The following is a 144,179-nucleotide window of genomic DNA, read 5'->3' on the forward strand; positions in this document are numbered from 1 at the left end:
CGGTGCATCGTCGTCTACTCTCGCCGCGTGCATCGTCGTGACCCATTTGCTTGCTTGCATCGTCGTGTCCTGTCCATTTGCTTGAGCGCAAGAGAGGGAGCCAACACCTGGCGAAAGAGGCGAAAGAGAGCGAACGGCGCGCGTTGACAATTTCCTTCATGGCGTTGACTATGGAAACGCTCTTTCTGCGATGAACGCTGAAGTATCAGCTCGCAAGAAACGAGAACGCGCACTCGCCCGCGAGAGCCAACGCTGACGCAGGCAGCGTCTGTTAGAGTGTTTCTTGAAAAAACCGACTGCTCGAACTGCAAGTCCGTTCACCTACCATCCCATATATAGGCACTACATCTTGAGCTGCAATGTCATGCCGCTGGGAGATTTCTCTTGTGCATAGTTGAATGACAAAGATTTACAGCATGCATGTTAACTAAAAGCGGACTGCGGGTTTCTGAGTGTAATCTTTCTGCTGTCTCTCATTTCCCGTTAGCAGTGATAATGCTATGGGAAACACAGACGCACACTGCATTCTTCATTCACCCGTCAAGGTTTCACGTTAGTGGAGTTGAAACACCCTTCCCTACATGCTTCCCCCCTCCCCAAATTTTTTGTCGAAATGAATACTGTGTTGCGCTTTGAATGCGTAAATGCAAGGAGAAGCTTATGCGGCATTTGCCGCATGCGTTTCCTGTACGACGAACGCCTCTTTTGCTTTATATTCCTGGAATGCTTTTATCTCGAAGGCTCTGTCGATGCAGACCAAGTCACGTGATTCGAGTAGCCGTATAGGCACCGTACAGTCGAGTTTTCCCGTTCGACAGCAGCGCCAGAACGCAAAGCCTAGGGGATAAAAAAAAACAATAATGAGACGGGGTTGATCAAAATGGAACGCGATGTGCGCGTCTCCCTCCCTGCATGAATGGGCGGATTGTGGCCGGGCTACACGGGGGACGCGTGCGCGCGTCTGTTTTCTGCGGGCCCCTAACGGCCAGTGTCAGCGAACTTGGGACAGACCAGTGCGAACAACGCAGCTCCCTCTGGTCAGTGTACGGTGCCTATACAGCTGCTGACATGTCTCCATGGTCAGCAAAAATTAATTTCGGATAATTCAGAGTACTGAGTATTCAACTATGAGGAAGCGGTATGCTGTCATTCTAACGGCTTACTTTGCAACACATTATGAATGATTGGGAGTGTCATCCGCTCTGGTACGGAAGAACTCTGTGTTCAGAATGAAATAAGAACAGTGTAGTTCACCACTGTTTTCTAATATGGGAGAGCGGCTTCCCTCTCCGGTTGCTGACAATGTGGCAATAAGCACGGTCAATACGTGCCTGTCCGAAACATGTGCATGGAGGCAATACTCGACTATTTCGATGATCTATGCGTTACCAAGCACGCTCCAAACGGGCACGGACTGCACACCTTGGTCAGTTTGTGTGCGCTCGTTAAATTTACAAAATCCTGAAATTTTCTGGGTCGGAAGGTATGCTACATCGTATTTGGCGCAAGTTTTTTAACCGAATCATTCGTAAAAAATAAAATTACGCGTTCTAGACGAAGACGTTTGTGCATGTTAATGATGCGAAAGATCATGACAGACATCCTACCCTTGCTGCGTTGTCGTCAATTCGCGGAAAGGTTTTAAAGGGCCCCTCACCAGGCCACATAGCAAATTTTAGTTAGACGCTGGAAGTTGTTTTGTGCCGAATGAAGAGCAGCATGCCGCAAGAATTTTGCAAATCGGTTCATTACGAGCTGAGAAAAACCATAATTTGTAGTGGCGCGAAACCATGATGCGAGGAGGCGAGTTTCAAACCCTTGCCACTCGCCCCGTGTTGCATTAGCAAGCCAAATCCCTTCCCTGCACTCTTCACTTGACACATTCGCATGAACACGTCATGCGCATGCATGGTCACGTGCGCATGACGTGCCCGAGCCAGCCCGACCACGCGAGCGGCGTTGCACGGCCGCTACCTTTGTTTTCATGTAGCGGCCGTGGGCGTTTTGTCGGCGTTCTCTGTGGTGTACTGTCTGTTTCTGCGGGACGGGCATGGAAGTTGAGACATTTGTACGGGCACGAGAGTGGCGGTATCATGAGCCAGTGCCGCATTAACGTTTACTTGGACGCGGTAGAATAAATGAGCATAATGAGTGCTCGAACGCGCCAGAACATTACTTTCGTTGCCAGGGCTGCCGTCTGCTCGATGCACTCACCGCGGGGACACGAGCGCATGGGAAAGGGAGGCAAATTAGCCCCGCATCTCGCTGCAATTCACGAAAAAAAATGAAAAAGATGCACACATTCCCTTTGTGTGTCTCATCATTTCTCGCAAGTTTTATTAATCTATTCAAGCAAGAAATTACACAAACTACACATGTCGTGTCAAATAATTATCGCAGTGTCACGTGCTACTGTTTGCGACTTCAGAGCACAGTCGTCTACGTAGAGGAGCGACGTCAGAGCACTACCATCTACGTAGGGCCATTTTCTCATGTACGTCATCCCCTCATTCTCTAAAGCGCGCGCTCGCGAGAGGAAGGGCAAGCAGCGTTCACCTCTAAATTTGACCCATTTCCGCGGCGCGTAGCGTTGCAAATTTTGGCACACGTGATCGTGAACGCCCAGTGTATGCACTGCGCTCGTTAGCTCAAAATTGTCAAACCTGGTGAGGAGCCCTTTAAATGCGTCAGTATGCCGAATCAACAAGAGAACAGTCCACCGGCCTGTCGCCTGAATAAATTATCAACGTTTCTTTGTAGGCTACGCTGAATTTGGCGGTACTGGAAGAAACGCCATCGCAGAACAAGAAGTACTGCCGGCATGGAGGGGTTTAAAAAACGGGAATGTTCAAAACTTCCCGAAAATTCGATGCCAAACAGACGTTTCGGTGGTTCGAGACGCTGACGAGCCCTTGTAGTAATAGGAAAGACGACATACCGACGCCGCCAGAAAGCAATGTTCTAGGCTAGGATACAACGTGGACTACAACTGTTATGCGCTTATGCATCGCATGGACAACTTGCAATGGAGATTCTACGAGGATATTTATGTCGCGTATTTTGCCGAAGAAGCAAAGCAATTCCAGGATAGAGTCCAACACATGTTGGCTGTAAAAAGAGACGTTCGTCTTACGGGAAACGCATGCGGTGAACGCCGCGTAAGCTTCTGCCTTCAATTGCACATTCACGACGCATTTGTTTCAGCAAAATATTAGAGGAGGGGCGAAGCAAGTAGTGAATGGAGTTTCAGCTCCACTAACGTGAAACCTGTGGAGGGGCGAAGCATGCAGTGTGCGCCGGTGTTTCCCACAGCAAAATCACTGCTAATGTGCAATGAGAGTCAGAAGAAAGATTCGACGCAGAGATCCACTGTCCGCTTTTAGTTAACGTGCACGCTGCGAATCTTCGTTGTTCAACTTCACACAAGAGAAATCTCCCTGCGGCATTACATTGCAGGTCAAGGTATAGTGCCTATATATACGGGGCGGCCGGTGAACGGTTGTGCAGCGCGAACAGTCGGTTTTTAGGAGCTTGCTCCTAATGCTCGGGGCTTGTCCATCGCCGTAGTAGCCGCTAGTTCTCATTGCTCCCGCTAGCTTAGCTCAGCGCACGCTCGCGCGAAAGAGGTGTCTTCTTCCTCTTGTTCTTCGAGCGCCTTCATGATGACATTAACGCAGGCAAAACCACATATAGCATAGCCAACTGTAGCATGCGGCGCTCGCTACATTCCGGCTCGTGCTCTAGTTTGATAGCAGACCACTAGAGGGCCACAACTGCGCTTCCTCTCTCTTTCGACAGTCGTAAGTCATTGCGCTTCGATACTAATAACATGAACGAACAAAACAAGGCGGCGGAGAAGGCAAGGTCCTCAATTTCTGTCATTAATTTAAATGTATTCCAGTCACTGATGTAATCCTCGCACGCAAGCTAACATAACGACCTCGTTGTATCGTGAATAAAGTCATTTACGTCTTTCTCTAATCCTTACGTTGTACATATTTATTTATTTATTTATTTATTTATTTATTTAGAATATATAACCTGGCTCCCGAAGAAGCATGGAGTGAGGTGGCACATAGCAATGAATGGCAAAAAACAAAGAACAGGCGATATAAACGAAAATACAATACAGGCCAAAATCAGTAAAGCAGTATCAAATGGAAATCGCTATACAATGTTAAAATGTCTGTTTGGTATTTCGCCAAAATGGTTACAGTCTGTGATCTCGGAATGATTGGACAAAGCCCATTGCTCGGATCTCGCCGGTATGGTGGTCTGGCCAGAAGCAGGCACTGTTTTTCGCGATGAACGTAGGCAAGGTCACGTTTTCACACGGAGCTGAACAGCAACGAAGTAAAAAATATAAATGTATGCTTTACTTAGTTTTCTGTGCTCGAAGTGAGGTGGCGTCATGTCGCGCAGACGCCATCCGGACGCGTTCTGTTATTCTGACGACTGGGGCTCGATGCTATCCTTAAAAATATTGGCCGCGTATCTGCATGCTTCGCTGCAAATGTCGTGTAAAGACGATAGAAGAGGCGCTGTGTGAGATATGGACGCCATCTGGCAATACGTCGGGAAACATGAGTGCTGTGTTGCGTGCTGGTAGTCCCGGCGCATCAGCAGGCGAAGACCTTTGCAGAGAAACGTCCGCACTCAACGAGTACTCTCCACACACTCTTTTATTTACACGTCGCCTGGGTAAAACAGGAACGCCAGAGCGGCGCCCACAACCGGCAGCCTGAAGGCCGCCCACAACGCTGTTTTTTCATTTTTTAAATATTTTTTTCACCTTTTTGGCCTTCTCAAAACTAAAGTTTTTCGACACCAACCCATGGCATTCGTACAGTGCAATACAGAACCGAAACCGAAACACAACAATGAGCTCGTGCGAAGGGCACGGAGGAAGGCAAATTTCAGCGCAGTCGCATTTTCAGCTTTGTTGAAACAGCGCTCACTAGACGACGAGGAAGTAAAAGAAGGCACAGGACAGGCAGCGCCTGTCCTGTGCCTTCTTTTACTTCCTCGGCAGCGCCTGTCCTGTGCCTTCTTTTACTTCGTCGTCGTCTAGTGAGCGCTGTTTCAACAAAGATGAACGCATACCAACTCGCTCAAGCTTCCATTCTTATGCATTTTCAGCGCAGCTTAAGAAACTAGGGTCCTTAAAATTACGTATGTATGCATTCTCTATTAAAGGAACACGCCACCTAATACTTACCTAGTGATGTTGCACCTCAGATATGCATGATATTTACTTTTTGATCGACAACGTTCACAAGTATGAACAGCCGTACCAGTTCAAGACGGCTGGCCCTTGGGCAAGTGGTTCAACTTTGGCCGAGTGGCTGAATCGAGGGACGTGCCGACAAACAGAAAGACATCGGCTGCGAGACATCGACTACAACACTTCAAGCATCGTGGTGGGCCCCTGGATACTACCCCCGGCTGTGTCCAGGCTTTCATCGAGACCCAGCGCCCGGGCACCACAGCGTGAGCCGTGGGAGCCAGGGCCAGGACGGAAAGTGTGATGGCTTTCGCAGCGCCACCGCCCAAGGCGCACTGCTTTACCTTCAGTGCTCCAGAGAGGAGCACCGTCGACGATGTTATCGACGCCCTTGAAGTAGTAACCGGCCCAGCCGGTATCAAGTCCCTCCAACACATGGGAGGCGTAAAGTTCGGCGCCGCAGCCGCAAACGTCCATGCAGCCACCAAGCTGAAGAGCCGGGGTGCCATTCTTTTGAACGGCATATAAGTTCCACTCGTCAGCGTCGGTCCTGAAATAGTTCATGTCACAGTCTTCCGGGTGCCACTGTGGGTAGGTGACGCAGCCCTAGCAACTGCTCTCTCCGCCTATGGTAACGTCCAACATGTCCATGAACCAGTCTTCAAAGGCCGTCCTGGGGTCGGCACAGGCGTCCGTGTAGCACGAGTTGAAATGAAAAAACCAATCCCGAATTTTCTGACAGTCCAAGGCTACAACGTCATGTGCGACTACCGAGGAGTCCAGAAAGTGTGTTCTAAATGCCGGAACGCTGGTCACATTGCCAAAGATTGTTCCACACCCCGTTGTGCACGATGCAATGTCTTTGGGCACGCTACAGAGGGATGCACAGAACCGTGTCGCAAGTGCTCCGGCAGTCATGCGACAGCGGACTGCATTCGTCCGAAATCCTTCGCAGCGGCTGCAGCAGCGGCAGCGACGAACAAGAGGGCAACGACCTCACGCCCCCAGCGCCCGCACCGCAAGAAGGATTTCCGGCGCTCGAGACTGAGAGCGATACCGACACACCAGGCACTGAATCCCATGCCGAATCACAAGACGCAGGAGGCCTGCCTCCTCCGTCTGAGAAAGTGTCGTCAACCCCCGGCGCCCCAGCCGAGACCAGCGACTCCTCACCGGACGCCTATGAGGACCACAGTGCGTCCAAAGCCGAAGCGCCAGTGTTCGTACCCAGCAGAGACCACGAGAGCTGCAGCTCCGACACAGGTGGTACTACCAGCAGCTCCGAGGCGCCGAGAACTTCGATGGGACGCGGCACTCGAGCAACGGGACGTGCAGAAGCCCCGATCACCTGCCCAGACAAGACCACGACCATGATTATGTCTCCTACGGCGACGAGCACCCGAGCCAGCAAATACTCTGCTCAGACCCGCAAGCTGAGCCTGTCCAACCCACTTCACAAGATCACAGGTTCGGCCGCCGTGATCACTGACGGTGCCAGTGCCATGGAAATAGAGCGTCAAGCCACCAAACGTGCCCACCCACCGACGACGGATTCTGAGGGCTCGACGGACAGTAGTAAGCCCCAAAAACTCGCTAATGCTCTGACGACGTCAGAGCATCTCTCTTCTTAGTCATGTCAGCTCGTTGAGCGCTCTCCCCACCCTCTCCAAGGGTTTTGCCTGAAATTTCTGCGCATGCTCCCTTTTTAACAATGGCTACGGTGCATTTTCTCTCCTTAAACGTCAGAGGTTTCAGACGTCTAGATAAGCAGAGAGAAGTCGTGCACTTTGCAAAGTCACGTCATGTCGACATCCTTTTCCTGCAAGAATGTAACTTTAGAACGCCTTTTGATGTCCAATCCTTTTGTTCACTCTTTGGAGTCGAAGCCTTTTTTTCGTTGACCGACTCAAATATGTGCGGAGTTGGAGTTGTGTTTATGACGCCAGCGTTACGTCAAGGAGCTCACTGTGTTTTTGGTTTTGACGGTCGCACGTTAGCAGTGGATTTTAACCTTCACGGCAGACGAGTAAGGGCGCTTGTAGTATATGCCCCAGCTCAACGTGCAGGCTCTGCCGAATTTTTTTATTCACTCGACACCTTTATGTTCGACAGCTACCCCACTTTCTTAGTAGGTGACTTTAACTGTGTTGAGGATATCGACAGAGACACGCGCGGACGCAGACAGAGCAGGCAATATAGCGGAGCTCGCGCACTGCGACAACTAATCCGCAATTCAAGCTGAGAGACGCGTGGGTTGACACTCACGGGAATGATTTTGTTGCAACCTGGCAACGGGGTTCCAACATGAGCCGGCTAGATCGCTACTATTTTCCTGAAGCGCTAGCCACGCATGTCCTTAGTTGCGAAGTCCTGAATTTTCCACCGGACGTACCACGTATCACAGACCACTTTCCAGTGTCTGTGAAACTTTTCTTTCAGCAATCCACTACCTTTAGAAACCATTCGAAAATGGATACAACACTCATTCACGACCCTGAAAGCGTAGCATTACTCCGCATTGCGCTAGAGCAAGTCTGCGATTGCCCGCCTGAACCTCGGAACTGGGATGCATTGAAAAACAGATGGCGCACCGAACTTATCAAAGCTAAAGTCCCTGGATATTTTTGGGAAAGTACCGTCTTTCTTTTAACCGAGCCGCTACGCCGAGCACCCTCCTCTCCCGCCTTCCACCACCCCGCTTCACGGGCCGTCGCCCGGGAAACGCGCGCGTTATCAGCGTGACATAGAATTCTTGATAGGAAAGTGGCGCGAGCCGGGTTATAGGACCGGCGCCCGCACGGTGGCCGTTTGGGAGAGGATATAGATAAGGTTTGGACACTTGGGAGAGGAGGGTTGGACACTTTGGAGAGGATATGGAGGAGAGTGTCGCTACTTTCTATATATTAAGGGACTTTAATCAAAGCAGGGCGCGAAAGGAAAGCGCGTCTGACGACGGAGATAAACGACACGCTGCGAAAAGCGCGTATTGTACGAAGAGGCGAGACGCTGACGTTCGCAATGCATGACTATCTCGATCAGTTAAAGGCGCGGTACGAACTTTTGCTACGTCTTAGCTCGCGCACGGCTGCGCAGTCTTTCATTAATGGACGACCGGTTTCAGATCCAGCTGTTCTTAGAAGCGTTCGCCACGGCTCCTTGGGCGAACAAATGCATGTTCCTTTCGTTGAGTTGCCGAACGGTGAACAGTCTAAACGAGCAGAAGATATAATGAGGGTCTTTGAAACACATTTTTTTAATCTTTTCACGGCGGAGTACGCGAGCGACGTGAACCATACCACCACAGTCAACGAGTTTTGCGCGGGAATTTCCCGCATACCGGAGGAGCTTCGCGATGGTCTGTGCGGCCCAGTGACGTTCGAAGAATTACGTTTCGTGCTTCAGCACATGAACACTACCGCCGCCGCTGGCCCTGACGGGTTACCTCTAAGCTTCTACAAAACCTTCTTTGATAAAATACACGTCCATCTTTTGATAATGCTAAATGGGCTTCTTGCCGAAGGGATCAGACCGGATACGTTTCGAGAGAGCCGAATTATACTCTTGCTTAAAAGCGAGGGAGAGCCGTCCAATCCAAAGGCGTGGAGGCCCATTTCCCTACTTAACTCAGATTATAAGATATTGGCAGCCATCCTTGCACACCGCATAACTACCGTTCTTCCGGAAATAATAAGCGACATACAAACATGTTGTGTTCCAGGCCGTACGATTTATTCTTCGCTTGCGTTGACTCGTGATTTATTCACGTACGCTACAAGGACACAAACACCTGGCATTTTTGTTTCCTTAGACCAGGAAAAAGCTTTTGATCGTGTCAAATGGAACTATCTCTTCGCTGTGCTGGAGTGTTACGGCTTCCCAGCACGTTCAACCGAAGTTCTCCGCTTGCTCTACACTGACTTAGAAGCGTCCTTAGTAGTCAATGGTTATACATCTGAACCTATTGCAGTAAGCAGAGGTATTCGACAAGGCTGTCCCCTCTCCGCAATACTCTTTGTACTGTGTATAGAGCCATTATTGCAACAACTTCAGAGATGCACATCGATACGCGGTTTTCCTCTCCCAGGCCTGGGCGAAGTGAAAGTGGCGGCCTACGCCGATGATATCTCGTTGTTTATTGGGAACATAGATAGTTATAGAGCCTTCTTGCGAATATTTCACACTTATAGCTACCTGTCGGGGGCACGTCTTAATCCCGGAAAAAGCAAGGCATTGTGCTTTGGAGCGCACATTGAAGAATTCCCTGATGGCGTCCAAATCGTCCAAGGAGTTAAAGTCCTAGGTGTAACCTTCCTTGCGACTGGTGAAGTAGCTCGCACCACATGGAAAGAGATTCAACGTAAAGTAGACAGGCGCATTGAGATCGCCAGAACTTTTCACTTACCTTTCACTGAAAGAGCCTATCTTATCAAATCAATCATAACAGCGCCACTGCTTTATGTAGGCAGAATTGCTCGACCACCTCGTCGGGTTTTGCTGAGAGTGGCCACTGCGTGTGGCTCCTTTTTTTGGGATGGCCATGCTGAAGCTGTTTCCAGAGCCTTGGTCCGCCTACCAGTAAAATGGGGTGGGCTCAGTATTCCAAACCTTGATGTAATGTGCCGCATGTTGGCTCTAAAAAGCACATGGGCACTTTTAGAAAACTCATCGTATCGAGGCAGGCAACTCGTAGTATATCTGCTAGGCACCTCTAGAAGGTTTTTCGGTTTAACAAATGAAACGGGACCAACTGCTGAACAGCCACCGGCGTATTATACGCATGTGATAAAATCTTTGCAACAATGGCGAAATGATTTTCCAGTTCAAGAACTGATGGAAATGTCTCCCACTGACTTGAGTGAACAAGTAGCATTCAAAAGTCTAACTGACGAACAGCGCCGGAAATGCCGTGCGAGAAGACGTTGGGCTTTTAGAAACACGTCCCTCCCCGCCGAAGTCCGTGATTTCAACTGGCTTAGGGAATGGGAGGCTCTACCGACGGCCGACCGCCTTGCAGCGTGGGGCGTGGCGCCCTCCGCCACATGTCCGCAATGCGGCCGTGTCGAAACGTTGCACCATGTCTTTCATGAATGCATTGTAGCGCGCACTTTTTGGCGCATGGTTACCAGTATGTTTCAAATAAGTATGCAGTGGAAGTCTCGCCACAGGGATATTTTTGTCGAACTTTTAATGGCTATTGGAACCTTCGTTCTATGGAAGCGGAGGGGATCGGCTCATCTGAGGGGACGCCCTCAGAGAGCCATGTTTCCTCTGCTACATCGGTTAAGAAACGTAATGCTTATGCATCTCAATGAAGAACTAGTTATTTTGGGAGAGGAGGCTTTCCTCCGACGCTGGTCTACGCGATTCATTATTGTTAAAAACAACAGAGTGTCCATGCCTTTCCTCCCCTACTGAGGAGGTGGGCTAGAGTTTGTACCACTGTGAAACTACAGTGTGAATACTCCTTTTCTTTATCAGAAACATGTCTTTTTTTGTGAAATATTGTTCTTGAGCACGAGAGCAAATTGTCCTCATAGGTGGATGCAAAAACATCACCTTACATTGTGAAAGACTCCTTTGTTTGTACACAGAGCCTTTACTGTTTATATAAGTTTCATCATCTCGAACATTATGAATGTGCCGTTTTTGTTGTACAAATTTTTGCATTGTATATATGAACATCAATGCATACACAAATAAGTTATTTTCGCTGTACATAACAGCTTGCATTGTACATACGCATGAACAACATTGTATATCCTTTTGTGTACACAATAAGTTATGTAAGATAGATCTGGAAATAAAATTCTCTTAAAAGAAAGACAGACAGACCAAAATTTCTGCGTTTAAGTTCCCTAAGAAAGACTATCGTCTTTAAAAAATATTGGGGTTTTACGTCGCAAAACCATTACATGATTATGAGCAACGCTATAGTTGTGGGCTCCGGAAATTCCGAACACCTGGAGTCTTGAACGAGCACCTGAATCTAAGTACACGGGTCTCTAGCATTCTTGCCTCCATCGAAAATGCGGTGGCCACAGCCGGGATAAAATGCTGCGCCCTTCGGGTCAGCAGTCGAGCACCATAACAAGTAGACCACCACGGCGGGTCGATGCTGTCATATAAGCTGTCATCGCAGATCGGCTATGACGGTTTCCAGAACTGGAGCACAGTCATTGAGCCAACGAGAAGGCCATTAAATTTGCTTTTAAAAAGCCTATTTTATGTACCCAGGAATATGCTTATCAGGTTAACCGAAACCTCAATGCTCAAGCAGAAATCGATGCAGGTTCATCTCTTTGAGGGGATAATGCCAATGCGAGGGGAAGATTTTACTCGTGTGGCTGCAAATGTGGGTGACCGCAAGAGAATGCGTCCAATCAATTGCGCTTCTCCGAGCCGTAGTCGGCACGTTAAGCCAGAGGTCCGAAACACGCGGGCCGCATACGACCCGCCGGCCTTTTTCTGGTGGCTCGGCCCACACATGACTGTCTTCCTCACACTTTTTTTAGATGCGAAGCAGGTTATGAACAAGGCATGTCTCGCCGGCGTCGCGTCGACGTAGCCAGTGCCACAGCCGATCCGGAGCGGCGGGCTCGCGAAGCCGAAGCGAAACGGGTGCGTTGACATCGCATTCTCAAACTTCAAGCTGCAACCATCGCAGCAAGGGCCATTAACGTTATACTTTATGGAGCACAATGCCGTTATACTCAAGGGAAAACGTTCCCCTTAGCTTAAAGGGACCGACAACTGCCCAGAACATGAAATGAGATGACTGCACAGATGAAAAGTTAAAGTTTGCCCGTCGCATTGACTCAAACCAACCCTGTTTATCTCGTGAGAGGTGGATTTATATTTTTATTTCTTTATTGAAAGTCGCGAAAAATGACCTTTGGCGCCTCTGGCGGCAAAATCATAAATGGTCCGATGAAGCCGGTCACGTGACCGTAGATTGGTGTCCGCGTTGGATAACTTTTCTGTTAGTACTGAAATATTGTTCATTTCTTTATATTAAAAGATATTACTCCATAAAAATATACATATACTCCTGCGTTAGTTGTATGCAACCAAGTGGCGCTGCATTCGCTTGGCGTAGGCAGCCTTGACACAGGCGCAGGCAACCTTGGGCGCAGGCGCACGCAACGCTGTACAAATACCGAGGTGCATAAAGCGACATCATCTCATTGTAACAGCTTGCTATTTTCAAAAAATGGTTGGAAAGCTCAAAATAAAGGTGGTTAAGCATAGTTACAGTAACTCCTGCGAAAGCAGAACAACGACAGCTTTCACAAGGGCTAGCGGCATCGCTATCAATTCTCAGCGTTGCTGGAGCAAGCCTTCATACGTGTTTGGAGCCTTTCAGATCGAAAAATACTGCTTATAAAATAACTACGTGCTTTTAGGATAAACCACTGCAGGTACAAACGCTACGAAGGGTAAGCTTCCTGTCGCGCAGTAAAAAACTGGGTCGAGAAGAATCAGTTGTCGGTACCTTTAAGGTAGGCCACCACCTTCAAGAACGCATTTTTTGAAAAAAAAATAATTTTTTTGGATTTAGTACTTTCAAGATTCGTGTCTATTCAAGGATGTTTAGCAAAAATAATTATGTATTTATCTTGAGCCGTTCGAAAGTTATGACCATTTTTCCAACCCCTCCTAGACGCAACCGAGACCGAAACTGAAGGTTTCGGTAGCAAAACACCTGCCATCTCGTCATAAATGTGCTTTCATATACATATTACGTAATTCTATGTTGTCCAAGTACGTTCTAAAGCTTGTGGAACACTATGTTTTCGATTTATTTCAAAATTTCCACTACATGGCTGCGGCACTCTATTGTTGAAGTTGGGCGCGTTTTGCTCGGCTGTCTCAGCTTGTTTGTATGCCGTCTCGAGCTCTTCGACTTTCTTCTGGCTTTTCAAGGAGAAAGTTGTAGTACTTCATTAAAATGGCGAAGTATAGGACAAAAAAGCGTCAACGCAAGTTAGGTAATCAATATACCAAGCGTGGACCCACTGTGGAGCACGTGGGTGAGAGTCAGCTAGAGACGCAAAACGAGCTTGGAAAAAAATATATGCTTCCGCTCGCTCAAAAAGAGATTGTGCCACTTTAAAGGAATTCGCAAGCTATGAGCCTGGTGAATTTCAGGAATATCGAATGTTTCTTTGTTATATGCACATTCGGTTCAAATGTTTAAAGCAATTTTTCTCGAAACGTGATTGTTTGCATCCTATAGTCCTATAGTTACGCAAACCGTGATAACCTTCTTTCTAATAAACGTTTCACATAAAATTTTTCGTGCTGTTTCTTTACAAGTAGATCTGTGCATTCGAGCAGAATTATTGGAAACTATCGGTAACCTTTTGCACTATGGCCAATTCTGCGCAAAGCGAACCTGCCAAATATCAACTTTTAAAGACGATAGTCTTTCTTGGGGAATTTAAACGCAGAAATTTTGGTCTGTCTTTCTCTCTGTCCTTCTGTCATTCTGTTTGTCGGCACGTCCCTCGATTCAGCCACTCGGCCAAAGTTGAACCACTTGCCCAAGGGCCAACCATCGTGAACGGCTGACTAGGTTCATACTTGTGTACATTGTTGATCAAAAAGCAAACATTACGCATATCTGAGGCGCAACATCACTAGGTAATATTAGGCGGTTTTGTTCCTTTAACAGAAAATACATAGATACGCAATTTTAAAGACCTTGATGGTATGCGTTTAACGTTGAGACAGTAACGCGTTTATTAAAAGACTGCCACAGCTGAAGCGATCAGCGCTCCAAGCCGAGCAAGCGCGAGCGCTAACAACCGTCTTCGTCTTCTTCTTTCGCAGGCGTTCTTGTCTGCGCCCTACCATGTTACAAATCACTCCCCCGCGGAAAAGTAGCCATCCTGGCGACCTAAGAAACAGGTACAACTGGTGGGTCATAATGCGGCTTCAGTCGATCGACGTGAACAGTCTCGCGGCCGCGACGACGGCGGTCCGTAGATGATTGAACAGGCTCAATCATATAGTTAACTGGGGATGCTTGACGTAGGACGCGGTAGGGGCCTTCGTACTTAGGCAGTAGCTTTGTGGAAAGGCCAGGAGCGGAGGAGTGAACGCGAAGCCACACCAACGTTCCAGGCGAATACGACTGAGGAGGCACGTTTTCGTCGTGACGGTCCTTCTGGCCCTACTCTGCCTACAATGTTACAACCCTAGTTTCTTAAGGTGCGCTGAAAATGCGACTGCGCTGAAACTTGTCTTCCTCCGTGCCCTCTGCACAAGCTCATGTTCTGTTTCGGTTTCGGTTCAGTATTGCATTGTACGAATGACAGGGGGCGCCGCTCTGGCATTCCTGTTTTACCCAGGCGACGTGTAAGTAAGAGAGTTTGTGAAGAGTACTCCTTGAGTGCGGACGTTTCTTCTCCTTCGGCGCATCGCGCCAAACAGCGTGTTCGGGCTGGCCGGCGTCCCCACACGTCGCGTTGGTCACCGCCGGTCTTCGCCTGCCGCTGCGCCGGGACTACCAGCCCGCAACACAGCTCTCGTGTTTCCCGACGTATTGCCAGATGGCGTCCATATCTCACGCAGCGCCTCTTCTATCGTCTTTAGACGACATTTGCAGCGAAGCACGCAGATACGCGGCCAATTTTTAAGTATTTTTTATCATAGCGCACCTCACCTTAGAGATATGGTGATCGTGGAGGTTAGATGCACAATCTATTGTCCTCACTATGTACCTGCGAAGTCGCGTTTGAATCGCACCAACAGTTTTTTAGTTATGACTGTTGGCGCAACATGCATATCATGGCATATTTTGATTTTTATAGTTTTTTTTACATTTTTGTCAATTTCGTCTTTTCAAAGTATAAGTTTGCCTCAGCCCAACAAGCCAAAACCTTAAATATAACGTTTGGACTAAAACTGCAAAATGTTTTCTCGAAGGTGGTGACCTACCTAAAGTCATATATGACGAGCAAAAACATCAGGGGAACCGTTCCCCTGAGCTTAAAGTCATATATGACGAGTGACAACATCAGGGGAACCTCGAATGGAAGGACCATGAACAGTGATGAAGAGAGAGAGAAGAAAACTTTTATTCGTTTCCGGCAGATTGCTGGGCTGGGCTCCCACCTAGAAGCTAATGGTGACACCGTGTCTCCTGGCAGCTTCCTCGGCCTGCTGGATCGCCCAGAGTTGCTTGTCCAGGCCCGAACTGAGCAGCGTAGTCCGCCAACGCTCCCGAAGGCCTTCATTGGAGGTCGCGACCCTAGTATTGCTGATTAATGCTGGCCATGCCCATAGGATGTGATCAAGCGTGGCTCTGATGTTACAATACTGGCATAGATTACTTGGGTATAATTCAGGAAGAAAATAAAACATTTACAGAAATCTAAGTCGACTCATGGCTCCTTCGCATACTACTCAGGGTTCCCCTCACGGGCAGTTGGCGGGATTTTTTTCACAGTGAACCTGAATACTTCTCTTTGGTGGGAAAATTTCGTGGCGTGAACACAAGGCGCCAAGTTTCGAAGCGGTCGTTTGGCCTCATGCGAAGCTCACGTATGAAGTATAATCTGCGTATTAATGAGAACTAACAGACAATAACGCCAAGGAAAGTACAGGGGGTGTTATCTGTAGTATTTAGAATATAAATGTGAAGAAAGTAAAGTGGACGAAAAGATGACTTGCCGCCGGCAGGGACCGAACCTGCGACCTTCGAATAACGCGTCCGATGCTCTACCACTGAGCTACGGCGGCGGTCATCCTCCCGTCCACTTTCTGGGGTATATATGTTGATTTAAACCTAGGAGTGTTAGTCAGCGCCAATCGCAGCCATGGCGGCGAGTGTGGAACACTCTTTTTTTTGCCTGTTGGCGTCACGTAGCACGTGATCTTTTTATGAGTTGGCAGCTGACCAATAATCCCTCGCATACTACCTGAAGGCATTAAGTCTGCCAGCACGAGACCCTCGCTATGAATGAAGAAAAGCAGATGATTTTTCAAGGGCTCGTTTATCTTTGTGAATGCACGCCTTTCTTTGGAATCAGGCATACATCACGGTGCTCAGTATTCGTTTCAATAAAGAAAATCACGAAACAAGCATCGAAACCGCATGAAGGATGATAAGGCGCATGCTAACCATGGGAACGTGCACCCACGCGTTCCCGGAGAATATTAGGTGACAGCTTGTCATGAAAGGGCTGTTTGACGTCATTCAAAGGCCCCGTGTCAAGTGGAAACCGCATCAAGGAGGATAACGGTGTCTGCGAAAAATGCGAAGCACGTTCCGCGTGTACTTCCCGCTTTCTTATATAAAAGGGATAGCCGTCTAGCTACTTATTCAGTTCATTCTAGGACTCGCATGTGTAGACCACGAAAATTAAAGACACCTGAAGACCATTGTGAATACAGTTCTCGACGAGAGGAACGAATTGGTCTTGCTCAACAGTGTCGTAGGCAAAATCCAGCAATTCTCGCCCAAGGAGCCCAGCGAAAGCGACAAGCCCGCCGAGACGACGAGGAGCACCGTGAAGCAGAGAAAATTACAAAAAGACGCAAGTATCACGCTAAGGCGCCCAATGTGATCAGTTCCCCGACGAGGAAGTTACAAAGTTCACTCTGTGCAGTGCGCGTAAAGACGTTCTTCTACGAGGCAGAATCAACATACCACGCTGAACAGATCGTGTTTGCGATTGGTCTTGGCGAAGAATGTGGCGAAAATAGTCGCGGAACCAATCACAGTCTACTACAGGGACCGAAAACAGATTGCCACTACCATTACTCTCAATTCATAATAAAGCATACCGCCCCCTCCCCATCCGCATCACCATTTGTGGTGTACTTTTTTAGATTTTCTTAGAAGGCATGTTCATGTAGACGCTTCCACATATGCATATTTGAATAAATAAAGTGAAACTTGTCTCATGCATTGTTCGTTTCGTGACCTTATGCGGTCAGCAGGGAACAAAAGAACGTCACAGCTTTCAAGACTTCATTTCGCCGGAATTTCAGTGTCGGCGTCGTTGGCTGTGAGCAAAAAATCAGCGTTGTCCGTGAGCGAAAAATTGCGAAAAATGCAAATAATCAAGATAAGGGTGCCGAGCCGGCATCGAATTCAGGCCTATCGCATGGCCAGAAAGCATCCCGCCCCGGAGCCAGGCCAGAGCTTGATACGGCATTGAAAAAAAATTCTGTGGAAGCAATATGTAGCTAAACGAGTCGCGTTAACACGTCCAAAATTGCGTGGCAGATGCCTAAGATCGCACGAGTAGTCACAACATCTCAAATGCAAAATATATCAGTGGTTGAAGCTTCCCACCCATTAGAAAGGCTCAGCCAGAACACTTCATTGTGATCAGCTACATGAACAAAGTGCACATAATTCCTTAGAGGCGCGCAGTGGGTACCTCGTCTTTCCAGAAAACGATGAAATATAAGGCGTAGCGGGCACGTTCCAACTGAACTTGCAGTAGGCATTCTAGGATAGTCTAAAACAGCGAAAACTTGCTTTCCTCGCGACTCGGTTGAGGTGTCCACCGAAAAGCGGCGTCTGGGTAGCGAATGGGAAAGCGATGTAAACAGGGCCCGATTACGCTGTCCCGTTCTACTCTTGCAGGCGCAGCTCCAGCGCCCTCCAAGTTTTAAAGTGAAATAACTCTTATGAATCAAGACATGAAAAAGCGAGCAAATGTGTTTTTTCTTCATTGGGGTCCACATTTCAGTCTTTCTAGAGATTGGTATTGATATCCTTTTAGAATCCGGACGCCAAAGATTCCTCAGAAATTATCCACATATGCGATATCGGAGAGGCCTTCGCTCGAGTGGCAACGTTACCTACCTTGCTATAATCTTCTTCAGTATCCAGGCCGTTGTGCGAAGCTAAATTACGTGACTGCGGCCCGCTAGCTCAGGTGAGTTTGAGGCCCCTGCCGTGAACGAAACGTGGAAACAGTATGGGCAGAAACAACTGGCGCAAGCCTCACCTTAAATTAGAACCCGCTTCTACTGAACGTATTACACAGAAACGGTAAAATGAACGCCAATAATGAAATGGCCCAACATGGTTAAAGGGGTACTGACAAAATTTCGCGGCCGAGATAGCCTGCTGGATCGATTCCCGTGTACGTGCGTGTACCATCTGCAAAATATCGACAGCGATTAAAGCTTGGAAGGTATTTTATATGAATTTTGAAGTTCGCGAGCGCGATCCAGCATTATAGGCCGCACCTGGTGCATTGACACCCTCGGAGGTGACCCGAGGTGATCCCCCTACTTCCCCTACGTAACTGTTTCAGCCGGTACAAGTTATGATGACGTCGTAGCCGCCATTTCTGTTTTGACGCGCTTCCCGACGAATCGCTCCTCGCCAGCGGGTCAAACCTGAAGTGATTCGCCACGTCGAAAATTCCTTCCATCCCCGCCGCAAGAAAATCGTCGCCATCAGACGACGATGAGCCCGACGACGACAGACCGCGCGGAAATGCGTCACTGTTCTGTGTGCTCACGTGACCGAGCGTTTCACTCGCTAGGTGGTGGTAGTTGCACCCGGCGGCTTGTCGTTTTTGGAGCTCTGTCAAACCGAAATTGAGGCTGTGTTGGTAATGAGGAGCTTATAATTAATTATCTGTCGCGCGCTGCAGCAAACGATGTGCCGTGTCATGACTAACAGGCCCCCAGGAACACATTGCAGCAAAAAAACGCGGGGCGAAAATTTTTGTGTCCGGACTCCTTTAACATTAGCCCACAGCAAAACTGAACAGCGCAGGGGGGTAGCCAGAATTTTTTTCGGTGCGTGGAGTGGTTGTTCAACCACCGTTCTTCATGTATACATCCACACGCAAAATTTAAAAAAATTTACGGTGGCTTAAAACCCTCCCCTTCACCTTACTACGCCAAAATAGTATTCTAGCTTGCGCCCGAAAACTTCGCAAATATCTTGCTTCCGCCTCACCTGACACCCGTACAAGAATACTGCGATTCGCGATACCGAAAAATGTGTGCGTTCAAACTAAAATTTCACAAACTTCATGTGGCAATCAAATATTTTCACAGCGAAGCTGAATGTGGCTAAGTTCTGGCAGTCGCGTCCGCGGACGTAACGGGGCGTTCAACAAATTTTCGTTGAGGAACATACATCGGTTAACGTATAAGGTGGCTCAGCACAGGTGCCCTTCAACCCCGCCGATGCCTCCTTCACAAGTGCCACGATACTCGGTGGCGGCACTTTTCTGCAATCGTTGTGACGCTCGGTCTCATGACCTAAAGATCGCGCTACCGCTGTTATCAGCAGTTGTCCTTTGGACTGGCTATGGGACGGACGCATGTCGTTCTCTCAGAGAAGCAAAATCGGGTACTGAAGAAGCGCCAACACACACACAAGCGCGAATGCGCAGGCACAAAAACGACGTGAAGCTGCTGCCGCACAACGTGCTGCCACAGCCGCTGCGTGTACTTGGAGCTCCACCTCGTCATGCGGCTTCCTCACGATGGACAACCAGCTCGTCCGCCTAGAGTGCTAACATGAGCAAGAGCGTCGATGCGATCTGGATAGTCGAGTTTATGTCGCACTATTCTCCCAATATAGTCAAGAACCATGGTTCCTTACATTCACTATGCCAATATCCCCTATAGGAGACCCACTATAGTCACAGCTTGGCTGGCTTGTATGTTTACAGTACTTGACGGGCTCTCAGTTCTTTGTAGCAGAGAACTTTGTATTACCTAACAACAGTGACCACAACAAAAACGAGGGTGTCCGCATACAACCGGCTCAACTTTCAATATTTCTGCAGTGTTTAGGCCGTCCACTTCAACTGAGCGAAGGGTGTTCGCTGAACACGTTCGCCTAGAGCGCGTTCTGCCATGAATGTCGCTGAATGTTTTCGTATGACAGACTGCTAAAGCCATTGGTAGTGAAGTGAACTATACTTGGCTGGAACTGAAGAAACAGTGTCGGCCCAGCCCATAGAACGGAGGTGCGCCCGTCCTTCACCTGTGAAAGTCGATTAAGCTGGTTTCTGCTTGAACCTTAAGCACTTTTCTCAGCTAATGTAGATCCTACGCATACAAAGAGATAAATTTCATCGTTAGTACGTAAAACATTACGCTTGCCTCAGATGACAGAATATCTGGCGAAATTTACCGCCACGCTCAGCTTTCTTACCTAAAATCAGTGACACATACGGGGCTCTGTATGGAAAAGTCGGCTCTCTGAAGCAATCGAGAAGCGCTTGACGTTACGAAAATGAGTAAGCGCCATTGGATGGAGCATTTATGCAAATTATCTCTGGGAGGGGCAGCAATTGCTGTTGGTGCAGTTGATATTTTGCGGTTGTAAGCGAGTATATCTTAAAATGACACTCAGCTTGCACGCTTGACAAGTGTGGTAAGAGAATGTGCGCCTGTTGCATAGGTTCTACCTCGCTACAAGGTTCCAAACTCAAGATAGAGGGCAGGCCACATTCTGTATGAACTCTCGTCCGTTCTCGCTCCACCCAGAGTCTCATGTTTCACACACCTGACTTCCACTGACAGAAATATACGCCTCGACTTTTTCTCTGCAATGTACAACACTGGGCAGATTTCTGTGAGGGCCCACTAAATGTACAGTCCGTTTCAGCATGTACTGATTACACAGTGATTGCACAGGCTGGGTGTCCGGTTGCCTCCGGCGTGAAGCTGTACTTTTGTCTGGTTTTATATTCCATCAGCTTATGATTTCTTAGCCTCAAGAAAAGAATTCAGCAGATCCCACTCATCCTGGGAGTCGATACCATGCGAATCAGCAGGATATTAGCGGCTTATACATAATTCTTAAGTGCGGAGCACTTTAGGCGCCCGCGCTGTCGTATGCTTTCGTATTCTGTAATCGCATGGCGTTACTCAGTCAAAACCAACGTTACTAGATTAGGTGGAGTTTTCGAAGTCCTGTTACTTCTTGGACTGGCCACCGATTCTCTCATCTCGTGGCGCTGCTGTTCCTTCTTGCGCGGTGAGCAGGGCATGGTCGGGGCGGCACAGCACTCTGTCCGCAGCCTTGCATACATGGTGTGGCGTTGTGTTTACATGCGTCTTTAGCAGCCTATTCGGCTTTGCGATCCTCGTACTCTTGCCGCGGTTTGCTGACTGCGGTCGGTAAGTGAACGACGCCGATAGAGAGAGAGAAATGTTTTAATGAAAAGCTGGAGATGTTTGCCTGGCTATTCGCCTGACATGCTACTCCAGGTGCTCCAGGGTGATGACTATGATATATACACTGATAACCACACATACATACATAGACTACACTGTTTACAAAGTTTCGGTCAGGCTTGTGGCCCGCAAGAAAGTCAGCAGCGCTTTCGTTGCGCGTAACGCACAGGTGCTGTTTTGCCATGGGCCCAGAATGTGCTGCAGTTCTAAGCACGAGTCCTGCTGAAGGTGCAAAGCCGCCTTCAGAGAAAGTCTTTCTGTTGCGGATCGCCTGTATTCGCAGAGAACGTGTTTTAGGTCTTCTAAGATGTTACATTGAACGCACAACGGTTAGTCCGACAGCTTGATTTTGTTCTTGAATTAATGAGTGTAGGCGACGTTTAGTCTGATGCGGTGCAAGCATGTTTCCTCTTTTCTGTTGAGGTCTCGCGGCATATCGAAGGCACATGATGGATCAATTTTGTAAAGAGACCCATACTGGTGACTGGCATCTGACCAGAGGGATCGCTGGAAGCGCCATGCATGTGCCGACACAAGTGTCGCCGCGTCTTTTCTCGAGAAAGGTATTTCAACCATTTTCTCGCCTACGTCACGCCTACGTCATCTGCCATTGGGGTATGGATTCCGTCTGCCAATGTCACCATTTGTGCCACTCTCAGTCACCGTACTTCACCTACAGCCATCGAACTGGCCGCACTACGGTCTGCTTTTAATTTCATCGTAGACCAGACAGCCGAGTCTTGGGTCATCTTCACCGACTCAAGATCGGCGCTACAGTCTCTGAAGTCCCCAAGCACGCAGGAACAGCTCGTAATGGACGTCAAATGCCAATGCAATAAAGCCTGCGAATTGAATCACCGCGTTGTTCTACAGTGGATACCTGCCCACTGCGGAATACAAGGCAACGTCCAGGCTGATGACGCTGCCAAAGCTGGACATAACGACGCCGATGTGTTGTGTTCGTGGATGCGGACATCAACATGCCGGCCCGCTATTTCTTCTCCGCTCCCAACGACGAGACGCTTCGATCTGCATAGAACAGATGCCTTCCGTGCGCCGACGAAGCGCCCTGGACGAAGTCTAAGGCTTGAGACATCTATTTTCACGATGACTATATATCCTAGAAAACTGCGTAGATGCCATCAACGGAACGGCGCCTCAAAGAGCTCCGATCAAATGAAATAGTGCTGCCTTTCTTTTTTTCACGCCGAAATAAAGCGCTGAAAGCGTGTGCATATCAGGAGAAGCTAGCAAAGTAATCAGGAAAAGCTGCCTTGCATTTATTCATACTACCCTAAAATATGCACAAGTGTCGGCCTGCTGACTCCTACTGCGCATTTCGTGTCTGTGTGTGTGTGAGTGCGTGCGTGCCAGGTGATATAGCTATCGCGTTGAAGCTTACCGGTTTATCAATTTTTGTTACTGGCATGCCTCTACGGAGGTACATAAATGGTGCCTATACCTAAACACTGCTTATGACCGTTATATCCTCAAGCTAATCTTCTTATCGGGCCGCCGCGGTGGTACAGATGTTACGGTGCTCACCTGCTGACCCGATGATTGCGGGTTCAATCCCGTCCGCGGCGGTAGCTTTTTTAATGGAGCTGAAAGTGCTAGAGGCTCATTTACTTCGATTTAGGTGCACGTAAAGAAGCCTCAGGTGTCTCAGATTTCCGGATATGAGCCCTCCTCAACGGAATGACTTATAGTCATAGCGGGGTATTGGCGCATGAAACTCCAGTAATTCATTATTTGAGCTTTTCTTATATATTAAGGTGATGTGCAGTTTAGCTAGTAATATAATCAATCCCACGTAGGAACCGCCAAGCCAAACTTGACGGCCCGATCGCGGGCACTCTGGCTGGCCAGGGTTTGGTCATTTAGTTCGGGGCTTCGCAAGCATCATGCGATTCTGAATATCAGTTATCATTGCTACATCTCTGCATTACTGTAGAAGGTTGTGTAAGATGTGGAGTCGTAGTTGAAGAAAATGTATTTTTTTGTGATTTATTACATTACTTGCATCAGCAATTTCTGCATACGCGTAAAAGAAGATTTTGTTTTACATTGCCTGACACATAGAGAGTGTCCATGATGCAAGTAGCGCTGTAGTGTTGAGTGTGCAAGAGTATTTGTTGCTTGCTGAAAATTATGTCACGTATGCCGGCTACCAAAAAAGGCAAATAAACCTACTATATGCGCATATGTGTCTGGGTTTCTTTATAAGATAACATGAGTGCTCGTGATAATAATTGTAATAAATTTCACGTCGACCTTCATAAGAGGGTCGGCCGGTCCTAAGCTAAACCACCGTATAACCTAAAACCAAACAAAATATCACTATATCTTTCAACATCTACTGTTTCTTTAAAAAAATCAATCACAATTTTGTTGCGTAGTCGTTGAGAAGATTCAACGAAGTTTGTCATTTCGATGAAAAGTCACTGATTCAACCATTCGTCAGACATTTGTCAACAGTTACTCAATAGTTATTTTATAAGGGATAGCCACATGACCTTGTGTGAATAAAATTTAGTGCCTAATTACTGTTCCAGTTGGTTATAGCACAGGCATTTCATGACACTATGGTATGCTGTCTGTGACTTGTTATCTGACGAACAGTAATGTTGAAGGCGGAGTGGAAATAGGTATATCATTTGCTTATAAGATTTGGCATGCTCTCCTTTGAAAAAATGCAAAATACGCTTGAATATAAAAAAACGCCCGGCGTGCGCGGAAAGCGCAACTCAGTCACAGCGAAAGCTGGAAGAGCGGTATTTCTAGTGCCTGCTATAAACTCTCTTGTGGCTTCTAATACACGTACACTACCAACGTACCCACTACGCCACCAATCATAACTTTTGTGAAGTTGGGAAGCACCCACCACGACGTTATTCGTCATTCTGCGCAGAAGCGAGGTACCATCTCTAAGGCATTTTGTCCACTTTTTGATCCGACAGTTGATGACGATGAAGAATGATGGCTGAGTCCTTTGTAATGGGTTGGAAGCTTTAAATGACCCACTAGTTCTGTAATTTGCACTGTGTGACACCCAGTCGTTATTTAACTGTCGCACCACGCTTTATAACATACGTTAACCGGAGAAACGGAGAGCAAGAGAGAGAGAGGAAGGGCATTAACTTTATTGAGGCCCTGAGGAAGTGTATCATGGGAGCCTTATGGTCTTCCTTGGAAACCAATAGAAGTGCACTTGCGAGGAGTCCACTACGCTATAAATCATCATAATGTTTGTGAAGTAGGGAAGCAGCCACGATTCTATTTTCCGTCAATCTGCGGAGAACTGTGGTACCCGCTAAACACCTGTAAGCATTATGTGCACTTCGTTGATGCTGTGGCTGATGACGATGAAGAATTGTGGCAGATGCGTTTGTAATGGATTGAAAGCAATTAACAACCCACTCGTTGTGCAGTTCGCATTGTGTGACACCTGGTTACAGAACTCGCATTGTGTGACGCCTCGTTGTTATTTTACTCTTCTACCACACTACATTACATATCTTAATGTGGTTCCTTTCGGATATGAAGCCTGTATAAGGTCTTTTTACAAAGCAGTTTCAAGCAGCGGCATGGCTCTTAGGTAGAATACTCGGCTCCCACGCAGAGGGCCCTGGTTCGAACGTCGTTCCAACCCGAATATTTTTTTCTTATTTAGTTTTTTTTTCTAATTTCGCGCGTTAGTGTTTACTGACAACGGCGGCGTCGGCGGCGGACAACTACGGCACCGAAAACGGCCATAATTGTGATCTCATAACAGCTTTCGCTGTAAAACGTTGAAATCCTTTTGCGAACGTCGTCAAACCCTTTCCTCCAGACAGGTATGGCAGATACCCTTATACCACGGCCCGTGGTATACGAGTATGCGCCACAGGTGATTGATTGTTTATATCTACCAAAGAACGGCGACAGCAGACATAGGCCAAAAGCGACATCGGCAGCGTTGACCGAACAAATGCAAATAAATATCAGGATCCCAGCTGGAATTGAAGCCAAGCATTCTGCCTGTCAGTTATTCTACCCCAGAGCTACGCCAGGTCTGGAAACTGCTTTGGAAAAACACTCTATGTAAGCGTAATGTCGGTGCAACGTCAATTGTGGTTGTGGTGCTGGCTATCTAATATTGTTACGGGGAATATAAACAGAGACTCGAAGGACTAGCAACAGATGTATTTACAAGTAGTTCACCGAGCAGCGCTGCCGATAGGAACAGCTCGCGCCAGTCTATCCTATTGTCGTCCTTTTCTTCGTCTTGTGGACCACGATGCCACTGGTACGTAGCATGACCCCCGGCGGCGGAAGCACCGTCCCGGAGCTTTAAAGGTCGTTTTCAGAAGCCGTGTTGTAGGGCTTGAGCCGTGAGACGTGAACAACATCACTGGACCGAACAACAGATGACGAGGGACAGATGGGGCCAATCTCATAGGTGACAGGTGTTACTTGACGCACTACACGGTAAGGTCCCGTGTAACGTGACAAAAGTTTTTCAGATAGGCCCACTCGTCGATTAGGGGACCAGAGTAGCACAAGGGTACCGGGAACGAAATGTGCGTCCCGATGTGAGGCATCGTACCGACGTCGTTGATTGCTTTGCGACGCCGTCAGGCGAGCGCGAGCGAGCTGACGGGCATGATCGGCTCGCGCAATAGCGTCATGAGCATACTCGCTGGTGGACGAGGTACTGGATGAAATGATGGTGTCCAGTGGTAATGTCGGCTCTCTTCCGTACAATAGGTAGAAAGGTGAAAAGCCGGCTGTGTCGTGGCGCGATGAGTTATACGCGAAAGTTGCGTAGGGTAGGGCAATATCCCAGTCTCGGTGGTCCGGCGACACATACATAGCGAGCATGTCCGTAAGCGTGCGATTGAACCGTTCCGCGAGCCCGTTGATTTGAGGGTGGTAAGCAGTGGTCACTTTGTGCTGCGTGGAACAGGAACGCAGGATGTCGGCGATGACTTGAGAGAGAAACGAACGGCCACGGTCGGTGAGCAGTTGTCTTGGGGCACCGTGAACCAGTATAACGTCCCGTAACAGGAAGTCAGCAACGTCGGTTGCACAACTCGTTGGTAGAGCTCGCGTAATAGCGTAGCGTGTAGCATAATCAGTAGCCACTGCTATCCACTTGTTTCCCAATGGTGATGCGGGAAAAGGACCAAGCAGGTCTAACCCAACGCGGTGAAACGGTTCCGTGGGTATGTCTACTGGTTGAAGATGGCCAGCAGGTAGCAGCGACGGTGTTTTGCGACGTTGACATAACTCACACGCAGCGACGTATCGGCGTACCGAGCGAGCAAGGCCTGGCCAGAAGAAACGTCGCCGTACGCGCTCATACGTCCGAGATACGCCAAGGTGTCCAGCTGTAGGCGCATCGTGAAGTTCAGCGAGGACACTGCGCCGTAAATGCTTAGGCACGACAAGAAGAAGGTCAGGCCCGTCAGCTCGGAAATTGCGGCGGTACAGGACGCCCTCTTGAAATACAAAGTGACGGACGGAGGCGTCGTTTGGGGAAGATTCCGCGCTTTTATATTACAATAAATTTTATATTACAATAAAAAAAGATGCGCTTGTTGTGATCTCACAAGAGCTTTCGCTGTAAAATACAAGATTCGCAGTGCTATTTAAGATTAAAGGGATAATTGCGTACCAACCTGTCGTCGTGCGCAGCCCCAAGAAGGGGGGTGAATACAATCGCCGGAGAAGAAAAAGAAGATGGATTTCGCCTTGGAGTGAAGCTGCTGCGCGAAGGTGCTGCATCTCTCGCACTTAGAAAGTTTGGCGAAGCAGCCCAGTAGGCAATAAGTTTCCAGGTACCCTTGGACAGATCTCGTGATGATTTTGGTACGACCTACTAACTCAGCGATCGCTCTTGTGAGTCTCATTTGCATCACTCTGCGCAAGAGAGTGTCTTTCATCTCAGGAGCAATGTCTACTAACGCTATTGAGCTTTTTCAATGCTAACCAGAACTTGCTAATAAAACAAAGCTCCAGTCCAGGCCGCGGTGGTGGTTGGCTGCGAAGCTGCGGCACATTATCTCATAATAGATAATGTCACGTAGCATTGCACGATCGAGAAAAGCACTACACTAAACCATTGAGGGCAAGCCGATCAAATGCGGTGTGCTATACTGCTCCCGCTAATCTTTCGGAGTCCTTCCTACGCGTGGGCGCCCTATGGCCCTATCACAACAAAGATGAAATCACTTGCTAGGCGGGTGCTTATTTACATCCGAAACGGTAGTGATGTTAGTCCATTCATTGCATGCCACAGACGTTTCCACAGACGCATCCTATCTTCCGAACACGCCTCGTGATCTCTTATGTGTTTCCGACCATTGCTTCCTGCTCGTTTAGGGGGAAGCAGCTTAGGGTCTCGGCTTGTCGGCGTTGGATGCATCGTCGTGACCTATTTGCTTTCTTGTATCGTCGTGAGGGCATCACCGCCTCAGCGCTCCCCGTGTGGCGAAAGTTAGTGGACGGCGCGCGTTAAATATGGAAACGCTCTTTCTGCGATGAAAGCTGAACTACCAGCTCCCGAGGAACGAGAACGCGCCCTCGCCCACCTGAGACAACGCCGACGCAGGCAGCGTCTGCTCGCGAGTATCATGAAAAAACCAACTGCTCGAGCGACACAACCGTTCACCGGCCACCCCGTATATATATAGGCACTGGATCTCGACCTGCAAAGTAGTGCCGCTGGACACTACTCTTGTGCGTATTTGAACAATACTTTGAACAATATTATACTTCGAACAATATTTGAACAATTTCTCTTGTGCGTATTTCAACAATAAAGACTCCCAGCGTCCACGTTAACTAAAACCGGAATGCGGGTCTCTGTGTCTAATATTTCTTCTATCTCTCATTGCTCATTAGCAGTGAATTTGCTGGTGGAAACACCGGCGCACACCGCATGCTTCGCCCTTTCACAGGTTTCCCATTAGTGGAGCTGAAACGCCCTCTCTACATATGCTTCGCGCATCCCCAAACTTTTGTTCGAAACGAGTGCTGTTATGCGTCTTGAATGCGTAATTGCAAGAAGAACGTTAAGCAGCGTTCGCCGCGTACGTTTCCCGTACGCGGAAACCACTGTTAGGGGCTGGCTCGCCAGGTTCTTAAACTGGGGCGAAGTCCCGCGCCGTAAGCGTAACCTTAGCTCCAGAGACAACCGCTACAGGCGCAGCTCGCGCGAACGAAAAGTCTTCTTCCTGTTGTACTTCCAGCGCATTGATGATGATATTTACACAGGGAAAACGACATATAGCATTGCCAACTGTAGCATGCGCACGCTTGCGCGAAAGAGCAGTTTTCTTCGTGTTGTTCCTTAAGCGCCTTGATGATAATAACTCAGGCAAAACCGCGTGTAGCATAGGCAACTGTATGTGGCATGCGGCGCTCGCTGCACTCCGGCAGTGCGCTTCGATAATAATAACATGAACGAAGAAGACAAGGTGGCGGAGAGGAGGGCTTGCAAGGCAGCAGCAGCGCGTGCTCGCCGCGAAGACCCTGCTGTGAGAGCTCGCGAGGCCCCAGAGATACGTCAGCGTCGTGCGGACCCGGAGATACAAGCCCGCGAAGCCGGAGCAGCGCGGAGGCGGCAATAGAACCTTGAAGAGGTACGGGCGCGGGATGCAATGGCGAAGCGCCGAAAGCGGTCGCTACCTAAAATTGGTTGTGCCGACGCCCCCTTTAAGAGCGACTTCCTCGACCACACGTTCGGCCACAGCTGCAAGTTCTGCGACCACTTGTCGTTCGACAACAACTTGACCACAGTCGCTACTATTACAATTTGTGACGTCTCTATATGACAGCGGAGGAATTGTACGGAGCATTCACGGTTTACCCGATTATCTGCGAGCCAGCTCCTCAATGATCATTCACTTCGTGGATATGGCATGATTTTTTGTTTCAATTCCTGCAAATATTTTCTCTCGAAGGTTCTGTCGACAAAGACCAAGTCACGTGATTTCAGCAGCCGTATACAGCTGCGTACACTTCTCTATGTTCAGAAAAAATGAACTTGGGAAGATTTAGAGCGCTGAGTATTCAAATATGAGGAAGCGGTACGCTGTCCTTTAAACGGCTGTGTTCGCAACAAAAGATGAATGATTGGGAGTGTCATCCGCTCTGGTACGGAACAACTGTGTGTGTTGAGAATGAAGCGTGAACAATTCAGTGATGTTAGGTCCCGCACCGAAGAATTATCTTTGCGAGGCACGAAAATTCCCTATTTCAGGCCTTTTTCCCCACATGCATCGCCAAAAATCCCCATATATTTCCCTGCACAAAGACAGTAATATAACATTATATGTATAATATTATAACAGCACATGAGCTCTGAGATCGGAGCTCATGTGCTGTGAATGCATTGTGCACATGCGGGTTTTGAGTCTAACACCCGGAGTGAACAAAAAGATACTCCGTGTAAATATATAGCAAGAATCACAAAGGCTATGATTTTGCATGCTACATGCGCCGGAAACGATTGGAGAATCCGAAGGCGCCTAGTAACCGAAGTGTTTCGAACATTACAAAGAAATTTTTCCGTCCCTGAAATTCCCTGCAATATCGCGAAGATTCCCTTTCGTCTAAAATGAGGGTCCAAAATTCCCTGCAAAGTCGAAAATTCCCTGCACGGAACATCACTGTAACGATTTAGTGCTGCAAGTTTTCTAATGTGTGAGAGCGGATTCGCTGTCCCGTTGCTGCTAGTGTGCAAATAAATGTACCAAACTCGGACGTTCGTGAAGCTGTGCATAAAGCCAATCTTCAACTATTTCGATGATATACGCCCTACCAAGCACCCACCAATCGGGCACGGACTGCACACCTTCGTTAGTTTGTGTACGCTCGTTAAACTTATATAAAACTAAAATTTTCTGGGTCGAAATGTATGACACATCGTACTTGGCGCAAGTCTTTTAACCGAATAATTCATAAGAAATAAAATTACAAATTCTAGGCGAAAAGGTTTCTATATGTCGATGATTCCAAAGATCATGACAGACGTCCTACATTTCTTGCGTTGCCGTCAATTTTTTAAATCCGTCGGTATGCCGACTCAACAAGAAAACTGTCCACCCACCTGTCGCCTCAATAAATGGTGAACGTTTCTATGTAGGCCACGCTGAATTTGGTGGCAGTGTAATAAAATCCAATTGCAGAAGACGTACCGGCGGCATGGAGGGGATTAGACAACGGGAAAATTCAGAACTTCCCGAAAATTCGATGCCAAACAGACGTTTCGGTCGTTCGAGACGTTGACGAGCGCTGGTAGGAATAAGAAAGACGACATGCCGATGCAGCACGAAAACAACTTTCTAGGGTGGGATACAACGTGGAGTAAAACTGTTATCCGCTTCTGCATCGCATAGACAACTTGCAATGAAGATTCTACGAGGATATTTATGTTGCCTATTCTGCCGACGAAACGAAGTAATTTTATGATACAGTCGCACAGAAGTTCGGTGTAAAAAGCCAGCTGGTCAAAGAAAGCATTTGCCCAACACGACTTGAAGGCGAAAGCCATCTTTGTCTTTTTCTTCTCGATTGATTGTACGGATCCCCGCCCCATCCTCCTGGAAGCTGTCTCCACCAATGTAGTTTCGCAGTCCCTCCGGGATTGGAGGCACTGGAAGCTTTCTGCGTCTCGCGTGGTTTGGCAGTGCCTCCACAATCCAGGCCCACCTTTCACCAAGTGACTTTGTCATGTGATGTCACAGTAACGTCATGATTACGTCACTAATGTTCACGACCTTCGGCACCATAATTACGTAATATGGGGACATCATCAGGTGGTGATGTTTCTTTGCACCACTCGTGTAGACGCCGCCGAAGACGACGGTCACTCTACGCGTTTGGTGAGGCATCCTTGGCGAGGCCGGATTCAATCCCGCGTACCAACGATCCGAAGGCGAGCGTGCTAACCACTCGGCTATCCAAGCACGCTCGATGAGCACAGCATAGTCTTGTGTATTATAGCATATCAATGTGGCGGGAAAGGGATGTGAGGCCGAGGAGGAGGGAAAGGAGAAGAGCAGAAAGTAAAGCAATGCTTTGGATGAGAGAAACAGAGGGGGGAGAAAGGGAAGAACATCAGAGAACAAGACAGACAGAAAGACAAAGACAGAGAGAATCAAGGAAAGAAGCATGCCATAGCAAGAAAGAGATAAATGAAGAGAAAGAAAGGGAAGAAAGACATAGAGAGTGTGAGAGTTAGAGAAAGAGGTCGAAATAAAGACGAAGCATGGAAGAAAAAGAGAGTGTGAATGGAACGAAAGAGCAAGATAGAAAGAGTGAGAAAAACGTTAGAGAAAGCAAGAAGCAGAAATAAACAGACAAAAAAGAGATACAAAAAGCAGAGACATCAGAGAAAAAGAAGGAAAGAGATGAAGAAACAAAGAGAAATGAAGAGAAACAGCGCCGCCTAGCTCCGCATTTCCTTCAGGCTTGGCATCCCTAGTGCAAAGCTAACTTAACTTTTGTGAAATTATGTCTGTTTATCGGAACGCTCTGCCGTGCGAGTGGAACTTCTGTTATTTCTTCATTCTTTCATAGCTCCGTTCACTATCCCTTTAAGTAAGTAGCATTGTGTACCGTTTCAGAGACGAACTTTACTGTGGCGAACCGATTTGTGAACCGGATCGGTGTTACCAGCCTATGCCTGAAAATGGTATATATTTGCTGTAAGTGGACACAGAATGAAAATTATTGCCGACGCCACACATTTCCGGATAAGTTAATATCACCCGGCGGATCGTGTTATACATGTGCGAGGCAAAGCATGCAAGGGCAGCCGGCGATCGCGGCTCATGTGGAGAGACGCGCCGCCCGGCTCTATCACCCGAATGCCCATGGGGACCAAGCGAGGGCGCTGCGTGCAGGAACTTCGTACTTTGATCGGCACAGCGCGGCCGCACGCGCCCTATATTGAGAGGGATTGGCATACGTTTGTACGTGCTATGCTCTCGCCACTTTTTGCGTAGAAGCGATTGACAGCACGAACGCCGCTGAGCTCGCTGCAAATACTGTGTTTGCTTACTCCAGCGTTGTGTTAATTCACGCCAGGTCGGCTGATGAGGTCATCAGCTAGGATAACTTGGTGCAACATCCTAATTTGCCGATATCACACTCATAAATGCTCTCTGCGGCGACCCTTAGACTTCTTTTTCTTTTATCCGGAAAAGAACCGGAGTGAAATCGAACGCATGCTACCTGAACCAGAACCGAGTCGGTTTTGTTTTGTTATTTTTTTCATTTCGACACCGCGAATTATTCCAGTTTTCGGCCTTAACTACATGAAGCAGTTTGTTCTACTACATTTAAACACGTTTTACTTATTATATCAATGTGCTCGACTATAAAACATTCGAAACCGAGAAATGTCCAGCCTCATAGCATCACGCCGATTACATTATAATAAAATTTCAGCTCACCATTTCCTACACTTTGCTCGCATGTGCGCTGGGCCACGGCGTCGCGATGCAGCAGTTTCTCATGGCGGATTGGAACGCCGAGACGTTTCCGCTCTGTGTGTTTACTGGTCGGCTGCTGTGATCGCAGGCTTCTCAAGCGTTTTTCAAGTGGGACATTTACGTAAGTTTGTTTGGGACTCCTGAGCATCGAACTTGTAATCTCATGCGCTATGCTTCGGTACGGCAAACCATTACAACGTGAAGGTGTGAAAACAGTGGTTCATAAGAATAGAATATGCTGTGTTATTAAATGCGGTTTGGATAACATTGAAAGAAATTCAAAAATAATGATTCAAAAACGAGAACGCGGTCCTTTTGGTGACGTGATTTCCAGGTATATATTATAACTGGACATACAAACACGTGCGTGGTTAATGCTGAGGCGTGACAGGCGTCAAGGAAAAGAGGCAGGTCATAGGGTTTCTGCGCAGAGTAGCGCGAGCATTGAGGAGGTCGTGCAAAATGGTAACGGAAGCTGAAAGATGGAGAAGTTGAGGTGGATGGTGAGGAAGCTGAAGCGATCGCCCCTCCACCAGCGCTTGTAATGATGATTTATTTGATGTTTTAACAAATACAAACACAGCGTAGCCGCTGGAAAATATGTGGTAAGCAGCTTGACTGCATGAGCCGCAGTCCCTATATACAAGGTAACATAGGCATGCATTCGTAAGCAATTCGTTGATTTATTCAATTACAGAATAGCTGCGTTGCCTCGAAGGCATTATCGCAGGGGAGACAGTTTTAGTACTATGAGCTATATATTTTATAGTGATAAACAACAAAAATATTATAATGAGGTTAGCCCCAAGGTAAGCAGGGTCAAACATACAATTGCTTAACATTTTCAAAGGTAAAGGAAAGCTCAAAGAAAACTAGGACAATAATACATTATCGTAAACAAACTTGGGGATCAAAATCATGATTGCCAGATTCACAAACCTATTTTTTGGGTAAGAAGTTCCAGTCTCATACAGTTTGTGGGAAAAAGATTCGCAAAATTGTTTGTATTACAACTGTAGGGTGTACTTTCTTGGAGTAGTCATGCCTAGTCGAAACATAGCCTAGTTCTGACTGGTAGACGCGGCTGCAAATGCCGCGTCTACCAGTCACCACTGCGGTAACCACTGCGCCATAAATCATTTTTGTGACGTTGGGAAGCACCCACTACGCCATTATTCACCATTCTGCGGAGAAGCGAGTTATCAGCTACGCATCTCCAAGGCGTGCGCACTTTGTTGATGCGACCGCTGATGACGATGAAGAATTATGGCTAAGCCCTTTGTAATGGGTTGTATATGTTACTTATGTTAATGCGGTTTCTTCCCGGCATGAAGCCTCCATAGGATCTTTTTGCAAAGCAATTTCAAGCACCGGCATGGCACTGAGGTAGAATACTGTGTTTCCACTCAGAGGGCCCAGGTTAAAATCGCGCTCCATCCTAGATATTATTTTGTTTTCATTTCTTATTTCATGCTGTAGCGGCTACGGACACCAGCGGCGTCGGACAACTACGGCGCCAAAAGCAGACGTTTTTGTGATCTCATAACAGCTTTCGCTGTAAAACGACACGGACACAGCGCTGTCGCCGTGTCGTTCTTCTGTCCTCTGTCTTGTTCAACAGTGCGCTAAAAGAGTGAAATGTTTCTTTAACATCTTTTGACGCTGATCTGAAATCTGTACGAATAAAAAACAAAATATTACTTGCTTCCCACATTGTTTGTCGATATGCGTACGTCGAGTTGAGCACACACATCACGGTTTCATTGTTCAAATGAAAGTAGTAAAATACGTAGCAACGCAGTGAGAAGAATGACCAAACCGAGCCTTATCAGCAGTCATGTACAGCGGAAAGCATGTCATCAGTAGCATAATTACACATATTTAAGTACATCATGTGTGAAATAACAGCAAGATTATCGTGGTTTTGGGACGTTAAACCCCAGATATTATATTAAATAACAGCAAGATCGCGAACAAAAGTTGGAAAGAAACAACTACAGAGAAGAGAGAAACAAGGTATTTAAAATTTGTCCATATTGAAAAGTCATTTGATGCCACATTCTCATGCATGGAACGACGATCTCAATGGATACAGGTAAACAAGTTAGGACTATTACATTTCTACTCCTTTAGAAGGATAGGGAGTGTGTGTTCGAGGCTCTCCTTTTCTCTATTTATGCGAGCTGTTTGCATCAAGCAATTTTCTGGTTGTCTGAAGGGATAACTCCACGTCTTTTCTTCTGCGTTGGCGATATCTCGCGTGTGATTTGTATAATTTTCGCTTAGTTTTTAGAACGAACACTTAGCTTTCAGGGACAGATATTTAAGATTCTTTATCTTTAAGCGTTGGGTGAAATGTAGGGTAATTAAAAAACGCCAGGCCTGCGCTGAAACCGCAGCACAGTCACAGCGAAAGCTGGAAGAGCGGCGTTTATAGAGCCCGTTCTAAGCTCTCTTGGGGCTACAATACAAGTACACTAGAAAGGTACCCACTACGCCATAAATCACAATTTTTGTGAAGTTGGGAAGCACCTACTAAGCCATTATTCGTCTTTCTGCGGAGAAACGAGGCACCAGCTACACGTCTGTAAGGCATTATGTGCACTTTGTTGACGCGACGACTGATGACGAAGAATTATGGCTCAGCCCTTTGTAATGGGTTGGAAGCTTTAAACGGCCCACCAGTTATGTAATTTGCATTGGGTGACGCCCGGTTGCTATTTCCATCTCCCGTCATGCTGTATAACATACGTTGACGTGGGAGAGAGACGGGTGGGGGGGGGGGGGCGAAGAACTTTACTGAGACCCCGAGGAAATTGATCATGCGCTTATGGGCTTCCTTGGCAACCAATACAAGTGCACTTACGAGGAACCCACTACGCTATAAATCAATGTAATTTTTTAGAAGTAGGGCAGCAGGCACTGTGCCATTTTTCGTCATTCTACGGAGAGCCGTGGTACCTGCTAAACGCATGTAAGGCATTATGCGCACTTTGTTGATGCTGTGCGTGATGACGATGAAGAATTATGGCAGAGCTATTTGTAATGGGTTGGAAGCATTCAACAACCTACTCGTTGCGCAAATCGCATTGTGTGACGCCTCGTTACAGAATTCGCGTTGTGCGACGCTTGGTGCTTATTTTACTCTTCTACCACGCTATATTGCATATGCTAATGTGGTTCCTTCCCGACATGAAGCCTGTATAGGACCTTTTTGCGAAGCAGTTTCAAGCACCGGCATGGCTCAGAGGTTGAATGCTGGGCTCACACGCAGAGGGCCCAGGTTCGAACCTCGTTCCATCCTGGAATTTTTTCTTATTTCGTTTTTTTTTCTTATTTCGAGCGATACTGGTTACGGACACCGGCGGCGGCGGCGGCGGCGGCGGCAGCGGCGGCGGCGGCGGCGGCGGACAACTACGGCGCCAAAAACGGCCGGTGAAATGATCTCATAACAGCTTTCGCTGTAAAACATTTGCAGTGGCTTAGCTCGGTTATGCCAGGATATACGTAACGTTAGCGAAAGTTCAGCTGATTATTTTTAGCTTTCCTTGTCTAGGATTATTAGCCTTCTCCTGTTCATTCTTCCTACGCTGAACCGCTAATTGCCAGGCAACTACTTCGAGATCCGATGAGACAATTTTCTCGGCTCTTCTGCGCCGTTGAGCAGCATTTGCGCTCTCCTTTTGCATGGCGTTACCCACCTGCAAACCCCGGTCAGAGGCGCTATCAAGCGGCTCCAGCACAGTGTCAGACGGTGTCTGCACAGAAAAGGCAAATAGTTGCGCGCGAGCTGGCGCCAATACGTCTGCCAAGGCTACGACGTCACTCTGGAAAGCGCAGACCGGCGGTGGCGGAGTCTGCGTGCGCGCCGGCGCCAGTTTGTCTGCCACGGCTACGACGCCACTCGTCCTGAACGCGCAGACAAGCAGCGGCGAGCCGCGCGTGGCGGTGGCGGAGAGCGCGTGAGATGCCAGTTCCGGTGACCCAGCAGTGTGGCATCACTGATCCTCGCGCATGCGCAGCACGGCTCATGATGCTTCACGCGAAATCGGTTCCGGCTAGGCAAGTGTAGCTAACGCTACAAAAATTGTGTAGAGAAAAGCAGGGTAACACTGAGCGCGACGCAGGCAATTTCCAAGAATTGGTTGGCAACACTGGGAGGACTGTACGCATCACGAGAATTTACACTTTGCGAAAATATAATGGGATAGTCGCGTTTCGGTGATCGCCGGATGCGGCTGCTCTGGAGCGTAACAGACGCTGGCGAACGCAAGGAAAACGATGAAAAACGCCGTGCCGATGCCGGCCGAAAACCGCGTTCTAGGAAAGGCTGGAACCTACTACGATAGAGGCTTTAGCAAGTTAAGGAAATGCGGTACGTAAATACGGTACAGTATTACTTTACCGCTCCATCTGTTTCACTTGCTGTGATTTTGCTGCTCCTAATTGCACTGAAGGTTTGCCACCACGACAAATGCTTCTTTTTTTCAAAAATTACTATGAGGTTGTTATGCGTCACAGTGGCCTCTCAACCTGCGCATTGTTAACGAGCAACCTGTCGTTCCGGAGATGCACTGCCACTGGAACTGGGAGTGCCCGAGCACAAGGATTGATAAAGGAGGAGCTGTACGGTAATACCATGCCGTATTTGCGTACCGTGTTGCCGTAATTTGCTGAAAGGCTCTCACACTTTGCCCTTACACATCATTCATTCAATCATTCATTCACGCATTCGTTCGTTCGTTCGTTCCTTCAGTCATTCGTCCAGTAGGGAAGCCTTGGAACTGTGCAATGGGTTGCTCTCTGAGGAGGCTTCTTGTGCTTCGTACTTTTCGGCTCCTTCCTGAAAGGACGCCGCTCGCGCTCAGACTCCGTGCTTTTGCCTTGACTTTCGTCACTGCGTATTGCCGCCGAGCAGTGTTGGGGAGTATCGAAGATACATCTATATTACATACTATCTGAGATACTCATTGGGTATCTTGTATTTGTATCGCGATACGTCTCGCTAGACGGGTATCTGTATCTGTATTTTTGATGCAATCGTTAATGTATCGTGCTGCGATCCTATGGTGCCGGGACATCTTAGGTTGTTAACGGGGACCTTGTTAATGTGTTTCAAGTTTCAAGAAAGCGTGTCACGCATAGACGCACGCATATCAAGAATGATAGCCGGTACATTCTTGCCGCAGCTTGTGAAATTGCCCAACTCCGTTGAAGTGACCTTGGTAATGGAGGAATTGTATGCCATGACGCGTTTACCTGGTGTAGGAGGGTGCATAGACTGCATTCATGTACCAATGAAAAATCCCGGCGGACATGACGAGGATGTCTTTGGTAATCGAAAGGGCTACTTCTCGATCAATGTCCAGGTATGTTTACTGCACAGCCATTCACGTAAATACCGAACACACGAATAACCGTCTGATTATCATGTTTCCGCAAAAAGCAGTGTGACGTCGTACGCAAAACATAAGTTGTAGTCCGTCTCAGGACTATTCTCGGCTGCTTAACAGTGAAAAAGGAATTGTTTTCTTTTGCAGGCAATGACGGGGGGCCTCAACTCCAGTTTTTCGATTTGGTGGCCAACTGGCCGGGCGCGGCTCACGACAGCCAGATATTCCACAAGAGTTGGGTCAGAGTACAATATGAAGAAGGGACGGTGCCTGGCACCCTACTCTGCGACAACGGGTATCCCTGCAGGTTTTACCTCATCAAAACATTTATGGACAGAGTGACGAAAGATAGCCATCAGAACACGTTAACTGAAGTTAGAGCAACATTACTGTGTGTACAAAAGTATGCCTAAATCGAGTGAACATGTACTCCTTACGGTACAAGTCCCTCGCACGAACTCGCCCCAGTGTCGAGAGGAAGTGTGGAGTGTGGAAGCAAATGACTGCATGCCTCGACATGACGGATCAAATAAAAACAACATCAGTTCCTATCGTCATCACAGCTTGTGCGGCCCTGCATAACTTCGGCCACCTCCTAAGAGAACGCGTCCCTCCTCCATCAGAAAGGCAGAAAATTCATGGCAGCGGTTCGCCGGCTCCTACCGCACTTTCTTTACCACTACCAGTAGCCATGCCGCCTGTGCCAGACACAGAAAGCGGTTTCAGGTTGAGGCAGCGCAAAGTTGCACAGTATTTCACTTAAACGAAATGACCAAAAACCAGAGACATGCCTTTATTCTGACTCCTTTTTTTTCATTATATCCAGCTGTAATCTAAGTATTTCTGCCTTTGATTTCTGATTAGGGACATCAGGCCAAAAAAGGTCTATTTTTTTACTGCCTTGTGTGTTTTTTCTGCTTGTGTTGGATGCGCATCAAATTCAATCCTAATAAGCGCTGCATTTCCTCACAGTCCTCTTTCATGGCACCTAGGCGGGCAACCAATTCCATTGAGACTGCCGTTTGCCTCTGGCTGCAGCTATAGTGCCTAGAGTATATTCTAGGCACTGTATGGAAGATAGTTGAAGTGCGTATCGTGCCAGCTGGCACAGAGGGGCTGGAGGTTGCTGTCGATCGCGAAGCTGCAGCCTCTGATGGTGTTGCACCAGTGCATGGCCGGCTCTCTGCTGTACTTGCCCACGTGGGAGTGCCGTATTTGTTGAAGCATCTGCCAGCGGACTACCAGTGTCGACCAGGGGTCTACTGGTTCGTTGTTCGTGGTTCGTGGTTGCTGAAAGAGTTTAAATGAGCACCTGCTCGGTGAGTCCTGCAAAGCTACACCAAAAGTGTCGTGCAGCTCTGAACACCTTGCTCTATATGTACACTCTGCAACTGCGCAGTAGCTGTAGTGCCCATTGTAACCCTTTTAATTTTACAAATGTAACACACCGCAACCTGTGGTATATGTTGAAGCTTTCATGTTGCCTTGTTCACCCCTCACACTGAGATGCTCAATGACATCAGTCATTAGAGCGTGACAGCACCGAGGCCAGCAAAACGCACCATTGGGAAAACTGCTGAAATACTGGACACTGCGGATGTGTACGTGGTAGTTCCAACGTAATAAATGAAGAACATCATTGTTACAGAAAATTGAATGTTACTGGGCTAAAACATGGGCAAGGAAAAAAATTACAGTGGCTTAGCCCGGCTATGCCAGGATATACGTAGCGTTAGCAAAGGTTCAGCTGATTATCCTTAGCTTTCCAGATTGCCTAGGATTATAAGCCTTCTTCTGTTCAATAATCGTACTCTGAACCTCAAATTGCCAGGAAACTACTTCGGTATCGAATGAGATAAGCTTCTCGGATCTTCTGCACCGTTGAGCAGCATTTGCGCTCTCCTTCTCCATGGCATTACCCACCTGCAAACGCCAGTCAGAGGCGCTCTCAAGCGGCTCCAGCGCAGTGTCAGACGGCGACTGCACAGCGAAGGCGAATAGCAGCGCGCGCGCTGGCGCCAGTATGACTTCCATCGCTACGACGTCACTTCTCTCGAATGCGCAGACCAGCAGCGGTGAGTCGCGCGCGGCGGTGGCGGAGTCTGCGTGCGCCGGCGCCAGTGTGTCTGCCACGGCTACGGCGCCACTCCTCCCGAACGCGCAGACCAGCAGCAGCGAGCCGCGCGCGGCGGTGGCGGAGAGCGCGTGAGATGCCGGCTCCGCTGAGCCAGCTGTGTGACATCACTGATCCTCGCGCATGCGCAGCACAGCTCATGAGGTTCCACGCGAAGTCGGCTCCGACTAGGCAAGTGTAGCTAACGCTACAAAATAAGAAGAAGCCATACCACCAGACTCTTCCACAGACCTGTCTCGGGAATGTGACAGCAATGCAGCGACAGCAGGTGTGCTCTGCGTTTGGGGGGCTGTCATGCTTCTGGCATAGCATTGTCGCAGGACTGAGCAGCCGAACGGTAATTTGTGATGCAATGACTCCAACGCGCTGGTGCTCGTCGGTCATTTTACTTGGTGGTGGTATTCTGCCATCTGGAATTGCACAGAAGCAAACAAGCGATATCATGTTGCCTATAGAATGAGGCTCCCAACAGAAGTTTTTTTTAAACGCAGCATAATGAGTGGATGCTGAACGAACGCACAAAGGACACGAGACAAATGTGGAAATGCAGCGATGCATGTAGTGTTCAGAGCAATAAATACCGCGATTTCGGGTCTTCACTTTACGTAGAACAAATGTGAAACGCAATCTCGATTGCAGACGCCGTGACGAAAGTACGGCTCGCCAACGCTGCCTATTATGACGAGTTCATGCCCGGCTGGACTGAAGAGACGCGCTGGCGTTCCTTCGTATTAGCTAAAGAGAAGGAATTCGAGCGCATCTCTCAAGCCTTGCCGTGGTTCAGGTCATCGAATTAAACTGCTGTGCACTGTACAATGCACACATGCAGGATATGTCGCAAATATTATCGCTTTTTCAGCCAAAGCAATGCTTACCTGTCACAAAGCGCTCCTGCATGCATTCAGCGTTCGTTCTTCGCCACTTGTGTTTGAAGTTTTCCCAGCGATTCTTCAGCTCGGTCTTTTTGCGCGGTGACACGTTGTGCTGGCAGCACAGAGCAAACATTCTTGAGGAGGCGAAACTGCGCTCGCTCAGGTGTCCTAATAAAGTCACGGAATCGGGCACAGCGCTCACGCGCCCTCTGTCGTGAGAGTCCGCTAGCGGAGAAGGAAAAATGCGCGCGTTCCTCTCACCGCGCTCTCCGACGAAGCTCGTTGGCTCAAGGCCATTCGTCGCAGATTCGCCGTTCGCGCTTCACGGCCGAATTCATGCCTTTTGTGCGTCCTCGCCGGCTCCAAATTTTAATGCGAAGCATAAAGAGCTCGTTTCGAAGAAATACCGGTGTCGGCGCGACGCGCACGGGGCCCGATTACGCTATCGCTTTCTGCTGTTAAAGGCGAAGCTCAAGCGCACTCCGAGTTTTTTCGGTAAATTACCGAGAAAAATGGCGTCACATATAGAAAAACTACCAGCGTGATTTATTTTGTACAACGCGAAATCTATAAATTTTGATAACGTGCACCAAATGAGTTAGGTATAACTTATTTCAACGAATGATTGGACTTACCCTATATGCCATCAATTCAGATTTAGGTTGCTGCGGCGGCCGCATTTAGATGGAGGCGAAATGCTAAAGGCCCGTGTGCTTACATTTGGGTGCACGTTACAAAACCCCCCGTGGTCCAAATTTCACTTCTTTTTTTACAACAGCAGACAAGTAGCTGGGACAGAGCGGAAAGATTGAAGGCGCGGCGTCTCGTAACAACACTGGCCGTTTCGGTTTGTCAAGGAGAACTTCGGCACCAAGCTTGCAATAATAGCACCGCCTGTCCATGTCACTGTCCGAGAAGTTCTCGCAAATGTAGTCAAGAGCCGCCAGCTGTCGGTCTTTTCTTGGTATGGCGCGAACTCACGCTTCCAACCTCACTGGTCACTAGGAACTCTAAACGTAATTACCTTCTCCTTGTAGGACGCGTACCCACTGCTGCAGCTCAGCACGAAACATTTGCGCCCCATCCTGAAGAAGCACTGCTCGAAATCTGCAAAGCACCCTCCTTTGTCGCGGCGTGAAAAGCGCGCGCAAACATCAAGGAGTCGAGGAGTCGGCGCTGCCGGCGCCACGCGCGGGAGCCACTGAGAGCGCAAAAGTGAAAAAAGAACCTGCAAATCGCGAAAGGAACTTTCCCTCCCAAGCAGGGTGTCAGAACGAAATGTTTTTCGTTTCGGTTTTAGTTTCGTTCTACAGCAAAAAGTTCCGTTCTCTTTCTGTTCAGGAACGAAGAAAAAAATGTTCCGTAACTGTTCGTAACGGTTTTTTATGCAAAATTTTGAAGTTAAGGTAATCATAAAGAACATTGGACTTGTGATGTAGTTACTTGCCCTCCTCTTAGGAAAGTGAGACAAGGGTGAAATACGTTCTTCAGAGGAGCGGAAGTAACTGTACTACGAATTCCTACCAACTAGCAGAAACCAGTATTATTTTCAAAGTCATAAGATTTACTTTTCTCAAAAGACAAATACGAATTTTGTAATGGGCTCAATGCTTTGTGTCAAGGGAGTGAGCACGATCTCAGAAGCAGTACGTCATTGAGTGTACTCTCAGATGTGCGAGACTGCAGTTCTGATAAATAAAAATCACAGCACATCCACGGAGTGAATGATGATGAGTGGGTGAAGCTGCGGAGGTTCATCGGTAAACCGTGAATCTTCCGTGAATTCTGCCCAGTACATCATCACCGACGTGAGATCGGGCATGTTTATACTAAAGGTTCGATGAGAGTTATGACGACTTGCAGTTCACTTTAATTTTACATGTACGCTGTGAATTTTCATTGTTTATAAAACCATTGCTTTAGAAAACATCTGGCTTGTTTCGTTAAGCAGCTGGCGTCTTTTCGTTTTGCTTTAGAAACATCTGGCGTCTTTTCGTTTTGCTTTTAGAAAACATCTGGCGTCTTTCGTTGGTTTATTTCATTAATCAACGGCGTTTTGAACAAAATTTTTATTGTTAATCACGCACAGGAGAAATCTCACCAGGCACTACCTTGGAGGTAAACAATGGCTGCTAATGGGAATGAGAGACAGAAGAAGTCGGCTTTTGGCTAACACTTCTACTTCTACTAACGTTTCCTACTGGAACATGCCAATGACTGCTAATGGGGAATGAGGGACAGAAGAATTCGGCTTTTAGTTAACGCGCACGCTGCGAATTTTTTATTGTTCAACAACGCACAGGAGAAATCTCCCACCGGCACCACCTTGGAGGTCAAGATCTGGTACTACGTTACTACTGGTTACGCACTACGAGGGACGAACGGGTGCCGCTTTAAGGAGGTTCGCCCCTAAAAGGTAGGAGGATGCATAAGATTAGGAATTTGTAAGGATGACGTGGTCTCAGCAAGCACAGGCCCTGGCTAAATGACGATACTTGGAATGGGCCTTTGCCCTGCAGTGGGCGTAGTCAGGCTGATGATTGCAATGACGGGTTCACTGTAAAATACGTTGTGCTTGCGGAGTAGCCGCGCCTTCGTCTCGTGCCACCGCCAATCGCCTGTTCGCGAGTGAAGGTAATTCGATATGAACCGGTAAGCAAGGCGATGCCGAGCGACATGCCCTGGTTGGCCACGAACAAGTTGAAAACGTACACAGTCCTGTCCTTGCTCGTCTCGTCTCGGCTCTGGCGGTACACAGAGTCTCAGCTGAAGCGCCGTCCTCCATCGGGCTTGTTGTGCACCCCGACACCCGGCCACACGACTAGGTGACCACCGCCGTGTACACGACGATCACAACCAGCATAGCGAGAAGGTTGAGGGCCATGGCTTGTGTTCTTACACTTTCAGAACGAAGCTGCAAGTGATGTATATGCACCTCAGATTGTTGGTTCAGGGCCACCCTGGCTGTTTCTGTCGGGCAGCTCCTCTTGGGAGTGCGAGCACTCTTGCTCACCTGGAAGAGCGAACGGCACAAAGAACCGTAACACGTTTCCATGATCCTTCTCCAGCCTAACTGCTTGCAGGTAGCTGCGTTCCGACACGCGTTTCCATTCTTTGCACACAAGTGGGTTCTGACGAGCTTTACGCCGAGCATCACCCACACCACTTCCTCCGCGAGGCAACGCACTTGCCTTTCCACCGAGCTTCACTGTCGCATTTCTAGCAGAGTTGTAAGTAACGCGTTACAAGTGACTGATTACTTGTAATCAATTGCATTTTCATGTAATTTTGCAATGTAAATGATTGCTTTCTCTGAAGTGTATCTTTCTGGGTAATTCTTTCTGATATACGTGTAATTGATTACCGATAATGAATTACTTTTTTCTCCGAAATCACGTTGTAACCAGTCTTCTACGGCAGTTCTGATACCTAAAAATATGAGACCGCTGTGTAGGGACACCCCGTGCTGTCAGACGAGGGGATCCTACAGAACCTACCTTTTCCCCTTTTTGCTTGGCCTTACCTGCAACGCCTTACCCAAGCGCCAGCAACGGTGAAATGCGAGGCTTCATAGAGGAAATGGGCACTAGCATCGAAGCACTGCGCAACTACGAGCTGGTGCGCAAGGTGTTCCTAGGTTATAATGACGCCCCTACCCTCAATCGCATGCATTGAGAATATATGCAGCGTAGCAGCTCACCCCTCAACGAGAAAACGTGCAAGAATCAGCGCCGACAACTTTGAATAGCAACCTCTGTTCCAAGTTAACAACGTGTAACACTATATGACAGAAGCCACAGCAAGCCTCCCAACCTTAATGAAAGCGTTCAGCCTTTTCTCTACCATGCATTGTAGTTTGAGTAAACTTGTGCTAGAGCAATGAAATTTGGAAGCAAAGGAACGGAAAATATTTGTTTACATTTGTGTAATCGCTCATTTACTTTTTTGGGCTGTAATTATTCATTCTAATCAACCACATTTTAAAGGAAGTATAATTGCAATTGTAATCGGTTACTTGTAGTTTGTAACATGTGCAAGCCTGATTCCTAGCCACGGCACAGCCCTGCATCTTCCTACCGTGTCTCGGCCTTGCCGCAGCGCACGACCTCTCTGCCAGCGCTGAGCGAACAGCGGCGGCAAATGCACTACATGAAACCCTTGAGAGCAAGGCAATCAAAGGAGGTGTGACATACTGCTCCCGCTGATCTTTGGGAGTCCCACCAACGCGTGGGCTTCTTGTGACGCTATCCCAACACACATGAAATCACTGGCTGGGCGGGTCCTTATTTTACCTACGAAAGGGTAGTGATGTCACTCCGTTCATTTCATGCTACAGTTGCCGCTTCCTACCTACTGCAGGCCACCCAACCGCAATTTTTTGCTGGTTAACGCACACGATTAACACTACTTGCATCGCATTGTTCGAACGCGCCTCATCATCTCTTATGTGGATGTGACGCTTCTTTCGTGTTCTTTGTCGAAACGAATACTGTGGTGCGCCTTGAATGAGTAATTGCAAGGAGAAGCTTAAGCGGCGTTCGCCGCATGCGTTTCCCGTACGACGAACGCCTCTTTTTCTTTCAATTCCTGCGATAGGTTTCTTTCCAAGGTTCTGTCGATACATACCAAGTCACGTGATTCAAAGAGCCGTATACAGCTGCTGACATGTCTCCATTTTCACCAAAAAATAATTTGGGATGACTTACAGTATTGAGTATTCAACTATGCGGAAGCGGTATGATTGGGCGTGTTATCCGCTTTGGAACGGAATAACTATGCGTGTTTAGAATGAAACGTGAACGATTTAGTGCAGCAAATTTTCCAGTATGGGAAAGCGACTTCGCCGTCCCGTTGCTGACAGTCTGCACATGGATGGAGAGAACCACTGCAAATGGAGCCGTTGGTCAATTATTTTGATGCTCTATGCCTTACCAATCACCCTCAAATCGGGCACGGAGTGCACACCTTGGTTAGTTTGTGTGCGCTCGTTGATTTTACAACAGCCTAAAATTTTCTGGGTCCATAGATATGACACATTGTACTTGGCGCAAGTCTTTTAACCGAATAATTCATAAGAAACAAAATTATGAGTTCTAGAGGAAAATCTTTCTATATGTCAATGATTCCAAAGATCATGACAGACATCCTACTCTTCCTACGTTGCCGTCAATTCGTGGAAAGGGTTTCAAAGGAACACTAAGGGCAAACATTACGTCGACGTTGATTGTTGAAATATCGGTCCGGAAACCTCGTAGAGCTACGTTTATGCCAAGGAAGTGCTTTTATTTTGAAATATAATCACGTTTTAGGGGTGCGCATCGCGTTAGTGCACTTCAAAACACTCGCGTGAAATCAGACTTTCATGCGTCACTGCTGTCGTGCCCAACGTTGCCCGCCTTTACTGCGCGGCCGCCGACACTAGTGGCAGCAGAGCGAAAGTAGCGGGACACACAGAAGCAACAACGGCCATCGAAGCCATCGAAGCTTGCCGCAATCGCCGCAAAGGATGTGGACGGATAACTTTACAACCAGACATTGGCTCGCCACGCTGGGCTCCAATTCAGCGACTAGGCCACTTCGAGCGTAAGAGTTCATTCCGCGGCACCCAGTGAAAAGACACACCGGTTTCCTCGCTGCAGCACTGGCGTTTTGCACCATTCCGGCAAACGGCAACATCATATGCATGCGGCATTTTGTCGAACTTTCTGTCAGAGCGACTTTCAAGAGCGTGCCAAACACACGCGGCAGTACGCGATACTGAAGCTACCGCTGAGACGCGACTGCGTGAGCGAAGCAGGGCGCCGGGCGAAGCGCTGTTCGGCGAAAACGGAACCTTTCAACCACGCACGCCGTTCCCCATGACAACGCCACAGTGATTCTTTTTTCCATGAATCAAACGGAAACGAACAAACAGCATTTTGTTACGTCTTTTGATGCACGGAATGTTCTTTTTTTATTGCTGCTAGTTTGATTACTAGTGATTTATTGTAGGCAGACTCTCATACGTCATCGGGATCACTTCGAAAATGTCCCACTCGTGCGCTCATCTTGTGATACATTTAGCTTAATTTCTCGGTAAGTAGTTTACTGATGTTGATAATACTGCCGTTTTAGACGTTGTCATACATTGAGCTTTCACTCTGACCTAAATTCTTATTTGCCTTTAGTGTCCCTTTAATTGCGTCGGTATGCTGACTAGACAAGAGAACGGACCACCCGTCTTCCGCCTGAATAAATGGTGAACGTTTTAGATGCGAAGCGTCTTATGGCGCAGTTCAATCCGGTGGTGGTGGTGGTGCGCGGCGTGACCATTCTTACTGCGCATGCGCATACCCTCTCCATACACCTTCTCCCCACACATCTCCTCTCCCCTCCCCCATTCGGCTTACCGTCCCCTCTCCACTCCCCTCCTCTCGCGCTCCTCATTCTCTCCTGCGCAACGCCGCGATGGGAGCCAGAGCATGCCCGGCCCCTCACCCTCTCTCTCCTTTCTTACGCTCCCCGCCTCTCGCGCGCCTGTCGACCGCGTTCCCTGCTCGCCCTGTGAGAATTTACGGCCAGGCTAGAGGAAAGGTACAACACGCGTAGCGTTCCTCTTCGCGTTCCAGGACGCGAGGTCGGTAGCATGCCCAACGAACGCCAACGGAACGTAATCATGCAAGTGCTCCGGCTTCGCATCGCCTCATGGTCCCATTTAGCGGGAGATGGGGTAACTTTTTTATGTAGGCCTCGCTGAATTTGCTGGCAGTGGAATAAAATCCATTGCAGTACAAGAAGTACCGCCGGCATGGAGGGGATTAGACAACGGGAAATTTCAAAGCTTTCCGAAAATTCCATTCTAAACAGACGCTTCGGTGGTTGGAGACGCTGACGAGCGCTGGTAGGAATAAGAAAGACGACATGCCGATGCCGCCCGAAAACAACGTTCTAGGTTGGGGTACAACGTGGAGTAAAACTATTATGCGCTTGTGCATCGCAAAGACAACTTGCAATGAAGATTCTACGCGGATATTTATGTTGCCTATTCTGCCGACGAAACGAAGTAATTTTATGATACAGTCGCGCAGAAGTTCGGTGTAAAAAGCGAGCTAGTCAAAGAAAGCATTTGCCCAACACGACTTGAAGGCGAAAGCCATCTTTGTCTTTTTCTTCTCAGTTCATTGTACGGTACCTCCAGAATCCTGGCTTACTTTGACCAAGTGACTCTGTCATGTGATGTCACAGTCACGTCACGATTACGTCACTAATGTTCACGACCTGCGACACCATAAAACGTAATATGGCGACGTTATCACGTGATTATGATTTTTTGCGTAACGCGTGTTGACGCCGCCGAAGACGACGGTCAGTCTAAGCGTTTGATAAGGCATCTCAGGCTTTCATCATAGTGTGTTGTGCTTGCGGAGAAGAAGCGCCTCCGTCTGGTGCCATCACCAATGTCTCCCCGCGAGAAAAGGTGATTCGGGAGGCACCGGTGAGCGAGGCGGTGCCGACCAACAGCGACATGGCCCTGCTGTCCGCGAACAGCACGATAATGTACAAATTCATGTCGTTGTTCGTCTAGACTCAGCTGTGGTGGTAGACCGAGTTGCAGCTGAAGCGCCGCCTTTTGTCGTGCCGATTGTACACTCCGCTACCTGGATGCACGGCCACGGTCGTCGCCACAATGTAGAAAACGATCACCATGAGCATAGCGAGAACGATGAGGTCCGTGGATCTTTTTGTTCTTGCACTTTGGGAACACAGTTGCAGATGATGCAGATGTAGATACTCAGGTTGTTGGTTCAAGGCACCGTGGGGGATTAGCCAAGAATCGGGTGAAAAAGATTATTTAATGTAGAGAAAGATATCACACTTTTTCTTTGTTGCTAAGGATACTTTCATTAAAAATAATGTTTAGGTACAAAAAATCACAGCATATCCACGGAGTGAATGATGATGAGTGGGCGAAGCTGCGGAGGTTCATCGGTAAACCGTGAATCTTCCGTGAATTCTGCCCAGTACATCATCACCGACGTGAGATCGGGCGCGTTTATACTAAAGGTTCGATGAGTTATGACGACTTGCAGCGCACTTTAATTTTACATGTACGCTGTGAATTTTCATTGTTTAGGAAACCATTGCTTAGAAAACATCTGGCGTCTTTCGTTAAGCAGCTGGCGTCTTTTCGTTTTGCTTTAGAAACATCTGGCGTTCTTTCGTTTTGCTTTTACAAAACATCTGGCGTCTTTTGTTGGTTTATTTCATCAATCAACGGCGTTTTGAACAAAAATTGTATTGTTTAATCACGCACAGGAGAAATCTCACCAGGCACTACCTTGGAGGTAAAGAATGGCTGCTAATGGGAATGAGAGACAGAAGAAGTCGGCTTTTAGCTAACGCTGCGAATTTTTTATTGTTCGACAACGCACAGGAAAAATCTCCCACCGGCACCACCTTGCAGGTCAAAGCGTAAGACTGGTTACATACTACGCTACGAGGGACGAACGGGTGCCGCTATAAGGAGCTTCGCCCCTAAAACAAAGAAGAGGGTGTACTGGCTTATTGAGAATAATAAGCACTCTGTAACAAAAAAAAATGTATACGGAGACTACAATGGGTGAAAAATGAAGTTTTTATTGCGTGATGAGAGTGTAAATGTTATTGACTCTGATCTTGAGCTGTATAAATATGGGGCTTGGAAATAGTTGACGATAATTACGGTAGCAGTGGCGATGGTGATTCACGATCGGGTTGTTTGTTTGTTCGCTTGGTTGGCTCCATGGGGAATGACTCAACACACTAAGGACGATTGGTCATGAATCCTGCTGCTGTACCAGTTGTAAAGAAAAAAAAAGAATGCCAGAAATATGACTTGCAAACAAACAAAAATATTAGTGTGCTGATGTTGGTTTCTTGATGAAACGTTATTAATACAGCAATTCGTCTTTTTGACTGTTGGTTACCAATTGAAGGATTGTCTTTTGGCACTGTTAGCGGAGTTTTGGCACTGAACCGCGAAATGCTTTTCTCAATATGTGCACTGGAGTTGCCTAACAATTATTTACCATTAATGGCACTTGTTATCTCATACGGCTTGCGGCCAACAACTATATTGAAAATTTATTGTACAGCGGCAATACTGGCGAGTTCATATTACCTCCCCTGACTGTAAGGGCGATTGATGTTCTCATCATTTTCTAGTAATAGGGGATGACTCGCATATTAAAGAAGCAAAACAGAAAGGCGAGCTAGTTGGTACTGATTGATTCTTTTATAACAGAAGCGCAAAAATGACAAGGACAAAAAAGTGCACAACACGAGCGCTTCTGTCTTAGAAGAGTGAAACAAGCGTCGTTCGACCGCCTTGACTCACAAAACGGAGTCTACAGTAGCCCGACATAGGGTTATCTAACAAACACATTTTTAGGAAGTCGAACGGCAATGGTCAATGAAGAGGGTACAGTTGTACGCACAGGTCTTCAACAAAGGCGTGCGCAGGGTTTTCTATTAAGTTGGGCAAAGCCTCACCGCAACGCACCGCCCCCTCCTCCAATTGGCAGTGCCCGAATGAGTACATGTTTCTCAATGGACGCAAAGATGAAGCAATGACGTGCTGCTCACAAGTGCCTGCCTTTTGTCCCCTGCTTTCGCAGCGTAGTTGTAGCAAGTAAACCGTTCTTGGAATGTGGCATCGAGGTCCTCCACAGGGAATATTGCATGACCATATCGCCGCACACAATGGAGGAAGGAAAACTCAGGAGAAGACCTATCGTATCTCAATGCATCGCAAAAACTGTGGCGGAGGTGACGTCAAATTTGTGTGCGTGGCAAACAAACCAGCATGGGGCACACAAAACTGCAGACGCCCCGCGGCATGCCCTCCGCGTTTGTTCGCTTCTGCGTAGATTTTTAGTCGCGGTGCAAACTTAGAGCGTATTTTGCGGTTTGCATGCACTGAAATGTTGGAAGCAGACGTTTATCAGGCTGTTCCTGCGTGGCACGCCCGAGCGCTGCGTACTGAAATTCTTCGTGGAGCCTTTTTGTGCAGCAGTACAGAAAGTACCGGTACGTGCCGTAATCAAAAACATTCATCCCCTGCATCATCGTATTCGAACTCACCTAGCAGTGACGTACGCGTTCTGCTGGGCATTGGGCCTTTCCTCTCCTTTCTCGTAGCCCGATTTCCCGATCTATTATCCGATTAGCGGTTCTTTGTTCGTGTATATGGAGTGAGCGTAGTAGCTACTCGGCAGTTGACGTAACTTCACGTCGAAAAGAGGGCACCGCTGTACTGTATACGCGATCGTGCACGTAAAGTTTGTAATACCAGTGCGCACACAACTGCTAGCACGCAGCGAGCGCACACCGCACAATACATACATCACGTCGTCCGATAACAACAAAAGTCACGACAGCAAACGACACAGCCTCTAAAACGCGGCCTTCGGCGCATGTTATGTACGGCCCGTCAGACGGAAAAAAAAGTTCACGTGTGGTTCGAGTTGATACAATGAGTAAGAAGCAACACAGCGCACATCCGAGAGCTTCGCATATAAATACCATGTATTAGTGGTCAGCAATGAAGCCAATGTTACGTACACATGAAAAGCGACACCCGGCACTCTCCGTATTGCATGCGATTTGCACCGGGACAGCCGGGCATTGTGTAGATTTCCTAAAGAACACGCAGAAGGAGCAGCAAGCGTCAATCAACTGCGTCGACTGCATCGCTTGTACGGCGAAAAAAAAAAAAAAAACTGCAACAGTTTCGCCACTCGCTCGACGCGCGCATGCGCTTGCAAACGGCGCGACAGAAATCTCGAAATGTTATGCTGCTCCTTCCCTAGGAGGCGATGTGGGTGTTTGCGATGTGGAGGCTTCACGAATGTCACGTCAGCTAGGGCCTCTCCTTAGTATTCCTTCCTCCATGACGCACACTAAACCGTGACGGGACAGGTCCCGCTGAGTAGATATAGGTTAACTTCGTGCTCTCCTTAGATGACAATGGGAGGGCGGCCGCCTCCATGTGCGCCCTGCAATGGTCATCACCATAGACGTAACTCACGAAGACTCACAGCACCGTTCACTGATAGCTCACTTGGAGCTAATCTCAAATATTTTATTCTCAGGCGGGCTTACCCGCTCTTATCAGGGGCCTGTAGGAGTAGGAATAAGTATTAGTTAGTGGAATCATGAGTGAATTCGACGATGTGTGGTTAAGAAGTTACGATACAGTGACAGTATTGGGGATCTTCTGGTTCTGCTGCTGGCCTGTGTACGCACCGTAAGAGCGTGTCCACTTGTAGAGGTAGAAGAGTGACAGCAGTCGCGAAAGAGGAGCACGAAGACGATGTCTGAAGCGTACGTCCTGGGGTAAATGACCGCGGTGACCGACATCGCTAGCAGTTCCGACAATGCTCGCGCAAAAGACCTCACGGTGTTGAGCAGCATGTCAAACTGCTAATCGGCCGCCTGCGCGTGTGCGCCTCCGTTGTGCGTGGTGAACGCTTCTCGCGATGATATGAATATACTGTCAGCGGAGAGTGTCTATCCAAATACGAACCGAAATTTCGAACAGAACCGATACTCTCGGAACGTTCGTCTAAGTGAACTGCAACTGAAAAAAAAAGAATATGGGAGGTCAATTACGGCTCAAGATTATCGCGACAACAGCTATTGTGGTCTCGTGAACCTCGTGTATTGCTCTTGTTACGCAGATGATGAGTAAGTATATCTCCCCTGTGTTCAGCCCATCCATTATCTATTTTGATTTAGACGCACAATATATTTCAGTAATCTCAACAGATTTCTGTAACTTGAATAGGAGGTACGATGACGCCACCATTAATTGAACGAGCGCTGCACTCAGCACTATCGATATATTTATCAAGCGTACCCTTCTCATTTTAACACGATATCATTGAAGTGCCCGCATCTAGAAATTGAACCGTCGTTGATGTTGATTGTTGCAGAAAAATCAGCGTTCAAAATCGGCAAAAGATGGAGTTGATACAAATAAATAAATATCTTTTGTTGGCGTCGGAATCGAACCAAGGACTACTGCGTGGTACTCAGGTGTCTTACCACAGAGCAAACTCGGTGCTAGAGACGGCTTCTGAAAATGTCACGCGGTACATTATGCATTTGCCTAAGACAACTCGAAGACGAAGGTCATATTCGTCTTTTTCTTCTTAGGCGATTGCAGTGATCCCCCCATCCCCATCGAAAGCTTTCTTCACCCAACGTGATTCTGCACTGCCGCCTCGTTTGGAGGCACTGAAACCTTTCTGCACCTCACGTGGTTCTGCAGTGCCTCCGAGATCGGCCACCTTTGAACAAGCGATGATGGCATGTGGTGCCGACGTCCTGTGAGGCCGTGATAACGTCACATATCATCGCGACCTGTGAAGTCATAACATGATTATGATAACTTGCATCACTCATGTTGACACCGACGGTCACTTTACGCGCTTGATAAAACATGTAAAGCTTTCGCCCTTAAGAAACCATATGCAGGTGCCATGTAGTGCAAGAAATCCCGTGACTACATTTAATATTCCCTGGCAGGAGGGTAGAATCGCACCAGGCGTCACACCATCTGAAATGCGCAACCAGTGGTTGGTTTAAAGGCCCACCCATTACAAAGGTATAGGCATGATTAGCCATCGTCATCAGCAACAGCATCAAGAAAATGCCATGCTGCGCGTTTACCATAGTGACGTGTCGTGGGTGTTCCGCTGATTCGCCATATGATGAATTATGGCGTCGTGAGCACATAGCAACTGCCTTTGTAGCAGGCACGCATTCTAGAGGAGATTTCAAACGGCCAATTATACGCACACAGACGATAATTTCATCACGGCACGGTTAAGGTCTCTACCGAAGAGCCAAGTCTACCATACGAATGTGAAGGCGATGCGAACGCGACCGATTAGACTATTTTGTTCTACTCATGAAGGTTCCCAAGATTTCACACAATAGCGGTAAAGATCTCGTTTAGCAGAAATTCTGGTGTCGGTGTCGGCGTCGTTGGTTGTGAGCGAAAAATCATCTTGTCCGTCACCGAAAAATCCAGAAAGATGCAAATAAAATATATTACAAAAACTTAGATTCGAGTGAGAATTGAACACAGGCCGTCTGCTTGGCAAGCAGGCGTTATACCACAGAGCCACGATATTGCTTGAAACTACTTCGGAAAGAAACACTATATGAATGCCATGCTGTGGAATTGGTCTCCTTAACGCATGTAATATAGCGTGGAAGAAGCGTAGAATTGAGCCGGGCGTCAAAACTTGAGAATTGTGTGATATTGGGTGTTTTAAGGACCCACCCATTGCAAAGTGTGCCGCTGATAGGGTGGGCGTGGCAACTTACGGCCGTGGAGTGGGTACATGGCCAATTTCTAAAAGGAAGAATTAACGTGTTGGGGGCATATAACAAGTATACTTGCAGTAGGCAATCTAGGATAGTTTGAAATGGCCAATGTTACGCGCATAGCCGTTCGTTTCTTTACGGCACGGTTAATTCATGCACCGAGAACCGATGCTAGGCTAGCAAATGAGAAGGCGATGCGCACGGAGCCCGATTACGCGATCGCGTTCTACTGCTGATGGGGAAGTTCAAGTGTCGCTAAGACGACTCAACAAGAGAACTGTCCCTCCACTTATCACCTGAATAAATGGTTAGCGTTTCTATGTAGGCCATGCTGAATTTGGTGGCAGTGGAATAAAATACATTGCAGAACAAGAAGTACCGCGCGCATGTAAGGGATTACAAAACGGGGAATTTCAACGAGGAGTAGAACTGTTATGCGCTTGTGCATCGCATAGACAACTTGCAAACGAGATTCTACATGGATATTTATGTTGCCTAATGTACTGATGAAACGAAGCAATTCCAGGATACACTCACATACAGGTTCGGAGTAAAAAGCCACCCGGTCCCATAAAGCAGTTGCTCAAGACGGCTTGAAGGCGAAAGCCATCTTCTTGGTCTTTTTCCTCTCAGTCCATTGTACGGATTCCTCCCTGCTCCTGAAAGCTGTCTGCACCAATGTGGTTTAGCAGTGCCTCCGGGATCGAAGGCATTGGACGCTTTCTGCGTCTCACGTCGTTTTGCAGTACCTCGAGAATTCAGGCCCACCTTTGAACAAGCGACTTTGTCATGTGATGTCACAGAAACGTCATGAGTACGTCAGTAACGTTCACGACCTGCGACACCATAAATACGTAATATGATGACCTTATCACGAGATGATGATTTCTTGCATCACTCGTGTTGACGCCGCCGAAGACGATGGCGATGCCGGCGAAGCTGTGGTGGTAGACTGAGTTGCAGCTGAAGCACCGTTTTTCGTCATGCCGGTTGTACACCCCGCAAACCGACTGCACGGCCACGGTCATCGCCACCATGTAGAAAACGATCACCGTGAGCATAGCGAGAATGTTGAGGTCCGTGGATCTTTTTGTTCTTGCACTTTCAGAACACACTTGCAGGCGATGCAGATGTAGACTCTGAGATTGTTATTTCAGGGACAGCCTGGGGAATTTCCCAAGAATTGGGTAAAAAAAATAATTTATGTATAGAAAATGAGCACACGTTTTTTCGTTGCCAAGGGTATTTTCATTCAAAATAATGTTTAGTTACAAAAAACACAGAAGAGGGTGCGCTGGCTTATTGAGAATATTAAGTATTATGGTACTAAAAAAATCACGCCGCATCCCCGAACTGAATGATGTTTGAGAAGCTGGCTTGGAGAGAATCGGGTAAACCGTGAATGTAGCGTACAATTCTTCTACTGTCATATAAAAACGCCACACGTTGTTATAGTAGCGATTGTGGTCAAGTTCTTGTAGCTACAAGCGGTCGCAGACCTTGCAGCTATGGCCGAACGTGTGTTCGAGGAAATCACGCTCGAAGGGGGTGTCGGCTTCACTAATTTCAGGTAGCGACCACTTTCGGCGCTTAGCAGCTGCATCCCACGCTCGTACCTCTTCGAGGTTCTCTTGCCGCCGCCTCCGCGCTGCTTCGGCTTCGCGGGCTTGTATCTCGGAGTCCGCACGACGCTGACGTCTTTTTGCGGCCTCGCGAGCTCTCACCGCACTGTCTTGGCGGCGAACCCGCGCTGGTACCTTGCAAGCCCTCCACTCCGCCGCCTTGTCCTCTTCGTTCATGTTATTAGTATCGAAGCACACTGCCGGAGTGGTGTGAGCGCCACATGCTACAGTTGACTGCGCTATATGTGGTTTTGCCTGCGTCATTATCAGCATGAAGGCTCTCCAACAAGATGGAGAAGACTTGTCTTTCGCGCGATCTGCGCCAGTATCAGTCGCCTGTGGAACAAAGGTTACGCTTACGGCGCGGGACTTCGCCCCAGCTTAAAAACCTGGTGATCCAACTCCTAAAGAAATGTATACGGTGTCTTCTTTGGGTGAAAAATTGAGTTCTTGATTCCGCGGTGAGAGTGTAATTGTTATTGACTACAATCTTCAACTGCATATTATGTAGAGGTTGTTAACAGTTGAGGATAATTACGGCAGTGGCGATGGTGATTCACGTTCGGGTTGTATGTTAGTTCGCATGGTTGGCTCCATGGGGAATGACCCAACACACCACGCACGATTGGTCATTATTCCTGCTGCTGTACTAGTTCTGAAGAAAAAAATAAAGAATGTTAGAAATACAGCTTGCAAAAAACAAAAAAAAATTACAGCATATACACGGGTGAATGATGAAGAGCCTGGGCGAAGCTCCTGAAGCAATCATGGTCTCGGGATGCACTTCTCATTGAGTCCGTTTCGCAGCGGCGTCCTTGGCGCGCACCGTCTCGGGATTAGCCTAGCTGCCGCCATGCGAGCGCCAAGCAAGCGAGACTCTCAGGATCGAGAGGCTGCCGCGAAGCGAGCGCGGCGCCAGGTAGCAGCCTCTCGAGCTCGCACCTCGGGAACCTGCCGACGAGCACAAGACGCAGCGGCCTTCCACACCCGGCGCTCCTCGTCGTCCATGATCCGCCAAGCAGCACGATCTGGCAAGCGCACTCCTCCACGTACGGCGACGATCAAGGAGAATGAGAGATAATGGGCGCAGCAGCCAATCTGAGAGCAGCGGCACCTATAACGCCATCTAGCGTGCATTCACCCATCCGCCATATTGCACACATCTATATGGGACAGCGCCATCTAGTATATCGTCACCCAGCTGCAGTTTGCATGCATCTCTATGGGAGAGCGCCATCTATTGAATGATACGGGAGACGCGACAGCGGGGGAACGCCGGACGGAGCGACGACCGCCCAGGGGATGCTATAAGGAGCTTCGCCCCTAAAAATATTAGAGTACTGATGGGTTCTTGATGAAGCGTTATTAATACAGCAGTTCGACCTTTTTTCTGTTCGGTCACGAAGTGAAGGATTGTCTTTTGGCTGAACTAATGGCGGAGGTTTCCTGTCTTGCGAACCACTGAAACATAAAATGATTCCATGAATATGCGCACTAGAGTTACTAACAATTATCTACCGTTAATGCCACTTCTTATCTCATACGGCTTGCGGCCCACATCTGCATCAAAGATTTATTGTACAGCGGCAGTACTGGCGAGTTCACATTAAAGGGACCCTGAGACGGTTTTGACGATTTTGTACGAACACATTGGGTCGGTAGACCAAGTCATAATGATCATTTACAGACCGATTTAAGCTATGTGCGTAAACTGTGTAATTTATTACAAGGCTTTAAAGCTGCGAATCACCACCCATCACAGAGGCTCAGCTGTGATCCGCGCCCACTTCTAGTGCGTGTTGCACTGGAAGTGCGACGACACGCAGGCGGCTGATCTGATTGGATATGTCCAGTCCGCGTCACTGAACCTCCTGTGGGCAACGAGCGTCGTCTGCCTGTCTTACAACGTGCTCTGTGTTGATGTGAGCTGAGCGACAGTGTTTATTTCGAGGTTTCATTTCATGGACAACATGAATTGCCCTAGCCGTGTTGTGTACCACATATCTAGCAATTGGTGACTTGTAGCTGCGACATCGCGCAATGTTTGTGAGGCATCTGGAGAGCGGAATCCGTTCAGCTCGTCGCTGCAATGAGCGTCGCGCTCTCGCTATCCGTTCAACGCCACGATCCACATGTCTGCGGCTGTAACTTCATCCTGAAGGCGCAGCCACATTGCCAGTGTTTAAGCTTAGCGGTGGTCGTTCTCGAACTCTTCGTGTTTATCTGCATGCTTTTTCAAGTTGTCGCTGTACAGGCGAATAAAATAAGATCGACTGGTAGTGTGGCGGCACCTGTCGGAGGAAATGTTAACCACTCCGCGAGCGGCGTGCTGCCGGGCACACTGGGCCTCCGACATTGCGCGACACCTGTCGGCGCGCAGAATCGGAGGCCATGACTGGGCGAAGCTCAAACCGTCGAGTGCGCTTATGACAGCGCTGCGATCGCCGGCGATGCCAGCGTGTCTGTGAGTTGAGGGTGCAAGCCAGGGTGAGGAGGAGGGTATATATATAACTGTCCGTAGTGGCCTTGGTACACGGTGCGTCGCTTAATTTCTGATGCGAATGATTAGGGATGCTCTCGACTAAACGCTGACAAAACTTCAAAAAACCGTTTCAGGGTGCCTTTAACTCGCCTTACTGTAAATGCCATTCATATTCTCATCACTTTTTAGTTGCGATTGATGACTCGAATATGAAAAAAGCGTTGTTTCACCACCTTGAGTCTCACAAAACAGAGTCTAGAGTGGGCCGAAGTAAGGTTATCCAACAAATAGTTTTGTAGGAAGTTGAACGGCAGTGGTTAATCAAGAGCGCGCAGTTGCACGTACAGGTTGCATGCGCAGGATTCTCTTTTAAGTGGGGCAAAGCTTCACCGCAACGCACCGCACCTTCCACCAATTGGAAGTGTCAAAAAGAATACAAGTTTTTCAATAGACGCAAAAATGAAGCGATGACGTGCTGCTCATAAGTGCCTGCATTTTGTCCCCTGCTTTCGGAGCATAGTTGTGGCAAGTAAACCGTTCTTGGAATGTAGCATAGGGGTCTTCCCCTGCGAAGATTGCATGACCATATCACTGCACACTAAACCATAACGGGACAGGTCCCACTGAGTACATATGGGTTGACTTGGTGCTCTCCTTAGATGACAACGGGTGGGTGGGCGCCCCGACGTGCGCACGCCGATGGTCGTCACCATTAGATGTAACTCACGAACACCCACAGTACTGTTCACTCATAGCTCAGTTGAACCTAATACGGTATGAAGAACTTTATTTAAAGATCCGGAGAAGTGCCACCACTTAGGGCGACACCGCGGGCCGCTCCCACGTGGGGACAGTTAGACCTAGCCTAACCGCTGCATCGCAGGCTCTCTGGACAGCCCAAAGTTGATGCTGATATACCGAGCTCTTGAGTGCCGAGCTCCATTTCTGCTCTGTGAGGTCCTTATCCCAACGTAACGAAGGGCACCGCCAAAGCATGTGCTCTAAATCGCACGTTCCCCCGCAGCCAGGGCATTGCGAGCTGAAGTCACTTGAGAATAGACAGTGCATGAAAGCGAGATTCTGATAAGAATTAGTTTGGATTATCCTAAGGGTCATCGCCTGTGGTCTCGTGAGCTTTTTGTGTGGTGGAGGAAATACTCTTCTTTCCGGATAAAAATGCTTCGTGACTTCGTTAAATGTGAATAAAGTGTCTCGGAACACTTGAACCCTGCTCTGTGAAAAGGCTTCTCCTTCCGCGCGGGGAGTTAGTACGCGCGCTCTCATTGTTACGTTAACCTAATCTCAAATTTTTATTCTCAGGCAGGCTTACCCGGTTATTAGGGGCAGTAGGAATAAGAATTATTTAGCGGAATCATGAGAGAATTTGACGATGTATGGTTGTGAATTTACGCTACAGTGAGAGTATTGGGGATCGTCTGGTTCTACTGCGAACCCGTGTACTCGCCGTGCGAGTGTGTCCACTTGTTGACGTAGAAGAGCGAGAACAGTAGCGGAACGAGGAGCACGAAGACGACGTCTGAAGATGACGTCCTGAGTTTAACGACCGAGGTGACCGAAATTGCTAGCAGTGCCGACAATGCTCGCACAAAATACCTCGTCGTGCTGAGCAGCATGTGACTCTCTTAAACGGCCGCCGGACCGCGTGCGCCTCCCTTGTGCGTGGTGAGCGCTCTCACGATGATATCAATATACACTCCGTACAGAGTGTCTATCCAAATGCGAACCGAAATTTCGAATAGCATCGATATTCTCGGAACGTTTATCTAACTGAACTGCAATGGAAAGAAAAATATTGGAGAAGAATTAAGGCTCAAAATTTACGCGACATCCGCTATTGCTGTGTCGTCAATCTCGTGCATTGTAGCTGCGCAGATGAGTAAGAACATCTGCCCTTTGTGCAACCCATCCCTTAGTTATTTCTATTTAGTCGCAGAATAATATTTCACTAATCAAAACAGATTTCTTTCCTTCAACAGGAGGCACGATGACGTAGTCCTTAACCAAACGAGCGTTGCACTCAACACTATCAATATTTTTATCGAGCATACCCTTCTCATTTTAATGCGATAGTGTTGAAGAGCCCGTGTCGGGAAATTGCACTGTCGGTGTCTTTGACTGTGACAGGAAAATCAGCATTCAAAATCTGCAAAAGGTTTAGATAGATCCAAGTAAATAAATCTTTTCTTAGAGTGGGAATCTAACCCAGGTCTCCTGCGTGGAGCTCAGGTGTCTTACCACTGAGCAAACCCGGTGCACGAAACGTCGTCGGAAAATGTCGCGCGTTACCTTTTGCATTTGCCTAAGACAACCGGAAGACGAAGGTGATCTTCGTTTTTTTAATCTTAGTCGATTGCAGTGATCCCCCCATCGCCATCGAAAGCGTTCTGCACCCAGCGTGTTTTTGTACTTCTGCCTGGTTTGGAGGCATTGAAACCTTTCTGCACCTCACGTGGTTCTCAATTGCCTTAGAGATCAGCCTACCTTTAAACAAGCGATGATGGCATGTAATGCCGACGTCCTGTGAGGTCATGGTGACGTCACAAATCGTCGCCACGTGTGACGTCATAACATGATTATGATATTTTGCACCACTTGTGCTGACGCCAACGGTAACTTTTTGCGCTTGATAAAGCATCCAAGGCTTTCACCATGAAGAAACCTTATGCAGGTGTCATCTAGTTCGAGAAATCTCTTGACTACATGAAACATTGCGTGGCAGGAGGGTAGAATTGCCCCAGGCGTCACACCATGATTTGCAAAACCAGTGGTTGGTTTAAATGCCCACCCATTACAAAGCACTCAGGCATGATTTATCATCATCGTCAAGAACAGCATCAACAAAATGCGATGCTGTCCGTTAGCCATACTGACGTGCCGTGGGTGTTTCGCTGATCCGCCGTATGGTGAACTATGGCGTTTTGAACCGTTGGCAACTGCTCTTGCAGCAGGCACGCATTCAAGAGGAGATTTGAAACGACCAATGCTAATTGAAAAAATTTCTAACTGCGCTAAGGACGAGACACCACAAACGAAGTGGACAGTACGATCGCAGACTAACAACTGGTTTATTGAAACATACACCACCCTAATGAAACAAACTAAGCGCGTGCGCAATGACATTCATGACCACGTGACAGGTTTCACCACCCCCAAGACTCCTATCTACTACAAAGGAAATCACGCTCTTTTCTGGAAAGATACACGGATGTGTCGCTGAGGCACTTATCAGGCCCGTGTCTAGCTATCCGAGATGCCTCCAAGATTTCTCTTGCTCTTTGGCTTCTGGCTCGCCCTATCACCTTGGTGCTACTGAAGATGGGCTTGCATCCCTGCGCACATGCGCCACAATGAACTGGTAGGTGCTTCCCACTGCCGTCTCCTAATGAATTAGCATGCTCCATCAAACGCTTGTTAATACACCTTCCGGTCTGCCCCACATAAACCATTCCACAGGTCAGGGGGAATTCGTAGACCACTTCAGATGTACAGGGTACATACGCACGCCTGTGCTTAACATCACATCCTCTATTGTTCACTTTGCTCGCGTTGGACATGGCACACAAACGCGACAACTTGCAAGGCGCTGAAAAAACCATATCGACCCCGTATCTTCTCGGGGTCCAACGACGCAAAGTGTCCAACGCGAGCAAAGTGAACAATAGAGGATGTGATGTTAAGCACAGGCGTGCGTATGTACCCTGTACATCTGAAGTGGTCTACGAATTCCCCCTGACCTGTGGAATGGTTTATGTGGGGCAGACCGGAAGGTGTATTAACAAGCGTTTGATGGAGCATGCTAATTCATTAGGAGACGGCAGTGGGAAGCACCTACCAGTTCATTGTGGCGCATGTGCGCAGGGATGCAAGCCCATCTTCAGTAGCACCAAGGTGATAGGGCGAGCCAGAAGCCAAAGAGCAAGAGAAATCTTGGAGGCATCTCGGATAGCTAGACACGGGCCTGATAAGTGCCTCAGCGACACATCCGTGTATCTTTCCAGAAAAGAGCGTGATTTCCTTTGTAGTAGATAGGAGTCTTGGGGGTGGTGAAACCTGTCACGTGGTCATGAATGTCATTGCGCACGCGCTTAGTTTGTTTCATTAGCGTGTGTATGTTTCAATAAACCAGTTGTTAGTCTGCGATCGTACTGTCCACTTCGTTTCTGGTGTCTCGTCCTTAGCGCAGTTAGAAATTTTTTCAATTATGTCTTACCAACTAGCCCCCCAACGTACGCTTCTCGACCAATGCTACGCGCGCAGACAATTTTGTCGTCGCGGTATGGTTAAGCTGTCTACTGAGGAGCCAAGTTTGGCATACGAATGAGAAGGCGATGCGAACGGGTACCGATTAGGCTACTGCGTTTTACGCGTGCAGATAAAGCTCGAGCGTTCTCAACTTTTAACGCTAGAACGTTAAAGATGTCGTTTCGCAGAAATTCCGGTGTTGGTGTCGGCGTCGGTGTCGGCGTCGTTGGTTGTGAGCGAAAAACCATCATCTTTACCTTGACCGAAAAAAAAAATTTCAGGTATGCTAGAACACGGTTGGAATTTGTAAAAACATTTGCATGAAGTCCCCGTTTTATATTTCCAAAAGTAACGATCATCACCTCAAAAACCTGAAAAGCAGTCCAGGACGAACATATTCGTGAATTCCTTTTTTCCAATGTGTGCAGCGGAATGGAACGAGCTGTCTCAAGAGCAACTGTGTTGCATAAATGCGGGATTGCTTGCTTATATAGTGTAAACGTCCTTGCTGTAGCGCCCTAGAAGAATTCAAGCTCACTTTCGAACAAGGAGTAACGAAGAGTAATCATGCCGGATGCATACACTACGCCTTACTTTTCGCTTTATTTCATTTCAAGCATTATTCAACGCGGACTTGTTTCTAACATGCGTACACACTCATGTTCATAAAAATAGCTCTTGCGTTGTTCGTATGAACTTATGCTATACCACCAATTTGCGCGCAGTATGATCAGCAAAAAAAGAAAAAAGAAACTTTGGACGATTTATGAGTGACCTAGGCTGTCTACCATGCCAAAAGACCACATGATACAGATTGTGCGCTTTCCGTGTTGATTATACTGTCCCTTAAAATTTAGCCATTGCTATGGCTTACCCTAACCAGCGACTTCAGCCGGTTGCTTGAACATTTGCGACTGGCGAAAAAAAAAAAAAACGACCAAAGCTGACCTGTGTTCACAACTGTTTGCAACTTATACTACCGGACTTATTCCCCTCCCCGCACAGAATTCACGACTGCTGTCATATGGCTCACATTGCGTTGCCCCGTAAAATAAGCTTACTTCCTGTTCCAGCGCATCTAATTGGTTCAGATCTTTTCGACTGCAGTCGCGCGACTGAAAGAGTGTAAGAGCCGCGCAGCTGAGCCAAAGTCGCTCTTGAAAAAGTCGCTCTACGACCAAAGCGGCTACCTGCGACTAGCTGGGTCGCGCGATCTGTGCTAGTCGCAAGTGTGAACAAGCCTTCAAAGGAGTCATGACACGCAATTTGGCGATCACAGTCTCTGTTTTGTTCGTTAATTTTTGCGCGTTCACAAAGAAGCTGGTGAAACGTTACCTGATTTGTGCGATCACTTAGTTAATAATCGAGTATTTTTACAAACACGCAAGCGGCCCGAGAGTCCGGCCACTCTGGCGCACTGGTGAGCCGTGATGTAGCAAGCTGCTTCCTCTGCAAGCGTCTGCATTCCGGCGAACGATCTTGTTGCGGGTACAGTTGCGTGTGCGATCAAGCTATTTCACATTTCTTCAGCTTGAAATTGAAATTGAACGCTTTGTAACGATTGAAAGTTTGATACAAGACGACGGCTCTGCTCCATGCAGCACATGACGCCGCACGAGCAATGGCAATATGGCTGTCGCCGGCGGTGGGAGTGGTTTATACTCGACGATTTCTACGAGCTATATTGCACTGAAATATTATTTTACAATTCATTTATAATATATGCATTAGTACAATGGACGGTTTACTTCCATTTTTCCTTGAAAACCGCCAATTCTTGGGTGCCCGTGTCATGGCCGCTTTAAAAAAAATCAGGTATGCTTTATAGCACTGTATGCTTTTTTACGAGAGAGTGATAATGTATTTTTTGACGAGCGACGCCAAGCCAGCGCTTAGAAAGTTAGCTATTGTTAAAAAAACATTCAGGAGCCACTGAATAAAATCACTTGTTGGACAGGTTAACAATTTACATACGATAGGGTATTTATGTCAATCCTTTCTTTACATGCTGCAGTTGCCACTTCCCCGCTACCGCAGGTCACCCAACCATATTTCCTTTTGGGAAACGCATGTGGTGCACACTACGTGCATCGTATTGTTCGAGCGTGCTCACCATCTGTTTTACGGTGGTTGTCCTTGTTTTCAGTTCTTCTTTGACGAAAAGAATAATTTGTTGCATCTTCAATGCATCAATGCACGGAGAAACTGAAGCGTTCACCGCATGAGTTTCCCATACGTTTCCCACTTTCGTTCCAATTCCTGGAATCGTAATTTTTCGACAGTGCTGTCGTTGCAGACGAAGCCACGTGATTTGAGCAGCCGTATAAAACTGCCTCAACGTCTCTGTTTTCACCAAATTTTGGGATGATTTAGAGTACTGAGTATGCAATTAGGGAGAGCGGTGTGCTGTCCTCGAGACGGCTATTCCTACAACAAGTGATAAACGACTCTGAGAGCCAGGCACGTTGGAATGGTAGATATATAGAGTTGAATGTGAATTATTTAGAATACTTAGCTCTAGGGGTGTGCGAATGGTGAAATTACACCTTGGATCGAATAGTGCCGAATAGTGGCCAGTGAAATCGAATATCCAAACGAATATCGAATACTACGTATATTTACACGGAACTTGTGCCGGCAATTGCAACAAGACAAAGGAAAAAATCAGGGACGCTGCGGCTTGGTGGCAGCTTCATTACGCCCTTGTGCAGGAGTTTCCTTATGCTTTGATAACAGCGCGGACATCTTGATAGAAGAGCCCTCAGCCCAGTTGGCAGGGGTCCTCGTAATCTCCTAACGGCTAAAAGAATGATTTACGGTAGCTAGTTTTTCCCCTATGGTTGCGGGATACAGCTTCAATTGTGGTTCATCTATGGTCGCGCAATGGTGCTTTATCTCCATGGGTACTCGGGGCCCAACAATCTTTGGGTGCCCGTTCACAGCAACGTTTCAACTACGCGCCGGAACAATGGGAGTTTTTGAACGAGTGGTGCGGTGCGGCAGTGACGACTACACGGCGAGAACATATGCATATAGGCAAGAAAATTCCGTGCCTTCCTCTGAGAGGCGAAGTTGTGAAGAGCTTGACAGTTCTTTCATGTGTTTTTCACGTATGGAAATTACATACCTGCCATTAAAATAAACAAGCACTCGCGTTTATACGAAGATATCGGTGGAAGTTTTAACGAAAGGCACACTGTACCAATATTAGCGTTAGCTTTAGCCACCCCACCCTAGCCAAGTTGCATCATTGGCCTTTGTCGCTTTTTAGATGTTCATCCTGTCGAATTATTCGAAACTTCGAATACTAGCTATTCGAAAGTCAAATCGAATTATTCGGTATTGTATTATTCGATTCGAATATTCGCACACCTCTACTTACCTCACTACTATGGGGAAGCGGCCTAACTTTTCATGACTTTTTAGAAAACATTTATTTACACTATGTACACAACATATACTATGCGCGATATATCAGTGTTCAGGGATAAATTCACAGTTTCACAACTATACATCGCAAAAACTAACACCTTCGCATAGGGCGAACAGCAGAAGTCTGATCAACATAACAAACGCACATAGCTCACAATTGACACAATCGGTAGCTGTGCATAGTCTTCCATCTTGAACATCAACTTGTCGAAGACAGCATGCATAATTCTTATCAACCGCCCAGCCGCGGTGAGACTGCGCATGGAGCCAGTTATAAAATACTTCGATGGTCTATGTCTTATCAAGCATCCTCCACTCGGGCATGGACTTCTTACGTGGGTCAACTTGCGTTCGCTCGATAAAGTAATGAAATACTAAAATTTTCTTAGTCGAAAGCAATGGCACATCGCACTTGGCGCAAGTCTTTTAAATGAATAATTGATAAGAATAGAAATAGGAGTTCCAGACGAAGACCTTTGTGCATGTCAATGATTGGAAATGTGATGTGAGGCTGCCGCCGCTTCCGTCGTTGACGTCATTTCGTTAAGTTGTTTTAAAATGCGTGAGTATTTCACTGCCCATTTAACCGAAAAAACTGTCCACCCATTTGTCTCTCTGTCACGTAAGACGACCGTCGTCATAACATAATAAATGAATTCATCAAAATTAATTTTTAGGATTTGAACCCAGTACCGATGCCTCAAAGGCGAGTGTCTTATCCACTAGGTTTCAGACCCATGCTAGCCGGCTGTAGATATATCTGAACGATATGAATACTATCTAGCTGCTGTCAGAAGGAAGCGCAATAAGCAGAAAGTATTTTTCTGAAAGGCCACGCTGAATTTTGTGCTAGTGGAATAAAATACCTTTGCAGGACATGATGCAACGCCGCTATGGAGAACTGTAGGTATTGAGAAAATTCGAGACCTTGCGAAAACTGGACGCCAAATAGGCATTTCGGTGGCTCGAGACGCTGACCAGCGCTGAAGGGAGGTCCAGGCTACGTGCCAGTGCCACCTGAAAATAACGTTCTACTGAGGATCAGACTTGGACGTTCATATTACAATGGTTATGCCATATAAAGCTACACAATGCTTGTCCTTCATTCACCCTCCGTATACGTGCCGGATCCCAGTATTTGCTCGTGATTATCAAGGATACCCACAAGCTAAACTAAGCTTCAATTCTGGTTCGCGGTGGCGAGCGTCCTAGATCTCCGTCTCTGGCTAGCTTACCTCTTCCAAGCGCATGCACTCTAGAAGAGAGCACGCGCTGGTTCATGATGATGACAGTTTTCTCTTTAAGAAGAAATACTACGGCCTACTTTACCAGCTCCGCTGGTAAAATAAAAATTTAAGCAGGTACACGTGCTTAACGTTACGAGGACATGGTCTACATGGGTACAAATGAGGCCATACACACTGTTTCCTGATTGATCAAACAAATGTCTTCCACAAATTCTTTGTGTGTTTTTTATTTCCTTTGTTCTTTCTTCCATTCTTTCTTTCTTTCCTTATTTCTTTCTTTCTGTTTCTTTCTCGCTTTCTTTCTATCTTTCCGTTTCTTTTTTTTGCTCATTCTTTCTCTTCCCGTGGCCCATACGCTTTTCCACGCGGTCTTAATCATTTTTAGTGGACCAGTGATGGCTAGTAATGAGCACGTCACTGTATCGAAATCAGCTCGGTTTTAACAGTTCCGTAGTGAGAAGTCACATAATCCCTCACACATTTGCCTAAGGCGACTTGCACGCGAAAGCGAGCTTCATTTTCTCGTCAGTCGATAGAGAATTAACACGATTACCCCAAGCATTGCATTGCGGCAAAGTTGACAGCCGTGGCTCATTCTGTTCTTGCAGCTTCAGAACACAGTTACATATGCTTTAAATGTACATACATCACCAGGTTGATGGTTCAAGATCACGCAAAAGGATTGGCCGATATTAGGTTGTAAATATATAAGTTATTTAGAGTACATGAAGAGGTAAACGTTCTTGTTGCTTTTAATGATCTTTTTGTTCAGGAATAGTGTAAAAGGGTGGGTCGTATAGGCTCTTCGAGAAGTAAAGCGATTTGAGGATACAATAAATATACATAAGGACACCCTTTTCGTTGATAAGTTAAGTTACTGAAATCTGTTCTGAACAATTCGCTTAATAATCTTGTGTACAGGCCCAGACCTTCAACGCGGCACTCAGCTCTCTTTCCAAGGAGCAACGCCAGTTATTGTCGTTTTCGGGGGGAAAACGCTATACAGGCGCCATGCAGTTCGAGAAGTCCCGCCAACGCATGAAATATTCGTGGCAGAAGGGCAGAATTGCACCAGGCGTCACTCCAATGAAATGCGTAACGAGCGGTTGGCTTCAACGCCCACTCATTAGAAATTACTGCGGCGTCATTGATAATAATCAGCAGCAACAACGTCAACTAATTCTGCAGCTGCTTGTATACCTTACGGAAACGTGGTGAGTACTTTGCTGATCTGCAACATGATGAATTATGGCGTGATGAGCGCTTCGAAATTGCACTTGCAGTTGTCATACATTCTACGAGTTTCAAACGGCACATACGTTAAGTTCCTCACGTCACGGTTAAGGTGTCCTCTGAGAAGGCAAGCCTGGGAAGCGAATGAGAAGGCAATGCGAACGGGGCCCGATCACGCTATCGCGTTCTACTCCTGAAGCCGAAGCTGAAGCGCCTCAACTTTTATCACTAATTTAGGCGTGTTCCAGCGCTTGATGCACTGCTTTCGTGTCACTGATGATCTGCATATAATAAATCATGCAGAGACTAATGCTGCCGAATGCACTGCCCAACTATTCTGCTGATTTAATTTTTTTCACTATTCGGCGTTCTTTGTTGTCTGCGAACCTGCGTACGCATGGTACCCGTACGCATGGCAGCCGTGGTACCCGCTAAACACCTGTAATGCATTATGGGCGCTTCGTTGATGCTGTGCCGGATGACGATGAGTAATTATGGCAGATCCCTTTATAATGGGTTGGAAGCAATCTACAACCCACTCGTTGCGCAATTCGCATTGGGTGACGCCTGGTTAAGGGATTCGCGTTTTGTGACGCCTGGTTATTATCTTACTTTTCAACCACGCTATGTTACATATGTTAATGTGGTTCGTTCCCGACACGAACCTGTATGGGGTCTTTTGGAAAGCAGTTTCAAGCGCTAATATTATTAACCATATCTACGTAGAGGACTCAGTTGCAAACCCCGCTCCATGCTGGATATTATTTTGTTTTTTTTCCCTTATCTCTCAAGATAGCGGTTACGGACACCGGCGGCGGCGGATAACTACAGCGCCAAAAACGGCCGTTGTTGGGATCTTATAACAGCTTTCGCTGTAAAACGACACGCACACAGCGCTGTCACGGACACAGTGGAACGACGACCTCAATGGATACAGGTAAAGACGTTATAACTCGTATGTTTTTACTCGTTTAGAAGGATAGCAGGTGTTTGTTCGAGGCCCTCCTTTCCTCTATTTATACGGGCTGTTTGCACCACGCAATTTTTTGGTTGCCTGAAGGGATAACTCCACATCTTCTGCGTTCGCGAAATGTAGGATGTGATTTATACAATTTTTTCATTCGCTCTCAAAACGAGCGCTTAGCTTTCACTGACAGATATTTAAGATTAAGACTATACCAGCCTCAAGAAAGAAAGCCTTGGCCGGATACCTAATATATCACATTAGAGGCATTACGTTTAACTTTTTATTTTCGTATTAGTAGTAATGTTTTGGTATTCGTAGTATTAGAAACACTACTACTACTACTACTACTACTACTACTACTACTACTACTACTACTATTACTACTACTACTACTACTACTACTACTACTGCTGCTGCTGCTGCTGCTGCTGCTACTATACTACTACAACTACGACAACGATGACGGCGATGGGCTAGAGCAGGGGTCTCAAACAGACGGCCCGCAAGTTGACTGTCTTTGCCCCACATTTCTGTTTACCTAACAAGTACCTTCGTGAGTTACATGGGCATGACTGGTCTAAAGCATCGTTTTTGTGAGGCACCTCATGTGGTCACCATGTGTTGAAACATCACCGTGAAACAAAAGCTATATTTAAGAACCGGCGTCAAGGTTGTCGGCATTTTGGAGATCGGTATGGACATGTTGTTCGAATCCTTGCACCAAATCTCCTTCAGAAATGATCGATATAGGAGATATGGGGAAGGATTGCTTTCAAATGGCAACGCTTGGTGCTAATTTGTACAAGCACCCTTCCGCCCCCCTCCTCTGCTCTTCTTCGCTGCCGCAGCCCTTGCGTGCCTAAATTGCCTGACTGCGGCCTGTTGGCTGAGGTGAGTTCGCAGGGACGTACGCAGAAATTTTATTCGGGGAGGGAGGGGACACCTCCTTGACTTGAAGTGGGGGTCGGGCAAGGCAGATGTGTTCAAGTGTCATTTTGGGCTCTGTATGCAGTAGCAAAAAAAAAAAAATGAGTTCGAGACTCCTGGGGTGTAGTCATAGGGTAGTGTAGACGACAGGTAGAGTAAGACAGCTTTGCTATCAAAACAGTTTTAACAGACAGCGTCAAATATTTGAGCGATTACTGATAAAGTGACGAAACAGAGAGAATAAATAAAGTTCGTCGTCGAACACCGTGCTGCTGGCGGCTTGCCAGAACACGTACGAAGTACACCTGCGCATGCGCCACATGTTAGCGTTCTTCAAGAAAAGAAACCGTTGAATGTTGGGCTTGGTACGTCGTTCCCGCAGCCTTCTAGAGGTCCAGCAATAGGCAAGTATTTATCAATGCCATCATCTTGCTGCACAGTGGTTGGTGAAGCATCGACGGAAAAGCAGTGGCTGCACAGATGCCTTATAAAGGCTAGACAGACGCAAAGAACATAAAGTGGGATTTAAAACGACATCCACCCGTAATGCTTCCCTGCTCGTTTGAGTGCCATGCACCGAGCGTCATCCATAGATGTCTGCGGGTCTTATCCTTGAACTGAATTTGCGATGTTATACGAAGCATGGACACTTGCATATTTACTGGTCTTCCGACTGTCGTGTCTCCTGAAATTCAGTCAGAACTGTCATCACAAATGTTCGTAGCGTCGCGAAGTTGCTGCTTGCAACGCTTCTTAAGCTGCGCGTCTCGCTCTCCTGAACTCCGAAAAAAAACGAAACAATACTTAGAGATGTATGTCACACATTACTGCGACAAGCACGGAACCCGCCCCATAAGCGCTTTCTGAATTCATGTCGATCAGCTTGAGTTTTGTAAGACGCACCAATGTCTGAGATTAGGAGAGTTTGTGGACTTATCTGCCGCCATGTAAATTCGTTCTTAGCTGCCAGATGTGGAAAGTGCCGATTTCGACAGCAGGGAGCAGTATGGGTCACCGAAGTTAGGCTGAAGGGGGTCATAATTACCGTAAGGGCCCTATCATATCAAAGACCTAGAATTATTGTTACTTCTAAACACAGCCCATCGTAATATTTACTGTAGTTCTATTAACCTGTTCATATTTAACATAGTAGAAGCTGTATCTTAAGGATTCGCGGTAGAACGACCCAGAAGAAGACCGCTTCCCAAAAGGGCAAAAATTCATGACATATTGTCTCTGTTTTCTTGCAAATAAAACAGGCAGCACCCCATAACAGAGAAAAATACATTGCTGTTTGTTTTAGTGTGAACGCTCTTTTCACAAGAGTTGCTAATTTGCCAGCATGCTAGAGAGTGATTGCTTCATTAACAATGGCGTGGTGATCGGCGCAGGACAGTTTTCTTTAATTACCACACACACTTAACAGCTTCAGAGGTCGGTAGTTCGATACCATGCACACTTAACACGTTCGGAGCTGAAGTTCATACCATGCATGCTGAGACGGTCTTGGTTTCAGGGCGATGTACTTGGTGAGTGGTGAGTTCGAGTTGTTATTCAAATTATACCGATGTTTTTTATGCATTTCCTCTGCTGTCTTATGTGTTGCTCTTTAAATTTTTTATGCTACACTTTTGAACGACCGCATAGTGCTGCAAGAAATATATGTAGTATGTTCTATCGTGCGAATGTCACTAAACAGATTTTCAATGATAAAGCGTTACGTTATAGACCCTACATTACTTCTCTTTGGCCGGGGTACTCGCGGAGAATGTTTGTGCTTTAAAGGAAGAGTGAAAGAGTTGTCGCACCGAAAGATAAGAGAATGCGAGCTCCGCGTCTTTCACTTGCGCGAGCAGATTCGTCTTGCAGCACATTTCCCAAGTGCAACACCACGCAAAGACAATGAATACACTATTGAGTTTGCAATGTTAACCGCACCTCGCTAATGAAACGAAAAGGCTCCAGTTGGCCAGCGAAGTTGCAGTGTCACTTGATCCGAGGGATTCTGTGGGGTAGTCTTGAATGATTCAGCAACGTACTACGTGAAATCGTTCACAGGACTGACACAATCGGTTCTATGCGTGACCTTTCCATAGGACTATCACAACACAAATACAGACACTTGCTGGGCGGGTTCCTATTTTACATGCCAATGTGTAGTGACGTCACCTTTTTTTAGTATGCTACAGTTGCTGCTTCCCCACAACTGCAGGTCATCCAAACGTAATTCTGGAAATGCGTGCGGCGAACACTACGGGCATCGTATCTTCCGTACGCGCCTCTCCATCACTGATGCGGTTGTGGCGCTTGTTTCGGGCTCTCCTTTGTCGAAACGAATACTGCAGTGCCTCTCGAATACGTAAGTGCAAGGGGAAGTTCGAGCGGCAAACACAACTTTTCGTTGGAGTTCCTGCAATGGCTTTCTTTCGGCGGTTCTGTATGCAGACCAAGTCACGTGACTTGAACAGCCGTTTACGGCAGCACCTATACTCCATTTCACAAGCTCGTTGCAGCAGGGTGGAAGCTACGAGGTGTAAACAAACGACGCCCTTGCGCAGCAAAACATAGTTTCGATTGTATATAAATTACTATTGGAGAAGGTTAAGCAAAATGCGTTTGTTTGGCACGTGCTACGTCACAACAATACGTGATACGCTAATCACGATTGAAATGTGCGTCGTAAGCATTCAGTTATTGTCGGTAACTGCCAATAATTGTGATGACGAATCAACATGGCAGGGCCAATGCAGACGCGATCGCCCGCTTCGATCCGAAGTCGCGCTTGCTAGTTGCCCACTGTCCTGACAGCAGTAAATAAACGGTTGACGCGGCTATCGCTTTGTGTCATCTCACGCTGAGGACAAAGTATCAGGTACGTTTTATCCTTACTATTCAGAGTAGCTGTTTGTTCAGCCACGCCTGCTAAGCGTTGAACTTCAGAATGTAAAAATGGATCGAGTGCAAAGTAGACACGAATACATCTCTTTCGAAGCGTCAGGACGCAATTACAACGCAAACAAAAGCGTCAGTTTGGAGCTTACGGGCCACACAGCTCACGACGGCAACTTCATCATTTCCAGACGCAAGGAACTAGCGTCGACGTGTGCTTCCGTGATCGTTTTCGTTTTTAGGGGCGAAGCTCCTAAAGCGGCACCCGTTCGTCCCTCGTAGTAGTGCGTAAGGGCCCGCTCACGCTAGCGGCAAGCCTGCCGCAACGGCGCGGTGCCGCAGAACGTCGGCCGTCGCCGCACTCGCGAGAGCTGTCCTACTTGCACGGCAAGCTTCGCCGGCGAGCCTCCGAAAAACATGGCCGCACTGCTGAAAGCGGTTGTCGTCCACCTCGAATCTATCAAGTGGCCGCCGTGCGCTCTGTAGCGTGTAAGCTCCGGACTGATGCTTCCATTTGCTTTAGATTCACGCCCTTAAGCTTCGACAGCAAAGTATTCGTGCCGATTCGGCCCCGTTTTTGAGAGCCGTGCTCAAATAATCGATGCTGTAGGCTTAGCGAGTCGAAAAGGGCGCTTCCGAATGCTCGGAGGACATAGATTACGCGTTTGTTAGTTGTTTCCGATTCTCCATAGCTGGCGCCACTTGACCTGGCGCCAGCTTGGGGACACTTTATTTGATCGTACGCGACGCTTTTTTTTTAACGCGGGACAGACGAAAACGCTTTATCGACTGCTGAAACCATGCCTGGAAAACGACACGGACGAAATACGCACTTCTAGCGTGAAAAGCGCAGAAAAAAAAAGCAAGCAGCTCGAAGCGTCCCGCGGCAGACGCAGACGACACGGAAAGCCAAAAGCAGACGACGCGGCGCGCCGTAGTCATGGCAACCGCTCCTCCGTCGCTGATTGGCCACGTCGCTCTGCGGCAGACGGAGGACGGCGAGAAAATGGTTCTCGGACCTATTCTGCGGACGGCAAAGAACGGCAGACGTGCGCGAACGAAATCGCTTGCGCACGGCAGCCTGAGAACGTCAAACGGCACACGGCGAGCTGCCGTGCCGCTAGCCCTAGTTTCGGCGGTGCGGTTCCTAAGTGGTGTGAACAATGTGGAATTTCGGCGGCACGAGAATTCCGGTCGCTGTGGCCGGCGGATTCCTCAGTGTGAATGAGCCGTTACGCTTTGACCTCGAAGGTGGTGCCGGTGGGAGATATTTCCTGTGCGTTGTTGAACAATAAAAAAATCGCAGCGTGCGCGTTAACTAAAAGCCGAATTCTTCTGTCTCTCATTCCCCATTAGCAGCCATTGGCATGTTCCAGTAGGAAACGTTAGTAGAAGTAGAAGTGTAAGTGTTAGCTAAAAGCCGACTTCTTCTGTGTCTCATTCCCCTTAGCAGCCAATGTTTACCTCCAAGGTAGTGCCTGGTGAGATTTCTCCTGTCCGTGATTAAACAATAAAAATTTTGTTCAAAACGCCGTTGATTGATGAAATAAATCAGCGATAGACGTCAGATGTTTTCTAAAAGCAAAACGAAAGAACGCGAGATGTTTCTAAAGCAAAACGAAAAGACGCCAGCTGCTTAACGAAAGACGCCAAATGTTTTCTAAAGCAATGGTTTTCTAAACAATGAAAATTCACAGCGTACATGTAAAATTAAAGTGAGCTGCAAGTCGTCATGACGCATCCAACCTTTAGTATAAACGCGCCCGATCTCACGTCGGTGATGATGTACTGGGCAGAATTCACGGAAGATTCACGGTTTACCAATGAACCTTCGCAGCTTCGCCCACTCATCATCATTTTTCAGTGCAACCGCTGCTGCCCAACGCTAAGGGCGCGTTCACACTGAGACATACGGCGGCGAGAGCGCGCGGAATCCGCTTCGGCGACAGCGAGATCCGCCGGAAAATCCCTTTCCGCGCCGATCTGTCCTGGACCGATTTTTGCGGCAGCTGCCGCCAGAATCCCTCACCGCGAACCAATCGGAACGCGAGTCGAACATTCGAAAAATGGCGGCGCGCTTGTAATATCGCAGGCGTCGAAGCCCGCAGGGACAGCGAAGTCTTTCGTAATCATCCTGTAGCTCTCGACAACTGCCAAGTGTTGTCGCGATTAGCATCTTTGCAATACACCATCGCGATCTCGCAAAACGGGTAGCATTATCTCGGCTCGACCAAGCTTCTCGCATCTTGCAAATCAGGACGAACCAACCACAACTGCTTGCGTCGTTTCTTGTTCGGCGAATGCATGTTTCTGCTCGCCAGACATCGCCAGAAAGTTGCTTTCCAGCAAGCCCAGCAGTTCGACGACCCTGCTCCTGTTTATGCGCTTCGCCATAACGCAACGCGTACACAACGCCGAGGGCGTCGACGCCAGCGTTCCTTCGCGCGAAGGGACGATGACAACTAGACGCGCTAGTTTCGGCGGTGCGGTTGCTAAGTGGTGTGAACAATGTGGAATTTCGGCGGCGAGCGAATTCCGGTCGCTGTGGCGGGCGGATTCCCCAGTGTGAATGAGCCATAATGGCTCGTTCACACTGAGCATTCCGGCGACCGGAGAGCCGCAGAATCCGGTTCGGCGGCGGCGAGATTCGCCGAATCGGCCCTCTCCGCGCCGATCGCTCCCGGACCGATTTTTGCGGCAACCGCCGCCGTATCTGCTCGCCGCGGAACTTGAAAACATGGCGGCCAAGTCCGACACGCTCGTCCCGTCGCAGTCGAAAAACATCCACATAGCGGAATTGCTAATCGAAATGGTGCGGAACTACCTCGTGCTTTACGACAAACGCCACCCGAAGCACAAGGACAGTTTACTGAAGGACGATTTGTGGAATAAAATTGGCAACGAGCTTGGACTGACTGGTACGTATGAGTACTGCTGTCTATGTTGCTTTGTTTCTGATGCAGCTAGCACCAGTTCAAGCATTGCGATGTAGCTGCCTTGCACGCCCTAGTCGCAAAGAGCGTTGAAACGAGCATGGTCGTTTATAGCAGCGCTGAAGACCTGCAAAATTGCATGGCGTAGTTGCGAGCCGCGACAACAACATGAGAACATCCGGGCAACTGCGAATCCATCCCGCGCTCACCCGTGGTTGATGGCTTACTCGACAGATAGCGCAATATGGCTATCCGGCGGCGCGGTGCGCGTGCAGTGCGAACGACACTGTGTTTCGGCGACAGGAGCATTCCGGTCGCTGTGGCCGGCGGATTCCCCAGTGTGAATGAGCCATAAGAGCGTTTGTTAATTGCTACCGTGTGCTCGCTTTACTTGCCAAACGCGCGTTTTCATTTTCTTTTCTTTCTTTTTTTTCGGCTGTGCTGTTGCTGCCCAACGCTAAGAGTGTCGGTTGCTGCCAGGGGCTCGCTCGACCAACGCTCTCCTCGACGAATGCGTGAGTGCAGACGCTATGCGGATGCCGAAGGGACGACGTGGCGCGGATGTATACATCGCGAGAGGTGTTCGCTCTTACTATTGGCTAAGCAGCCCCGTAACTTCCACAGTGCTGCAACCAGCTTGAGAGATGGAGTATATGTCACCATGTTCGCCAATATTTGGTATGACTTAGAGTGCCGAGTACTCAACTGTGGGAAAGCTGTATGATGTCCCTTAAAGGGTTGTGTTTACAAGAAAGAATGAATGACTTGGAGTAGGAAGTTATCTGCTGAGAGGAATCGTTCTCATGCGGTGTGCTTGGAGCCAAGCTGCAATTATTGCGATGGTCTATGCCTTACCTAGCACCCTGCATTCGCGCGCGGACTGCGCACGTGGGTCGCCGTGCATACGCTGGTTTAAATCATAAAATCCTAAAATTTTCTGGGTCGAAAGCTATGACACATCGTACTTGGCGGAAGTATTTTAACCAAATCATTCATAAGAATAACATTACGAGTTAGAGATGACAACATTTTTGTACAGCAGTTATTCGAAAGGTGATGTGAGAGTGCCTACTCTTCCTGCGTTGCCATCATTTGCTGAAATGGATTTAAATACGGTAGCATTTCTGTGCCGACCAAGCAGAAAACTGTCCATCCGTCTGGTTGCCTGTTACTCTGTAACGTAAGACGATCATTGCTATAAAATTAGTAAATGAATAAAACAAAGGTCGCACGGGCCATTATGCGTTTGCCAACGATGGCTCACCCCACCCTTTTTTTCACAATTGGTTGTAATGATGTAGTTTCGACGCCCGGCATGGACGGAAATTTTTCTTCTAGTTGATAGCGTTAAATGGCCCGTGTCGCAGAAATTCGGCAGTGGTGTCGGCGGCGTTGGTTCTGAGATAAAATCATCATTGTCCGTGACAAAAAAAAAACGCCATGGATGCAAATAAAAAATGATGTAACGGAGGTGGAATCGACCCCAGGCCTTCGCCGTAGCATGAAGGTGCTCTTCCACTAAGCCACGACAATGGCTGGAACTGCTTTCAAAGTAACTTTCATGCTTCACAAACATACGCCTCGTGTGTACAGGCGTCATCGAACGAGATGTGATATCGCAGTAAAACATCCTAGAAGCGGACATTGCCAACGGGCGTCACACCATGTGAACTGGATACCGAGTTGGTGGTATAAAGCCGGCCTCCCATTACAAAAAAAGCCGCACACATTACTGCGCGTATTCCTTTACGAAATCGTAGTGGGTGCATCGCAACTTCGATAAATATCACGCGCGCAATCGTTGCTGGTTTAAAGCATGCCACTCATTACAAAGGGTACCCACATTAGTGCGTGCATTCTCTTGCACACACGTAGGAGGTACACTATTGCCATAAAAGGGCTGTTGAAGAGGGCGAAAACCTTTACGTTAAATATAGGTACGTCGTGTGCGTGCGTGTGTGTGCTTGTGTGCGCGTGTGTTTGTGTTTGTGTGTGTGGGGCTGTCTGGCTGGCTAGCTGGCTGGCTGAGCGACTGAACATAACGACAAGCGAAACAGTGCGATGAGGAGCGGTCCGGATATCGCTATCGCTACCGCGTTCAAGATTTAATGGCGAAGCTTAAGGATCTCCAGTTTTTTTGTTGCATTAATTTCATGTGCACTTCACTGAGGTCATTTCCGTGACGGAAATCATGTCAGTGAGGTCTCGGCGGACAACGGCATAAAACGCTTCTGTGCCATAGGGCCCCTGTACCAACCAGAGATCGAAATTTAGTTGAGGTGTTGCGGTTGTGCGCGAGTCTACAGCGAACGCTAGTGGCGTTACACGCGTTTGCTCGTTTCACTGTTTCCTTCGCTACACAGCATTTGTACCCTCGTCTTTCCACCTCTCCGAGTGCCCTTCCTCAGCCTCCGAGGTAAAAACGCAAGGAGCTAGAGCACCAGCTGCTACGAGAAAGCAGGTTCCTGTTTGCCCACTGACAGCGTTTTTTGCTCGCGACGTCAGCTAACAGGACAGGTGACATCACGACGGCCATGGCGGCTAGCCAGAAGGCAGAGAGAGTAGCCCGCGAGCCTCTGTTGGCGGTTAAGGGGCCCTTTAGATGAGCGCCGCGTGGCTCGTGGCGTGCGGTAGATAGAATGTTCTTACACACTAAACATTTTTACACCCTTAAGGGTGTGAAAAGGGTGTTAATGACAATAACACCCTTTTTCGCATTGTACAACACCCTTTTTTCTTTATATACACCCTAAGAGAAGGGTGTGCGCGGAAAAAGGGTGTTAATGTCTTTCAGAAGGGTGTTAATGGAAGAACATAAGGGTGCATATTGAAGCATTAAGCTGCATCCATGCATTCATATTAAAATCGCGTGCATTGCGCAATGCGTCTGTTGTTGTACTGCCTTTTCTAACTCGAGAAAATGTACAAGAAAATCAGCAAACACTTTTTTGCACAAGCTCGAGGTGTGCCCCTACCGTTTCATATTTTCCACATTATATGCCAACCGCATGAACATGTCTCACCGCAGCAACCCTCCTCCCCCTTCCTCTTTGTCGAGTCCTAAAGGAACAAAACAAGCTCAACCATGGATGCAAAAATGAAAATGAAGCGATGGCGTGCTTCTCCCGACGGCCATTGGGGGTAAAGGTAGGAAGAAAAATGTGCTTCGAATTCAACGTCGAAGGTCCTCGGTTGCCATTATTGTCGAATAGCATGCGCAGCCATAACCTTGCCCATTAAAGATGACGTGAGAGGTTCGACAGAGTAAATGTATGGGGCAGAATTGGCGCCCTCTTACAGATTACCTTGGAAAGCGGCTGCCCCCCCCCCCCTCCTCCCCGCTTCCCTCGTGCACACACCTTTGGATAAGAGAGTTCCTAGGACACCGCGAACTCCATGCATGTATACGTGTCGCCTCCCATGCCGCACCGATTTAGCGCAGCGCGTGCATGACCGCGCATGCTCGTAAAACTTACAGCATGACAATAAGTGCAAGTCATATGCTGTAAACCCAATGATGGCTGAATGCACGGCACGACGAACGCACTGCCAACTCCCATCCCACCGCTCAAGAGTGAAAAAAGACGAAGACTACGGCAACTACGAGAGAGAGCGAGAAGTACGCACGCTATCACGCTATGACATCGTATTTGAAGTGAAGGTACACACACAGAGCGCCACGTTCAACAATGTTTATTTCGAAAACATCGCAGTTTATATGCCCATCACGCGCTGTCACAAGTGTGTGTGTACTGTGCGTTGTCGTTGCCGCGCCTTACACTTCAAATTTGCTAAACCAACAAGACCAGTCTGCCGTTCATACATACCATCGCCTCCGAGATAGCGCACCGTCCATCTCGGAAGCCAAAGCTGTGCGCTCTCTCCTTTGCTCCTAGTGCGAAAACGATCGGCAGTCACGTGATGGCGCGTAGAATCACGTGGGGTGATCTTAGCCTGGAAGCCAGGGGAAGCCGCGCCGGCCGCGCTATGCTCCGTTCGCGCTTGGCTGTGGTTGTGCGTCGTCGTGCTGTATAGTTTGGTTTGTGTTCGCGTGCAGCGATGTGATAATTTATATGTTGCGCAGCTGTGATTGATATGCGCGTGGTGTGATCTAAGACGTCGTCCCTACGCTGTGCATTAGCCCTGCGTATTCTCAGGGAAAGTGGCTGTACGCTGTCGAAAATGGATACGTCGAGATTTTGCCGTGCCATTGTGACGCCATTGTTGGCGGTATGGGATCTTGTCATCACGAATGTTCCAGGCGAGTACCTGTTTCTTCTTTTATGTTGTTGTGCTTAGCGTTTGTGTCAGGTGTCATTGTATGTACTGAGCGGTTCACTGCTAAATGGAACATGGAAGCTTGGCGGCCGCTGCCGCCTGCGACGAACATAGCGCAGGCGCAGCACGCGCTGTTCTGAACTTTTTCGTACTTTTGTTGTTTGCTGTCGCGCCTGCCGCGCTTCGAATCCGCACCTTGTTCTATCTTCGTGAAGCGAGACGTTTCAGCGTCGAAAGTGCGCCGTCCGCGGTGTCTGGTAGCGGCTGTTACGCGCTTCCTGTCAACGTTACTAGTCTGAATATTCGTCGTACCCACTCCTCTCCTATCAGAGCGCAGGTGCCGCGGGTGTGGAAAGTATCTTGTTGGGTCGACGCCGCGAGGGCCAGCTGTTTTATGGCATCTTCGACAATTCGCACCGGTGTGCAGCGGGGCGCCCAGGCGCTACGATGATTGGACTAAACGGCGTACCAGGGCGCACCGGTACGATTTGTCGAAGATGCCATTAGTTTCCGCGATGGACGCGCACTTCGCGGTTCATCACAAGGAACGAAGGTGGCAGCCAATGGCGGCCAGGTGCGTTTGGCTCGTCACTTATTTAAGCCGTGCAGCACGCATACAACAGCGCTGTGGCAGATGGCTTCATTTTCTTATGGTGATAGGGCTGTGCCGTACTGACAAGTTCATAGATGGCCGTAATCGCGTTTTTCGTGCTTTCCGGTGTTTATCTGTAAAAGCGTTGCCGCGTGCATTGGCGCTGAAGTCAGACTTATTGATAGTCCTTTCGCTTTCCCAAAGGACGAAAGACCTTTTCCGTGGCGTCGGCCATATCGCGAGATGAGGGGCGCGGTTAATCTCCGCGACAAATCGTGATTGCGGCATGCGCCAACCGGTAGGCATATGGCCAGCCACTACGACAGGGTATAGTCTTGGTTGGCGATTCGTCGCAATTACGTTTTAACCTTAGTAGGCTTAGAATGATTACGTGTTAGTGATGTCTTACTTGAAACACAAGAATGCGTAGCTCTGAAAAGTCTCCATTTGTTCGAATTTTTCCGAATATACGGAAAAGCGCTATTTCGCATTTTTTTAGTCCAATGTGCTAATAACTAATATATAAGAGAGATATTCGATTTGTATTCGAAATTCCGAATACTTGCACACACCTATGTACTACCGATCAAGCACACAACTATAATTGTTATTAAAGGAGAGTAGTTGTTCAAGGGCTAGTTTCTTTGTTAGACAGAGCCAAATGAAACTAACAGCCAATTAAATCAACCTTCCTTCGCTTAATAAAGAAGTTATTACTTAATAATTGTCTGTTGGTTTCATTTGTTGCGTATATGAAAGTTATTAAAGCACAATAGTTCGCCTAGGTTGATCACATAGCTAGTAGGTGCTCCATATAAACAATTTTTTCCAGCTCGTAAAACAGAAGCAGCTCTAGAAAAGCTTCACCACTGTGTGCACCTTCTTTTTCTAATGCACAGGGAGACCAGTAGCAACCATAGCGTCTGCATTGTTCCCTTTGCCGTTTGTTCCCTGCGCAACTGATTATGCATGCCATCACACTGCCACACAATTTTCTGCAGTCTACAGGACATTATAGAGCGATATACTGTAGTGAATGGGTCTGAGGAAGTTTGCGTGTATTCACGTTGTATTAGTGCGCGGACACACAAGGACACAATAAATAGCGAACACATGTTTACCATTGTGTTTGCGCTGTAGTACGAGGTGCATATGCAGTACACACTCACAATGCATTTTATTTTTCAATGCAGGGCGACATTCTTGCAATCCCTTGTGCTCCATCTACTGACAGTGGTATTTCAGAGGTGTCATATGCTGCATCAACTAGACAGTGGTGTTCCAGTGGTTCCAAGTGCATCTACTTGCGTGTTTGCGGATTTCCCCAACCTTGAGGTCACACATGAACATTTTGTGTTAAGGACGATGAAAAGGATTGCTGTATGAAAACGCCGGTTTCAGTTTTACAATTTTTAGTGCAACGGGCGATCTTCGGCATCTGTTCGCTTGGATTATATTTTTAGTGTTGATATAATGCAAAGGTCTGTTGTTTGTTTTCGAGCACAGTAAGAATGTTTTAGATTTTTTTACTATTCAAGACATCTTAATAAGGAATTCATAATTTTAATTGCTGGGTAAATTTTGTGCTGGTGAATTTTAATTCTGATGTTCAGCTTGCACTCTGTGGCGAAACTGTTTCTCTTGAAAATTATGTGCAAGATTCACGACAAGTTCTGCTTTAAGAACCGTAATGGCGCTGCATTAGTATCACTGCAAATCATAGCACAGAATGTGATGTATGCACTGATACACTTATGGACAGAGCAGCAGAGCGCTGTTATGTCTTTCTGTGCCTCTGTGTATAGGTTTTCGTTAAAAGCAGCGCAGTACCAAGAAACACAAGCTTCAACTCCTGTCACCTCTAGTAATGTTCGCCCAATAATTTCAGTGTTTTGTACCACTTAAAAGAGGCGTTAAACTTGCATTACTGCCACACTATGCAAGAAATTTAAAGTTTGGTGATTTATATTCACTGGGGCTATAGTGCAGTTGTGCTCTACCGGAAGTGTTTCTGGCTAACCTCCCTACCTTCTTTTTCTGTTTCCTTCCTTCCTGGTTGATTTTGGTTTGATTTTTCACTTCATCAAGAGCAGAATACAGGGTGTTCAGAAGTCAGCTTAATTGTTTTTTTTTATTTCAGCACCGGGAGCTACGTTATAGTCACCTTTGCTGATAAGTTATGTATTCATGGAGTCACAGTGAGACAATAATTATCGCTGTCACCCGCCCAGTTAACTATGATTGAATGCTGTACTTAGTGACTGCAGCAAGCGGGCATTTTTGTATTGAAAAGTTGGAGGCAGTCGCTTTTCTACGCAGTTCCACTTGGAAGAATTCTTCTAGCATGTCTGTGCTGCGAGATATCTTGCTGCAAAATTTCATTGCGATTTGCATTATTACACATGCAAGGCGGTGAGCGCTGGTGCAAAGCTCCTCCCCCCACGCTGTTACTACCGGCTGGCGATAGCAAGCAATTACTGCTCGTCACATCACGGAGGAAGATTGCGCCGGTCCACACCACCCTGCATGCGTGATTATGCAATCCGCCATCAAACTTTGCAGCGAGATATCTCGAGCACAGACATGCTGGAATTCTTCCTAGTGGAACCGTGTAGAAAAGAGACTGCTCCCAACTTTCCAGTACAAACGTGCCCGCTTGCTACAGTCACTAAAATGTTCAGTATTGAATCTTAGGTAATTAGGTGGCTGACAGCAATTACAATTGTTTCACTTTGTGTCCGTCCCCCTGGATACATGTCTGCGAAGGTGGTTTTCACATTCTTTCCAGTGCTGAATTTTAAGAAAACCATAAACTATAATTTTGATCACTGGTATAGTAACGTAAAGCTGTCGTTTTACTGTACAACATCCCACATTTGACGTGATTTTTTATATTGTAGTTGTGCGTTGATGTTAGAAAAAATTTTAGAAGTGATATAGTGTTGAAATGCTGCTGCAGAGCTTTCACTTGAGGGGATCAACCTACTCAACAAAATATTTACAATGAACTGAAGCTACTGGCTCGAAAACTATTTTGAAGCAAAGTTGTATTCTTGGATTACTATTTCGTCCTCTCCATTATATTCAGTATCGAAGCATCACATAACTTTTCACAAGGCCATGCCCCCCTCCCTCCTGAAATTCTGATGGAGGGGGATGTTTTACCAAAAAAAATATGAAAATGGGTGTTTCAGGGCTTTCAGCAAATGCTTCCTCCCCTCCACCTCGAAAAGAATTCCTGGCTGCGGGCCTGCTTTTCACAATGGCTTTTCATTACAATGCTATGTAAAAAAATGCATAATAGGATTCAGTTATTGTTTTACAATTCGAGTTTTGGTGTCGCCTTCGTTAACGTTTCCATTGTGGTTTTTTTTACAAGGCCATAAAAACTGAAGTTTACATTCTTTCAAATTTCTTTTTCATAAACAAATTGTTTTCAAGTATCAGGCACCCTTTTTAGCAGGGTCGATCAGCTGATGTTTGTTTGTTCTCAAAGTGCACATAACATGCGAATTTTGTTGTATGTAAAAAAAGTTTGATAATTACCCATATCTGTTTTTTCCCAATTTTTCGTACCTTTCTGTATCACAGCAGAGAATAAATATTTTAGATTTTTTTTTCGAAATCAAGCGTTATGCCTTGCAGACCAGTGTGGCTGGATGTACAAGCCATATTAAGCATTGCTTTGTACATATGCTCGTACATGATGTTGTATATACATATTTATTACTACTTCTGATATCATCATGATCTTTAATATGCAGCACAAGTGGGTGATGACCGAATTTGAAGCTTCAGATGAGCACACGAGGCTTACGCGTGGATCTCTGCAGATTTCACTAATTCGGGGTGTCTTTCCAACCAAGCCTTCCTTATGCGAACACGACCTTTGCCAAACCAATATGAAGACGCGTTTGTGCAAAGGAAACAGACTCGGTAGCACACCCCGAATTAATGATATCCACAGGAACACATGCATGACGCCCTTTGTGGCCACCTGAAGCTTCTGTATCGGCCATTAAACATGACGCGAAATGAATGGCGTACACCCTTCCAGCACCCATACAAAAGGGTGTTAATACGAGCTAACACCCTAACACCCCACAAAATTTTTGCTGAACACCCTTTCTCTAGGGTGTTAAATTCACACCCTAATTGAAGGGTGTTGTCAATAACACCCTAAGGGTGTCCGTCTGGCGACAAGCCGATTTACACCCTTAAGGGTGTAAAAATGTTTAGTGTGTATGCTTTGGCCAGCTAGGCGCCTCGGCCGCTACTCTGGTTCCGCTACACCTCTTCCCTCAACCGTCATTCTTCTACTATGTAGACTAGCCATGACGGCACGACCTGATGCTTTCACCTCAAAAGAAATCTCCTTGCCAGGCCTGAGTTGAGCCCAACACCCCACGTCCCGAAGGCGGTTGTCCTAACCATCGGGGTACACACCCATGCTTGCCGGCAGTGAACACATCTGAACCATGCGAGTGGCGCTCAACTCAGGCTGAGGAACAAAGGTAAAAAGAGAACGTTTTCTACGTAGGCGACGCTAAGTTTCGTGTTAGTCGAATAAAATCCCTCTGCAGGAGAGGCCGTAAAGACAAAATGGAGATGTTCACACATCGGGAAATGAAGAATTTTCCAAAATTTGATGCCAAAAAGACGTTTTGGTGGTTCGAGACGCTGAATAGCCTTAGTAGGAACATCAAACATGCCATGCCGACGCGGCCCGAAAACAACATTCTAGGACATTTAAAAAAAATTGGCGCGAACGCGCGATAAAACTCCGATGCACTTACGCATCGCACAGACATCTTCCGATGAAATTTCTACGCGGATATTCACGTCGACTATTTCGCCGAAGAAACTAAGTCATCCTAGCATAACCATGTGCAGGCGCACTGCAAAGTTTGTTGTATTTGCGCAACAACCAGCATCGCCAATGGTCGGAAATGTGAAAAAAAATTCATGCGGGATGCACTGATCAGCGAGGCCATGCCGGCCAACACCGGCATGTGTATGTCAGCCACGCGCAGATTAAGCACGTGCAAGTTCCTGTCTTGGCTAGTCTCGTCTTGGCTGCGGTGATAAACCGAGCTGTGACTGAAGCGCCGTCCTCCTTCACGCCATTTGTGCACCACGTGACCTGACAACACTACGAGGGTGATCACCGCCGTTTACAGCATGATCATAAGAAACATACTGGGAAGGTTGACGGCTGTGACTCCTTTTGTTCTTGCACCTTCAGAACAAAGGTGCAGATGATGCAGGTGCAGATTCGCAAGTTGCTGGTTCAAGACCACCTAGTGTAGTATGCAAAAATCGGGAAAAAAATGGCGAACCATGCATTAATTCGCGCAAGGCTTGAAGCAGCGAAAGTGGACGATTCTGAAGTCTATAATGTGGTTGCTTCTATGTTGTTTCCAGGTTTCAGCTAGGTCGACTAGGTTGTTTCTAGGTTGATTATCAGTGCGGAGAGGTTCGAGTTAAACCACAAACAGTCACAGACACGACACGGTGGTCCGAACTCGAGAGACAGAAACTCACGCTGAAACCAAGTGTTCGTCGTCGTTGGCGTAGGGCTTCCATCGCTTTGGGTTTTCTTTCCGCCGCCGTTGTCTTTCCCGTTCACTAATATTCTCTCATTGTACGTACTCGGGGTCTTCATCTCGCCGCCGTCACTTGCCAGCCATTTCTTGGGCCAACTGTTGTATTCTTAATTTTTAGTGGACCAGTGATGAGTAGTGGGATTTGTTCAATTTCTGTGGCACATGTACGTTCATGACGATGATAATTTTTGGTGACCATGGACATTTTACAGCAGGCTCCCTATAACAGCTTCGCTCTTAAGAATACAAATTATTTACAATATAGGAAAAATAAGCTGCTTGCGTTTAGTCATGAGGATAGTTCTTCTGAGAAATAATAAACTACAGAATCGTGTTAAGTGGACCACTGGGGGATGGTTTGCATGTATCTCTTTCTAGTCTTTCATATTTGGCGCTTTTTTAACTTTTCTGCAATGAACATTAAGAATATTGATGTATAAGCCAAAAGAAGGGGGGCGATGAGGCCCTTTGAGAACAATCGAGACTGGGAGCATGCAAAAAAAAACCGCAAGACCTGCGCGGAAAGCGCAGCATAGTCACAGCGAGAGGTGGAAGAGCAGAATTTCTAGAGCCCATTATAAACTCTCTTGTGGCTACTAATGCAAGTACACAAGCAACGTACCCACTACGCAACAAAGCATATTTTTTTTAAGGTTGGGAAGCACCCACCACGACATTATTCGTCATTCTGCGGCGAAGCAAGGTACCATGTATAAAGCATTCTGCGCACTTTGTTGATGCGACGGTTGATGACCATGAATTATGGCTGATCCCGTTGTAATGAGTTGGCAATTTTAAACGACCCACTATTTACGTAAATCGCATTGTGTGAAGCCCGGTCCTTATTTAACTCTCCCACCACGCTTTATAACTGTTATGTCCGGTGTTGTCGTCGGCCCATAGACGTACGCGTGGGTCGCGGTAGTCTCAAAAAGTGTAGACAGCCTCGAACGGTTAAAAACAAGTTTATTCCTACTCGGATGGAGGCGGCAGCCGAACTGCCGGGGGAAACGATGGGTGGCTCTTTTGCGCCGAGCGGGGAAAGGAGAGGAGTCAACATCTGGAAGTAGTTTCAGCATCCGGTCCTTCGCGGGTTCGAAGGCTCACTCGTGAAACAGGGAGTGCTTGGAACACAACATCTCCTCCCTCCTTAGATTGTCGCTTGGAAGCGATCTGGGGGCCGCCGTGGGCGCGTGGACGCTCTGGACGCACTAGGAAGAGAAGCCTCCGCTCGCTGGGTGTCGTTTCTCTTGTGTTCAGGGCCGGCGGGCAACGGCGCCGATTCCTCTGGTGCGAGATGCCAGGCTAAGTGGGACGAAGCTTCCGTCGAGGTGGCTGCTTGAATGGGAGATTCCCTTGGCAAAAATTGGCCGCGTATCTGCGTGCTTCGCTGCAAATGTCGTCTAAAGACGATAGAAGAGGCGCTGCGTGAGATATGGACGCCATCTGGCAATACGTCGGGAAACATGAGTGCTGTGTTGCGGGCTGGTAGTCCCGGCGCAGCGGCAGGCGAAGACCGGCGGGGACCAACACGACCGGTGGGGACGCCGGCCAGCCCGAACACGCTGTTTGGCGCGATGCGCCGAAGGAAAAGAAACGTCCGCACTCAACGAGTACTCTCCACAAGCTCTCTTACTTACACGTCGCCTGGGTAAAACAGGAATGCCAGAGCGGCGCCCCCTGTCATTCGTACAATGCAATACTGAACCGAAACCGAAACACAACATGAGCTTGTGCAGAGGGCACGGAGGAAGACAAATTTCAGCGCAGTCGCATTTTCAGCGCACCTTAAGAAACTAGGGTTGTAATATTGTAGGGCGAGTAGGGCCATAAGGACCGTCACGACGAAAACCTGCCTCCTCAGTCGTATTCGCCTGGAACGTTGGTGTGACTTCGCGTTCCCTCCTCCGCTCCTGGCCTTTCCACAAAGCTACTGCCTAAGTACGAAGGCCCCTACCGCGTCCTACGTCAAGCATCCCCAGTTAACTATATGATTGAGCCTGTTCAATCATCTCGGACCGCCGTCGTCGCGGCCGCGAGACTGTTCACGTCGATCGACTGAAGCCGCATTATGACCCACCAGTTGTACCTGTTCCTTAGGTCGCCAGGATGGCTCCTTTTCCGCGGGGGAGTGATTTGTAACATGGTAGGGCGCAGACGAGAACGCCTGCGAAAGAAGAAGACGAAGACGGTTGTTGTTGGCGCTCGCGCTTGCTCGGCTTGGACCGCTGATCTCTTCAGCTGTGGCAATCTTTTAATAAACGCGTTACTGTCTCAACGTTAAACGCATACCATCAAGGTCTTTAAAATTGCGTATCTATGTATTTTCTATTAAAGGAACACACCACCTAATACTTACCTAATGATACTAGGCCTCAGATATGCGTAACATTTACTTTTTATCGACAACGTTCACAAGTATAAACAGCCGCACCAGTTCAAGATGGGTGGGCGGTAAGCAAGTGGTTCAACTTTGGCCGGTTGGCTGAAACGGGTGACGTGCCGACAAACAGAAAGACAGACAGACAGAAAGACAGACCAAAATTTCTGCGTTTAAGTTCCCCAAGAAAGACTATCGTCTTTAAAACCTGAACGACGTAGCTGATTAAGGTGGCGGCGTGTGGCCTATCCGCCGATGTCGACGAGCCATGACTGCAAACCTATGCGTTTGAGTGCCGTCTCTTCAACCCAGCCGGGCTTTTTGTGGAACTGGCGGGCGTATATGCGCTGGCCACTTTCAATTCTCCTGCTACGCGGGAGCTTTTCTTCCTCCGACGCTGTTTTCGCTGAGGGCTCCGGGACAATTGCTGTCAGCTGGGTTCTCATTTCTCGTCCGAACATCAATTTCGCTGGCGTTTGATCAGTAATGCTTTGAACAGTGTTGTGCTGTCTGAAGAGAAAGCGCGCGATGCGGCGTTGCATTGTTCCAGTCTGATCTTTAGTAAGGGCGCGGTTTAGCTCAGCCACGTAGGGCTCGGCTTGTCCGTTCGTCGCCGGGTGGTAAGGAGCTGTTGTAACAGACGAGACGCCGTTGTCGCTGTAGAACTTGAGAATCTCCGTGGACACAAACGGAGTGCCGTTGTCCGAGACCACCTTGCGCGGTAGACCGAACGTTGCAAACAACGACCGCAGAGTGTCGATAACTGCTGCCGATGTCGTTGTAGCCATTTGTTTTACCTCAAGCCACTTGGTGTATGCGTCTACAACCACCAGGAATGAGCACCCTTCGATAGGTCCAGCAAAATCAATGTGTAGAGTGTGCCAAGGCGCGTCTGGTCTTTCCCATTCAGGAATAGGGGCTCTTGGCTGACTTCTGTGGTTGCATTGGCAAGGCTGGCAATCTTTAACTGTTGATTCTATATCATCGTCGATACGAGGCCACCACATATAACTTGTGGCACACTTTTTCATGCCAACAATGCCTCGATGACCTGCGTGGACAAGCGACATGGCCTGTTCACGAAGTGCCGCCGGATTTACAACTCTTGATCCCAAGGTGACGCAACCGCGATGAGTGCTCAACTCCGCAGCTCGCTTGCGGTAAGCGTTGAAGTGTTCACCCTTTAGCTTGTGCACGTTGCCTTCTTGTATAGCTGCGTAGACTTCCTTCAAGACAGTGCACTCCTGCGTTGATGCTGCTACCGTGTCAGCTGTTAGCGGTGGGTTCGGCAGCGCCTCGAACATGAGTATAACCCCCGGCGGGGGTGGTTCATCTATTGTGGTGTCTAGCGGCAGGCGGCTTAGTGCGTCGGCGTTCTGGTGTTTCTTCCCAGTGCGATGTACGAGTTCGTAATCGTACGACGACATCTTGATGCACCGTCGTGTCATTCGCGGCGACAAAGTATGTGGCATTGGCTTCTGGGGACACATAATACCCAATAAGGGCCGGTGATCTGTTATGAATGTCACTTTTCTGCCCGTGATGTACTGCCGAGAGTGATCTGCTGCGTAGACGATGGCAAGTCCCTCTTTTTCTAGCTGGGAATAACTCCTCTCTGCCTGCGATAGGGTGCGCGATGCGAAAGCGATCGGGGCTTCCCGTCCCTGGTCGTCAGCTTGGGAGAGGACTGCTCCCACCCGTATGGTGATGCGTCACAGGCTAGCAGTAGGGGTCTCCTTTCGTCGTAGTGTCGCAGAACTGTAGACTTGCGAAGTAGTTGCTTAAGGGCAACAAATGACTCTTGGTGGCGTGGCGACCAAGTCCATGGGACTTCTTTCTGCAGGAGCTGGTATAGATCGTTGGCCACTGTAGCTCGATGTTCTAAGAACCGGTCGTAGAACGTTAATAGCCCTAAGAACGACTGGAGTTCTTGCTTGTAAGTAGGCGCTCGTGCTTCAGTAATTGCTCGCACTTTGTCTTCAGTGCGATGGATACCCTGTGCGTCAATTTGATGTCCAAGAAACTTCACTTCAGGGACCGCAAAAACACATTTTTCTTTGCTGATGCGCAAGTTAGCATTTGATAGCTTTTCCAAAATGAGCTCCAAGCGTTCTGTGTGTTCTTCATTGGAGGCGCCACCGACAATAACATCGTCCAAGTAGACGCAAACGCCAGGGATCCCGCTAAGTGTAGACTCCATAAATATCTGGAAGATTGCTGGCGCTGCAGATATTCCGAATGGTAGCCTTTTAACTTTGTAGAGACCCTTAATGGTGTTTATCGCGAGCAGTTCAGACGTTGATTCGCTCACCTTCAGCTGCTGGTAGGCTTGTGTCAAGTCCAAGGTGCTGAAGATTTTGCCACCACGAAGCGTGCTAAAAACCTCTTCTGGTGTCGACAGTGGGTAGGAAGATGCTTTTGTCGCCAGATTCACAGTGCTCCGGTAGTCTCCGCCGAGGCGTAGGGTATCGTTCTTCTTTCGGACGACAACGAGTGGTGCAGCCCATTCCGAATGTTGCGTCGGTTCGATGATCCCTTGTTCCTGCAGTCGGTCAAGCTCATTCTCGACTGACGATCGTAGGGCGAAAGGTACCGACCTAGCTCTCAAAAATTTCGGCATCGCGTCCTCCCGCAGCTCCAGTGTGACTGGAGGTCCGTTGTTTCCTAGGATTTCTTCGGAGAAAACCGCTTTGTACTTATGTTGAAGCTCCTCCACTGACGGATAGCTGGGTATGTGGTGAACTCCGCCAATGACCACTCCAAGAGGGGTGAACCAATTTCTTCCTAAAAGGCTTGATCCAGAATCGTGAACGACTAGCAAGGGGAGCTGATGGGTCTGACCCTTGTAGTACACGTCTACGTTGGCACAGCCCAGTAGTGGAAGAGAATGTCCGGACCACGTTCTCAGCTGCGTGTTGTCTTGCTGGAGAGCTGGCGCGTTCTCACGCCAAGTGGCGCGAAAAGTGTCCTCGCTGATGAGCGTACATGCTGCTCCGGAATCCACCTCAAACCTGATAGGGCGCTGGTGTACCATGATTTCGGTCGTAATCTTCGGTCTCGTGCCGAGGTTCACAACGGCGTTTAAGTCATATAGTGACGATGACGTTAGTGCTGTTCGCCTTGTATCTTGCGTCTGGCCCTCCTGTGCGTCGACATTGCTGTTCCGTTGCACTGAAGTCTTCTGTCGGAGCTGTTTGTGCTTCGTGATGCATGCCTTTTCAATGTGTCCCAGTTTTTGGCAAAATTGCTGGTCGCTGTCTTGTATCGACATACCTGGGGATCGTGCATGTCGTCCCATCGCCAACAGCGCTGTGTCTTTCTGCTTCATTTCGCCTTAGACGTGAAATGACCTGACTGCTGACTGGTGTGATGCACCGGCTCGACGTTCCGTCGCATATCCCTCTGCTGGTGACCGGCGTTCTCCGCTCGTTGGGCGATGTCGTAGGCTTTGGAGAAGGTGAGACCCGTCTCCGCGAACAGGCGTTGTTGAAGGCCTTCGTCACGCAGCCGCACACAAAACGGTCACGCAACATAACGTCCAAGGGGAGCATAGTAGTGTTAGCAGGTGTGTCGCGGTCAACGTCCCGAAATTGCAGTCAGCAGCGAGCTTTTTGAGAGCCGCTACGTATTCGGCCACTTTTTCGCCTTCCAGTTGGTCTCGCCGTTGTAAGCGGGCTCGACAGTAGACCTCCGATGGCCTTGGGTCATTGTGTTCTTGTAGCGCTGCTACGATGTCGTCGTAGTCAACGGTTGCTGGAGTGCGTGGCTGAATCAGGGCACATACTGTGTCGTATGACTGCTCCCCACACAGCGTTAGCAGGTTGGCTCTCTTCATTGCTGCATCAGTGATGTTGTTAGCCTCGAAGTAAAATTGCAGGCGTCCAAACCAGGATTACCATGATGAGCCGTTGAATTCGGGTAGCCGATTTGGGAGCCCGTGCGTAGCCATAGCTTGTAGCTTGTCAATATCGTTGCGTAGCGTAGGTCCAAATCCACTTCCTCGTCGCCACTGTTATGTCCGGTGTTGTCGTCGGCCCATAGACGTACGCGTGGGTCGCGGTAGTCTCAAAAAGCGCAGACAGCCTCGAACTGTTAAAAACAAGTTTATTCCTACTCGGATGGAGGCGGCAGCCGAACTGCCGGGGCAAACGATGGGTGGCTTCTTTGCGCCGAGCGGGGAAAGGAGAGGAGTCAACATCTGGAAGTAGTTCCAGCATCCGGTCCTTCGCGGGTTCGAAGGCTCACTCGTGAAACAGGGAGTGCTTGGAAGACAACAATAACATACGTTAACGTGAGAAAGAAAGAGATAGAGAGTGGTGATTAACTTTATTGAGACCCTGAGGAAATTAATCATGGGAGCCTTATGGGCTTCCTTGGCAACCAATAGAAGTGCACTTGCGAAGGACCCACTACGCTATAAATCATCATAATTTTGTGAAGTAGGGAAGCAGCCACTATACAATTTTTCGTCATTCTGCGGAGATAATTGGTACCCGCTAAACACCTGTAAGACATTATGTGCACATTGTTGATGCTGTGGCTGATGAAGGTGAAGAATTATTGCAGAACTCATTGTAATGGGTTGGAAGCATTCAACAACATTCTCGTTGCTCAATTCACATTGTGTGACGCCTCGTTACAGAATTCGCGTTGTGTGATGCATGGTTGTTATTTCACTCTTTTATCACACTACATTACATATATTAATGTTGTTTCTACCCGACATGAAGCCCCTATAGTGTCTTTTTGCAAAGCAGTTTCAAGCACCGGCATAACTGTGAGGTAGACTACTGGGCTACCACGCAGAGTGCCCAGGTTTGAACCTCGTTCCATCCTGGATATTTTTTCTTATTTCATTTTTATGATATTTCGCTCGATAGTGGTTACGCACACCGACGGTGGCGGCGGCGGTGGCGGCGGCGGACAACTACGGCGTCAAAAACGGCCCTTGTTGTGATCTCATAACAGCTTTCGCTGTAATATATGTAGTGATTCTTAAGGAAAAGGAAGAGGCGCTAATTTCTGTCTACCGATGGGTGACACGGCTAAGCACCTGTGGAGGTGGGGGGTGGGAAATAAAGGAGAGTAAAAGGAAATAGGAAAGACAGTGATGAACGTCGACAGGTGCGACAGAAGGAGAGGACAGGAAAAATGAGGGAGTGGTTAGATCAGTTCATGGACGAGGTCCCGATCGGAAAGCGGTCTTCGTGATGACATCGCGGAAGAGACGACAAGCCGCCCCGATCGGCATGTCTTTAGTAGCAAGCGAAAATTCAGCAACTTTTGCACATGTGCCTTTATCTTTCCAACCTGCGCATCAATAAAGTATAGTTATGCAATTATGTGTAGAAATAAAATGTGTTCTTGGCTATTTTATTTATTAACACCCTATATATTTATTTAGACACTTCAGTCGTTCCGCCGACGGGCGGCGCTTTCGCTCTTATCTCTTCTGCTGTCATTCCGTGCGTCTGCTCCTGCCGCTTTCACTGCGTGCACGTGTAGAAGTTTTCTAGTATACCTTGAAGGAGACGAGTTTGGTGTCTGTGAGTGCGACCGTGCTCGAAATGTCAGAAAAACTGCGAAAAGGAAACAAGGCGCCTTGCGCTTCTGTGTGGCGCGACAACTCCGGAAGGAAGAGCACAGCGAAATTTTTCCGCTTCCCAGCGGACGACAGGTAAGCGCATTTTTTATTCGGTCGTTACGAAGAAGTAAGCGCTGTCTTTATCAAACAAAGCTACAGGGCGAACCGAAAAATTTTCCGCTGTTGCTTTAGAGTGATATATTAGTTTTTGGTTTGGCACAGCACACTTTTCTGTAATGTTGTAAGCATTTAAAGCTACTTGTCGGCAGTTTCTCGTGAGCCGATTGGTGGTAGCCATAATCCGCATAATCGAGAATCGGGCTTGCGTCCCAGTCGTCAATTTTGGATTTTGTATGCACGTGCTTTGCCATGGCATCGCCGTGGCGCATATCACCTCTTTGGGAGAATGCGAGATCTCATCTTTGGCCACTGAATCCCTCTCCAGTACCAGCACACCCTTGTCGCCTATTACTTCGTCCTCGTCGACTGCGGACAACTGCGGCAAGATGATTGCCCGTGATCTTCCTGCAGAACAAACAACAACCCTTCATTACCTGTTGTCATCTTATCGGGATTTATTTGACTTAAACGACCGCCCTCTCAGACATACATCTGTTGTCACCCATCGCATCAACAACGGTGACACGAGCCCCATTCGTAGAACACCGTATCGCGTCTCCGCTGCGGAAAGGACCATCATAAAAATGAGGTCGACTACATGTTGGACAAGTGCATTACTTAACCATCGAGTAGCCTGTGGGCACCCCGGCGGTCTTTGTAAAAAAAAAGGAGAACTCGTGGCGCTTCTGCGTCGATTACCGTCACCTCAACCGGATAACAAAAAAGATGTGTATCCACTGCGCCGCATAGATAACGCCCTTGACTGCCTTCATGGATCCAAATATTTTTATTCAATTGATTTCCCTTCAGGCTATTGGCAGATTAGCGTTGATGCGATGGACCGCGAAAAAACCGCCTTCGTAACACGAGATGGTTTATACAAGTTCGAAGTCATGCCTTTTGGATTGTGTGATACGCCAGCTACATTCGAGCGCATGATGGACTCCTTTTTGCGTGGCCTGAAGTGGTCAACGTGCCTCTGTTACCTGAACGATGTGATCGTCTTTTCGTCGACCTTTTAAAACCACCTGCAGCGCCTCAGAACTGTCCTCTGAGTGTTTCGCGCTGCTAGCCATCAGCTGAATTCACCTAAATGCCATTTCGATCGCCGCGAAATTACCGTGCTCGGACAGCTCGTAAACGCTCCAGGAATCCAACCCTACCCAGAGAAAGCTCGCGCTGTGCGAATTTTTCCTCTTCTTTCTTCAACGAAAGATGTCCGCAGTTTTATGGTCTGATGCTCTTATTCCGTCGCTTTGTAAAAAAAATTGCCGACCAAGCTCGTCCTCTGACCGACCTTCTTCAGAAGGATACCTTTTTCTTCTGGGGACCACACTTCTGGGGACCACACTCATTCTTCGGAGCTACACCTGCCGGGAGGGTGATGTTGCGGTGAAAAGAACGAGGAAGCTGGCTCAGATTAGAGGAAGTCGACGCCTCTTACCGCCACTGGGGCACGAACTATATTTGTTGTAATCACGTCAACTCTGCACTCATGTGCCTGCTTTTATCGTGCAACAATATTTTAACCATACGAATGCGTTGTACTTGCGGTAAGAAACAAGTTTAAAAACGAGAACGCTTTGTGTGAAGGCTACATTGACTTTCGTGGTAGTGCAATAAAGACCTCGGCAGGAGAAGACGTCAAGCCGACGTGGAGAGATTCACACATCGGCAAAATTCAAAACTTTCCAAAAAAAACGCCAGGCCTGCGCTGAAACCGCAGCACAGTCACAGCGAAAGCTGGGTGAGCGGCGTTTCTAGAGCCCGTTGTAAGCTCTCTTGGGGCTACAATACAAGTACACTAGAAAGGTACCCACTACGCCATAAATCACAATTTTTGTGAAGTTGGGAAGCACCTACTAAGCCATTATTCGTCATTCTGCGGAGAAGCGAGGCACCAGCTACACGTCTGTAAGGCATTATGTGCACTTTATTGACGCGACGACTGATGACGATGAAGAATTATGGCTCAGCCCTTTGTAATGGGTTGGAAGCTTTAAACGGCCCACCAGTTATGTAATTTGCATTGGATAACACCCGGTCGCTATTTCCCTCTCCCGTCATGCTGTATAACATACGTTGACGTGGGAAAGAGACGGGGGGGGGCGAAGAACTTTACTGAGACCCCGAGGAAATGGATCATGCGCTTATGGGCTTCCTTGGCAACCAATACAAGGCCACTTGCGAGGAACCGACTACGCTATAAATCATTGTAATTTTATTGAGACCCCGAGGAAATGAATCATGCGCTTATGGGCTTCCTTGGCAACCAATACAAGGCCACTTGCGAGGAACCCACTACGCTATAAATCATTGTAATTTTTGAGAAGTAGGGCGGCAGGCACTGTGCCATTTTTCGTCATTCTACGCAGAGCCGTGGTACCTGCTAAACGCATGTAAGGCATTATGCGCACATTGTTGATGCTGTGCCTGATGACGACGAAGAATTATGACAGAGGCCTATGTAATGGGTTGGAAGCATTCAACAACCTACTCGTTGCACAATTCGCATTGTGTGACGCCTGGTTACAGAATTCGCGTTGTGCGACGCTTGGTGCTTATTTTACTCTTCTACCACGCTCTATTGCATATGCTAATGTGGTTCCTTCCCGACATGAAGCCTGTATAGGACCTTTTTGCAAAGCAGTTTCAAGCACCGGCATGGCTCAGAGGTTGAATGCTGGGCTCCCACGCAGAGGGCCCAGGTTCGAACCTCGTTGCATCCTGGAATTTTTTTCTCATTTCGTTTGTTTTTCTTATTTCGAGCGATAATGGTTACGCACACCGGCGGCGGTGGCGGCGGCGGACAACTACGGCGCCAAAAACGGCCGGTGAAATGATCTCATAACAGCTTTCGCTGTAAAACATCGATGCCGAACACCTGTTTCGGCAGTTGGGGAGGCTGACGAACGCTGCTAGGAAGATAAACGACGCTATGCCGATGCTGCCTCTACACGACATGCTAGTGCAGAAGAAATAGTTCAATGTAACTTCGATGCGCTTACGCGTCGAAGAGGCAATTTTAATGGAGATGCTACGGGAGTATTCATGTCCACTATTCTGAAGACTAAGCGAAGTAATCTCAGGAGTCATACAGGTTTACTGTACAAAAGTCACATGGTCCCTTGTGCATTTGTTTTTGTAGTTGTTTCCCTCCGAGCATAGCTCATCCCCAATGCAGGCGATTTTCCGAGTAGGGGGTGAATTTTTGCGATGTTATGCTAGCTGAACAAGCATTTATGGAAACCATATCACTGCTTTGCTATGCGCGAGAGAACGATAAAAAGATAGAGAGAAGGAAAGAAAGGAACATGCCGGTGGAAGGAAAGGAGGAGCAGACGGGAAGAGAAGTGGAAAGGAGTAGGAGAAAATAAATTAAACGAACTAAGATTTCTTGGCTGGGCTAAATTCGAACCCAGATACCCGCGGTCCGAAGGCGGGTGTCGTAACCACTCGGTTATCCACGCTAGAATAGCAAGCATCTATGGGAACCATACGATTACGTTGCTCTGGGCAAGAGAACAAAAAAAAAAGACGGAGGGAAAGAGAAAGAAAGGGAGAGAAAGAGAGAGAGAAGGCGAAACAGAGAGAGAGGAAGAAGCACAGAGATTGAGAAAGGAAGAAATTAACAGAAAGCAATGGACAGAGACATAAAGAAAGAGAGAGAAATGAATAGAGACAGAGAGGCCGAACTTGGTTTTCCCAGGCCTAACTTCCCCTCCTACACTCTAAGACAAAAGAGAGTCAAAAGAGGGTCATGGAAGCGTGACTCTCTTCGGGTGTCCATCTGACCCCTTTTGGAAGGTACAGGCAGAGAAAAAGAGTTAGCATTTTGAAAGGAGTCACTGGACCCTCCTGAAGCGCGTTTCGATTGGCTTCGGTATACGGAAGAGCCGCCATATGCGCTATACATATCGCGCGCTTGCCCTTTGGCGCCTTTGTGGCGCCTTGCTCGCTGACGCAGACGGGGTTGGCGCCGGGGTGGCGCCTTGCTCGCTGACGGAGACAGGGTTGGCGCCGGGGTGGCGCGCCAATCTCCTCTCTCAGTCGTCTCAGCAGTCTCAGTCTCTCAGTCTCCTCGTCTATTGGAATGCGTTGTGTGTTTGCGTTGGTTGCACGTCTTCGGTGGTGTTGACGCCGGCTCCGAGCACGAAGTGACGCTTGGAGGGCGGAATATTCATGGAGCTGCGGACACCGACAACGGGCGCCAGTTAACGGTGTGTGTGCTGCTTTCGTAGGTACTTATTATACAGCTTTAGCTGGGCGTCCGCAGCAGCCTTGCTGAAGTTATCTGCCAGCCATTTCCAACAGCAGCCTGCGTCCGCGGGGCTGTTGCGGATGCCCAACTAAAGCTGTCAGTTAACGAGTTACCACCGTTATGCGCTTTGCCGTAAAGCTCCCATAAAGTGAGCTATGCAAACAATTCTCGAGGGTCATTTCTTACTGATCGCACGTTGTGTCTACTACTGAAGGTGCAAGATGTCGTTTTGAGATGCAGTTTAGTCTACTTCATAATAACATTTCCATCGACCTTGAGTGTGCAGCGCGCTTCCGCGCGTGGGAACGTGCAAAAAAAAAGCCTGTGTACAGAACGCTCAGACGCGCTATATGTAATCGTTTTTGTTGGCTTAAAGAAGGTAGTTTGAGGTGCAGATATAGTACGGTGGCTTCGAGAACGTACGCGGTAGTCATTCAAGTTGGACACGCCTCGCCGGTAAAGTGAAAAAGCTCATAGATTTTCGACGGCGCGCGTTGTCGCGGGCGCCGCCGTGCACTCTTTTCCCTCGTTTCTGTTTGCTGTTTTCGTGGTTTGCATACACTGCGATGACGTTGGGCATTATAACAGAATCGAGTGAGTGTACGTCATTGTGGGAGTTATGTGCGCTAATTCTAGCATATGACATGTCTGATCTCGACGTAGACGGCGAACGCACACGCTGGGTGTCGATCGGGCCCTCGTACTCGCACCTGTTTATCTGAGTATTTAAGGGTGGTTTACGTTTGCAAAACATGCGGTCAATAACCGCTCACGGCATGCCCCTGACTGCCGGAGGATGTGCTTTGTTGTTTTGTTGTTAGCCTTTATTATGTCTGTGTGAACGACTTATTGTGTAGGTTTTGCAAACCTTTGCTGCAATTTCAATTTCTCATCATAATGTCACGTTCTGCTTTTCAGATACCGTTTTTCATGGTGCTCACGCTGGACAGGAGCGACAACCTAGCAAGCCACAAGTCTGATGCCTCAAGCCGTCACCACTTTTTGATTTACTCTTAATCATAAGGAATAAATATGGAAACATGACGGCGATTTCTGCTGTTTATTTAGCACCATAATTTATGACACTGTGCACATCACAGTCACACATTTTAGTTGGCTATACTCATAGAAGCATGAAAATGAGGAATACCCAAACTTCTTAATTGGAAATCACGGACCATCGTTTCGCGCTTTCTACATAACTTTGCTGGAAAATATATGTTGTTTTGACGAGTTTTATTAATATAATGCTAAAACTGAACTTTTCTTTTTTTGAAGTCGCTGGGCAGAACGGCAAGCATTATTGGACCCGCTTAAAATGAATACTCCACTATTTTCAACAGTAGTCGCGCAAAAGTAGAGCAAGGGTCAAATGAGTAGCTTAAAATACTTGTGGAGTCGCTCGACGCTTCGGTGTGGGTCATTTGACCCCCGTGGGAGCGTTACCAGCAAGAGTCGTCTGACTCCCTATAAGTGGTAACGTGATCCTCCGGATGAGAGTCTTTCCACTCTTCCTAGAGCGTCAGGGGACTCTCCTCGAGCGAGCTGACCCTGACCCACCAAGACAGTGACCGTGACTAATTAGAGTCCTATACGTGGCAAGTCAGAACTCTCCGAAAAGAGTCATGCATACTCTTTTTTTTCTTAGAGTGTATGCTCACGTATCTCTCTCTAGGCTTAACAGGATACCTCCAGGCTAGCCTCGGCTGGACGCTAAGGAAGGCCGCCAAGCTCCGCAGCTCCTTGAGGCTTCGTGCCAAGAGCGCAAAGCTTCCCTAAGTTTTTCGAACGTACCAAAGTGTAGTGATCTCAGTCTGTTCTTTGCATGCTACAGTTGCTGCTTCCCAGCAACTGAAGGTCATTCAACCGCAGTGTTTTGCCGGGACGAGCATGTGGCGGACACTATAGTCGGTGACAAGCTAAGAATAAAAAGTAAACTGTACCGCTGTCCATTTGTATTATGCGCGTCCAACTACGGCCGCTCTTTACCGTGACGTAACGGTTAAGACGAACCAATGAAAAATGCAACATGCGCCGTTCGCGACGAGAGGCGAGGTACCGCTGCACCGAGACCGAGATCCGTCAATTCGAATTTCCTGCGGTGTTTGTTTCTTCTAGAAGAGGCTATTTCCTACTGTTATCCGCACGTACCCAGCATCATCTTCGCCGCTCGTCATCCGATGCAGTAGAAGTTTGTGACTGTGCCGCGTTTGAAGTGCACCAAAGCGGCAGCAGTTCGGAGTGTTTTACAACGCTTCAGCGCGTTCCGTCGTTTCGGCAGCGTCAAGTTGCAACACGGCGTGGGTTCCCTCCATCGCTCGCATAGACCAAGCATATCGCCTGAGGGTCACCACATCGGCGATTGTCGTCGCGTTCATTCGTTTGCAGTGGCAGTGAGGTGAAAGTGAAGTCAGAATATGCGCGTCTGTGCACGATTTAGCGCCCGCAAACGCCATGGCATTAGCGTTGCCACATGTCCGTGTGTGTGTGTGTGTTACTTGGAGCTCGCAACGTTCGAATCTTGATGATCTATTGTGATATGTGCCGTGCTGTGCGCCTATATAAGTGGCGCATGCACGGACGAAGCGTGAGAGAAAGAAAGCGACCAACATAGACCGTTAGCGCAACACAATGCGAAAGTAAGCAAACCAGGTGTGGAGAATATGCAGTGGTGTGTGCATTATAAGAAGATAATTGTGGTCATCTGGTGCGTGTGTGATTATGTGACGTGCGCCTATTGGCGCAGTTGCGTCGTCTTAACGGAATTCAGTTAAACCAGACGAGTATGATAGGTTGAAGTGTCCGTCGCGTAAGTATCGCGCTCGATGCACGAACGCCTTGCAATGAGAAACGCCGTGCGAGGTAATCGTCTACAAACCGTGAAATGATGCGCTCGCTGTGACACGTTGATTGCATAGATCATGATCGTAACCGATGTGACGCCGCTAAAACTATTATTGAGTGAAAGAAAAATAAAAAAAAAAACTTTTTTAATAGCGTTGCATCATACTTCACGATATCATACTTGGAATTCGTGTTTTTGTCTAACGTGCATTTTCTAGCATTTCGCGTGTATTGTGTGCACGCAGTGATAATTTGTTTATATTAAACTCGTGACGCTTATAGTGCGTACACCCTTTTTTAAGCGCTTATTCCTTCTTGTCAAGCCTCACCCCCTCACTATGCTTCACGAACAAATGAGGAGGGTGGAGCCGGAGAGGTGGGGCTTGACAATGAACGAAAGGAATGTACTTACTGATTGTGTCCACCGAGATTATTTATATAGACATCTATATTGATTGATTGAATGATTGATATGTTTTCCTTTCTTTTTTCTTCGAGGATGCACGTGTTTTTTCTATGTCCGAGTGTATAGATGTGGTATTTTGGCTACTGATTTTTTTATTTCAACAGTTTTTATTATTTTTTTTCTCGCTCTACCTGCACGGCAGACGACGCTATAAAAGCGCATCGAAGCCTCGTAAATTTTGCCTCGATAAAGATCGGCCTCCGATCGAAACGTTGAGAAATAAACTGTGTTTTGAGAAGCGTCTATCCTTTTCCTATTTGTCTTACGGCAACCGATGACAGCCTCTTCACAATCTGCGTAAATATATATTTATACGTTCGCACAGACACACACATATATAGAAGGTATGGGCCCCTCTTCTAGCAAAAGTGGGCCCCTCTGCTGTAATGCCCACTGGGGTGACGCAGGTACGTAATCAATAAATAATAAATTAATTAAAAACTTGAATGTTGAAGGGCTTAAGGGGTAATGGCAGTACCATTGCAAGTTGTCGAAGTGAGAAACAATCCCACGTAAAGCTTTTAGTCAACGCCACTTTAGACGGCTGCATGTCCTTGGCGTTAACGTAACGGCAACGCATGCAATGGCCCCCACAGTTAAACGCCATGTGCGCTACACGCTTTTATTTCGTTGAAACAAGACGTCAAATGAAACCTTGGCGTTTTCCTCAAACACGATGACAGGCACGGCGAATAGAGACGCAAATGCGGTATTTACGGCAACACAACTGTCGAAATTCACAAAGGCAATCTCAGACCACTTCGCCATACTTCGCTTTGAGTCACAGTTGCCATAGTTACAGCAGACAGTGAAGAAAACTGGCGGCGATAGATTCGCAAATAAATTACAAACGACCTTATTAAATGAGATTAATGTCCCTGTTTTGTGCAGTGAAACCGTAAAATAACGATTCCTTTATTTCAAGTTTTATGTTAAATCTGTCATTCTTTGTTTTAATACCATAATAGGTACTGCTCAGAAACATCACCTTTGAGATGTACATTACTACTTCGTATAGACTCCGAGATGAACGCGGTGGGGGCTGCAATTTAAACAACACATGTATTGTTATGCTCACGCTGAAGTCCGTGCCGTCACAATTTATTTTACCTAGCTTTGCTTTCTTTATTTCAATATTAGTGCAGTATTGCAAAATAAGGTTGATATATGAGAAAATTATTGCCTTTGTTTAGAAACTACTACGTTTGTAGCGCGGAGGCATGCCAAATATGAGCAATGCGGCCTCGTGGGCGGAGCTCATATTTATTCTTAGGCTGTCACCGACTATAGGCGCATCGTATTATTTGTACGTGCCACACGACCTGTTATGTGCTGATGAACTTGCTTTCTGCTCTTTTGCATCGAAATAAATACTGCAGTGCGTCATGAATGCGTAATTGCAAGGAGAAACGGAAGCGGCGTTCGCCGCATGCGTTTTGCGTACGACGTATGTCACTTTTCCTCTCCATTTCTGAAATGAGTTTCTTTTGAGTGTTTTCTCGATGCAGATGAAGCCACGTTATTTGATCAGCCGTGTACAGCTGCTTCTGTGTCTCAGTGTTCCCCGAATATTCGTATGATTTATAGTACTCAGTACTGAACTATAAGAACGCGCTATTTTTTCCTGTAAATGGCGGTGTTTACAAATGAGAATGCATCATTTAGACTGCCCGCATTCCTGCATGCAGGAAGTACTTCTGCTCAAAATGAAATGTGAAAGAGTGCTCTAAAATGTGGGATGTGAGGGTGCATGGAGCTAATATTCCGGTCCTTCGATCACCTATGTCTTATGAGACATTCTCCGAATGGGCACGGACTGCACACGTCGGTCACATTGTACACTCACGTTGAAATCATAAAGCCTAAATTTGTTTGTGTCGAAAGCTATGACACATCGGTCTTGGCTCAAGTCTTTTAACCAAATAATTCATAAATATAAAATTACAAAATTCTAGACGACGCCTTTTGTATATGTCAATGTCCCGAAAGATGATGAGTGATTTCCTACGCTTCCTGTGTTGCCGTCAAATCATGGAATGGTTTTGTATGTATGTATGTATGTATGTATGTATGTATGTATGTATGTATGTATGTATGTATGTATGTATGTATGTATGTATGTATGTATGTATGTATGTATGTATGTATGTATGTATGTATGTATGTATGTATGTATGTATGTATGTGTGTGTATGTGTATGTATGTATGTGTGTATGTATGTTTGTCTGTGTCTGTCTCTCTGCCACGTAAGAGTTTTATTGCGTAACAAACAGAATGTTAAAAATGCTATGAACAGGGCTTCGCATAGTAACACATTGATTTTCAAGCCACTGCTACCGAGACTATACACTCCGTAGCAGCGAAGTGAGTTCGGCAAACACATTCGCCTGCAAGTGCACTTTGCAGCGAGTGTCACTTAGCGTTCCCGTGTGAGAGCGTGCGAATGACACTAGAGGCGAAGTGAACTCCCTCAATGTGCCCTTAAGTTGAACCCTGTAACAGGGGTATTACACGCCCATGCTTGGCGGTAGTGTATATATCTGTACCATATAACGCGTTCTACGCACGGTGGGAAAGAAGTGCGAAAAGCAGAACGTTTAGAAATGTCACGCTCAATTTCTTAGTAGTGGAATAAAAGCCCCCTGCAGCATAACATGTGAAGTCGACATGGATAATTGTAGGCACCGGGAAATTTCAGAACTGTGCGAAAGTTCGATCGCATATATGATTATGGTGGTTCGAGACGCTGACGAACGCTGGAAAGAAGTTAACGCGCTGTTGCTGCCAGAAAACAATGTTCTACGGTGGGAGACAAAGTACAATAAAAAAAATTGGCCGCGTATCTGCGTGCTTCGCTGCAAATGTCGTCTAAAGACGATAGAAGAGGCGCTGCGTGAGATATGAACGCCATCTGGCTATACGTCGGGGAACGTGAATGCTGTTTTGCGGGCTGGTAGACCCGGCGCAGCAGCAGGCGAAGACCGGCGGTGACCAACGCGACCGGCGGGGACGCCAGCCAGCCCGAACACGCAGTTTGGCGCGAAGCGCCGAAGCAGAAGAAGCGTCCGCACTGAACGAGTACTCTCCACACACTCTTTTATATTCACGTCGCCTGGGTAAAGCAGGAATGCCAGAGCGGCGCCCCATGGCACTCGTACAGTGCAATACTGAACCGAAACCGAAACACAACAATGAGCTCGTGCAGAGGGCACGGAGGAAGCCAAGTTTCGGTGCAGTCGCATTTTCAGCGCAGCTTGAAACTAGGGTCTCTAGAATTACGTATATATGTATTTTCTGTTAAAGGAACACACCACCTAATACTTACCTAGTGATGTTGCGCCTCAGATATGCGTGATGTTTGCTTTTTGATCAACAATGTACACAAGTATGAACCTAGTCAGCCGTTCACGATGGCTGGCCCTTGGGCAAGTGGTTCAACTTTGGCCGAGTGGCGGAACCGACGGACGTGCCGACAAACAGAAAGACAGACAGACAGAAAGACAGACAGAAAGACAGACCAAAATTTCTGCGTTTAAGTTCCCCAAGAAAGACTATCGTCTTTAAAGGGCCCGTCACCAGGCCACATAGCAAATTTTAGTTAGACGCTGCAAGTTGTTGTGTGCCGAATGAAGAGCAGTATGCCGCAAGAATTTTTCAAATCGGTTGATTACGAGCTGAGAAAAACAATAATTTGTTGCGGCGCGAATCCATGATACGAGGAGGCGAGTTTCAAACCCTTGCCACTCGCCCCGTGAAGCCTTAGCAAGCCAAATCCCTTCCCTGCCCTCTTCACTTGACACATACGCATGAACACGTCATGCGCATGCATGGTCACGTGCCCATGACGTGCCCGAGCCAGCCCGAGCACGCGAGCGGAGTTGCACGGCCGCTACCTTTTTTTATGTAGCAGCCGTGGGCGTTTTGTCGGCGTTCTCTGTGGTGTACTGCCTATTTTTGCGGGACGGGCATGAAAGATGAGGCATTTTTACGGGCACGAGAGTGGCAGTATCATGAGCCAGTGTCGCATTAACGATTACTTGGACGCGGTAGAATAAATGAGCATAATGAGTGCTCGAACGCGCCAGAATATTACTTTCGTTTCCAGGGCTGGCGTCTGCTCGATGCGCTAACCGCGGGGACACGAACGCATGGGAAAGGGAGGCACATTAGCCCCGCATCCCGCTGCAATTCACGAAGAAAAAATGAAAAAGACGCACACATTCCCTTTGTGTGCCTTATAATTTCTCTGAAGTTTTAATTATCTATTCAAGCAACAAATTACACAAACTACACATGTCGTGTCAAATAATTATCGCAGTGTCACGTGCTACTGTTGGCGACGTCAGAGCACAGTCGTCTACGTAGAGGAGCGACGTCACAGCACTACCATCTACGTAGAGCCATTTTCTCATGTACGTCATCCCCTCATTCTCTAAAGCGCGCGCCCGCGAGAGGAAGGGTAAGCAGCGTTCACCTTGAAATTTGAACCATTTCCGCGGCGCGTAGCGTTGCAAATTTTGGCAGACGTGATCGTGAACGCCCAGTGTATGCATTGCGCTCGTTAGCTCAAAATTGTCAAACCTGGTGAGGGTCCCTTTAATATTTCTTTCTTCCTTTACCTTATCTTTCTTTTTCTCTTTCTTTCTTTCTTTCTTTTGTCACTCTGTGCCTTTCTTTCTTTGTGTCTTTCTCTCTTTCTTTCTGCATTTCTTTGTCTCCTCGTGGCACATACGCTTTAGCCCGCGGACTTCATTTCTTGTAGACCAGTGATGAAGAGTAGTGAAGATATCGCTGTGCCCCAAATCAGCTCGGCTTTAGCAGCTCTGTTGTAAAAAGTCACGCGGTCCCGTATGCATTTGACTAAGACGACTCGAACGCGAAAGCCATCTTCCTTCGTTTACGTCTGAGTCGATTGTATTAGTTAATACGATTACCAAAAGCTTGGCGGGAAGGTTGACAGCCAAGGCTCCTTCTGTTCTTGCAGCATCAGAATACATTTGCAGATTATGTAGATGTACATTGTGAAATTGATGGTTGAAGACCACCCAGGGGAATTGGCCAAGATTTGCGCAATAATAGAAAAATTATTTAGAATATTAAAAACTTCGGCAGATCCCACGTATTGCGGGAATCGGTTTCATGCGAAGCCGTCAGCCAGTACTTCTATGGTGTGTTTTATGGCTTTGAGCCAAGCATTATGACGTGGATCGACGTGTTTTTGTAAGTGTAGTAGCTGTACGCACATCGTGGGCTTACCAGGCACGTCGACAACACCGGCGTTTAAAGGCTAACTTATGGTGCGACGTAACATCAGCCCTCACGTAAGAGTATATACATCAATATTATTGCAACTAAGTGCAATTTATGGTGCAATCATGCGAGTATCATACGCAATATTCGTTAATGTGTTCCTCCGGGGTCGAGCAATGCTTCAATATAGCATGCTGAATCATAGGAACACAAATGTAATGTTTATTAGACTGCTGGAAAAGCGGAGCCAATACTGGAACCACAGATGTTAATCTGATATGACGCTTGCATCGCAGGAGTACATATGTTATTGCTTTCTTGTAAAATTAGATTGTCAGCACCACAACCACAATGGACGTTACACCGCTATTACGCCTGCATAGGCTGTTCTTCCCAAACCAGTTTATAGACCTGGCGTGGCTGAGTGGTAGAATATCTGATTGCCACGCGGAATGCGTGCGTTCGATTCATGCTGGGATCTTAACTTTTGTTCTTTCCATTCGTCGGGTCAACGCTGCTGATGTCGGTTTTTGTTAACGCTCTCGCATTTAAATTGCCAATGTCTGTTCTCGCCGTTCCTGGGTAGATATAAACTGTCAATCACCTGTGGCGCATGCCCGTACACCGCCGGCCGTGGTAAAAGGGGATGTGCCACACGTGTCGGCAGGAAACGTTTTGACGACGTACGTGACAGGATTTTCATGCTATTCATGTCGTGAGCAGGCAGTCATATTTGTCGAATCCTTTTACCCTCCCATGCCAATTTAGTCTACGCCAAGTTAAGGAGGCGATGACGAGAGCACCCAGACGTAGGCGGCGAGATAGATAGATAGATAGATAGATAGATAGATAGATAGATAGATAGATAGATAGATAGATAGATAGATAGATAGATAGATAGATAGATAGATAGATAGATAGGAACGCTCAAACTGGCAAGGGTTCGCTAAGAAATGCTTCGCATTTACTAGTAATAAGGGGTCGAATAGGTTCTTTCAGAGAAATACGCAATATGAGGATAAAACAAAAAAATATAGGTAGACCGCTATGGCTGAAAGGTGATGTTACTGAAATGTTTGAGTAACAAAAGCTTCGCTTGAAATCTTGTGTTCGACTAGGGAGTGACATTTTTGCGTGGCACTGAGATGTCCTACCACAGTGCAACGCTAGCGCTTCATTCTCTTTCGAAAAGCAAACTTTATAGAGGCGTCATGTACTTTTATAAATACCGCTACGATTCGTAATATTCAGTAGTAGAAGGGTACAATCGCATTTAGGCGTCACGAAATCAGAACTGCACAACGAGTGGGCGTTTTAAAGGCCCACCTATAACAAAGCACTGAGGAATAATTATTGATCATCACCAGCAATAGCACAAATAAAATCTACAGCTGAGCATACACCTTACGCACACGTAGCGCGCACTGCACTGGTTCGCAACAGGAATTGCGACGCAGTGAGCACTTCGAAACCGCAATTGCACTGGGCATGCATTTTTTGAAAGTATCAAGCCGTCAGTGTTGCTCGCAGAGACGTTAATCTCTTCGTGGTACGGTTAATGCGTCTACCGTGAAGGCCAGGATGGCAGGCGAATAAGAAGGCGATGCGAACGGGGCCCGATCACGCTATTACATTGTACTCTCGAGTGACAGCCATAAAGTGCTTGAAGCATTGGGGCACGAGAGGAACAGCGCTAATTTTCAACAAGACTTGCTGAAAGTTAGCCGTCTTGTTGTGCTCTTCCTGCGTCCCTGTTGTTGAAGCGCTTCACTGCTATTATGTCACACCAACAAGGCCGGACCAACGAGGTAGTGTTCTACTCCGAAAGACGAAGCTCAAGCGTTCTCATTTTTTATCGCCAATTTATTCTGCCAAATAGCCACGCCGGTGCGTTTTTTAAAGCCAATTTAAACTTTTCGATACCTTATGTAATGATGTCGTGGCACCTATGTTGTGCGCATAAGAAATCATAAAGCCGCCGAATATACTGCGGCTACTGCGCCGAACACTTGCTGACACATATACTGCGCCTAACTATTCACTTGACTTCATTTCAGTAAACATTTGGCGCCCATTTCAACGCGATAGCTCTAAGGACCTCGTTTTACAAAAAAAGACAAGCGTCGGCGTCAGTGTCGGCGTCGGTGTCGTTGGTTGTCAGCAAAAAATCAGTGTTGGCCGCGCGCGAAAATTTGAGATAAATGGAAAAGAAATGTAATAAAAAAAAACTTCCGTTCTAGTGCAAATCAAAACCACGCCTTCTGCGATGCAAGCAGTTGCTCTACAACAGAGCGAGGCTATTGCTTGGAAGTGCTTCATAAAAAACCTTATACCTTGGTCATGGAATCCGTGGACTTTCCCTAGGGACTTTCCCCCTTTGAAAAAGAAATCACTTTGTTTTTTTTTGCAATTTGGGAAGTGCGAACCTTTGTGCATATTTTCCACATATGTGCTCTTCTTAAAAAGTATTTGTTGTGGCCGAAAGCCAGTTTTTCCGGAAACAATTGGCGCATCCCTAGACAAGGGGCTCATATCCGCTCCGTGCTTACGGTCCACTTTTCTGAAAAAAAAATCGTGTACGGACGCCAAAATGCTTGTCTGGAGTTAGCTGTATATAAGCAGTTGTCAGGTAACTTCGAAGGCAGTCCGAAGACGCTGTGCGCCTTTTTATTCGCACTTCTTCTTGGGAGCGCGTCTATTCGAAGACTTTCAGCTCCTAGCTTCATTACACCTTGTGTCTGTCGTGCCTATTGATAAGTTGAGATGCTGAGTGTAAGGAAATTCTTCAGCAAGTGTAAATTGCGTGCCAACCAATGCAGCTCTCTTGTAAATGCGAATTGTAAATGCTCTCTTGTAAATGCGAAGGCGGGGAAGGTGGTTCCTGTGCCTTAACCAGGTGACTCATCTAATCCTTCTAATTACAGGCCCATCACTTTGACTAGCATTCCATGTAAGCTTCTCGAACACATAATCTATTCTAACCTAATTATATTTCTCGAAGAAACTAACTTCTTCCATAACAGTCAGCATGGTTTTAGGAAACACTACTCATGCGAAACCCAACTTCTTCTCTTCACCAACGACTTATTTTCAGCATCTGACACTGGCTCCATTATCAATTGCATTTTCCTTGATTTTCAAAAAGCTTTTGACACCGTTTCTCACCGTTTACTCCTACTAAACCTAAGCATGCTAAACATTGACTCAAACATGTTACGATGGATTGAATGCTTCTTATCTAACAGAACCCAACATGTAACAGCTAACGATCATAACTCACTTAATTGTTCCGTAACATCTGGTGTGCCGCAAGGTTCTGTCCTTGGACCCTTACTCTTTCTAATCTATATTAATGACCTTCCATCCAGCATTACATCAACAATCAGGCTATTTGCCGACGATTGTGTCATCTACCGCATAATAACTAACCCTCATGATTCATCACTACTTCAATCTGATCTTGACAACATTACATCTTGGTGCTCACTCTGGTCAATGAAACTGAATATTAACAAATGTAAAGTAATGAGGATCTCTCGAGCAAGTACTGACTGCACTAGCCCTGTTTATTCAATTACTAATTTTCAGTTGTCATCTGTCAATACTTACAAATATCTAGGTGTTCACATAGATAACAATTTAACATGGAATAGTCATATCAGTTATGTGATTAACAATGCTAACCGCACTCTCGACTTCTTGCGCCGTAACTTTTCATTAGCACCTGTTTCATTAAAACTTCTTCATAAAACACTAGTCAGATCTAAACTCGAGTACGTCTCTTCAATCTGGGATCCTCATTCTTGTTTACTTGTAAATGCACTAGAAGCCATCCAAAGTCGCTCAGCTCGTTTCATTGTCGCTAATTACTCCCGTACTGCTAGTATCTCATCAATTAAAACTTCTCTAGACCTTCCTACCCTTTCTAACAGGAGGAAGCAGGCCCGCCTATGTCTCTTCCACAAAATTTTTTTCATGAATCCTGAAATAAAACGCACATTGTTCTCGCCACCTTCTTACGTTTCATCTCGCATCGACCATAACTTCAAAGTCCATGTGCCATTGTGCCATACCAACATGTACTTCTACTCCTACGTGCCGAAGACTTCATCCGAATGGAACCACCTTCCTGCCTCCATCGCCAGCAACCCTGATCATGCATCATTCAAGACTGCCATCTATAATTTGTATCCACTCCTCTCTGTAACGCCGCAAATGGCATTGAGAGTATTTAAATAAATAAATAAATAAATAAATAAATAAATAAACAAATAAATAAATAAATAAATAAATAAATAAATGCCGGTGACGTACTGAGGTGCAGAACACTGAACCAGCAAGCTCTTCATTGTTGAACCTCTCAGCCTTTTCAGCGTCCTTCGAGGCGAATCCCGTGCAAGATGACAACGGTTGTGATCTAATGGACATAGATATTGCTTGTGATGCAATTGGACCGAATTGCGCGTGTAAACGGCGCGCTGCAAGTTTTGAGCTAATGGGAATTGCGTCGAAGAGTCCTTGTCCTCTTTGTTCAGGCTTCAGAGTCTTAAGGATCGCGACAATGGATGTTCCTATGTTTATTGGTGGCAGTATCGCCAAAATTATGAAATAATCAGGGTTGAAGCTTGGCCAAAATACAGTCAATTTGCCGGAAAAACGTCGACCACAATCGGCGATGTATTGCGGATTGAGCTGCAGGACAGCTAACAAAAGAAGCAACTCAAGCAAGACGACAGACTCAAAAATAAAATATTGACTTTGGCAATCATTACCGAGCTTGTAGCTACTAAACAAAACAGTTGAATGGTGTTTGGGGCAAAGTATTTACACTTTTCAGCTGTGTGTTAACTTTAAACTCGATTATTTCAAAACCACGTTTCTTATCATTTAGGTACCATTATTTCCTATGTATTACAAGATAACCACTTGATTATTTTTTCTTCCATTCTACATACATGCACGCAACTACTGAAGTAGAAGTGAAGTATGCACTTTATAGTTTTTGTTGTTACAAATTTTCAAAGTGCAAATTAACTCCAAGTTTAGGTCCTAGTGGTAAAAGAAATTCACCAAAAGTACAATACTAGTCAAATTAAAATAAATCTGCTTCGGTCAAAAGAACAAAAAATTTGAAAAAAAAATCACGCCATATTCTCGGAATGAATGGTGATAAGTGGGCGAAGCTCGAAAGGGGAAGATCATCGGTAAACCGTAACTCTCCCATGAAAGTTAGCCCATTACATCATTAGAAAGACGTAAGACTGCGTATATTATACAAAATCAACTTTTATTTTGTTCTTGTTCGTTTGTTGTTTCGTTTCTGCGTTTGTTCTTTTCGTTTCGTCGTTGTCATGGCGGCTGGATTGCGAGGTCCGTTCATTATGACGGCTTTATGGTCCGTGAAATGCAGCGAGAGAGGTTCTTGTACTGGCTGCAGTGGGAAGTTTGCAAACACTAAGTCTATGCACGTCCCTTGGATCGTGGTATGTTGCATATGGATACATCTGAGTGCGTATTTGGAAAGTATGTGCTGCACGATCCAGTCATTGGCAATGAGGTCCACGTTGAAGTCCCCAACCAGCACAAACGGATGGTTCTTGTACTTGTTGTCGTAGTCACGTAACGAAGCGTCTATAAACGACTTGACGTCCCCGATAGACAGGTTGGGTGCGAGGTACACGGTCATGACGGCGACTAGCAGACGGCGACTGAATCGGTGGACCGGTGTTTCGACGTCTGGTGGCGATTCCGGGCTCGATTGTCGGCTCCGCGATGGAGTGCCAAGCATGAAGCTTACCCCGCACCTCCACCAGTGTAACGACGTGGGATCGACGAGGACACGGAGCACGACGAACACGCTTTATCGATCAGAGAAAGAACTGCAACGTCTTCTTCGTCCCTGCGCTGGGCCAAGAACACTCGCGCTGCTTCGTTGCCATCACCACTGGCACATACGCGCGGCATAGGCGGTCACGTACGAGCTAGGAGGGACAAACCCACGGCTTTAGGAGCTTCGCCCATAAAAAAACGTATATGAATTATTTGCATACCCATTTCAGTCACTAAGAAAAAGGTACCTCAATATGGCCAAAAATGCATGGGACGTATAAGGAACCCAAGCTCAAGTTTACGGCGCGACGACAGCGCCGCGCTGCGGCTCTGGAGAGAATCTCTGGTAAAACTGGGGGCAGGTGCAGCCGACTCAGCCTGTTTGTCGGCAGCGGGAACATGTGGCGCGCGTTGCTCAGTCGGTGCAGGGAAATGGCGCGCCGTGCCGACAGCTTGGCACGCTCAACCGAGAGGCTTGCTGTGAGAAGCAGCATTTCCGCGTTGCAGAAGCGACCCCGCGGAAGCGGAAGCGAGGTTCGAAGTATTGCTGTGTCGTGGCCTGCCACGACAGTTCAGACAACACCAAGGCACGCGATTCACATGTGAAACTGTATCGATTCCCGGGCATGTCGCAAGAGAAATAAAGACAAGCGCAGTAAGCATTATCAAATATGTCCTAGCTGACAGCGCTGTCTCGCCTTCTGTTTTGGTTGTCTCAGTTCATTGCTTTCGTTCGTTTCGACTACCTGAATCTGTACGCAATGCGGCGCATGCGCGCAGCGACTACAGTAATGATTACTCGATGTCCTCTCGCATTGTGAAAGTCCAGTTACGATTGTAGGTGAAACAAATTTGTGTTTTGATTCCCCGTGTTCCTGAGACCTACCTGTCGTTGTTGAACGTTCACACTCGCGTTATATCGTAAGCGCTGCTCGGTTGGTTGAATTCAACTGAACTCGGTACATTGTCAAAAGTTCGGCGCCTGCAATTTACGCGTCCGGAAGGCTGCTCTATCACGCCGAAACGGACGCTTGTGCATTTTCATCAAACTATGACATCGTTCTGCTGGTTTGCTTTGTTTTCGTCACTTTATTAGTGTGATATATATTTAAGCCGCTAAATCTAACTGGCACTGGATACATGCTTTGCAACAGCCACCTTGCAGTATCCACCTTCTGTTTTTGTGCGATTTTCTAGCCACGTGTGCGCAGCAGGTTTTATACAACTGTAAAGCGATATCCGCATAAAAAGAAACTGCAAGCATCACGCCAGAGCCGAAAAAAATGGGGCGAGCAGTTCCACTTGCTTCACAGTGGTTAAAGCTCGGCTAGCTGCCTCGCGTCTTCATCGGAGGGTGATCCTCCAGCAGCACGGAGGACTTGACGCGAGCCTTCTCAGCAAAAAGTGCCATTGAGGTATAATTTCTTTTTTTCGCACACCACAAACACTTGCTCATGAAAGTACGCGGCTGCAACGGCAAGCATGCCATATCAAAACAACAATCATATGATTCACAGTCCACAATGCAGAACACCGATAGCGAGCACGGCTTCATTTCGGAGTGCATATGGACTATTACGTATCTTTAACAAGAAGTAATGAGACTTAACTCTATGTATACGTCCTACACGGTGTAATCGCGACTTGGGAAAGGCATTTCGCTTTGAGTCGGGCGTCGTTGTCATCGATCGTCTGCTCTTCACCGCAAACGTGATAGACGAGCCTTTCTCCTTTCATCAAGTTCGCTTTTCGTAAGTGCCTTTCCGGCTTGAAGATCTTCTTGAAGCCGCACTGCAGGCGGCACATTGTGAGGCCTGCAAGTGCACCGCGAGAGCTCCGCACGTGCACGGAAGCGAGCGGCAGCGCGTCGGAGAGAAAGGAAAAGGCGCGTTGTTTGCCCCCATTTTCAATTTTTTTTGCCAGTGATGGCGCTACCTGTCAAGTTTAGCAGCGCCATTAAGGGATGCTTGGGCAGCCTATAGGGCTTACCCTGTGCGGAAGAGGTGAATTGCGTCAGTCGGCAAGACTTGTGCATTGCACAAATATTGAAGGTTTTAAAGGCCCACCCATTAAAAAGCGCCGAGACATATTTAATCATCATCATCTACAAAAGCACCAACAAAGTTAGTAGCTGCGTAGGGTCCCGTGTAGGCTTACTGAGCTGTAGTGGGTACGTTGCTGATTCGCAATAGGAAGAGTTATGGCGTAGTGGGCACATCGCAGCTGTATTTGCAGCAGGCCAGATAATCTTAAACGGCCAGTGTTAATCGCACCGGCGCTTCTTTCCTTGTGGTAGGATTCAGGTGTCCACTGAGACGCGAAGCGAGGCTAACAATTGAGAAGGCGATGCGCACGGGGCCCGATTACGCTATCGCGTTATGCTCTGGACGTGAACCGCTAGCATTCTCCAGTTTTTTCTCTAGCATGAGTGGACGATCGTGTTCAAAAGTTGCGCCCTAGGGTGGTCATATTAACTGCTACTGTTTCATCCCCTCCCATGCAGTACAATCACCGAAGAAAAAAAGAACTCACAGGGTCTCTTAATTTTGCATTCAAATACGTCGACTCGAAGGCGAAAGTCATCTTGTTTTTTTCTTTTCAGCCGATGTATTATTCCTTCCCCGCCCCTGCGAGAGCTTCCTGCACTTAACGTGGTTTTGCACTGCCTGCGCGATCGGGCCAGCTTTGACAAACCTGCGATGTTACGTGATGATACCATCTTCTACATTACGTCACGTACATCACAGGGACGCCATGTAATAACGTCACACATGATGATGGGAAATACAGAAGCGATGTAAGGAACGCAGATGCGATGTCTCTGCTCACGGTTAGCACCAAAAATAATTTGGGAAGATGTAGACTACTGAGTAGTCAACTATGGGTAGAGGCATGCTGTCCAATAAACGGCTGTGCTTACAACACAATATCAATGACCTAGGTTACCATACACTCTGTATTTAAGGAACTGTATTCAGAATAGAATGTGAATGATTCAGTGTTTAATTTTTGTAATATCAGAGAGAGGCGTCGCTGTCCTATTGCTCACAGAGAACCATTAAACATGTCCTATTCTTCCCATCGGCGGCACTGTGCATAGAGCCAACGGCCAGTTATTTCGATGATCGATGACTTACCAAGTACCCTCGAATTGGGTGAGGACTGCATGTGTGCGTCACTTTATATACGTTCATTATATTCATAACAACCTAAAACTTTCTGCATCGGAAAGTATGACACATTGAACTTGGCGCGAGTCTCTTAACAGAATCATTCCTACAAATAAAAAATTACGAATGCTAGACGATGACGTTTGTCCATGATTGTAAAGATTACGATAGACTTCCTACGTTTCCTGCATTGCTGTTCATTCGTGGAAGGGTTTCAAACGTGCAAGCATTTCAGTGCCGATTCAGCAAGAACACTGTCCACCCGCCTGTCTGGCTGTTCCTCCGTGACGTAAGACGGTCATCGCCATAAAATCAAAGAGTCACAGGGTGCCTTATGCATTCAACCTAAGACGAGTGGAAGGCAAAATACAACTTCTTTTTCTTCACAGTCGAAGTGTTGATCCTGACCCGCCACCCTCTGAAAGCTTTCTGCGCCTAGCGTGATTCATATTTTGGCAGACGATCACGTCTGCCAATATTTGCAACGCTACGCGCTGCGGAAATGGGTCAAATTTCGAGCTGAACGCTGCTTGCACTTCTCGCGAGCGTGCGCCCAAAGAATGAGAGGATGACGTACACGATGGAAGGATCCTACGTAGACGGTTGTGATGTGACGTCGGTCCTCCACGTAGACGACTGTGCTCTGACGTCGCCAACAGTAGCACGTGACATTGCGATAATTATTTGACACGACATGTGTAGTTTATGTAATTTGTTGCTGAATAGATGAATAAAACTTTAGAGAAATAATGAGACACACAAAGGGATTGTGCGCGTCTTTTTTCCATGAATTGCAGCGAGATGCGAGACTAATGTGCCTCCGTTTCGCATCCGTTCGTGTCGTCGCTGTTTGCGCGTCGAGCAAACACCAGAACTGACAAATAAAATAATTTTCTGGCGCGTTCGAGCACTCATTAGGCTCATTTGTTTGCCCGCGTCTACCTGAAAGTTCATGCGGCAGTGGCTGTTGATACCGCAGGTTTCGCTCACGTACAAATGTATCAACTTTCATGCCCCTCCCGCACAAGCACACCACGGAGGACGCCGATACAACGCCCACGACCACTACATAAAGAAAAAGTAACGGCCGTGCAACGCAGCTCGCGTGCTCGGGCTAGCTAGGGCACGTCATGCGCACGTGACCATGCGTGCGCATGACGTGTCATGGGTATGCGTCATGTTATCCTCCGGCGAAGAAGGTAGGGCCGGTATTTGGGTTGCGAAGGCTGCACGGGGCGAGTGGCAAGGGTGTGAAGCTCGCCTCCTGGAATCATGGTTTCGCGCCGCTACAAATTGTTGTTTTTCTCAGCTCGTAATGAATCGATTTGAAAAATTCTTGCGATATAATGCTCTTCATTCGACACACAACAACTTCCGGCGTCTAACTAAAATGTGATATGCGGCCTGGTGAGGGGCCCTCTAAAAATGAATTAAACGAAGTAATTTTTCTTGTCGGGGCTGGGTTTGAACCTAGAACTCCAGGCCCCGAAGACGAGTGTCTTAACCATCGGGACAGACAGCCATCCTTGACGGCAGCGAATGTCCCTGAACATTAAAAAAGTCACAGTTTCGCCGCAAGGGCGAAGCAATGGATGCGATAGTAAGAAACTAATGGTATACGAAGTGAGGCTCGCCAATGGATACTCTCAGTTTGAACAGTGCTCCTGTTGCAAAGGCGGCCGAAGCAGCGAAGGAAACTAGCGTGCTTCAAGTGTCGAGCTGTGACACTTGATAGTTCGCGCTCATCTTCTGTTTCTTCGTTTAGCGTCGTCCCTTCAGCTCGAGTGACTTTCGTACGCTCCGTAACATGAGCGCGGACATCACGGTGAAAGCTCGAAACATCCCTCTTCGCCCTCACCACAAGAAAACCGCGCGAGCAGACAGCGGAAGGGCAAGGTTCTCCCTGTGCAAATATAAGAAGCGAGCGAGCTCGCCAACTACTTTAAAATCCGCCCGTCGCGCTCCTCGCGCCATCGCGCTGGCAATAGACGTCAGACTCTGCCCAGGCGGCGCTGCGAAAAACACCGCCACCAGCGCCCTCATCGTAGCCCTGGTACTAACTGGGTAGTGCAAAGAGAGCCGCCCGCAAGCGAATGTGCATAGGCCGCAATATAACCCTTCTCTTTCGTTGGTGTCGAGGCGCGGTTTCCTGAAAATAAAGGACCTGGAAAGCTTCTCCCGCCAATCCACGCTTCAGAAACAACGGAAGCTGATCAAAGCGAACTGCGAGTACAATGCAAAATAAGTTTTAGTTATTCCCGCGCGCTGCAACTCGCAAGTACAAGCGAGCATCACACGACACCAAGTTCGAGGCAAGCCCTTCGACATCCGTTCTCTAGAGCCTAAATGCGTTAAAATCGGGTATATACGTATGCCACAGCGATAAAGTACCTACATACACGATCAATTTACTTAGCTATGCATCTTACGATCAGTGGTACAAAACGCGGTTCATCAGGGGCGAATGGCTCCGGCGATTTTCGCCTTTTCAGTTGCATTCTCCCTTAATTCATCTCTCGCTTCCTGTGCATTGGAGTGTTTTATTACGCATCCTCAAATGGTCTCTTGATGGTCGTCTTCCGTTTGTATGTACTGCAAATGGGGATACGTGCGTGTCCACTTTCGCGGGGTACAACCAAAGGCAAAACCGTGGCCTACGAGATAGCTACGGCAACCGCGGAGGACACGGGCGAAACAAACCTGAAGGGGGTCACGACCAACATTCTGCGATTTACTTGTATGGCGCACATGGTGTTAGCTAGTTAGAACCAGAACTCTGAGCCTTCAAAACGTACATACGTCCGCGATGCTGTGTTGTGACGACCAACTCGTCGCGGTGTGCGTATCACGCGTCTCCAGTCTGCCTCTAGCTGCTCACTTCGTGTTACACGACAAGCACCGCGGTCAGAGCCTCTGGTGAGCGTCATAGTCAAGGTTACCACGGTTTTGCATCAGGGCTACGCAAAACAACAGCAGAGTCACACATTCATGCCACCGGCTGTGGAGAACGCGGTTACTTCGCTTACCCAACACGCTCGCAACGGCCCGTGTCCAGCGCTCTCGCCTTTCTTCGTACGACAACTATGGAAATCGGTAAAACTGAACGTTGTTATTCAGTCTTTTACGTCCGTGGCAATTCACACTGCAACAGTGCGTCTTTTGCGGAGTTTCTTCGTAGCGTGCGGAGGGCTCTCGTCTGCTGCTGTTTTTGCCGTCGTTCAGGCGACTGATCCAGCAAGCAGTTCACGACGGTTCGGTGGCGCGTCCGACTAGCGGAGAGTGAGTGAGTCAGAACTTTATTTTGGTCCAAAAGTGGCAGAAGCTGAACGCGACTGGAGGACCCGCTAGCTCAGCCAGGTGGCTCCACCCAGGAAGGTGCCGGAAGCTGGAGCCTCTCGGCGATGTCCCGGGCCCTCTGGATTGCCAGGAGTTGTTTGTTGAGTTCCATGCTGCGCATGGTAGCCTCCCAGGAGGGTTTGTCCAATAATCCTGACCCCGAATTAAAGGGGCACAACCAGAGCATGTGTTCGAAATTGCAGTGCTCGTGATTACAGTGCTGACAGTGAGGTGAAGACTCTGGATCGATTCTGTTTAGCATGGCTGGAGTGATGTACGTTTTTGTCTGTAGTTGTCGTAGTGTGACCGCTTGCGCTTTATTCAATTTAGGGTGTGGAGGGGGGAAGAGCCTGCGCCCTAGTTTGTGAGCTGAGGTGATCTCGTGGAACGACATTAATGGATTCTTGAAGTCCATGCATCCCCGTTCCCGTCCCGTCTGAGATGGCCGGTCACCGCCGCGGGTAGCTAGTTCACGCGCTAGCTGGTGAGCCCTCTCGTTAGGGTTGCCAGTTGGGGAGGATGAGATGTCACCCATGTGGGCCGGGAACCATATGATGTGCGTTAGGGGATCTTTCCCTTCGTTAGCCTCAGCAGTCGTCTAATTAACAATGCTTGCGGCTGCGGCGGAGACGAAGCGGGATGAAAATGACCTGATGGCAGTTCGTGAGTCTGAAAAGATGGTGACGTCCCTTCTTCGTTCTTGCAGAGCTACCGCGATAGCCAGTTCCTCGGCTTCGTGAGTGAAGCCGGTGACCACCGTGGCCGCGTTAACTAGTGATCTCTTGGCATTGACGACTGTGACAACATACTCGTCCTTCTTCCAGTGTTTGTCTGCATCAACAAAGAGGGCGGTTGAGCTGGAATCGATCTTCCCCAGGATGGCCTCGGCTCTTGCTTTTCTTCGCCCTTCATTGTGTACGGGATGGATGTTCCTGGGTACCGGGTCGACGCATATGGCTCCTCTTACCGCCGAGGAGATCTTGTCTTTCTCGGGAGGCATGAACAGGGGTTGCAGCCCTGCCTCCAGGAGGATCCTGGTGCCTGCTTTTGTGAGGGACAATCGGCAAATTTGAGCTGTTCGTTGAGCTTCAAAGAGCTCCGTTGCTGTGTAGAGCAATTCACAGCTCTCGTTCTGAGTGCGAAATGCGCAAACACACGCGATATTAAGCTCAATCGTTGTTTCGCACTCGCTAGTTGCACCTGGTCCCATAGCAAACTGTGTGAGAGAGTCGGTCTATGCACTACTCAATACTTCTCCGACAGGTGGCGCCACACAGCTTGGAAACTCCAGAGTCTGACGTCTATGAAGAAACGCTTATAAGCACCTGCCGTTTCTGAGTCCTGCCCGCGGTAAAGGGTGTGTATAGCGCTCGACGTTAGCTACCTGAAGGATCTGCGCTTTCTGGCGCAGTGATTAGCGCCACGCGCTGCGGAACGAGAGGTCGCTGGTTCGATTCCGCGCTTCGGAAGCGCGGAACTTTGATATATATATACATACATATACGGTGCATGACGACAGCGACGGCAAAATCCAGCCGAGACTGTCCATATACTTGCTATCGCAATAAAATGCGCTGTACCCACTGTGAGACACAAATGTAAAACGTCACACGATCCATGATTGCAGTCCATCGCAGTGATCCCCCACCCGCGGAACGCTTGGTGCACCTCACATGGTTTTGCAGTGCCTCCGGGATCGGCCCAACTTTCGCCATGTGACGATGAGGCCTGATGACGCTATCTTGTGACGCCTCGTTATTACGCGATGACGTTGCACATTTTGGTGACCTGTGATGGCATTTTGGTGACATGTGACGTAACAAGGTGACGCCATCCCATGATGATTTTTGCCTCTCTGATGTTGAAGCCTACGCCTACAGACACCTTTCGCGTTTGATCAGGCATGTAATGCTTTCGCCTGAATAGTAAACACAGAACGTTTTCTATGAAGGCCACGCTGCATTTCCCGGTAGTGCAACAAAAGCCTTCTTCAGGACAAGATATGATGCCGACATGGAGAACATTACACACCGGGAAAATTCAAAACTTCCCGAAATATCGACACAAAACAGGAGTCTCCGTGGCTCAAGATTTTGACGAGCGCTGGTAGGAAGACGAATGACGACATACCTATGCCGCCCGAAAACAACTTTATAGAGTGGGATACCACGTGGGTTAAAACTGTGATAATTTGAGGCTTCGTACAGACAACTTGCAATTGAGATCCTACCTGTATATTTATATTGTAACATGGTAGGGCGCAGACAAGAACGCCAGCGAAAGAAGAAGACGAAGACGGTTGTTGTTGGTGCTCGCGCTTGCTCGGCTTGGACCGCTGATCGCTTCAGCTGCTGCAATCTTCTAATAAACGCGTTACTGTCTCAACGTTAAACGCATACCATCAAGTGGTGGAGAGTGCTGGTTCTGTTCTCCATCCTGGAACTCTGCAGCCGGACTCTACTTTCCCCTTCAACAATGCCGAACGATGCTACCACACCCCAAGCTGCCCGCTGTCCCGGTGTTCCAAGAGAGCGGGACCCCGTCATTTTCAGCGGTACTGATGAGCAAGACGTCGAGGACTGGCTCTCTTCTTATGAACGAGTGAGTGTCAACAACAGGTGGGATGACAACGACAAACTTGGCCGAGTCCACTTCTACCTGAGAGGAATAGCGGAACTCTGGTTGAACAACCACGAGGCTGAGATTTCCAACTGGGCCTCTTTCAAAACGACCTTCGCGGACGTATTCGGCCGACCAACCGTGCGCAAGCTCCGCGCAGAACAGCGCTTGCGTGATCGCGCCCAACTGGCTGGCGAGTGCTTCACTTCGTATATTGAGGACGTCGTAGGCCTCTGCCGCCGCTTCAACCCTGTCATGTCCGAAGCCGATAAAGTCAAGCACATCTTGAAGGGCATTGAGGACGATGCGTTCCACATGCTTGTGGCGAAAAACCCTGAAACAGTCGCAGACGTCATTCAGCACTGCCAGAGCTACGATGAGTTGCGAAAGCAGCGCATTTCCACGCGACGTCCTAGTTCGGACATGACCAGCACGTCAGCAGCGACCGTTGGCGCAATATCTTCGGACCCGGCGGTCCTGACACAGCAGATTCAGCAGTTTATCCGAGAGGAAGTGGCTCGCCAATTGTCTCTTGCGCCCTTTCTCCCAGGCAATACTCATCGGCTCACTTCATCGCTGCGACAAACCATCCAAGAGCAAGTCTCCGAGGCACTACCACCCACGTACCAGCCACCGCCTGTATCCGCGCCCCTCACCTACGCTGACGTCGCGAGAAGGCAGCCACATGCGCTGCCGCCCATCGCGGACACTGCTCCCCAAACAAACGCATTTTACGCAACGCGGGCGCCGGCAGGCCCGCACGTTCCTCTTTATCGCCGTCCTGCAACGCCTTCCAATAACCCTTGGCGCACATCGGATAACCGGCCAATCTGCTACTACTGTTGTCTACCCGGCCATGTTGAACGGTTCTGTCGCCGGCGCGTCCCTCGTCCAGGTACCATCGAGGACAGCTACAGCTACGTCCGCCCAGAGCCACCACAGTCAATGCCTCCACACGCTACTTCAGACACCTTTTCATCGAACCGCCGCGCCTTCAACCCACGTCGATCGCCCTCCCCGCGGCGACGTTCGCTTTCACCTATGGTTCGTCGACCACCACCCGCCCAAACGGAAAACTGACCATCGCAGTTCCGGAGGCAAGAACTGCGCCGCTGTCGAACTCTACAAGGCCTCGTTCTCTACCTGCCAACGAAATTTCTGTGTGCGTTGATGGTGTTGCCGTGCAAGCATTAGTCGATACTGGAGCTGCTGTATCTGTATTGAGTGAAGCAATGTGCCGCAAGTTAAAAAAAATTACTATTCCGCTTTCTGGCGTCTCCCTGCGCAAGGCAACCGCGGATCACGTAAAGCCTTCTATGACGTGCACGGCTCGGCTACTCATTCAGGACGTTCTCTATGTGGTCGAATTCGTTGTCTTTTCGCAGTGCTCGCACGACGTCATATTAGGCTGGGACTTCCTTTCCACACATCATGCCGTTGTTGACTGTGCCCATGCCGAGCTAGAATTATCAGCGATCGCCGAAGAAGTCGATTCTTGCAAGTCTTCTTTTTCTCGTGTCCTCGTCGCCGCGGACACGGACATCCCACCTTTGTCTTCTGTTCTTGTGCCGATCTCCTGCGACTATGATCCCTTCTCTAGCGCCATGTTCACGCCATCAGCAGACTTTGCCTCTCGCAAGAACTTCATTCTTCCCTTTGCTCTTCTCACGATCGTCGACTCTTGCGCAACCATTTATGTGACGAACCTGCTTTCAGTCCCCGCCACATTATTTCGCGGAGAATGTATAGGCCGACTTGAGGACATTGATTTTGTTTGCGCCAGTCAAATGCCCGATCGCACGACAAGCCTCCAGGTCGACAGTGTCAATTCCGTTACCACGTCCGACGCATCCTCCCTGGACGTCTTCCTTCCATCAATTGATTCGGAACTTCCTGTTGCTCAACGGACCCAACTTTTGAAGCTCCTCGACCGCTTTGGGACGTCTTTCGACTACAAGCAACCCACTTTGGGCCGAACATCTGCAATCGTTCATCATATTGACACCGGCACCCATGCACCCCTGCGCCAGCGTCCATACCGGGTCTCTCACGCTGAACGCCGAGTTATTGACGACCAGGTGACCGATATGCTTAATCGTGGCGTCATACAGCCGTCCCACAGCCCTTGGGCCTCCCCTGTGGTGCTCGTTAAAAAGAAGGACGGTAGCATCCGATTCTGTGTTGATTATAGGCGCCTTAACAAGATCACGCGCAAAGATGTTTATCCGCTCCCCAGAATCGACGACGCTCTCGACTGTTTGCAAGGGGCAGAGTTCTTTTCATCACTGGATCTTCGATCGGGTTACTGGCAGGTACCTATGGATGAAGCTGATCGCCCCAAAACTGCGTTCGTGACTCCCGACGGCTTGTACGAGTTTAACGTGATGCCGTTCGGCCTTTGCAACGCCCCTGCCACTTTCGAGCGTCTTATGGACAACACACTTCGAGGTCTCAAGTGGCAGACGTGCCTTTGCTATCTGGACGACGTCGTCGTTTTTTCAAAGGACTTCGATACCCATATTCTGCGCCTCGCAAGTGTCCTAGAATGCCTCACACATGCTGGGCTCCAACTGAATTTGAAGAAGTGCCATTTTGCCGCCCGGAAGCTCACCATCTTGGGGCATGTTGTCAGCAAGGACGGTGTTCTACCCGACCCCGCGAAGCTCCGCGCCGTCGCCGAGTTTCCCAAGCCGTCAACACTGAAAGAACTCCGGAGCTTCATAGGCCTATGCTCGTATTTTCGGCGATTCGTCCGTAATTTCGCCTCCATAATGGCTCCTTTAACACGCCTCCTTGCTGACAGCCAAGGTGTCACAGCATGGTCTTCCGCTTGCGACGACGCATTCGCGAAATTACGTCATCTACTGACATCACCACCGATTCTTCGTCACTTTGACCCAGATGCCCCTACCGAAATCCACACGGATGCCAGTGGAGTCGGCCTTGGCGCTATTCTTGCTCAACGCAAATCTGGCTTCGACGAGTACGTCGTTTCTTACGCCAGCCGCACTCTCACCAGAGCTGAAGAGAATTATTCGGTCACAGAAAAGGAATGTCTAGCCATCGTGTGGGCAATCACGAAATTTCGACCTTACGTATATGGCCGCCCATTTGATGTTGTGACTGATCACCACGCCCTCTGCTGGTTATCGTCACTCAAAGACCCATCTGGTCGTCTAGCTCGTTGGGCGTTACGTCTCCAAGACTACGACATCCGTGGCGTCTACAGGTCAGGCCGCCGACATTCAGATGCCGACGCTCTTTCCCGCTCTCCTCTTCCCCATGAATACGGAACTGCGTCTGTTTCCAGCTACGATTCTGCGTCACTTACATACGCTGACATGCCATCTGAGCAGCGCCAGGACCCTTGGATAGTCTCTATCATGGAGTTCCTGTCTCGGCCATCACCACCTACCGCCACTCGTTCGCTGCGACGCACAGCTCGACATTTCACCGTACGCGACGGGCTCCTGTACCGCCGCAACTACCTATCTGAGGGCCGCAAATGGCTGCTGGTGATTCCTCGCCAGCTACGGGCCGATATCTGCGCCTCCTTTCACGCGGATCCCCAGTGCGGCCACGCCGGCGTAATAAAAACGTATGCACGCCTTCGGCTGCGGTACTACTGGCGTGGAATGTACCGCTTTGTCCGACAGTACGTACGCTCGTGCTCCAAGTGTCAACGCCGGAAGAGCCCAGCGCACACAGTCACTGGACCACTACAGCCGTTGCCTTGTCCCTCCCGGCCCTTTGATCGCATCGGCATAGACCTGTATGGCCCCCTTCCCTACACACCTGACGGGAACCGCTGGGTGATTGTCGCTATTGATCACCTGACACGCTATGCTGAAACGGCAGCGCTGCCAGAGGCCACATCACGTGAAGTCGGCTTATTCATTCTTCAAAAACTCGTTCTTCGCCACGGCGCACCTCGCGAGCTACTCAGCGACCGCGGACGTACGTTCCTTTCTGAAGCCGTGCAAGCCCTCCTTCGTGAATGCAACGTTGTGCATCGGACAACCAGCGCCTACCATCCCCAAACCAACGGAATGACTGAGCGCTTTAACCGCACACTGGGCGACATGCTGTCCATGTACGTGTCCGCTGACCACACCAACTGGGACCGCATACTACCCATTGTTACGTACGCCTACAATAGCGCCACTCAGTCTACGACAGGATTCTCTCCATTCTTCCTTCTTTACGGCCGTGAACCTTGCTCGTTTATGGATACCATTCTTCTGTACCGCCCGGACGCTTCAGAATCCACGACTTTATCTGAAGTCGCCAATTATGCCGAGGAATGCAGACAACTCGCGCGTTCTTTAACCGCCCAAGACCAAGCGCGCCAGAAGGACCGTCACGACGTAAACCTGCCTACTCCGTCATATTCGCCTGGAACGTTGGTGTGGCTTCGCGTTCCCTCCTCTGCTCCTGGCCTTTCCACAAAGCTACTGCCTAAGTACGAAGGCCCCTACCGCGTCCTACGTCAAACATCCCCAGTCAACTATATTATTGAGCCTGTTCAATCATCTACGGACCGCCGTCGTCGCGGCCGCGAGACTGTTCACGTCGATCGACTGAAGCCGCACTATGACCCACCAGTTGTACCTGTTCCTTAGGTCGCCAGGATGGCTCCTTTTCCGCGGGGGAGTGATTTGTAACATGGTAGGGCGCAGACAAGAACGCCAGCGAAAGAAGAAGACGAAGACGGTTGTTGTTGGTGCTCGCGCTTGCTCGGCTTGGACCGCTGATCGCTTCAGCTGCTGCAATCTTCTAATAAACGCGTTACTGTCTCAACGTTAAACGCATACCATCAATATCAACTATTCTGACGACGAAACCAAGATCCCTCGATAAAGTAATATACATGTTCACTGTAAAAAATTCGGCAGATCCCACATCTCGTGGGAACCGGCATCATGCGAAGCAGTGAGTGAATAGTTCTATGCTGCATATTTGGCTTTGAGCCATACGTTACAAGGTGGATCGACGTATTTTCGTAAGTGTAGTAGTTGTGTGCACATCGTGGGCTTATAGGTACGTCGACAAAATTGGCGTTTAGGGGGTACCGCATGGTCTGACGTAACGTCAGCACTCATGTTCGAGCACATACATCAGTATTATGGAATCGAATTGCACTTAACGGCACTATGATGTGACTATCATCATTAACTTTCGTTAGCGTACTTATCCGGCGTCGAGCGACGCTTAAATTTAGCTTGCTGAATCATGGAAATACAAAAGTAGTGTATCAGACTGCTATAAAAGCGGAGCCAACACTGGAACCACACACGTTAACCTGACGTCACGCCTGTATCGTAGGGTTACATATGAGTTTATTGCTTGGTTATAAAATTAGATAGCCAGCTCCGCAACCACAATTGACGTTGCACCGGCGTTACGTCTGCACAGGGTGTCTTTCCGAAGCACTTTCTAGATTTGGCATGGCTCTGTGGTAGAATACCTGACTGTCACGCAGAATGCTTGAGTTCGATTGCTGCTGGGATCCTAATTTTTATTCTTTGCATTTGTCGGGTCACCGCTGACGATGCCAGTTTTTCTTAACGCTCTCGCATTTAAATTACCCATGTCTGTTCTCGCTGTTGCTGGGTAGATATAAACTGTCCGTCACCTGTGGCGCATACCCTAACACCATGGCCCGTGATAAAAGGGCGTGTGCCACACGTGTCTGGAGGAAAGGCTTTGACAAGGTACGCGGCAGAATTTTCACGTTATCCAAGTCATGACCAGACAGTCATATTCGTCAAATTCTCTGACTCTCCCATGCCAACTTTGGTCTGCACCAAGTTAAGGAGGCGATCATGAGAGCACCCAGACGTAGGCGGATAGATAGATAGATAGATAGATAGATAGATAGATAGATAGATAGATAGATAGATAGATAGATAGATAGATAGATAGATAGATAGATAGAAACGCTCAAACTGCCTAAGGCTCGCGAAAAAGTGCTTCGTATTCAAAAGTCACGTGGTCCTTTATACATTTATCTAAGACGACTGGAAGGCGCAAGCCATCTTATTTTTCTTGTCATTCGACATTATTGATCCCTCCCTCCTCCCGAAAGCTTCTTGCACCCAACGTGCTTTGCAGTGCCTCCAAAATCAACCCACATTTGACCAAGTGGCTTTGTGATGTAATGTCTGAGAAGTAACGTCATGACTAGGTCACTAACGGTGGCGACCTGCGACAGCATTACGGCGTCATATGGTGATGATGGCTTATCGCATCACTAGTTAACACGTCGCCAAAGCCGACGGTCTGTCTTCAGCGTTTGATGACCCATCTAAAGCTTTCGTTGTGCTTGCGGAGAATACGGGCATGCGTCTATTATCATCACCTATGGTCTGCGTGCGAGGAAAGTTCGTGCTGGACGCACCAATGATCGAGGCGATGCCGGCCAACCGCGGCATGTCCCTGTTTTCCACGAAGAGCTTGAGCAGGTACATGTTCCTGTCTTCCCTCGTCTCGACCTGGCTGTGGCGACAGACCAAGCTGCGTCTGAAGCGCCATCTTCCTTCGCGCCAGTTGTACATTCCGCACCACCATGGTGATCCCGGCCGTTTATAACACGACGCCAACACGCACAGTAAGAAGGTTGACGGCCACGGTTCCTTTTCTTTCTGCTTCGGAACGAAGCTGTGCCGGTGTTTTAAGTGCATGAGAAAGGAAGTGTAATATCATTCAAATAAATTAAATGATTGTTACAGGCAACAATCTTTGAATAAATCCAGATTTTCAGCAGCTGCTGTGTAAGCGCGTCGTAAGTACTTAAAAATTTAAACAAGAAATAAAAAGGTTGAGAGCACTAGTCAAAGTGGGATTCACGACGGTGATATAAAATATTGGAGGGGTATGGGGAGTTTTTCTTCTTTATTGCAACATATATTAATCCCTACGTTAATAAATGAACGTTTGCTGACTCATTCACGGTCGTCTGACAGTATGCTGAACATAATTAGTGTAATCATACTAACGTGGATAAATACAAAGCTGTCACATTGAAAGTCGTCGTAATAAGAAGAATTTGCAATAAAATAGTGTAAATCACGCTCAACGGTCGACTTCTGATAAGACGTGATACGATCACTGTACTAAAAAGACTCACAGGGTCACCTATGCATTTGCTTAAGATTACTCGAAGGCGAAAGCCAATTTCGTTTTTTTCAGTCGATGTATTGTTCATTCCCCACCCCCTTCCGAATGCTTTCCGGACGTAACTTGGTTTTCGAGTGCCTCCAGGATCGGAGGTATTGCAAGCTTTCTACACAGCACCTGATTTTTAATTGCCTCCGTGAGCTTCCCATCAATCACGGAGGCAATGCAAAGCGACGATATCAGGTCGATTCCACGAAAGATCGAAAAAGGGTGTATATTTGATGTTTCCGATTTTCCTGATAATTTTGTATGTTGTGCACATATGATTGCACAGCACGAAATCGCAGTTCGTTTTCAAATAAAAATTTTTTTCAACACAGCAAAATTCGACAAGTGTCGCCGGTTGACGACGACCATTTTACGAAGAATGCGTTTTCGTAACTTCGGAACCATGCTGGCAGCTACTCAAGCTATATATTACAAATATCTTTCTTTTTGGCGGAAGTAGAAGTAAAGAGGAAATAGCTCTTATCATTTCACGGAATTCTGAGTAAATTATGTATTTTTAAAAATTCACGAAAAACGCTGCGTTTTTGAAAATCAGTCAAATTTGGGACGCTATGGCTACTTCTGTGAACATCTTAGCTTGTTCATATTTGCAGTATGAATAGGCCTTTATGTGAATAATGAACCTCTGCATTTGTATTTCTCTAATAATTTTCAAAGTAGTAAATTTTCATGCTCGAAACACCAAAAAGAGAAAAGTGCTCCTCCATTCAGAAATCTATAATAAAAAAAACCCAATCTCAATTTTGTTCAAAGTCCCCCAAAATGTTCTCAAAGGACTGCAGAATGATATTATGAAAAAACATGTTGCATCATTTTTATTACAACAAAAGCAGAAAATATCAAACATTGTGTTTCCAGAGCGTGGTGGCCACTGCGTAAAGGACATCTCTAGTAACAAGAAAATACAGTAACACGTCTTTTTTCTTCTCTGAGCTTCGCTAAACAGCAGTATGATCTATTGTTGGAAAGTGGGAACTGTTTTGTATAGAAAAAAAGATCGTTCCAATTAAATGCATTTGCGACACCACTTACATTCCTCGTCGACGGGCAGCACGGACATTTTCATTCCTCTGAATAATTTTTTTTTAGTAAATGCGCTTATATAAAAGTAACGAAGCTAAACGCGAAATATGTGTAGCTGAGTCGATCATGCATTGTAAGAATGTGAGAAATCGCAAATGGCGGCAGTGGTGAACGGCGAGTACCGCAGTGCAACCTAAGCACAGCAGCCACACATTGTTTGCCAGGCTTTGTCGCTATGCACGAGAAAAAGCTGGGGTGTCGATTGCGTTGGTTACACGATACATTTTTCACCGCTCGTCGCTCTCCCGCCCGGTCTCTGGATCCGCACCGTGCGGATCGTGTGGCCCGCGCTACAAGCACTCGTGTAAACGGAGTAGCATGCGTTAGGCGGACAGGTGTAAAGGGCGGCGCGATGGACGCCCGCCTGAGCAGACGACAGCAATGAGTACGGCTGTGCCAGTCAGCCAAACACCACCTGAGATAGAAGTTAAGCATCCAAATTGTGCTTCACTTTGATGCGATCACTATCCTACGCTCTGAAGGTGGCTATGGGTAGGCGTTATAGCCATGGCCGAGATTTTGTACGGACTGCCTCATGGTGCACAAAAAGAAAATTCCGCTGCAGCAGAATTTTCGTTACGTAGAAGATATCGGATTGAGACTCTTTTGCGGAGGGTCATGAAGCAGGATGCGCTCTCAATTCAAGAGGGAAACCAGATCTGCCAGCACTCCTTCAAGAGAAAGAAGGATATGCAAAACAAAGCAGATGCAATGCAAACAAAACGTGTTTTGTCCGTGGCCAGAACTGCTGCCACCAATCTTCACGTAATCGATTCTTTTTAAACACTGCATTGATCACATAAGGTTTGACAACGTACACATTTGGGCCAACAAAAACCACACCTCTTGGCGACCGCTCTCCAGAAATTCATTTCCATTCATGAGGAGACCTTGGCTTTTATACCAATCTCTCAATTCTGGCACAGCACATCATCATAAGAGACGCATGGAGGGAATGCGTTCTTTAGCACTCAAGATATGAATTATACTCAACTGAAAGAGATGAAAGAAAAGGAGGCTACAACTGAAAGTGCATACTGTGGACTGAGGGATGTCTAACACTGGCGTGAAGTCGCAAACCACGCGAATGCATTTAATTGGAACGGTCTTTACCTTTACAAAACAGTTCCCAATTTCCGACCATAGATCATTACTGTTGTTTAGGGAAGCTCAGAAAAGAAAAAAGACGTGTTACTGTATTTTCTTGTTACTAGAGATGTCCTTTGCGCAGTAGCCACCACGCTCTGGAAACACAATGTTTGACATTTTCTGCTTTTGTTGTAATAAAAATGATGCAACATGTTTTTACATAATATCATTCTGCAGTCCTTTGAGAACATTTTGGGGGACTTTGAACAAAATTGAGATTGGGTTTTTTTTATTATAGATTTTTGAATGGAGGAGCACTTTTCTCTTTTTGGTGTTTCGAGCATGAAAATTTACTACTTTGAAAATTATTAGAGAAATACAAATGCAGAGGTTCATTATTCACATAAAGGCCTATTCATACTGCAAATATGAACAAGCTAAGATGTTCACAGAAGTAGCCATAGCGTCCCAAATTTGACTGATTTTCAAAAACGCAGCGTTTTTCGTGAATTTTTAAAAATACATAATTTACTCAGAATTCCATGAAATGATAAGAGCTATTTCCTCTTTACTTCTGCTTCCGCCAAAAAGAAAGATATTTGTAATATATAGCTTGAGTAGCTGCCAGCATGGTTCCGAAGTTACGAAAACGCATTCTTCGTAAAATGGTCGTCGTCAACCGGCGACACTTGTCGAATTTTGCTGTGTTGAAAAAAATTTTTATTTGAAAACGAACTGCGATTTCGTGCTGCGCAATCATATGTGCACAACATACAAAATTATCAGGAAAATCGGAAATATCAAATATACACCCTTTTTCGATCTTTCGTGGAATCGACCATCATGTGATGACGACATCGTGTGACGCGACGTTCTCACGTCACGAACTTATCGTGACGATATCCAAGTTGACTTCATCATGTGATGATTTTTTGCATCACTCGTCGTTGACACTGCCGACGCGGGACGCCGACGGTCAATTTTCGCGCTTGATGAGGAATGTAAGGATTTCAACTTAAAATATTCAATATGGTTACAGCGCGGTAAAGAATAGCAATAACCAGCCAATGGTGCATAAAGAATGGTGGGAAAGAGCTCCCTTTCTCCTCTGGCTGGACGCATTCGCCGATTTTTCCTACTGTTTACCAAGTTGTACCACGGGCGCTCGTTGTACTATTGGTATCAAATGAAACACGAATAGCGGAGCGCGTTGTCCAAGAATTAGGAACCGGGCCTGTGAGCCTGACAGTGGTGATGACAGGACGGCACATTAGGGTGTGCCATCCTGTCATCCCCACTGACAGGCCCGCACGCACGATTAGGCAGCACTACATGATCGAAAGCACGAATGAGGCTCACGAGCCGCAAGCCGCATCAGCGTATGTATCTCTAATCATAAGGCTGCTTACTGTACCACGCGCACCACTGCTGGAGTTTCATTCGGAGCCAATAGTACGCGTAACAAGTTTTAATGTGCATAGAACTCGCCCAATCTACGCTAGTTGTCCTCAGTTACCCGCTGGTCGATGAAGTTATCAGTTTTAATACGTCGCCAAACAATTTGTGCACACATGTTCACATGACTACAATTGGGAATGGCGTGTGAGTTTTCGTTCAACTTAAGTCTATTTGCACTAATCTAGTTTTACAGCGAGAGCTGTTATGAGATCACTTCAGCGGCCGTTTTTGGCGCCGTAGTTGTCCGCCGCCGCCGCCGGTGTCCGCAACCAGTATCGCTCGAAATAAGAAAAAAAAAACGAAATAAGAAAAAATTCCAGGATAAATCGAGGTTCGAACCTGGGCCCTCTGTGTGGGAGTCCAGTATTCAAACTCTGAGCTATTCCGGTGCTCCAAATTGCTTTGCAAAAAGGTCCTATACAGTCTTCATGTCGGGAAGGAACCACACTATCATGCGCAATATAGCGTGGTAGAAGAGTAAAATAAGCACCAAGCGTCGCACAACGCGAATTCTGTAACCAGGCGTCACACAATGCGAATTGCGCAACGAGTAGGTTGTTGAATGCTTCCAACCCACTACAAAGGGATCCGCCATAATTCTTCATCGTCATCAGGCACAGCATCAACAAAGTGCGCATAATGCCTTACATGCGTTTAGCAGGTACCACGGCTTTCCGTAGAATGACGAAAAATGGCACAGTGCCTGCTTCCCAACTTCTCAAAAATTACAATGATTTATAGCGCAGTCGGTTCCTCGCAAGTGCACTTGTATTGATTGCCAAGGAAGCCCATAAGCGCATGATCCATTTCCTCGGGGTCACAATAAAGTTCTTTGTCCCGCCCCCCCCCTCTATTTCCCACGTCAACGTATGTTTACAGCATGGCGGGAGAGGGAAATAGTGACCGGGAGTCACCCAGTGCAAATTACATAACTGGGGGGCCGTTCAAAGCTTCCAACCCATTACAAAGGGCTGAGCCATAATTCTTCATTGTCATCATTCGTAGCGTCAACAAAGTGCACAAATGCCTTACAGACGTGTAGCTGGTACCTCGCTTCTCCGCAGAATGACAAATAATGGCTTAGTAGGTGCTTCCCAACTTCACAAAAATTGTGATTATTGGCGTAGTGGGTACCTTGCTAGTGTACTTGTATTAGTATCCCCAAGAGAGTTTAGAACAGGCTCTAGAAATGCCGCTCTTCCAGCTTTCACTGTGAGTGTGCTGCGCTTACCGCGCATGCCTGGCGTTTTTTTTTTTTTTTTGCGAATAAGCCGTAAAATTGATCGCACTTCGTTTCCAAAGCTGCGTAGACTCACTTTGACTCGCTTGGCGGGACGTTCGCGCTTTCTCGTAAGCTATCTCAACGCCATCCAGCCCATTGAGTGACGCTACGAAATCGGGGCATGATGCTGACCGCAATGGCTGTGGGTATATAGAAGATATGTTAAATGTTAACGTTTCTTAACGTCCTTTAACTCTGGCAGCCGTCTTAAGAATTTTCATTAGAAGAAAATGCAGCTAGTTGTCAAGGAAAGCGGTGCGACCTATAACGATAACGCGGCTGTTTTCGCCATAGCCTAGCAGACGATAAAAGCAGAATCCCCACCTTTCCGTCACCGGAGCGCCGTTCACAGCGCCGCCATCGGTGGCGCGCGACTCGAATAGAGAACGCCGACAAAAAAATTGGCCGCGTATCTGCGTGCTTCGCTGCAAATGTCGTGTAAAGACAATAGAAGAGGCGCTGTGTGAGATATGGACGCCATCTGGCAATACGTCGGGAAACATGAGTGCTGTGTTGCGTGCTGGTAGTCCCGGCGCAGCAGCAGGCGAAGACCGGCGGTGACCGACGCGACCGGCGGGGACGCCAGCCAGCCCGAAAACGCGGTTTGGCGCGAAGCGCTGAAGCAGAGAAACGTCCGCACTCAACGAGTACTCTCCACACACTCTTTTATTTACACGTCGCCTGGGTAAAACAGGAACGCCAGAGCGGCGCCCACAACCGGCAGCCTGAAGGCCGCCCACAACGCTGCTTTTTCATTTTTTAAATATTTTTTTTCACCTTCTTGGCCTTCTCAAAACTAAAGTTTTTCAACACCAACCCAAGGCATTCGTACAGTGCAATACAGAACCGAAACCGAAAAACAACAATCAGCTCGTGCGAAGGGCACGGAGGAAGGCAAATTTCAGCGCAGTCGCATTTTCAGCTTTGTTGAAACAGCGCTCACTAGACGACGACGAAGTAAAAGAAGGCACAGGACAGGCAGCGCCTGTCCTGTGCCTTCTTTTACTTCCTCGGCAGCGCCTGTCCTGTGCCTTCTTTTTCTTCGTCGTCGTCTAGTGAGCGCTGTTTCAACAAAGATGAACGCATACCAACTCGCTCAAGCTTCCATTCTTATGCATTTTCGGCGCAGCTTAAGAAACTAGGGTCCTTAAAATTACGTATGTATGCAGTTTCTTTTAGAGGAACACGCCACCTAATACTTACCTAGTGATGTTGCACCTCAGATATGCATGATATTTACTTTTTGATCGACAATGTTCACAAGTATGAACAGCCGTACCAGTTAAAGACGGCTGGCCCTTGGGCAAGTGGTTCAACTTTGGCCGAGTGGCTGAATCGAGGGACGTGCCGACAAACAGAAAGACAGACAGAAAGAGAGACAGACCAAAATTTCTGCGTTTAAGTTCCCCAAGAAAGACTATCGTCTTTAAAATCACACCATCTCGCACTAAAGGGGATCATGAGGCGATGCGAAGCAGCGTTTCGGCATGTCGAGCCCGCGTTTTAGAGGGGGGGAGAGGGGGAAAGTGGGACATGAGAAGGGGAGTGGAGACGGGAAAGTAGGAGAGGAGAATGGGAGTGAAGAGGGGGAGATGAGAGGGGGAAAGTGAGAGATGAGAAGGTGAAAGTGGGAGAGGATGTGTGCGGAGAGGGCTTGCGTATGCGCAGTAAGGGTGGTCACGCCGCACACCACCACCACCGGATTGAACTCCGCCACAAGATGCTTCGCATCTAAAAACGACAACACCACTCGCGTGCTCGAGGGTTCAGGCTGGCTCGGGCACGTCATGCGCAAGTGACGTTACGTGCACATGATGTCTTCATGCGTATGCGTCATGTGATCCTCCGGCTCCGATGCCCAAGAAGGCATGTAAGGGATTTGGCTTGCGAAGGCCCACAGGTCGAGTGGCAAGTGTTTCAATTTCGCCTCCTCGCATCATGGTTTAGCGCCGCTTCAAATTATTGTTTTTCTCTGCTCATAATAAACCGATTTGAAAAATTATTGCGGCGTAATGATCTTCCTTCGGCGCACAACAACTTCCAGCATCTAACCTAAATTTGATGTGGCCTGGTGAGAGGCCCTTTAAAGGGCGCTTCACCAGGTGTGGTCATTTCGAGCAGAAAAGCGCAATGCATTCACTGGGTGTTCACGATCACGTCTGCGAAGGTTTGCAACGCATCGCACCGCGGAAAGAGGTCAAATTTCAAGATGAACGTCTCTTGTCATCCTTCTCGCTGACGCGCGCTCCAAGACGGAGGAGATGATGTACAACACGGAATGACACTACGTAGCTATCGGTGCTCTTACGTCACTTCCGTATAGACAGTTTCAAGATTTCGATAGCAGGAGCACGTGGTGTACCCCAAGAAACTTCCGGTCACCTCATTTATTGTTCTGCAACACCGAAGCGTAAAGGGTTTTTATCAGATTTGTCAGAGTGAGGGAATACTCTTTTTCCAGTTTCACATAATAGAAAGGCGCTTATAGTTAAAGACTAACACTTTTAGTGTTGTGTGTAGCTTAGAAGAATATTTAATTCAAATATTTTGCTAGACACAGGGAGAAAAGTGTTGAGACTCTACGGGCTACTCGCCAAGGCTTTTGTTGCCCGCCAATCCTGCTAGCCTACGCCAGCGCAGGAAACCGGAAGCGGTCCAGGGCCTGTGTTAGTAAACAGTGAAAGGCATTGGTGCTCTGACGTCGCTCACAGTAGCACGTACATGGCACTACGAGAATTATTTCAGGCGATATGTGTAATATGTTCCTTTTATAGATGAACCAAAGTAGAGAAATAATAGAAAAAGGGAATGCATGCGTGTTTTTAATAGCGAAGCTGTTCTTGGTCGAGCTTTTCATGTTCGGGATCAGTGGTGACATCACTGTGGGCATCATTAACGGGTATGCGCCACAGACATTGGGCAAATCCTACTACTAATCACCGGTCCACTATAAATGAAGGCAACAGTTAGCCCAACAAACGGGTATGTGCCACAGAAATCTTTGCGGCCTATCAGGAAACTATGGTCGTCAGAAACGCGTGTGTGCCACATAAATTGGATAAATACTACTACATACAACGTCCACTAAAAAGGAAGAAGGCAACAGTTAGCCCAACAAATGGCGTGCGCATTACCACAGTCACACCGCTATCACGTGATACTTTGTGGTTATGAAATGGCGTGGCTAACGAAGCTTCACAAAGAGTGTTTAACAAAAAGCAATGATACAACATATCGGAACATTTTAAGCGAATGTTTCTTTGTAAACATGTGTGTCAGAGTGCTATGGCCAACATGCAATAAAACTATACTACCGCCTCAAAGTTTAAGAGGAGTGTTTAACCCTTTGATGTACACAGGACACACATATCCCCATAACTAAATCATGTGTATCTGAAGAACTGCCTCGTCGATGAATATATAACTTGCACATTCGAGTCATTTAGGCTGACTTTAGCAGAACATTATATTTAGGTCGGCATCACTGCCTTACATTTCCTACCAGAGCACAGTTTGTGACGCAGGGGGGCAGCGTTTTCCGCCCGACAAAGTAATGGATAATTTTTTTAACTTGCGGTTTGCTGTGAGTAAGAAACTCAGATAGCTTTAGTTTGATACGCTTTACAATAAACGCGACAGCAGGAGCAGTGGTTAAATAAGCACGTATCGTACTTTATTTGTTAAAAAACTTGTTTGGGATACACATGTCTCTATGTACCGTGGCGGACCTTCGGTTCTACTTTGAATGGGCGGACGTGAACACAGGTGGTGCTATGCTGCCTTGGCAAACGTCACGAGAAAAACATTGCGTGATGCTTCCGTGCTTCAATTTGCGCGTCCGTGAGCTAGCCTTCATAATTTTCATAATTTCAGCTTCTTGACTCGTAGGAGGATGGCTAGAAAGCGGCGCAAAATTTCTTTTGTAAGAATAAGAAATCTACCAGACCTTCCTTGCCCTTAAAAGCGACGGAGAAACTTCGTTTTGACTTGACATTGTTGGGGCCCTGGCTGCCAGCAAGAATAGGGGGTAAGAATTGCAGCCTGTGGCGCGCTCACGCTCGGCGCGCTCGCGCTTTCCAGGGCAGCTGGCACTCTGGGCGTGATTTCCGACTACTAAAGGTGTCTGTGATGGTTAGCCTCCATGTTCTCGCTCATGGCTGCGGCCGACCGGTGGCCCTAAGCGTACTACGCGGACAATTTGGAATTTACGGAAGAAGGCGTGCCTAACATTGGGGTAGAGATTTACATTATGCACTCGAAGAAACCGCCGCCTAGAAATTCCCCCTTTATATACATAAGGCGAGCTCCCTCTCTCCCGGCAACTGCTGCACCCAGCTCTTCTGACTTACCCCCCACGAAATCAACAAAAAATCGACATGGATAAATAATTACAAATTCAAAAAAGTTTGATATCATGCGGGGATGGGTTAGTGCGATGAATATCGGCTGGGTATGAAGGGAGTGTTCACGCCACTTGAGATTTTGTCGGCAGTCATGAACTTGAATACGGTGGTCTCCGACGTACTCGTGAAAGAAAGTACCCGTTACACTTAACAATATGGAATTGTTTTCACAACAACAAACATTGAAATAAAGGCGTTTCTGGGAGTCAAGTTATATATTTATCAGTTGCCACGTGTTTCCAGGGCTCACAAGGTATTGGTCAGCAGTGCTTCACCTTGTTCTGCCTTTTATTGCCAGTGTGATGCCTCTTCATCGCTTTGTGCAGCTACAAAGAGCTCTGCATTTTGCAGGCAACGAATTTCAACCAAGCGGAGAGGATCACAACTTTGACACAGCCTACATAGTGCGGCCTCTTATCCTGTATTGGAATGGTCAAGCGACTGTTGCAAGCACAAATTGCTCGAAGTCGAACATTGACAACCATGCGATAAGTTTTCGCACAGTCTGTGCAGTGCCCTTGTGCTATAGGGTGGCAAGAAATTGTTTCCTAGACTTCTATACGGCAAAGAAGTATCGACCACTACTTTAGCGTGTTGGTTCCCTTGAGGTACACAGGGACCTAAGTATCTCAGGTAGAACTTCTTTCTTAGAGCTACAGTTCTCCCTAAAACAGCTTTCTTTCTCTTTGTAAGGGCAACACAAACAAATACATCGTTGTATCATGTTTCCAGTGTGTAGTTTTTCTGTGTACCTCAGAAGGTTTATAAAGAGCAGTGAGAAAACATATTTCAAGGAATTTCAAAACATAAGAATGCGTTAGCCTGACGAAGGGAACTCCACAACCTTTGCTGTTTCATTGATGTCCGCGAAGCGGAGCTGGTTGAATTTTTGTTCGTTTTACTTCGCCTAGTAACCAGACGCCAGAAGTGCCTCCGTTTTGTTTGCCTGAGTTCTCGCAAATTCTGGCCGTTCCCGCGTCATGCACGCATGAGCCTTGATAGCGAAACTGTAGTTTTAGACTGTGGTCTAATGTCGCAATGTTTTCCACCGTGTTCTCTGTTTCAATACCATGTACTGAAGCGGTCGGTTTTTTTTAAGGGGAGGGGGCGCGGCCAAGCAGGAACTGCGCAATTGGAAGTCTTATACGTAAAGGCAACAAACCATATTGTAAATTTCAGTGCACACAGGGTCGGCATTGCCGTTTGTTCGCTTTGAGATGCAACAACTATCTGGAGACATTCACGGCATTTTGTCAGGGGACGCGAGGGCGTCGAACGGCAGCAGAAGTCTTGGCCACGACCGGTGTGGAGCGGGCGTCTCACGTTTGTAATTCCGAGCTTGGGAAGCGCTCTCGATAACAGTGGTGGCCAACGACGCAGTTTTTGCACAGTGAACTGCACGATGTCAACCGCATAATAGACCTGAACGCGCCTGTTGCTAAGGGAAAGCTTTACACTGGTAATTTTATCATCGCAATGGGCTCTCCTCCCAAAGCGCCAAAAACGCCTTCCGCAGTCGAAAGAGAGGAAGAGTGATAATCTAAGAAAAAGAGAGAAAGAAAGAGTGCGCGGAAAACAGAGATAAAGAGAAAAAATAAAAGAAAGAGAGACAAAGAAATGGAAGAAATACAAAAAGGTATAAAGAGCGAGAGAGATAGAGAAATAAATAGATAGAAAAAGAAAAAAAGGCAAGAAGAGATAAAGAATGTGAGAGAAAGAGAGGGAAATAAATAAAGAGAAAGTAATTAGAACCGAGCAAGTCTGCCAAATTGCACTGTTCCTTCAGGCTTGGCGCCATTGGTGCGAATCTGGATTAAGTTTTTTTCGGCCACATACCATGAATTAGCGGTATCATAAAAAGCTCATGCTTCTGTTCAATTCCTGATTCGTTATTTCTTTGCACTGACGCTTCATTGATGTAATTTGCCTGTGTGAAATTCGCGTCATATTGTGATAACCACAGTTCAAATTATGGGTGCACGTGTATGTTCGTGTTTGACATTGTGTTGCTGTAATTTTTGTTCTAACACCCACTTTGTCTTCGTGATGCCTTACAACCCAACCTATAACGGCCATATGATCAACAGTATCACGAATAAAAAGCACTGACATCAGCAGCAGCAGCAATAGCATCAGCAACGTGTGGAGCTGCACGTAATGCCATACAGACACGCAGTGGGTACTTCCCTGATTTGCACTATGATGAATTATGGCGGAGCGAGCACTTCACAAAGGCACTTGCAGCGTGCTTGAATTCTTGGTGTGTTTCAAACGGCCAATAATACGCGTGCATACGTTGTTTTCTTCGCGGCACAGTTGAAGTGTCCACTAAGGAGCCAAGCCTGGGGAGTCATCGCCTGCAATGAGGAGGCGATGAGAACCGGGTCCGATCACGCTATTGTGTTCTACTCTTAAAGGCGAAGCCCAAGCCTCCTCAAATTTTATCAGTAACCTTACGGTCAAAAATTATTTTTGAACCCGCGTGTACCCAAGTGTGGTAAATTGTCTGCAAGATAACGAAATTCTCTATCATAAAATTCTCAAAATCGAATTTTTTATAGGGGTGTGCGAATATCAAATTTTTCGAATACGAATCGAATACGAATATCCACCTTCGAATATCGAATCGAATATCGAATATCAAAGGAAAAATGCCTCCACAGTAACAATATTTTATTTAACATGTAGCTATTTGAAAAGAAAAAACATTAACAGCCTGACTGGCAACCTAACATACTCTGCTATCTCCAGAACAATATATCCAGGCTAGCACAATGCACATCACAACGCAAGCAAATATCACGGCACAATGAAAGTAATGACTATATGTTATCATGAAGAAATATGAGTTGATCCACATGATCAGGCACCAGGCGCTCCCTTCTAACAGAGACACCCCCCCCCCTGCCACTGAAAAGGCACGCTCGCTTGGAACAGAAGTGGCTGGTATAGGGAGGTACACGGGGCAAAGCTTTGCCAGACTGGGGTATCTGAAGGTGCCTACAGTCCGCCACCGGTCACATGGGTCACTGTCTTTCTTCAGAAGTGGTCCCGCATAGTGAACGAGTAGTAGTGCGGCACGTTACGGCCGCATAATATTGAAAATGCACGGTTGCATGATCGCCAACAGCGCTGCACGTCGGAGATGCACCAGCAATAAATCATACGTATTGGGGTGCTCGTCGCAGGCAGATATCGTGCCTCCGTGTACTTACGATGTGTATCGCTCCTCTCGGCAACGTTTTTAGCTATTCGAACGCAGCAGAAATGTGGAGGACGAGTTATTTGATGCATGATAATCGAATCGCATATTCGAATTTTTTGAATATTCGAAGTTATCGAATATTCGAAACTTTTCGAATACACGATCTTCGAATCGAATACGAATATTTCGAATGTAATATTCGACGAATATTCGAAACATTCGAATATTCGCACACCCCTAATTTTTTACCATAGTCTTATTCCACTTTAAACGCCTTCAAGCCCCCGATGTTATTCTTCCGTGTCGGAAATGTTTTGCACATAACTTTGTGCTCATAATAAATCGTGTTAAAATTAATACTACCGAATACACTGTGCCTAACAATACACTTTAATCATTATGCAACTTTCATTTTTTTGTAAGATGCGTCCACGATCGCATTTCAAAATTTTGCCTCTAGGATGTTCGTGTCAACAGATACAGTGTATTGACGAAGAGCGGCACTGGGCCTTGGGCGCGCTGCGACCGCAGATACGAAGGGAATGAACAGGAAGCGCGGAGTAGAATGGAACAGCCGGTCCAGAGAACGCGTGCTGTGTCTTTTTCTCTTTGCAAGGTCTGGAACGCAATATCATTCTTTCTTCCTCAAAAAGTAAAACTAACCACGAAACATGCGAAACACTGCATTTCCGCCATTTAGGCACAACATGGAAACACAACATGTGGTGTCATCCAGCATCCGCCAATGAACACTACGTGAAAGCCAATCCGTAGCAACGCAGCCAAGAAAATAAATAAATGAAAATATGAGATGCCTACATGAATGTCGTGCTGGTTGCGTCGTTTCAAATGACAAAAACGCTAGCAGCACTTGTGCTGTTTTCTTTCATAAACAATATCGTGGAACGTGGCCTCCGCGCTCAGTTCTGGAAATTCGCTGTTAAGGCCCAACCGCATGCACGCGATTTTCGAGGGACGGCGACAAGCGACAGCGACAAACGGGCTCCGTCGCGCTGTCGCGTCGCGACGGGAGCACCCACATGTTCGCGACAGTGTCACGGTTGCTAGATTAAAAACTATTGCGTCCACGCAGGTAAATTGCGAATACGAGATGAATGACAACATGCCAAATTTATTATTGTCTTGTGTGAGATAATGAAGGCAGAAAAGCGTTTCGGGACTCTTTTTTCGCAATCTTATGTTTAACCGCGACAGTGGCATCTGCTGTGATCTCAATGGGGCGCCCGGAAGCGTACGCTGCCTACGCTACTACGTCGCACTTTGCAAACTGCGTTATGTTAGGGTTAGTTCACGAAGCGCATCTCTAGAACGTTTCCTCTTGCAGTCGTGCAACATTTAAGAAAAGCAGCAGCGACTCGCATCGCTGCCTCGCAAGTAGAAGGGCCACCTCACACGACGACGATGTTGACATTGCAGCAAGCTACCAACAATGCAGCAAGCTACCACCAAAACATCAAAACGAGCCGTCGATCAAA

Source organism: Rhipicephalus sanguineus, chromosome 8 (genome assembly GCF_013339695.2).
Source record: "Rhipicephalus sanguineus isolate Rsan-2018 chromosome 8, BIME_Rsan_1.4, whole genome shotgun sequence".
NCBI classification, from domain to species: Eukaryota; Metazoa; Arthropoda; class Arachnida; order Ixodida; family Ixodidae; genus Rhipicephalus; species Rhipicephalus sanguineus.